General features: G+C 45.0%; 6 protein-coding genes, 1 long non-coding RNA gene and 1 other non-coding gene across 11 annotated transcripts; 5 read left to right on the top strand and 3 right to left on the bottom strand.

The window, feature by feature from the left end:
• Window positions 1–3,528: 3,528 nt before the first annotated feature.
• LOC115156518 (lethal(2) giant larvae protein homolog 2) lies at window positions 3,529–40,712 on the bottom strand. 3 transcript variants are annotated; one of them, XM_029703958.1, is made up of 27 exons: window positions 40,384–40,712; window positions 22,287–22,405; window positions 21,669–21,766; window positions 21,024–21,105; window positions 19,731–19,846; window positions 14,818–14,976; window positions 14,404–14,566; window positions 14,190–14,322; window positions 14,007–14,061; window positions 13,742–13,896; window positions 13,447–13,658; window positions 12,598–12,665; window positions 12,266–12,419; window positions 11,545–11,649; window positions 11,081–11,176; window positions 10,725–10,921; window positions 10,478–10,625; window positions 10,192–10,339; window positions 9,976–10,092; window positions 9,667–9,833; window positions 9,266–9,530; window positions 9,035–9,185; window positions 8,875–8,903; window positions 8,595–8,642; window positions 8,270–8,312; window positions 7,698–7,759; window positions 3,529–5,130 (listed from the first exon to the last, which is right to left on the bottom strand). In XM_029703958.1, the coding sequence occupies exons 2-27, from the start codon at window positions 22,359–22,361 to the stop codon at window positions 5,126–5,128; spliced, it is 3,051 nt and encodes a 1,016-aa protein (XP_029559818.1). In that variant the 5' UTR covers window positions 22,362–22,405; window positions 40,384–40,712; the 3' UTR covers window positions 3,529–5,125. The 3 variants fall into 3 exon arrangements, with proteins under 3 accessions (XP_029559818.1, XP_029559827.1, XP_029559836.1); XM_029703967.1 differs by lacking the exon at window positions 40,384–40,712 and adding an exon at window positions 35,561–36,157; XM_029703976.1 differs by lacking the exon at window positions 8,595–8,642.
• LOC115156535 (uncharacterized) lies at window positions 6,143–7,689 on the bottom strand. Its single transcript, XR_003868256.1, has 2 exons — window positions 7,549–7,689; window positions 6,143–7,040 (listed from the first exon to the last, which is right to left on the bottom strand). It is a non-coding gene; the product is annotated as an uncharacterized LOC115156535 (long non-coding RNA).
• A 1,690-nt stretch (window positions 40,713–42,402) lies between the features above and the next one.
• On the bottom strand, window positions 42,403–53,895 carry galk1 (galactokinase 1). 2 transcript variants are annotated; one of them, XM_029703946.1, is made up of 8 exons: window positions 53,493–53,894; window positions 49,806–49,995; window positions 49,200–49,319; window positions 48,982–49,117; window positions 48,667–48,848; window positions 48,435–48,585; window positions 48,147–48,309; window positions 42,403–42,835 (listed from the first exon to the last, which is right to left on the bottom strand). In XM_029703946.1, the coding sequence occupies exons 1-8, from the start codon at window positions 53,655–53,657 to the stop codon at window positions 42,764–42,766; spliced, it is 1,179 nt and encodes a 392-aa protein (XP_029559806.1). In that variant the 5' UTR covers window positions 53,658–53,894; the 3' UTR covers window positions 42,403–42,763. The 2 variants fall into 2 exon arrangements, with proteins under 2 accessions (XP_029559806.1, XP_029559800.1); XM_029703940.1 differs by lacking the exon at window positions 42,403–42,835 and adding an exon at window positions 45,635–46,687 and having other exon boundaries at window positions 53,493–53,895.
• A 472-nt stretch (window positions 53,896–54,367) lies between these two features.
• trnaa-agc (transfer RNA alanine (anticodon AGC)) lies at window positions 54,368–54,440 on the top strand. Its single transcript has one exon. It is a non-coding gene; the product is annotated as a tRNA-Ala (tRNA).
• Window positions 54,441–65,960: 11,520 nt separating this feature from the next.
• On the top strand, window positions 65,961–69,643 carry LOC115156499 (pepsin A). Its single transcript, XM_029703929.1, has 10 exons — window positions 65,961–66,034; window positions 66,144–66,246; window positions 67,005–67,155; window positions 67,410–67,527; window positions 67,625–67,743; window positions 67,887–68,083; window positions 68,471–68,587; window positions 68,755–68,896; window positions 69,114–69,212; window positions 69,324–69,643. Exons 2-10 carry the CDS (start codon window positions 66,191–66,193, stop codon window positions 69,459–69,461), a joined length of 1,137 nt encoding a protein of 378 aa, XP_029559789.1. The 5' UTR covers window positions 65,961–66,034; window positions 66,144–66,190; the 3' UTR covers window positions 69,462–69,643.
• A 3,677-nt stretch (window positions 69,644–73,320) lies between these two features.
• On the top strand, window positions 73,321–77,229 carry LOC115156492 (pepsin A-like). The gene is made up of 10 exons (XM_029703915.1): window positions 73,321–73,360; window positions 73,470–73,572; window positions 74,683–74,833; window positions 75,088–75,205; window positions 75,305–75,423; window positions 75,567–75,763; window positions 76,067–76,183; window positions 76,333–76,474; window positions 76,692–76,790; window positions 76,910–77,229. The coding sequence occupies exons 2-10, from the start codon at window positions 73,517–73,519 to the stop codon at window positions 77,045–77,047; spliced, it is 1,137 nt and encodes a 378-aa protein (XP_029559775.1). The 5' UTR covers window positions 73,321–73,360; window positions 73,470–73,516; the 3' UTR covers window positions 77,048–77,229.
• A 4,095-nt stretch (window positions 77,230–81,324) lies between these two features.
• Window positions 81,325–85,475, top strand: LOC115156481 (pepsin A-like). Its single transcript, XM_029703906.1, has 10 exons — window positions 81,325–81,390; window positions 81,500–81,602; window positions 82,985–83,135; window positions 83,390–83,507; window positions 83,603–83,721; window positions 83,865–84,061; window positions 84,307–84,423; window positions 84,591–84,732; window positions 84,950–85,048; window positions 85,157–85,475. Exons 2-10 carry the CDS (start codon window positions 81,547–81,549, stop codon window positions 85,292–85,294), a joined length of 1,137 nt encoding a protein of 378 aa, XP_029559766.1. The 5' UTR covers window positions 81,325–81,390; window positions 81,500–81,546; the 3' UTR covers window positions 85,295–85,475.
• A 5,434-nt stretch (window positions 85,476–90,909) lies between these two features.
• LOC115156470 (pepsin A-like) lies at window positions 90,910–95,325 on the top strand. The gene is made up of 10 exons (XM_029703895.1): window positions 90,910–90,942; window positions 91,052–91,154; window positions 92,790–92,940; window positions 93,195–93,312; window positions 93,404–93,522; window positions 93,666–93,862; window positions 94,165–94,281; window positions 94,437–94,578; window positions 94,796–94,894; window positions 95,006–95,325. The coding sequence occupies exons 2-10, from the start codon at window positions 91,099–91,101 to the stop codon at window positions 95,141–95,143; spliced, it is 1,137 nt and encodes a 378-aa protein (XP_029559755.1). The 5' UTR covers window positions 90,910–90,942; window positions 91,052–91,098; the 3' UTR covers window positions 95,144–95,325.
• Window positions 95,326–107,132: the final 11,807 nt, after the last annotated feature.

Here is a 107,132-nt window from a genome sequence, read left to right as displayed (position 1 = left end):
TAAGAAAGTATTTACTAAAATAAATTGAAGTATAAATAAACAAAATAAATCGAAAAATAAAGAGCAACAATAAAATAACAGTAGCGAGGCTATATACAGGGGGTACAGAGTCAATGTGCGGGGGCACAGGTTAGTCGAGGTAATATATACATATAGGTAGAGGTAAACTAACATAGTCTAAGCACACCAAGACAGTCGTGAAGAGGGCACGACAAAAGCTACTCCCCCTCAGGAGACTAAAAAGATTTGATATGGGTCCTCAGATCCTCAAAAGGTTTTACAGCTACACCATCGAGAGCATCCTGATGGATTGCGTCACTGCCTGGTATGGCAACTGCTCAGCCTCCGACCGCAAGGCACTACAGAGGGTAGTGTGTACGGCACAGTACATCACCGGGACCAAGCTTCCTGCCATCCAGGACCTCTATACCAGGCGGTGTCAGAGGAAGGCCCTAAAAATTGTCAAAGACTCCAGCCACCCTAGACTGTTCTCTCTGCTACCACACGGCAAGCAGTACCGGAGTGCCAAGTCTAGGTCCAAGAGACTTCTAAAGAGCTTCTACCCCCAAGCCATGACTCCTGAACAGCTAATCAAATGACTATCCAGACTTTTGTAATTTTTTCATTTCACTTCACCAATTTGGACTATTTTGTGTATGTCCATTACATGAAATACAAATACAAATGCATTTAAATTACAGGTCGTAATGCAACAAAATAGGAGTCGTGCTTGGCCATGCAGTCATGGGTGAACAGGGAGTACAGGAGGGGACTGAGCACGCGCTCCTGTGTTGAGGATCAGCATGGCAGATGGTGTTGTTACCTACCCTTACCAACTGGGGGCGGCTCGTCAGGAAGTCCAGGATCCAGTTGCAGAGGGAGGTGTTTAGTCCCAGGGTCCTCAGCTTAGTGATGAGCTTTGAGGGCACTATGGTGTTGAACGCTGAGCTGTAGTCAAATAATAGCATTCTCACGTAGGTGTTCCTTTTGTCCAGGTGGGAAAGGGTAGTGTGGAGTGCAATAGAGATTGCATTATCTGTGGATCTGTACGCAAATTGGAGTGTGTCTAGGGTTTCTGGGATAATGGTATTGATTTGAACCATGACCAGCCTTTCAAAGCACTTCATGGCTACAGACATGAGTGCTACGGGTTGGTAGTCATTTAGGCAGGTTACCTTAGTGTTCTTGGGCACAGGGACTATGGTGGTCTGCTTGAAACAAGTTGGTATTACAGACTCGGTCAGGGACGAAAATGTCAGTGAAGACACTTGCCAGTTGGTCAGCGCATGCTCGGAGTACACATCCTGGTAATATGTCTGGCCCTGCAGTCTTGTGAATGTTGACCTGTTTAAAGGTCTTCCTCACATCGACTACAGAGAGCGTGATCACACAGTCGTCCGGAACAGCTGATGCTCTGATGCATGCTTCAGTCTGGTTCCAGCAGGCTGTACTGGCTGGGCTGGTTGTGTTGGCAGGATTCCATTGGCCTTGCCCATGCCCAGCTTGTTTATTCTGGGGAGCACGATGGTGGCTGGAGGGAAGGTGGAGTGGGGATCCAGAGACTCTGCTCTTCTTGCTGGCCAAGCTGGTATTACTAGCCACACACACGGTCATCCTGTGTTTGAGCAGGTGGCTCCCTCCCTCTGCTTGATGGCTTGGAGAGTGAGCCAGTGGGAGACACCAATGCCCTGGGTCACTGCTCAGTTTGAACCCTTTGGGCATCTTCCCCCTGATCCAGCCCGAGACATGTCGTAGAGTCCTCACGCCTTTCCTACAAGCGATGAGACGGTCCTTGGGTTTGGCTGAGACTGCATCTGTAGACCTGGCTCTAGCTGCTTCCTCTCCAGGCTTCGCCAGCAGCTTACTGGTCCTGTATCGAATAGACGCCATCTTGACTCTGCCAAGGCCAATGTTTTTCCTGTTCAGGCCAATGTTTTCTTCGCCATCTTGTTGTTCCCCTTTCGCTCGTTCCTGTTCTCCTTTGTCAGACGGGCTTTGAGGACTTTTCTTTTTGCTTTCAGCAGCATCATCAATGATGGGCCTTTAGGGGTTTTTGGATGAAGCCGAGGTAGCTTCATCCTCCTGCGTCTCCACTGGGGAAGAAGAAGCATCGTTGTCATCGTCACTTTTCAGAGTCTGAGCGCCTTCCTCTGCTCTACCTGCTTTCCGTTTCCCTTTCTCTCTGCTTTAATGGGTTTCTATTGTTACGGGTTTGTCAGCCATCTTGGATTTCAGACCCCTGCTGGGTCAGGGACGCTGGTTGTCAAACTGAGTGGGGAGCCAGGCCCAGCCAATCTGAATGAGTTAACCCACAAAATGTCTTTATTACATAAATGCATATAACTTAGACAAGTACACCAGGTCATGTAACGAGCTTGTCAACCAGAGTCAGTCAGCATTAGGACAGAGATTTATGTTTTACACCCTGATCCCCACTTGACACACAGGCCATAGGTTAGATCAAGTTTAGCTACTGACCCCATCAGCTACAGGATCACAAAAGTACCATCATAGTTCCTGTACTGTGTAGTGAAGTGTATTAGCAAACCACATAGGACTTGCTACGATTAACTACCACATAGACAAAAATGATTTTTGTTTTTTGGTTGATGTTAAACATTTTAATAATAATTTATTACATTGCAAAAAAATAAAAACATCCTACGTGGTTATAAATGTTTGATCTCCGCTTGAAGTAACACCAGCGGTAGATGGGTCTAAATGATGTGCCACCTCTATAGGTATTCAGGTGTCGCTGGTGAACGAGGGAGTGGAACGGTGAGAGCAGGTGTGTAGAGATTGACAATAGCTGATGACAGACAAGGGAGAGACGGAGGGATGGATAGAATGAAAGAGCAGTGCCTTCTCTTGGAAAGAGATACCATCTGTGCTCTGGAATGCACAGGCTAAGCTCTCCTATTTCTTGCTTCATTTTCCTCCCCCTCTTCTTCACAGTAAATTCATATCACCTTTTATCAGTTCAAGAGCATTATATCTCATCTACAAAACATGCAACTGAAAATGTTTTACTTATGGACCAGGTAACTGTCAACAATATGAAATGGCATTTGATTAGAGCATATTTGTACTCATGTAGCTAAACAGAACATTCTGGCAGAGATCATTATAGTCCATATGGGCCAAGGTGCTTTGTGTCATGTTTGAGCTGACAATAAATACATTCTCCCTTTCACCACCATTAGAGTGAACGGTCTGGTCTTTGAGAGCAGTCTTATAGGAGATGTTACGTTTCAGCAAAGCGATGGTGGACTAGCCAATTAGTGCTGCTCCATAATAGATCATTAAAACTCTTGGCTGTGCTTGTATGACAACCGATCCCTACTTGATCCACTTGACGGGCCAGCACCAAACTCACCAGGCTCAGGGTATACCCTCAGATGAACGTACCTTGTTGTGAATGTGCCGATTAAAGGGGAGGAGAGTCAGAGCAAGGCTTGAATCAGCAACCCTAATGTTCAATCAAGCAGTCGATAAAGTCCAACTTCATAGAAAGGAACAGACATGAACTCTTGTGAAAAAAAACTTGTATTCATTTTCCAGCAGGACATTATGTAGTGTGAAAGTTAGCAATCCAAAAATTAGGGTTCTCATACTCGACCATTCACTACAAAAATATATTCTAGAGACCATAAAATGCTAAAATACCCAGCATTTCGGAGAAACAGTACCAAAATATTTCCTTGTAAGATCCGACTATAGCAGCCAACCCCCATTAACAAAACAGGCCCAACTGCAGGCCTAGAATCATCATATAGTACATATATATATATATTAAACATTTGACTACAATATCTTAAAATTACATACCTAAATTACATTATTCAATGCGGTGTTCAAAACAAAAGACGTTTAACATGATAAAAAATGCAAAACCCCCATAGAAAGTTGTTCCCCTAGACATTGTGTGCTACACGGTAGTGGACAAGTACCTACGACAGGTTATAACTTATAACTGGTTATTACACCTTAACGAGCGGACGGTAGGGGAGGCAAAGAGGGAGGTCAGTTAGCAAAAACCGCTTAGGGAGATATTTACGGCACAGTGGTCTTGCACGACTAGTCTGGTAGTTAGATCAGTTTCTGAGGTTGGTTAAAGCAGGAACAGGGCATGTATACACAAGGAATGCTGATCTAGGATCTGTCCATAGAATCTTATAAACCTAAACTGATCCTAGATCATCACTCCTCCTCAGAGGCTTTGTGAATAGGGGTTCTTTTTCTGGCTGCCAGGCTGATGTTCTAGGATTAGGTCTGGTTTAAAATGAACTGTTCCGATTCGCCCCAAACAATGTCTTGTCAGCATTAGCAACAAACTACCATGTCAAACAGGTCACTTTTTAAACATTCTTGTACAATTCCCCCTCCCCCCTATCCATCTAGATTGTAGGTTGAATCAAAACAAAAATACTAAAATCACATGTCAAATTAAATGACAAATAAAATGGGAATAAAAACATGTCCATTGTTCCTCCCTGTATCTCCCAGTCTCCAACCGTGTCTGTCTCTAGGAGACGAAGGCAAGCGAGGATGTGCCGAGGCAGGGTTGGGATTGGACGAAACAGAGTTCCACAGGTCAGCTTGGGTTCAAATGGTGAAAGGCTGAAGGTCGGAAGGCCGTGACTGGGGTCGGGGTGAGGAGAGAGTGGGTGGGTGAGCGAGTAGGGTGTGTTAAATGCAATTATGGCTTGTGTGTGAATGTGTTTGAACTGTTAGTGGCTTTGGACAAGCGCGTCAGCGGAATGACCATATCATTACCACTGTGTTGCAGGTGTAGAGGTACCAAGTGTAGGATGGTATTACAGTACAGTGGTTGGTCTCTAGGCACAGCCGGTGGACCCTGTCTCCTCTCTAGATGGGCACAAATCACACCCTAGTCCTTATACACTACTCGCCCTATATGGGCTTGGTAAAAAGCAGTGCACTACTTGGGGAAAAGAGTGCAATTTGGGACACACAGTGAGTCAGTCTTTTTGGGTTAGGGGGTGAGGTTTCAGTCTCTGGGGGCTAGGGGTCATGGTTCAGGGGTCAGTAGTGGCAGTATTAGTAGTGTTGGCGTAGTTTGCTAGGCAGACTCCACGACGTCTCATGACCAGGAAGGACTGGCTCAGTCTGAGAGACAGAGAGAGAACAAGACATGAGCAAAACAAATTAACAGCCTCAATGCCATTGTTATAGCAATCATCATCATCATCATCATCATCATCACCACTACCACCATTGTGATACTCATAATACCATTTCAGACCTGGGTCCAAATATCTCAGTTACTTTGACATAAATAGTAGGCATTCAGTGGCTGAATATTTTTGTGCATTTGGAAATACACTTGGAAAATATTTGAAAAAACCAAAATACATTGACTAAAATACACTCCCAAGCATTTAACCTCGGTATTTGAAAATATACTGAAATATAAACACAATATAAAGTGTTGGTCCCATGTTTCATGAGCTGAAATAAAATATCCCAGAAATGTTCCATACGCACAAAAAGCCCTTTTCTTTAAAATTCTGTGCACAAATTTGTTTACATCCCTGTTAGTGAGCATTTCTCCTTTGCCAAGATAATCCATCCACCTGACAGGTGTGGCATATCAACAAGCTGATTAAACAACATGATCATTACACAGGTGCACCTTGTGATGGACAATTAAAAATAAAATGTGCAGTTGTCACACAACACAATGCCACAGATGTCTTGAGGGAACGTGCAATTGGCATGCTGACTGCAGAAATGCCCACCAGAGCTGTTGCCAGAGAATTGAATGTTCATTTCTCTACCATGAGCAGCCTCAGTCGTTTTAGAGAATTTGGCAGCATGTCTAACCGGCCTCATAACCACACCAGCTCAGGACCTCCACATCTGGGTTCTTCCCCTGCAGGATTGTATGAGTCCAACCACCCAGACAGCTGATGGAACTGAGGAGTATTTCTGTAAGCAATAAAGCCGATTTGTGGGGAAAAACTCATTCTGATTGGCTGGGCCCACCAAGGCTCACCTATAGCTGTGCCCCTGCCCAGTCATGTGAAATCCATAGATTAAGTTCTAATTTATTTATTTCAATTGACTGATTTCCTTATATGAACTGTAACTCAGTAAAACCTTAACTGTTGCGTTGATATTTTGGTTCGGTATAGTTCTAGGTGTGATGGTCTTCCTTTCACCTGATTGGTTCACTGGGACAAGTATTGCGGCTTCATGTGATCTCTGTCTGGTCACGTTTTCATTCATCTCGGTTAACCCAGAACTAAAAGCTTGCGTAATATGGTCAGATGCTTAGTTATGTTTAGGTAGTGTCTGTCAACGAGAGATTACATTTTAATAAACTCCCTCCCACTGTAGGCTGGCAACATTCATTTAAATGGACTATCACCCTAGTGGGTCACAGTGAGGTCACTATAAAAGAGGAATTCAAAATGCTCACTAAAGTAGTACACTGGACCTTTACTAGTCCTGTATTAGAGGACTGATTAGAGGACTGATATAGCTGTCTAACACTGGACCTTTACTAGTCCTGTATTAGAGGACTGATATAGCTGTCTAACACTGGGCCTTTACTAGTCCTGTATTAGAGGACTGATATAGCTGTCTGTAACACTGGGCCTTTACTAGTCCTGTATTAGAGGACTGATATAGCTGTCTGTAACACTGGACCTTTACTAGTCCTGTATTAGAGGACTGATATAGCTGTCTGTAACACTGGACCTTTACTAGTCCTGTATTAGAGGACTGATATAGCTGTCTGTAACACTGGGCCTTTACTAGTCCTGTATTAGAGGACTGATATAGCTGTCTGTAACACTGGACCTTTACTAGTCCTGTATTAGAGGACTGATATAGCTGTCTGTAACACTGGGCCTTTACTAGTCCTGTATTAGAGGACTGATTAGAGGACTGATATAGCTGTCTAACACTGGACCTTTACTAGTCCTGTATTAGAGGACTGATATAGCTGTCTGTAACACTGGACCTTTACTAGTCCTGTATTAGAGGACTGATATAGCTGTCTAACACTGGGCCTTTACTAGTCCTGTATTAGAGGACTGATATAGCTGTCTAACACTGGGCCTTTACTAGTCCTGTATTAGAGGACTGATATAGCTGTCTAACACTGGGCCTTTACTAGTCCTGTATTAGAGGACTGATATAGCTGTCTGTAACACTGGGCCTTTACTAGTCCTGTATTAGAGGACTGATATAGCTGTCTAACACTGGGCCTTTACTAGTCCTGTATTAGAGGACTGATATAGCTGTCTAACACTGGGCCTTTACTAGTCCTGTATTAGAGGACTGATATAGCTGTCTGTAACACTGGACCTTTACTAGTCCTGTATTAGAGGACTGATATAGCTGTCTAACACTGGACCTTTACTAGTCCTGTATTAGAGGACTGATATAGCTGTCTGTAACACTGGGCCTTTACTAGTCCTGTATTAGAGGACTGATATAGCTGTCTAACACTGGACCTTTACTAGTCCTGTATTAGAGGACTGATTAGAGGACTGATATAGCTGTCTAACACTGGACCTTTACTAGTCCTGTATTAGAGGACTGATATAGCTGTCTAACACTGGGCCTTTACTAGTCCTGTATTAGAGGACTGATATAGCTGTCTCTAACACGGGCAGAAAATATAATATTTGAACCCAGTTCTTCACTGATCATATCAAACTCACCTCCATTGGTCAGCACCTTCCCTCCAGCGAGAGCACTCTTCACGTTGTTCTCCAGGAACGTCCTGTAGCAAACACAAATGAGTATCAACAAAACACCTTGGAAGGAGAAGCTAGCCTAGCGCTTTAGCACATTGGGCCAGTAACCGAAAGGTCGCTGGTTCGAATCTCTGAGCTGACTTGGTGAAAAGTCTGTCTGTGCCCTTGAGAAAGGCACTTAAATCCTAATTGCTCCTGTAAATCGCTCTGATCAGAGCGTCTGCTAAATGACTCAAATGTCCAGTACCAGTCAAAAAAGTTTGGACACACCTACAAAGCTGTCAGAGGCAAACGGTGGCTACCTTAAAGAATCTCAAATATATTTTGATTTGTTTAGCACTTTTTTGGTTACTACATGATTCCATGTGTGTTATTTCATAGTTTTGATGTCTTCACTATTATTCTACAATGTAGAAAATAGTGAAAATAAAGAAAAACCCTGGAATGAGAAGGTGTTGTAAAACTTTTGACTGGTACTGTCAATGTAAAATGTAACGGTTTGTCATGAACACTTGGCTTTAGGGCCGAATACTCACGGCTGGTATCCTTCTAGAGATTTCTGGATCTCCTGAAGCACAGCTGTAAGGAACGAACAGGTCAGACAACAGACACATAATGATGATTGACAGTTGCCATGAGTTAAGTTGGTTATGATGAAACGTGCAGTAAGGTGGTCGTGGGTTGCTATGTAACAGACAGAGCTGGATGCCAACAGGACAGTTAGAGTAGACACACTTCAATGCGGCTCAGCTGGTGAGATCATGGCAGTAGCAAACATCAAGGTTGCTGGTTCAATTCCCCACAGTGAACACATCCTAAAACGCTGCTTTTGGTTACGGTTATGTTCTGCAGGCTACTCACTCTCGTCATTCAGCAAAGCATGCTCCATCACACGTCTAGCAGAGCTCTCTGTAAACAAACAGCACGGCAGGACGCAGTCAGCACATCAACACACGCAGCATGATCGACAACCAGTGTGTGTGTGTACAAACTGTCATCTTAAACACACATGCAGCAAGCTGATCAACACACAGACAGGCTGACAGCCTAACAGAAACCTTCCTACTGTTAGGCACAGACACGATGTAGTACTAGTGACATAACTACAGCTAACATTATACTGTAGTTGTTTACATCTTACCCACGTCATCGGTGTCCCGCGTGGAATTTCTGGAATGACAGAGAAAAAAAACAGTTCAGTAAAACGTGAAAAGGTTAGTTGAATCAAAAAGTCACGGTCAGAAAGCAGTGCTTCCAAAGTCGATAGTGAATACCACTAAAGAGAAGCAGTGGGAGTGTACCTGTGCTTCACAGACAGCCCGTCAGGCTGCGCCCGAGGCAGGGTGGTGCTGGGTGTTTGGGAGGGCACCTCCACTAGAGACCTGGGCTCCACCACACAGCGAGCGGACAGAGAGAAACGCTCAAACTCAGACGGAGAGATCAGGTAGAAACCTGGAGAGGAGAAAGAAGCTGAACACATGAAATGGAAAATGCTTGTGAGAGGTCAAATGTGTGGTTGTCTCTCGCCCTACCCTGTCCGTGTTTGGTGAAGACACAGGATGCGATGCCGCTGACGTCCTCTCTGCGGATACAGGGGTACTGGACTTGCAATTTCACCCCCGGCAACGACACCACGTGGAGGTCTCCCTGATTGGTCAGGACGGTGAGGCCGCTCTCACCGTAGTCCTCCGAGCGGCTGCTGCCGAACCAGGCCACGCCCACCCTGCGCACGCGCGAACCATCGATGGCGGTGAGCTTTAACTTCATCTTAGCGCTCACCTTCGGCAGGGTGAACACCTGGAAACAGACAAACATTACATATTAATTTAAAAGTCTTGGAGGACAAAACATTCTGCGTTTCTTTATCAACCTGTGGCCAAATAAAGTCTCCCCATTAGATGAGTGAGAGTGGGTAAGATGTGTGTGTTCTCACCTTGAACTGTTCCTCTGATATGACCAGTAGCTGGTGGCAGCCCTGCATGTCAGCTGAGCGGGCCAGGTCGTGGGCCACCTCCAGGGGCTCAGGCAGAGGGGAACCGTGGCCGTCCAACACCACGATACCGACAATTGGAGCACGGTGCATCAGCTGGATCTCCTTAGCTGAGAGAGAGATGGACGAGAGGAGAGGGTCGACGGAGAGAGATGGACGAGAGGGTCGACGGAGAGAGATGGACGAGAGGAGAAGGTCAACGGAGGCACGAGGGAGAGAGATGGACAAGAGGAGAAAAAGGCATGCTCTCACCAGGGTGGGCGGAGACGGGGTCCTCTGCTCTGCGTTCCACAGGCGGTAGGCGGAGCTGGTAGGCAAATACCGAGCCCCCATTGGTCCCTGCCCAGAGAGAGGGCGTGTGATGGGAGCCTTTTGGACGAGAGAGGAATGAGAAATATGAGACATCAAACATTAAATACCCCAGGGTCTGTGTGTGTGTGTGTGTGTGTGTGTGTGTGTGTGTCTTACTGTCTGAGAGGAAAGTGTCAGCGAAGTACAGCGTGCGAACGAGGCCGGTGAAGGAGTCGTCTGAGGATCGAGCCTCTATCTTTCTCTGAACAGGAGCCAACTCCATTTCTGCTAGCTCAGCCTCCAGACGAGCATTGGCCTCCTGCACCTAGACACACAGAGACAGAGGAGCCTGTTTGGGACACTTCCTGGTCTTCAACAACTGTGATCTTTAGGAACTTGGTTCAATAAGGATTCATGCAGTCATGTTTTTTTTATACAAAAAAATAATTATTTGGTTGTTTACCTTAGCAGCGCTGTTGACGTGGTGTTTGCGTAAAGACACTCGGCTGCGTCTGATCCTCCTGAAGGACTGGCGGAGAGACTTCTTAATGCTCTTTACTCTGGACAGAGGTCCTTCCATAGCCAGCTGGTCACTGGGGTTCAGAGTACACCTACAGGGGAAGGTTAACACACAGTGGTCTATATCCCATCTCGACTACCTGTCCTTATATTGAAGTCATACAGGCAGAAAGATGCAGAAACACTCTTACCTGACGAGGACATTGCTTTTCTGCTGGTAGTCGTAGAGTCCGAAGCCGTGGCTGGTCCCGAAGGTCACTAGCTTCCACTCAGAGTGCAGGGTTAGGGCGGTGACAACGGCAGGAGGCTGACACTGGACCAGGGCAAAGGGCTGGAATCCTGGGGGGAACCTCACCGGCTCCTCCTTCACCTCCAGACGCGTGTGGCCCTGATAGGGACAGATGGTTACAGAGACGTTATAGAACGTTACCCGAAACCTTATACAATGTATTGATCACTCATTGTCTTTATGCTCAATGAAATACAATTAAATAAAAAAATTGCATTGCAGTGTTTACGCAGATTTTTATAAGGTAATGTTGTTTACCTTCCAGCGGAAGCCCTCCTGTCCCTGTAACAGGTCAGCTACCGTGGCTTCCACCGTCTGTTCCGCTGCCTCATCATTCAGCTCTAACACCAGGATCTACAGAGGGAGAGGTCAGACTGTCAGTGTGCGCACCCTGTTCTGCTGTTAATGACAGATAATAGAGAAGTCTTCCCCCTGATGATCCAGTGCTCTATAAAGGATGGGAGACCAGTTTCATTTGTTATCATATTACAATATAGGAGAGCTATGCAGCCTGGGTCTGGAAAATGGGTCGTTCACTGAATGTGTGACTGTCCGTGAGCCAAATAGCCTCAGGAAAAGATTGGCATGGGGAGCGAAGACCTAGTGCCAAAGAATGTTGGAAATGAAGACAGCAGCAGCAGTAATGCCCAAATATGTACGCCGCTGCGCTTTGACTCCTGGCCACCAGAGGGAGCAGTGGTTGTTTCCCCTGGTCAACTCACCTGTCCAGCGGTGCCAGCTACAGTCAGGTAACCGCTGTATTTACAGAGATGGATCTTCTGAACGCCCAGGCGAGGGTCGTCACTGTACGGGTCAAAACAACCCACCTGGGGGGGAAGGAGAGGGACCGTCTCAGAATGAATAACCAGCCGAATCACACCCTGAGTCAGTACAAACATTTCCTCTAACAGAAACACACCTTCCTCCAGGGACACCATTATGTTATTACACACACACCTTCCTCCAGGGACACCATTATGTTATTACACACACCTTCCTCCAGGGACACCATTATGTTATTACACACACCTTCCTCCAGGGACACCATTATGTTATTACACACACACCTTCCTCCAGGGACACCATTATGTTATTACACACACCTTCCTCCAGGGGCACCATTATGTTAATACACACACCTTCCTCCAGGGGCACCATTATGTTATTACACACACACACACACACACACACACACACACCTTCCTCCAGGGGCACCATTATGTTATTACACACACCTTCCTCCAGGGGCACCATTATGTTATTACACACACACACACACACACACACACCTTCCTCCAGGGGCACCATTATGTTATTACACACACCCATTCCTACAGGGACACCATTATGTTATTACACACACCCATTCCTACAGGGACACCATTATGTTAATACACACATCAGAATGGTGGTAACTTTGGTTATTTATATATACCCCCCGACCTTTCTGAAAGGTGGCCACTCTCCCTCCGTGCACTGGTTCATGTTGTCATTGGGTTCTGCGTCAGTGAGGAACACCCCTGCCGTGCTCAGCTTGTACATGGGGTACAGACAGACCCCCGACGCATCCCAGAAACGGACCGTACCGTCCTCGTGCCTGGGAGGGAGGGAGGGAGGATATTAGAACACGTTTGTGAGAATTAACAACCGGAGAAACAACATGACTTTAACCCTTTGAAACCCTGTTCACGGTCTCCACATAGCAACATTTAACACAGATCCTAACTTGTAATGAAACTTGAAATGAAGCTGATGAGCTGTGAATGTCCACTGACCCTGTGAGAAGTAGGTCTCGCTGAGGAGCGTCGGGAGACAGGTTCTGTCCTCCTGTTATAGGCCACGGCTAAACAGAGGGAGAAAGCAGATGAGATAAGGAGAGAGAAGGGACGGGGGGAGAAAGCGGATGAGAGAGAGAGAGAAGGGACGGGGGGAGAAAGCGGATGAGAGAGAGAGAGAAGGGACGGGGGGAGAAAGCGGATGAGAGAGAGAGAGAAGGGACGGGGGGAGAAAGCGGATGAGAGAAGGAGAGAGAGAGAGAGAGAAGGGACGGGGGGAGAAAGCGGATGAGAGAAGGAGAGAGAGAGAGAAGGGACGGGGGGAGAAAGCGGATGAGAGAAGGAGAGAGAGAGAGAGAAGGGACGGGGGAGAAAGCGGATGAGAGAAGGAGAGAGAGAGAGAAGGGACGGGGGGAGAAAGCGGATGAGAGAAGGAGAGAGAGAAGGGACGGGGGGAGAAAGCGGATGAGAGAGAGAGAGAGAGAAGGGACGGGGGGAGAAAGCGGATGAGAGAGAGAAGGGACGGGGGGAGAAAGCGGATGAGAGAGAGAGAGAGAGAGAAGGGACGGGGGGAGAAAGCGGATGAGAGAGAGAGAGAGAGAGAGAGAAGGGACGGGGGGAGAAAGCGGATGAGAGAAAGAGAGAGAGAAGGGACGGGGGGAGAAAGCGGATGAGAGAGTTTAGTAAATTTGAGCTCCAATTCAGACTGACTTTCTGCTCAGGTGTTTGCATGGGTGCCTGTATGTGTGGTGCAGGAACTTGCTTGAGCAGTGTGTGTGTGTGTGTGTGTGTGTGTGTGTGTGTGTGTGTGTGTGTGTGTGTGTGTGTGTGTGCGCGCGCGTCACCTACCTTCTTAGAGTAGTGTGTGTTCTGCAGTGCTCCGGCAGACAGGACCTTCTCCCACAGCTTCAGTGGTATAGCAGAGACATGGTGGGAGCAGGTGATGGCAGAGCAGTGGAGAGGGACCAGGTACGGAGTCTGGATGACTGGCCACCCTTCAGTCTGAAGATCTATCACTACCAACTCCTCCTCTACTAAGACCACCAACGCACTGGGGTCGCCTGGACAGAGGGAGAGGGGTTAGACTGGGTGTGTGTGTGGGTGTGTGTGTGTGTGGGTGTGTGTATCCCCCCTGCCTTTCTACCTGTATGGTCTGGTCCGTCTCTGATGACAAAGAAGTCGATGATTCTGGAGGTGAAGTCCAGAGCCACGTGTGTTTTACTGTGGATCACACTGATACAGTGTCTGTCTCCGTAGCTGGCCCGGGGCATGCCGCCACTGAGGAACAGGAAAGGAGGCCTGGACACACGGAGAAGACAGACGACCAGATCTTTACAGTTGGATTCATGTGGAACAGGTTGACACAGCGAGAGGAAGGGAACACAGACAGACAAAGGAAAGAAACTCACCCTTGTTCTGTAGGGAGCTGAATGATTTTAGAGATGGCCTTACAGGGGAAGTGGCCTACACAGGAGAGACAAACCGTCCAATCAATCAACTAACCCATTCAATCAATACCGTCCTCACCCGTCACTGTGTTCTGTGAGGTTCAACAGAGAGGAACAGGACATTGACTTGTGATGCCCCCTCACCGTACGGTACTTCAGACTTCTCCTGTTCGCTCTGTGTCCCCTCCCCGGCCACCATCCAGCGACAGTAGCTCCCGTCGCTATGGGAACTGAGAACATGGCCACCGTCCTCCGTCCACCACACGCTCTCTAGTTGCTAGAGAGACACACAGCCAAACAGGAAGTCAAGTCCAGAGCCCTCGAGACGCAGACATCAACACAGAGACTCACACTGTACCTGAGTAGCGGGGATGTGTTTGACGGCTGATTGGCGCTCCAGGTCCCAGATGACCATGATGCCTCGTCCGTAGCCAATCAGAACCTGGCGTGGGTTGACAGGATTCTCCTGTAAGGACTCGACATGCTCCAAGCTCCTACGACCTCCATAGTCCTCTGGTAAACTACAGAGGGAGGAAACGACAGGGTTGGGTTTTAGCATCATTATGGATAGCCTAGTGGTTAGAGCGTTGGGCCAATATTATTTTATATTATTTTTTTAAATATAAAATGGATCAACTGTTTGTGTACGTGTGTGAGAGAATGTCTGGGAGGTATTAACATTAATCAATAGCAGATTCCATCTGTTTAGGGGACAAATATTTCCAACTCAATGAGCCAATAAAAGGCAGTACACTAGTGTGTGTGTGTGTACCTGTTGGTGACGTTCTCCAGGCTAATGTTCCTCTCCTCTAGTTCTCTGAAGCCCGGTACCTCCACTACGAACACGTGTCCCCCCTCTGTTCCCAGAAACAACAGGTCCCCAGAGGAGTGGGTCAGCACCGCCGTCACACGAGTCACACTGGGAGAAGCACTGACGGAGGGAACGAGAAATGGGTCAGTTAACAGGTTGAATCTGCCAAAGACCAAGTTAAAAAGGGTATTACAGTAAGAAGAAATAGTAAATGTAAAATAAGATATTTAAAACTACTGGCTCAAAAAGACACTATGGAGAGGCTACAGAATGATATAACAATGAACGCCAAATGACCTGCTCTAAAGTGCCGGAGTATGAAGAACAATATTGTTATAATGGGAATAAAGGAGTATGAAGAACAAGTTATAATGGGAATAAAGGAGTATGAAAACCAAAAGTCAACGGAGGAAAAAGTCAAGGTGTTCATGAAAGGCAATCTCAAGATGAAAGACAGGTGGATACAACTGGCTGACCGTTTCAGTGGCAGAGGGGAGGGAAGGCCCAGTCCCATAGTAGCTATGCTAACTCACTACTAAATGAAGAGAGCCTTGTTACAACAGGGTAGGGAGCTGAAGAACACCCCCTTCTCTATTAATGAACAATTTCCCCATGAAATAGTGGAGACGACATGCCCAGTACCCCACTTTCAAAAGGCTCTGAGCAGAGAAGCAGAATGTTCACGTAGTGGTCAATAAACTGTAGGTAAAAAACCAAATGTTCAAGGACTGGAAGAATTCCAACGTGGCTGTGAGAGATACCTACCTCCTGAAGTAGTCCCCCATAAAACACTACCACATTACAATCATGGATTCATTTTTACAATTGTTTTACATTTTTATGCATGGACTAGTTTTATTAATGCATTACGGAACCGTGGACTTTACATGAGGTTGGACATATGGGAAAACGAATTGAGCATGACGGACTAATCCATTTAGGCAATACGGAACTTTGGACTATATGGACTTAAAAATGTGATTTTGATTCAGGGAATGCGAAGAAGGGTTTCATTTGTAGATTGCACAGGCAGTATATTAGAAATACCAAGGTAGTTTTTGTTTGATATGGCCTAATTGTAGAGATCTATTATGATTATATTACGGCCATTTTTGGCAGATGTGAATCGGAACTAAAAGAATTTAAGATAATGTAATGTAATAAATATAAGGCATCCCTAGTGGTGCAGCGGTCTAAGGCATTGCGTTGCTAAAGCCTCCACTACAGACCCGGGTTCGATCCCGGCTGTATCCCTTTATGGGTAGTGTGATGCGTAACACATTTTTACTGGGAATCATTATTGGCTGTTAGAATGGATGTTCCTTTTTGCCGGAATATAACAGGATATAATAAGGATATGAAATATGTCTCTGTTGATAGGCAGCATGCAGGTGATGGACAAAGAACTAATCTTTTTCCTCTTCATTTTCTCTAATATTTTAGAACAAATCAGATCCAGAGAACTGTGCAGGTCAGGCTGACGCGCTTATAGCCAATCGGATCCAGAGAACTGTGCAGGTCAGGCTGACGCGCTTATAGCCAATCGGATCCAGAGAACTGTGCAGGTCAGGCTGACGCGCTTATAGCCAATCGGATCCAGAGAACTGTGCAGGTCAGGCTGACGCGCTTATAGCCAATCGGATCCAGAGAACTGTGCAGGTCAGGCTGACGCGCTTATAGCCAATCGGATCCAGAGAACTGTGCAGGTCAGGCTGACGCGCTTATAGCCAATCGGATCCAGAGAACTGTGAAGGTCAGGCTGACGCGCTTATAGCCAATCGGATCCAGAGAACTGTGCAGGTCAGGCTGACGCGCTTATAGCCAATCGGATCCAGAGAACTGTGCAGGTCAGGCTGACGCGCTTATAGCCAATCGGATCCAGAGAACTGTGCAGGTCAGGCTGACGCGCTTATAGCCAATCGGATCCAGAGAACTGTGCAGGTCAGGCTGACGCGCTTATAGCCAATCGGATCCAGAGAACTGTGCAGGTCAGGCTGACGCGCTTATAGCCAATCGGATCCAGAGAACTGTGCAGGTCAGGCTGACGCGCTTATAGCCAATCGGATCCAGGGAACTGTGCAGGTCAGGCTGACGCGCTTATAGCCAATCGGATCCAGAGAACTGTGCAGGTCAGGCTGACGCGCTTATAGCCAATCGGATCCAGAGAACTGTGCAGGTCAGGCTGACGCGCTTATAGCCAATCGGATCCAGAGAACTGTGCAGGTCAGGCTGACGCGCTTATAGCCAATCGGATCCAGAGAACTGTGCAGGTCAGGCTGACGCGCTTATAGCCAATCGGATCCAGAGAACTGTGCAGGTCAGGCTGACGCGCTTATAGCCAATCGGATCCAGAGAACTGTGCAGGTCAGGCTGACGCGCTTATAGCCAATCGGATCCAGAGAACTGTGCAGGTCAGGCTGACGCGCTTATAGCCAATCGGATCCAGAGAACTGTGCAGGTCAGGCTGACGCGCTTATAGCCAATCGGATCCAGAGAACTGTGCAGGTCAGGCTGACGCGCTTATAGCCAATCGGATCCAGAGAACTGTGCAGGTCAGGCTGACGCGCTTATAGCCAATCGGATCCAGAGAACTGTGCAGGTCAGGCTGACGCGCTTATAGCCAATCGGATCCAGAGAACTGTGCAGGTCAGGCTGACGCGTTTATAGCCAATCGGATCCAGAGAACTGTGCAGGTCAGGCTGACGCGCTTATAGCCAATCGGATCCAGAGAACTGTGCAGGTCAGGCTGACGCGCTTATAGCCAATCGGATCCAGAGAACTGTGCAGGTCAGGCTGACGCGCTTATAGCCAATCGGATCCAGAGAACTGTGCAGGTCAGGCTGACGCGCTTATAGCCAATCGGATCCAGAGAACTGTGCAGGTCAGGCTGACGCGCTTATAGCCAATCGGATCCAGAAAACTGTGCAGGTCAGGCTGACGTGCTTATAGGCTTGCCTCGGACTTTCTTAATATGAGCATGAAGCTACAATATTGTGCTGTTATTATTTCTAATATAATCTTGTATTATTATTTTACTGACTTTCCCATCTTATTTGGTTAGTTCTCTTAAAGCACCGTCAGATATGCAATAGACATACAGGGCTTTGAACGTGTGAGTGAAGGGTTTCAGTATTGAATGATGTGATCATGGGACTGCCCAAATTCCCCTCTGGCCTACGCCAATTGGCAGCCAAGGGTTTGTCTTAGGACCCAAAGGTGCGTCATGAGTCAGGGAGATGGTCTGATGGTCTTATTGACAACAAACCTAGATTAAACAAACACTTGATTCAACATGGAGTTTTTCCATTTAAATTATTATACAAAATTCTTGCCACCAACAGAATGCTGTATATGCTTTCGGAAACTATTCAGACCTCTTGACTTTTTCCAAATTTGGTTACAGCCTTCTATTTTTTTATATTTTTTTTAATCTTCAATCTACACACAATACCCCAATATTAAAAACAAAAAAACGTATTTACATAAGTATTCAGACCCTTTGCTATGACACTCAAATTGAGCTCAGGTGCATCCTGATTCCATTGATCATCCTTGAGATGTTTCTACAACTTGATTGGAGTCCACCTGTGGTAAATTCAATTGATTGGACATGATTTAGAAAGACACACACCTGTCTATATAAAGTCCCACAGTTGACAGTGTATGTCAGAGCAAAAACCTAGCCATGATGTCGAAGGAATTGTCTGTAGAGCTTCAGGGACTAGTCTCTGAATGTCCTTCAGTGGCCCAGCCAGAGACTTGAACATCTCTGAAGAGACCTAAAAATAACTGTGCAGCAACACTCCCCATCTAACCTGATAGAGCTTGAGAGGATCTGCAGAGAAGAATGGGAGAAACTCCCCAAATACAGGTGTGCCAAGCTTGTAGCATCATGCCCAAGACGACTCGAGGTTTTAAATCACTGCCAAAGGTGCTTCAACAAAGTACTGAGTAAAGGGTCTGAAAACTTATGTAAATGTGATATTTCCATTTTTTTTTTAATAAATTTGCACACAAAAAAAAACGTGTTTGCTTTGTCATTACGGGGTATTGTGTGTAGATTGATAAGGAGAAAAAAAACTTTATCAATTTTAGAATAAGGCTGTAACCTTACAAAATGTGGAAAAAGTCAAAGGGTCTGAATATTTTTAGAATGCACTGTAAGGGGCATACAACAATCTCAGCTCTGTAGATTTTCCTGATAAAAGACAGAATCACGAGATTATTTATTCTGGTATTGCCCCTATGTAGCTTGTTTCTGGTCACAGGTTCAGGAATGGTATAAAAATTAAATAAAATCACATCATTCAATTAAAATGTACCTTACAAATAGCAGTGTCGGGCGATTTGGAATGCCATAGTCAAATCAATCAATAATATAATACTCTTAGGAAATGTTATCATGTTTCGCTGACAATCTGTGGATACTATACAATTAGAAAGGATCAAAATTCATGCTAAACATCAAGGAACAATTGAAATATATGGCACATGGAAACCAAATGAGGTCTATGGTGATAGGTGGGATGGGCTGAGAGGTGGGATTAAAGAGCTCATGTTCAGTAGAGTATTATTGTGATGTGATTACTGTATATAAAAAGCACCACGTATGTAAAAATGGATGTATATGTAGCAGAAAGGCATTACAAACTAAAAAAGGTGTGTCCTCCAAAGAGGTCGGGGGTGGTGGATGGGTTAGTTAAACTAAAAATAGACTATTTAAGGTGCATACGTGTTTGTCATTGAACGTGTGCATGTCACCATTTTCAATCGAGTTCTGTGCCTCTCAGTTCGTCTCTTACCATGGCGATACAACGAGTGTGTGAGAGAAATCAAGTCAGGAAGTGGTGGGGTGTATGTAGTGTGTGTCTCACCCCGGTGGTCCAGTAAGTGTGAAGCGTCCTATCTCCAGCAGCTCAGAGACTCCTTGGTGAGCTCTGAGGGTCCACATGTGGAGACTGTTGTCATCCAACAGAGTCACCAAGTCAACCTATTCAACACAGACCAGGGACGTTGGCCACAGCTTCACTACTGACATTTCCAGCAATGTCAATAGGACCAGGAATGGGAGCACAGCTATCACATACAGGGCTCTACATGAATATTTTATAGAACTTTAAAAAGTTAGGAGCACAATATAAAGCCTAGGAGCACCATAATATCTGTGTAATTGATTGACATATAGCATATGAATTCTAGTTTCTTTTGAAGCAAGTTGTGCTATAAAGACATTTGATTATTAGAAAATGCTGAAATGTTGAAAGAAAAACCTGTCAATGATATGAGTCATCTGTGGAATATCGGTTTGTACATCAGTACTACCTATTGACATGCCTGACATTGAACATTCTACACTGTCTCTTTAACAGCCTCAAGTTAGTGAGTGACGACGTGCAAGAGATCAGTCATTCATACCTATGATCATTGATCTCCTATAATAAGATATGCCCTTTCCTTTCTTTCTGTGATGTTTAGATGTACTTTGTAAGCTTGTCTTTTTGTGATTTCACCTAGTTTATCCCCCTCAGGTTCACACTCAAAATCAAACTTTTTTTTTTTATAGATAAAAACAACCAAATTGGATGTTCTAAGTCCACAACAATGCATAAAGTACAGCAGGAAAATACTTTTCAGGTCTGGGGAAGAAAATATTTTTGGGGAGGGTATAATTAAAAAGAAAACATGGCACCTAAAGAAACTGGTATTTATACTACATGTACAATAGCAGAGTTAGCGAAACAAAAGACCACCCGATTGAAACAAATCATCAAGATATCATAATCATTCTGCCAGGTAAGCCTACTTCTAATTTGGAAAGTTTTCTGGGAACGCCTTTAGAAATGATTGGCTGGCTACAGTAAGTGGTAGACAGAGGGATTCCCATGCCGTCACCTCTTCATAAAGTTACAAGAAATACAACAATAACAGATGCCTTCTTTAAATGTAAGCTTTTCTCTCCAGGGCACTCAGAAACAACGGCCCAGTGAAGACTATTACTATCTGGGAGAGTTATCTTTCTGGTCACACTGGTGCTCCTAAAATAAAATGTCAGGTCACACAGAAAGTTATAGTTTTCAGTAACAGGTGTGAATGGAGCATGAGCTAAGTGGTTGCCACAGCACTCTTCAGGCCTGTACAGTAGGCGTGTGTTTGGAGCAGCCACTCACCTGCTGTGGTAAGAAATGGACCTGTGTTACGGCAGCGTTCTCATCATGTAGACCCATGAACTCGACACCTGGAGCCCCATAACTTACCTCAGGTTAAAGAACACACACACACACACCTGAAGCATTCATAGACTTACACACGTGTTTCTTTTACTACACTGTATTGAAAGGGTCCACATGCATCTACAGAAAGAGATTGTCTGTTCTGTCAGTCTTATCTGACTGCCCTGCCATTGGCTAATATTACATTTATTCATAGAATTTGTTTTGTATTAGAACCGAACAATGTGCCCCATTGTGTGACTGGAGAGTTATAATGATGGGTTATCGTAGGGAATGAATGGGGATAGTGTGCCGACTGGTTCCACACGGTCAATGAGCACGATTGTGTCAGATGAATCAAAGCGCACTAAAAACAAAGATACAAAAACACACACACAACACTGCGCCTGTCTGGTACAGTCAGGGCTGAGCAATAGCCTGGAAAAATAACTCCACACAAATACACACTAACCACAGACAGCTAAAGCAGAGGGTAACTGTCAAATATGTTGACGCTTAAATGTTGTACTCTTACACAGCCATCCAGCCAGCCAGCCAGCCAGCCCTCTCTCTCTCTCTCTCTGAGTGTCTATTGAAGGATACAGTTTGATGGCTCCAGAGCGTGTGCCGATGGCCAGGAGCTGTAGACTGGGACTGAAGACCAGAGCACTGGGCTGGTGGGGAAAACCATGCTCCACCGTCTATGGGGAGAGAGGAGGGAGAGAAAGGAGAGAAAGGAGAGAAGAGAAAGGAAATTGAAAAAAAGGAGGGGGAGAAAGCAAGAAAGAGGATAATAGAGGGGGAGAGAGGAGAGAGAAATCTATTGGGTGAAATACCATCACAGCAGAAAGATGTGACCTGTTGCCAGAGAAGAACAACCACCATTTTATATACAAGCCATATATGTTTATTTATTTTCCCTTTTGTACTTCAACTATTTGCACATTGTTACAACACTGTATATAGCCATAAGACATTTGAAATGTCTATTCCTTTTACATTTTTGAGAGTGTAATCTTTACTGATTATTTAGGATTGTTCATTTCACTTTTGTTTATTATCGATTTCACTTGCTTTGGCAATATTCATGTGTTTCCCATGTGAATAAAGCCCTTTGAATTGAGAGAAGTTATAGAAACTGGCAGGACAAATCAACAGACAATTGTCTGGAATTGGGATCATAACCTTATTGTAGAGATTAGAGATCAGATTGACTCTTACCTTGTTGAACCCATAGAGTTCCTGTTTGATCCGATCTCTGTGGGACTCCTGTCCATGTCTCCTAAACCTCTTCATTCTCACTGGAATCTGAGGAGCACACAGGCCCAACCACTACACCTCTACAGAGGGAGAGGGACAGAGGGGAGAGGGACAGAGATGAAAGGGGTATAAAGGGAAGTACAATAGCCTAGCAGACAACAGTCTCCACTCCCTATCTGAGGAACATGGACGAGAGATAAAGAGACCATAAAACTTCCTGGAGGAAGAAAAAGGAACTAAGGAAACAGCAACGAGGAAGTGAAGACTAACAGATGGGGCAGAAAACTAAACAGGGGCTCCTGGAAAAACATGGCTCAGGTGGTGTGTGTAGGCCACTGACAGAGATGAGAGAAAGGAATTCCACAGGCAGAGCATGGTCTACTCTCCTGATCTCTGTGGTCCACACACACCCCGCCTCCTACACTGCCTGAGGGGGAAGGGCTAGTCACAGACAGGAGCTAGGGGTCAGGGAGAGACCATTGTTCTACAACACACAGACGTTGACGAAAACACCTGTCACACAGACCAGAGGTTTCAGACAGAGGAAAAGGGGAAAGAGAAAGTAATTATTTTCTTTATGAATAATATTTGCAGAACGTTTAGGGCGTAATGAACCATGACCCAATCACAACCCTTTGAAAACAAATCTCTCCTCTTGTAGACAGTTTAAACCTCTGGACCTCATTGTGCCGGGAAGAGGAAGGAAGAGTATTGACAACTTTCTCTTCATCTCTACACATACCAGTACATTTCCTGAGCCCCATCGCATGAAGGAGAGAGGCTATACTCACAGGTTGGTTAGACCATACTTCAGAGGTCTAAGGTCTTCGTCTAGTGGTCTGACTGAACTCAACCCAGTGGTCTAAGGCTCAGAGTCTAGTGGTCTGACTGAACTCAACCCAGTGGTCTAAGGTTCAGAGTCTAGTGGTCTGACTGAACTCAACCCAGTGGTCTAAGGCTCAGAGTCTAGTGGTCTGACTGAACTCAACCCAGTGGTCTAAGGCTCAGAGTCTAGTGGTCTGACTGAACTCAACCCAGTGGTCTAAGGCTCAGAGTCTAGTGGTCTGACTGAACTCAACCCAGTGGTCTAAGGTTCAGAGTCTAGTGGTCTGACTGAACTCAACCCAGTGGTCTAAGGCTCAGAGTCTAGTGGTCTGACTGAACTCAACCCAGTGGTCTAAGGTTCAGAGTCTAGTGGTCTGACTGAACTCAACCCAGTGGTCTAAGGTTCAGAGTCTAGTGGTCTGACTGAACTCAACCCAGTGGTCTAAGGTTCAGAGTCTAGTGGTCTGACTGAACTCAACCCAGTGGTCTAAGGTTCAGAGTCTAGTGGTCTGACTGAACTCAACCCAGTGGTCTAAGGCTCAGAGTCTAGTGGTCTGACTGAACTCAACCCAGTGGTCTAAGGCTCAGAGTCTAGTGGTCTGACTGAACTCAACCCAGTGGTCTAAGGTTCAGAGTCTAGTGGTCTGACTGAACTCAACCCAGTGGTCTAAGGTTCAGAGTCTAGTGGTCTGACTGAACTCAACCCAGTGGTCTAAGGTTCAGAGTCTAGTGGTCTGACTGAACTCAACCCAGTGGTCTAAGGCTCAGAGTCTAGTGGTCTGACTGAACTCAACCCAGTGGTCTAAGGCTCAGAGTCTAGTGGTCTGACTGAACTCAACCCAGTGGTCTAAGGCTCAGAGTCTAGTGGTCTGACTGAACTCAACCCAGTGGTCTAAGGCTCAGAGTCTAGTGGTCTGACTGAACTCAACCCAGTGGTCTAAGGTTCAGAGTCTAGTGGTCTGACTGAACTCAACCCAGTGGTCTAAGGCTCAGAGTCTAGTGGTCTGACTGAACTCAACCCAGTGGTCTAAGGTTCAGAGTCTAGTGGTCTGACTGAACTCAACCCAGTGGTCTAAGGTTCAGAGTCTAGTGGTCTGACTGAACTCAACCCAGTGGTCTAAGGCTCAGAGTCTAGTGGTCTGACTGAACTCAACCCAGTGGTCTAAGGTTCAGAGTCTAGTGGTCTGACTGAACTCAACCCAGTGGTCTAAGGTTCAGAGTCTAGTGGTCTGACTGAACTCAACCCAGTGGTCTAAGGCTCAGAGTCTAGTGGTCTGACTGAACTCAACCCAGTGGTCTAAGGTCTTCGTCTAGTGGTCTGACTGAACTCAACCCAGTGGTCTAAGGCTCAGAGTCTAGTGGTCTGACTGAACTCAACCCAGTGGTCTAAGGCTCAGAGTCTAGTGGTCTGACTGAACTCAACCCAGTGGTCTAAGGCTCAGAGTCTAGTGGTCTGACTGAACTCAACCCAGTGGTCTAAGGTTCAGAGTCTAGTGGTCTGACTGAACTCAACCCAGTGGTCTAAGGTTCAGAGTCTAGTGGTCTGACTGAACTCAACCCAGTGGTCTAAGGCTCAGAGTCTAGTGGTCTGACTGAACTCAACCCAGTGGTCTAAGGCTCAGAGTCTAGTGGTCTGACTGAACTCAACCCAGTGGTCTAAGGTTCAGAGTCTAGTGGTCTGACTGAACTCAACCCAGTGGTCTAAGGCTCAGAGTCTAGTGGTCTGACTGAACTCAACCCAGTGGTCTAAGGTCTTCGTCTAGTGGTCTGACTGAACTCAACCCAGTGGTCTAAGGCTCAGAGTCTAGTGGTCTGACTGAACTCAACCCAGTGGTCTAAGGCTCAGAGTCTAGTGGTCTGACTGAACTCAACCCAGTGGTCTAAGGTTCAGAGTCTAGTGGTCTGACTGAACTCAACCCAGTGGTCTAAGGCTCAGAGTCTAGTGGTCTGACTGAACTCAACCCAGTGGTCTAAGGTTCAGAGTCTAGTGGTCTGACTGAACTCAACCCAGTGGTCTAAGGTTCAGAGTCTAGTGGTCTGACTGAACTCAACCCAGTGGTCTAAGGCTCAGAGTCTAGTGGTCTGACTGAACTCAACCCAGTGGTCTAAGGTCTTCGTCTAGTGGTCTGACTGAACTCAACCCAGTGGTCTAAGGTTCAGAGTCTAGTGGTCTGACTGAACTCAACCCAGTGGTCTAAGGCTCAGAGTCTAGTGGTCTGACTGAACTCAACCCAGTGGTCTAAGGCTCAGAGTCTAGTGGTCTGACTGAACTCAACCCAGTGGTCTAAGGTTCAGAGTCTAGTGGTCTGACTGAACTCAACCCAGTGGTCTAAGGCTCAGAGTCTAGTGGTCTGACTGAACTCAACCCAGTGGTCTAAGGTTCAGAGTCTAGTGGTCTGACTGAACTCAACCTCAAAGCTGTGTCTCCCTGGGGGATGACAAGAATGTTCCCCTCAAAAGACCCACAAAAAAAACCTACACAAAACAGGCTAGTGTTTCAGGTCTGTATGATGATCAAGTAAAAAAAAAAGAAGGAAACTAGACTTTCATAAAAATGACAATACTGTAGGCCTGGCCAACTCAGTCGTCTCATTTTGAGTTGAGACACATACTTTTGATATTATTAAACACCCTGATATCAGCTACAGAACGCTGTTAGTCATTAGGCATGTGAGGGATTATGGGATAGTGGAGGACTGACTCACACTCACACCCTCACTAAGTAAACTTCCCCATTTGGATCCTGCAGACGGAGCGGGATGAAGAAGTGGTGCATTTAAGGATTTGGGGAGGGTGGGCTAAACTGAGCCTAGATCTGTATCAAAGAAATAGGCTAGGCTACATTGATTTATTTGAATAGAAGAGAGGCGATGCTTTAACATGGAATGACTGATTTCATGTTACATTTTGTGTAGAATTTGCAAGGACCACGTATGTTCTAGTTGTACCAGCTATTCTGTTCCTCAGTGTGTTCTCCAGTAGAGCAGCAGGGCCAGCAGGGCAGAAGGATCTCCTAACATAGGCTGGGTGGAAAAGCAGGACCTTGGTTTCAGCATATGACGACCACCTTGGTCAGTCACCCCCTATAGTGGTACTTAGGCTGAGGAGAACAGACTCAAGGGAGGACATACCCTACGTCACCAGAAGAAAACACTCGCTGACTACATGGTGAATAACTTTAGGCTTTCAACCAGTGTGACAGCAAGGCCTACCCAGTAATTAAACACTAGGCTCCCGTTGGAGCAGAGCAGTCGGTGCCGTTTAACATGAGGGAGGAACATTCTTATTTTTATGACCATGGCAGCATATTACAGCATATTCCATTCATTTAACGTCAATGGGTTTAGGCTACTACATGATACTACTTTCCCTTTACCCACGATGAGGTAGCTACAACCTAGCCTATGAATGAAAGTTTACAATGTAGGTGCACACAGGTCGAGAGAGTCTACTACTCACAACATGTTATGCACTGCAGTGCTAGCTAGCTGTAGCTTATGCTTTCAGTACTAGATTCATTCTCTGATCCTTTGATTGGGTGGACAAAATGTCAGTTCATGCTGCAAGAGCTCTGATCGCTTGGAGGACATCTTTCGAAAGTTGTCATAATTACTGTGTAAGTTTATGGATAGTCAATGTACCCAGAGGAGGATGGAAGCTAGCTGTCCTCCGGCTACACCATGGTGCTACCCTGCTGTTGAGGCTACTGTAGACCATTGCAAAACAGCGTGTTGAGTATAGTTTTATCTAAAAGGGATAGCTTTTAAACATTTCCCTATTTTTTATGAAGTTCACTGAGAATGAGTCCTCCCCTTCCTCCACTGATGAGCATCCATTGGAACAGAATAGTGTTCAGAACTGTCAACTCTGCGTCTTTCTCCCGCAGCTTTTCTTCAGAGTACAGTAGGGTGGGAAAATGTGGCAAACTGAAAATGAGTGACTTATTCAAGGCTACAGTATAGATACAGGAATCATGTGCACGTAAGTCACACATGACATATCCCAACAGACCTAGCCTACATTTCCAGTCATATCACTGTAGACAGTATTCTGGCAGTTAGGGGGAAGTCCCCATAGGGAAGGGATTTTATCTGCTCGTTACAAGGTCAGGGCCAGAAACTAAGTAGGAAACATCCCCATTGTTAGTGAGAGTGGACAACAAAGCCATTCTATTAGACTAACAGTGAAATCAGACATGGATTTCCCCAGGAATTCCTGATGGACAGTGCAAATGGAAATGCGTTAAGAAATAGGTACACAGACAGGCGTGTCGAATCGTCACACAAAGAGCAACTCTCTACCAGGGCTGCTAAGCCTTTAGCCACTGTTTGATTGGTGTCATCAGAAATGACATCATCAGCATTGTAGAAGAGCAAGGCAGAGTAACATGGCAGGGTTCTCTGGGGAGGGGGGGTACAAACTGTCTACCCTCCAGGACATCTACAGCACTCAGTGTCACAGGAAGGCCAAGAAGACCATCAAGGACCTCAGCCACCCAAGCCACGACCTGTTCAACCCTGTACTATCTCCAGGCCATCAGACTGTTAAATAGTCACCACTAGCTGGCCTCCACTCAGTACCCTGCCCTGAACATTAGTCAGTGTTCTAGCTGGTCTCAGCCCAGTACCCTGCCCTGAACATTAGTCAGTGTTCTAGCTGGCCTCAGCCCACTACCTGCCCTGAACATTAGTCAGTGTTCTAGCTGGCCTCAGCCCACTACCTGCCCTGAACATTAGTCAGTGTTCTAGCTGGTCTCAGCCCACTACCCTGCCCTGAACATTAGTCAGTGTTCTAGCTGGCCTCAGCCCACTACCTGCCCTGAACATTAGTCAGTGTTCTAGCTGGCCTCAGCCCACTACCTGCCCTGAACATTAGTCAGTGTTCTAGCTGGCCTCAGCCCACTACCTGCCCTGAACATTAGTCAGTGTTCTAGCTGGTCTCAGCCACTACCTGCCCTGAACATTAGTCAGTGTTCTAGCTGGTCTCAGCCCACTACCTGCCCTGAACATTAGTCAGTGTTCTAGCTGGTCTCAGCCCACTACCTGCCCTGAACATTAGTCAGTGTTCTAGCTGGTCTCAGCCCAGTACCTGCCCTGAACATTAGTCAGTGTTCTAGCTGGTCTCAGCCCACTACCTGCCCTGAACATTAGTCAGTGTTCTAGCTGGTCTCAGCCCACTACCTGCCCTGAACATTAGTCAGTGTTCTAGCTGGTCTCAGCCCACTACCTGCCCTGAACATTAGTCAGTGTTCTAGCTGGTCTCAGCCCACTACCTGCCCTGAACTTTAGTCAGTGTTCTAGCTGGTCTCAGCCCACTACCTGCCCTGAACTTTAGTCAGTGTTCTAGCTGGCCTCAGCCCACTACCTGCCCTGAACTTTAGTCAGTGTTCTAGCTGGCCTCAGCCCACTACCTGCCCTGAACTTTAGTCAGTGTTCTAGCTGGTCTCAGCCCACTACCTGCCCTGAACATTAGTCAGTGTTCTAGCTGGTCTCAGCCCAGTACCTGCCCTGAACATTAGTCAGTGTTCTAGCTGGTCTCAGCCCACTACCTGCCCTGAACATTAGTCAGTGTTCTAGCTGGTCTCAGCCCACTACCTGCCCTGAACATTAGTCAGTGTTCTAGCTGGTCTCAGCCCACTACCTGCCCTGAACATTAGTCAGTGTTCTAGCTGGTCTCAGCCCACTACCTGCCCTGAACTTTAGTCAGTGTTCTAGCTGGTCTCAGCCCACTACCTGCCCTGAACTTTAGTCAGTGTTCTAGCTGGCCTCAGCCCACTACCTGCCCTGAACTTTAGTCAGTGTTCTAGCTGGCCTCAGCCCACTACCTGCCCTGAACTTTAGTCAGTGTTCTAGCTGGTCTCAGCCCACTACCTGCCCTGAACATTAGTCAGTGTTCTAGCTGGCCTCAGCCCACTACCTGCCCTGAACTTTAGTCAGTGTTCTAGCTGGCCTCAGCCCACTACCTGCCCTGAACTTTAGTCAGTGTTCTAGCTGGCCTCAGCCCACTACCTGCCCTGAACTTTAGTCAGTGTTCTAGCTGGTCTCAGCCCACTACCTGCCCTGAACATTAGTCAGTGTTCTAGCTGGCCTCAGCCCACTACCTGCCCTGAACTTTAGTCAGTGTTCTAGCTGGCCTTAGCCCACTACCCTGCCCTGAACATTAGTCAGTGTTCTAGCCAGCTACCAGCTGGTACTCTGCCCTGCACCTTAGAGGCTACTTTGCCCTATGTACATAGTTATTGAACACTGGTCACTTGTTTACATACCATTTCACCCAATGTACATACTGTATTCTAGTCACGGCTCATCCTATATAAACTTATTTTTGTATTTTTCTGAATTGTGTGTACACTGTGTTTTTACTGCTAGGTATTACTGCGTGGCACCTACAATAACATTTGCAAATGTGTACGTGACCAATAAACTTTCATAATAAATTCACACCAATGTCAATAAAGCTTCATAGTCTTGTACATCCTTGACCAACAATGAGAGCAGCGTTGTTTTAAAGAGTGACTGTCCCTAACAAGCAACGTTTTGAAAACAGCCTGGGGGCATCGATATGAGTCAGAAAATGTTATTCTTGAGTCACAATTTACTACAAAGTGTAAATAGGATAATTTTGGTCATAGTCTCGTCCACCCCAAAAAAATTATAAATCGAGATTATTAGAAGAAGAAAATAATAATTGTTCCACGGAATGAAGGGTACCGCACCAGTTTTCCTTGGGTTGGGTTTATTTCAATCCTGCCCACAGCTGGCAGCACGGAAATCACCATAAATTCGGAGCGCAGCTGCACGCGACCCGATCGTAATACCCATGGTCAATTTGGTTTGACATTCAATATCCCTATGGGGCTCGTTAGGGACCATCAGTAAATTACACAATGTACGAGACAATTCCCAACATATTTAAAAAAAAAAAAAAAAAGTTAAATTGCTCCAAATTACTGACTTAAAAACCAACTATAAAATCGGGGCCAAGCTTCGTGCCATCCAGGACCTATATACTAGGCGGTGTCAGAGGAAGGCCCAAAAAATTGTCAAAGACTCCAGTCACCCAAGTCATAGACTGTTCTCTCTGCTACCGCATGGCAAGCGGTACCAGAGTGCCCAGTCTAGGACCAAAAGGCTCCTTAGCAGCTTCTACCCCCAAGCCATAAGACTGCTGAACAATGAATGAATCAAATGGCCACCCGGACTATTACATTCACCCCCCACATCAACACCATCTCACAGTAGCCAAGCCAAAATCTGTGGATATTTATCGACTTTCTTTTAAAATACCTAAATGAACCATAAATGAACTCACTACAAACCATCACCCTCATGAACTTAAGGAAATCCCAAATATCATGAATAGATTGGAACTAGGGAATATATGGAGGCTTAAATATCCTGACCTAGTTGAATATACAGTCGTGGCCAAAAATATTGGCACCCTTGCACTTTTTTCAAACGATGCACCATTGCTTCCAGAAAACTATTGAAATTAAAACATATTTTGGTATCCACATACGCATGTCTTCGGTATGCAGTTGAACAAAGCAAAAAAATCTGAATAATTTACTAAAGCTTAACTAATTCCACAAAGAAATCCTAAAATGGCCCGGACAATATTAAATCGCCATCTTCTAGAAGTTGTTAGAAATAATTCGATTTCAAGCAGGTGATTCTCATTTACTTTGGAATTGAACTCACCTGTGGTAAGTTGCAGGTGCCTGCAATATAATTATTATTTTTTTAAATCACTCATTCAACCAGTTTGAAAAGAGAAAAGGACTCATTCTCCTGTTTTGTGTCACTGTGTGTACCGCAATGAACATGGAGAAAATGCTCTAGTTATCTGAAGAGGTCAGACTCAAGATTGTACCAAGCATGGACAATCTCCAGAGACCTTGATGTTCCTGTTTCCACCGTACGTAATGTTATCAACAAGTTTAAGGCCAATAACACAGCCTCACTGGATGTGGCCCAAAGAGAAAACTTGATGGAAGATTGCAGTGAAGGATTGTTTGAATGGTGGAGAAAGCACCTCAGTCAACTGCCACACAGATTCAAGCTGACCTTCAGACACAAGGTACGACAGTTTCAAATCGCACTATCCATCGCCAACTCAATGAAATGGAGTTATGGTAGAAGACACAGGAGGACCGCACTACTGACAGACATAAGTCCTAACTGCAATTTGCCAGACATGCTGAACATGCCAAAATCCTTCTGGGAGAATGTCCTGTGGACAGACCAAATTAGAGATTTTTGGTAAAGTACACCATCTATGTTTACAGAAAAGAAAATTAAGCTTTCAAAGAAAATACCTTCCCTACTGTCAAACATGGAGGTTCAGTGATGTTTTGGGGTTGCTTTGCTGCCTTTGGCACTGGGTGCCTTGAACTTGTGCATGGCATCATGAAATCAGGTGAATACCAAGGTATTTTGGAGCGCAATGTCAGACCCAGTGTCAGAAAGCTGGGTCTACATCGAAGGTCATGGGTCTTCCAGCAGCACAATGACCCCAAACAAACTTCAAAAAGCACCCAGGAATGGTTCAAGACAAAACACTGGACTGTTCAGCAAGGAGTCCAGATCTAAATCCCATTGAAAACTTGGAGAGATCTGAAAACAGCAGTTAGGAGAAGGCACCCTTCTAATCTGGGAGAACTAGAGCAGAAGAGGAGTGGGCCAAACTGCCAGAGGTGCAGGAAGCTCATTGATGGTTATAGGAAGCACTTCATTGCAGTTATTTTGACCAAAGGCTGTGCTAACAAATATTAAGTCTAGGGTGTCAATGCTATGTTTATTTTCAGATTTAAATGGACATATTAAGTTCTGAATCAAAAAAAGGTTATGTAATATTAACAGTGAAATAAAGAATTGTGGAGACCAAAAACATCGTTAAATTTCAACTTATTTTTAGGGAAAATTGTGAGTTACTTGAAAAAAGTGCAAGGGTGCCAATATTTTTGGCCACGACTGTACATGGCAGAGGCTCAATCAAGCTAGTCATCTTGACTACTTTCTTAAGCCATTCTCGCTGGCACCAAAAGTTTAAAAAAAAAAGTGTTGATAGGGGACTGAATGTGGACGGACAATCAAATAATTGGCATATACATTACTCTTACAGAATGTCCACGTAGACGAGGGTATTGGAAATTGAAGCCTATTGGACGATAACTTGTTTTTTAGCAGGACAGAATAATTTAAATTACTTTCTCCCAACATAATAGGTACAGCAGATCCCCTAATCATATGGGCCTAGAGAACATACAATCCAATAATTTTTCAAACAAAAGCCATTTTAGGTCAAAAGAGTTCATATTAACAAAGGAAATAGATGGACTAATGGTACAGATAGATAGCAATACAAAACTACCAGGAGGCACAGAATACGTTAGGAGGAAAAAATAAAAGAAATTGTGGAACTTATTCAAGATCAAGTGTAATAGCTTATAAAAAAATAAAGTGAACTGGATGGAATATGGGGAAAATACACAAAATAAATAACTTTTTAATCTTCAACATAAATTCTACCAAAAATAATTTACTAAAACTTGTTACAAGTGACTGAGTCACCCATGCTTCACCAAACAATAGTTTTGAAAGAGGCAGAAAAGTACTTTAAGCATATGTTTTTGCCTTAGAATTAACTTTGTCTAATGGAGGAGGCTAAGATTTGTTTTCTTCTATTAACAATGTAAAATTAACTGCTGTACAGAAAGACTCACGTGAAGGCCAAATTACAGAGGAGGAACTTCTTGACGCAATTAAAGCTTTTAAGTCCAGGAAAAATCTAGGGCTGGATGGCCTACCAGTTGAGGTATATCAAACCTTTTTTGGTGTACTCAGACAACCATTAGGATGTTTTAACCACTCCGATAAAAATGGTAGATTACCAGATATTGGAGGCGCCTTAACTTTAGTGTTGCGATGAATATTTTTTGGGGCAAATGCATAGCGCATAGAATAATAAAAAGGTATTGTTGGATATTATTCATCCTAAATCTGAGTTTTTACATGGATAATACAATGGAGATAAGACAATAACCGGAAAAAATAGAACACTGAAATATCTGGGAAACCAGGCCTGGTTTCATAGCTGGCTTTGAAAAGACTTTTGATAAAGTAGGTCTGAAATGTATATATTAATGCCTGGAATATTTCAATTGGAGAATTTATACAATGGGTTCAAGTTATGTATAGTAACCCTAGGTGTAAAATTGTAAATAATGCTACTTCTCATAAAGTATTAGACTGTCAAGAGGAGTAAAACAAGGTGGTCCACTATCAATCGGCATATCTATTTATTAGGGCCATCAAAATGTTAGCTATTAAAAAATCTGATACAACAATAATATCAAGGGGCTAGAAATCCAGGGCTTAAAAACAAAAAGGTGCCATTGTACGCTGATGATTAATGTTCTTTTAAATCCACAATTTAGATCCTGCCACAGCCTCAGAGGATCGAGATCATTTTTGTGTAATTTCTGTGATAATGTCTCATCCCATGTTCAAGAATGGCCCTTTCCCTTTATTCAGATTACAACCTCTCACTTTCGGTTATTTGAAAATGAAATCTCAAATATCTCTAGTTTTTAAACAAGCCATAGAAAGTTTATTAGTAATTTATTGACAGTCCCTAACTAGCCCCAGAGAGGCTATCCACTCTCAAACCAACTTTGCCATGGTCCCACACCAGCCAGCTGAAGCTAATTAGCAAAAGAAGTGTGCTTCAAGACCTAGTTAGGCTGTTAACAAGTTACCCAGAAGGGTGGGTGACTGTGTACTGTTTTTGCAGAGTGTATTTTCAAACGCTTGTGAACACACCCACGCGACAACCATATTAAACCACCCTCCAAAGACAACTCAGTTGGCTTCAGTCATGGCCGCTGTATTTCTTAATGACCAAGCCCAAAAACGAGGTCAAATCAGGAAGTTCAGCCCCCCTTTAAGAAAGAGTGGGGGCAAAATGCAGGTGATATTGCTGCAGCTTATGACTCTTTGGGTTGGGCAGTATGCATATTTTCATATCGGAGTAGCATGTGTAGAGTCTGCAAGTCACTAGGGCAACGGGCCTGCCTTATCTGCTTGGAGAATATGGGGGGGAAGCAGACAGGCGGAGAACAGAGAGAAAAACTCAAGATCAAGATAGGACTGGCAGCTGTACAGACAAGTCATCCAAAGGGCTTTGAACTTCTCAAACATGGCAGAAAGCCAACAATATGATGCCCCGTCACCTTATTAATTCATCCGCTTACTTAGGGAACGCAGACATCTACATTTTTCCACGCAGGAAACAAAGAACGTATAAGACATATCTTGCAGATTTAAAATGGTTGTTATGGTAATTTCTGCTCGGCATCACTCATTTTGTGCTTCAGTTTCACTTCACTCGGATGACAATTAACAAACGGGCATTCTAACAGCAGAAAGTGCTGACTGATGTGTAGCTACTTTTCTCTTGGTGTAGCCAAGACGCAAGATTAACTTGAAGCAAAACAATAGGAAATATAGTTCACTACATTCCTTCTATTGTAAACATAAGAAATAGGATGGGAATGCATCGTTTTTGAAAAACATAACTTGCTTTTTCATTTACTTGTGTGGCTGCTAGCCAAATAGTGTTGCACTTCTGTTAACTGATGAATTATGCCGTTTTCTGCCAAATGCGTCTCATTAATGAATTTTCTGTGAAGGGAAACTATAGTTGGACGTCCATGATCACGCTATTGAAGCAAAACAAAAAAAATCTTTACTTTCAATATAAAATGCGACTCATCAATACACAGCTGGACTCACCTGCTCCTGCTTTCTCCCGTTGTGCTATTTACAAACACCTGACTGGCTCAACTGTTCTGAGGAACTACGGTTAGCTTCCTAATGTCAAATAAAGTGACAGGTGAAGTGAAGAACGCTTTCTCTCCTAACGTATTGCGCAAGTTGACTACTGGTATTTACTTAAAGTAGCAACAAAATATTCAAATATATTGAAAAACGTCAAATAAATTGATTCAATGGTACTGAATACCACGGTATACACGGTACACCGCCCAAGCCTAATGACTAAGACAAAATTAATATTAAATTCTTCTGAAATACTTGGTTACGGGAAATCACACCCATTCTTGGTTAGTTCGCAACCCCTCAAAATGTGACATCAAATTCCCAGCATTCTGTCAACTTGAACCATCAGACAGGTGAGAGAGATGTCAGAGGGAGAAAAAAAAATACTAACGTGTCTGGACAGGGCACCAACACTGCCGGTAAACTAGGCTAAATAACATACTACTACTACTACTACTACTACTACTACTACTACTACTACTAGAGCCTCGTCTTGAAAACAACATAGCTGGCATTCTGCTTCAGACCAAGTTGCCAGGAAATGCCTGCCATCTTAAATATTTTACTTACATTCTTATGCAATCGTCAGGGCTTTAAATTATACTACTAATAAGTTACTCCCATGGAACAGAGTCAAAACAAATAGTTGATCAAACCAGAAGAGGGAAATTATGTCTGTTGTTATAAGTGTGGCTAGAAAACTAAAATGAGCCTAATTCTCTCTCTCTCTCTCTCTCTCACACACACACACACACACACACACACACACACAACCTGTCTGACAAGTGCAGGAATCAACAATACAGTCAAGGTGAATTACCTGTGTTGGCAAGAAAACACCTCTCCCGTCCTCCTCCCAATCCCTTCCCTCGCTCACAGCATAAAGGAGGTGCTCTCCCTCAGTGTCAGTTACCCTCTCCTGATCCCTCTTCTCTAAGGAAGAGGGGGGCTTTTCGAGTTTCACTGACCCTTAGAAAAATTTAGTCACGCTTCTTGGTGAATTTGCAAATAGACTCTTAACCGTCGGCCTAAGAAGCAAGAAGAGTGCAGGGCGGAACGTTTAGTCGGCCTGCATGAGCATTACATCCAAACATCAGAGAGAGGAAGGGAAGGCAGCCGCCTGTGTAAAGCTAGTACAGTCTGAACCATAGTCCCTCATTGCAGGGCTATTCTTAGTGATGACTCGACTCCCACTCACTCATTTCAGTCAGCATGAACTGATGTTGCCTGCATGTTCCAATACTGTAGAAACATATTGCCTTGGTTGAGGTAGTGTAGGCCTAATCACTGATCTGATGAGGTTGAATAGGTGAAACCAACAACACGATGAGAACCTTTATTTCAAGGGTAATTGGATCAAGGAACAATGCGTTCACTGGGACTCTGTACCACAGCAGTGAGCGGCTGCTCTTTTCGCCGTGTCAGTCTAAGGACAGAAACAAGATAAATGTCTGGGTGTGGTCGGCAGGAAGTCACACAGCGCCGCTCAACCCCTCTTTCCGGTAATCACAGTTCACAAATTGGCCACGTTGCGGTATGGTGACAATGCTACTAGCTGCATTATTGCTCATAACCAAGTGTGTGGAGTAGAGTGCACACTGACATTATCATCCCCTTGCGGGATGTTTGATGGTGGTATAATGCATCAAGCGAAGCGTTTCAACGGACCGGGTAGCGTAGGCCTACAGAGTCTTGACTATAGACAGAGGAATTACAGTCCTCCCAACCACCTGCAAGGGAATACACTACCTTGTCTAGTTGCTCATCTTTTACAGTTGGCCTACTTTCTGACGCTTTAGTTCGCTACCTAGAATGGCACCTAGAGGCTTTAGTAAAACAAACAAGGGAGGTATGTTCACAGTGACTCTACTTCCTCTCACGTCTCACTGGCTAACCACAGACAACTTCTCCTGCGAGGTAAATGGTTCCACATTGGCAAACAGGAGTCAGCCTAACTAGGACAGTCTACGGTATGTGGGCTTAACGAGCCACCGACAGGACAGTTTAGTAAGGGAGTGCACCTAGGCCACTCGACACAGGCTTGATAGGGTCATGTTTTAGCTTGTAAACCTATGAGGGCATGTTGCCCTTGTACAGTTGGGGAAACTCAGGTTGAAAGTGAAAGTTAGACAGGTGAGATTTGGAGAATTTGTTTGGAGAATGAAAGTGGTCACTGGTTAGTCAGTTGATCATTGTTTTGTAAACTTGCTGTATCTGTCCATCATGTTATGCTTTCCTGTCATTCAACACTTGGCTAAGTAGTAAGCACCCATATCATGGTCTATAGAGCTACTCTAATGAAAACAAACAGCCATAGAGATTCCATCTCTACGTTTCCTTGGCTTTCCTTATCAAGACTGATCTACATTTTGTGACAGGCGGTTGTTTTGATTGGAGAGTAAGCCTCGTTTCAGGTCGAAGTTTATCATGTCCCAACAGCTGTGGTATGCTGGGAACAAAGGGGTGTTGTTTGGCTAGCACAGCTGCAGGTGGGAATGAAGGAGTGGGCAGTGCCAGTGGACTGTCTGTCCTAGTCTTTTTTTCCCCCATGCATATAAACCTATAGAAGCCAAATTCTTTAGGCGGGGGGGGGGCAAGGTACACCATTTCGTAGTGGTAGGGAAACACTGGCATGTCCAAAGGAACAGCAAGCTCGACTCATTGAGTGAAGAGTTGACACTTGTAAAAGCCATATTAAAAAAATAGAAATGAGTGCAAATTAATTACTGCATATTTGCATAGGTTTAATAGAACTGCAAACAGATGATAGGCAGTTGACAGACTGTCACATGAATACAATCTTAGGCATTCTCACTGTTACCAGAGCCAAGAATAAAGTGACGGTCATGTTTGACCCAAAACAGTCCTATGCTATGGACATTGATCCTGAGGGCAAGATTGTTGTAATTTTGGTCATGAATTAATCCAAACCGGTGTAACAATGCCTCCCCCTCCTCCCAAAACAGACAATTACTCATTGATGAAACCCTACTCTACCGTCGACTCAACTCTCAACCTGCGAGCTGGAGAGACACGCCTTGCTCCTTAGTCCCTACCACCTCCTACTCCTTCCTTAAAATAAACTTAAAAAACAAGATCAGCTTAAAAAAAATGTCAGTTTCTCCCGCATCATTTCTTGTTACTTTTTAAACTAGATTCATATCATACATTGTAAGTTACATCACATTCACATATACAGTACCAGTCAAAAGTTGACACACCTACTCATTCAAGGGTTTTATTTTTACTATTTTCTATATTGTAAAATAGTGAAGACATCAAAACTATGAACTAACACATATGGAATCATGTAGTAACCAAAAAAAAAAGTGTTAAACAAAACATAAAATAGCCCGGTAGTGTGTTGGTTGGTCATTGTCCTGTCGAAAAACAAATGACAGTCCCACTAAACACAAACCAGATGGGATGGCATGTCACTGTGGGAGCAATGCTGGTTGTGTGCCTTTAAATTCTAAATAATTCACTGGCAGTGGTCACCAGCAAAGAACCATCACACCTCCTCCACGCTTCACGGTGGGAACCACACATTCGGAGATCACCCGTTCACCTACTCGACATCTCACAAAGACACGGCGGTTGAAACCCAAAATCAAAAATTTGGACTCATCAGACCAAATGACAGATTTCCACCGGTCTAATGTCCATTGCTTATGTTTCTTGGTCTAAGCAAGTCTCTTCTTATTGGTGTCCTTTAGTAGTGGTTTCTTTGCAGCAATTCAACCATGAAGGCCCGATTCACACAGTCTCCTCTGAACAGTTGATGTGATGTGTCTGTTACTTGAACTCTGAAGCATTTATTTGGGCTGGAATCTGAGGCTGGTAACTAATGAACTTGTCCTCTGCAGCAGAGTTAACTCTGGCTTCCTTTCCTGTGGCGGTCCTCATGAGAGCCAGTTTCATCATAGCGCTGGATGTTTTTTGAGACTGCATTAGAAGAAACTTTCAAAAATAGGCCTGGATCACAGTCAGCGTTCCAATTCATTCTAAAGGTGTTGGATGGGGTTGAGGTCAGCGCTCTGTGCAGGCCAATCAAGTTGCATTCGGGCAGGTAGGGTTCTCCTGGCATCCGCAAAACCCAGAGTTGTCCGTTGGAATGCCAGATGGTTTAGTGCAATTCATCACTCCAGAGAAGGCATTTCTACTGCGCCAGAGTCCAAATGGCAGTGAGCTTAACACCACTCCAGCCGACATTTGGCATTGCGCATGGTGATCTTAAGCTTGTGTGTAGCTGCTCGGCCATGGAACCCCATTTCATGAAGCTCCTGCTGAACAGTTATTGTGCGGATGTTGCTTCTAGAGGCAGTTTGGAACTTGGTCATGAGTGTTGCAACCGAGGACAGACAATATTTACACACTACAGCACTCGGCGGTCCCGTTCTGTGAGCCTGTGTGGCCTACCACTTCACAGCTGAGTTGTTGTTGCTCCTAGACATTTCCACTTCACAATAACAGTGCTTACAGTTGACCGGGGCAGCTCTAACAGGGCAGAAATTTTACAAACTGACTTGTTGGAAAGGTGGCATCCTATGACAGTGTCAAATTGAAAGTCACAGCTCTTCAGTAAGGCCATTCTACTGCCAATGTTCGTATATTGAGATTGCAAGGATGTGTGCTTGATTGTATACACCTGTCAGCAACGGGTGTGGCTGAAATAGACAAATCCACTACTTTGAAGGGGTGTCCACATACTTGTATGTATAGATAGCTATATATTAAGTCAATAACTTCCCATCAGCAAGCTGACTAAAAACGTGAATTGTTTGTGATGATGGCCATGGTGAGTTTGTTTAGTTATTTCACTAGCCAATTAAACTCAAAGGCACGATTTAGCCCATCGTAAACCGTGGAGTTGAGTTTAGTCGGCTACTAACTAGTTATTTCACCTACTTGTGCAGCAAATAAGTTAATGGCCAATTTTCTAGTTAGCCAACAGCTACTTGTTTCAGTCCCTTGTATATAAAAGTAAAGATTATGATTTCATATGCGTTTAAGGTTTACAGACCCTTCCTTCCTGGACGTTGAATGGAATTAATGGCTTGGCAGCGGTTAACCAACAACACAGTCAAGCTAACCTAGCTACAGTTAGTTAGCCAGCTAATTAACCACAAGATGCTAACTGGCAAATCAAGAGAACGTTACCTACTAGTTAGCTAGTTTAACCAGCTAGTTAGCATGTACCCGTGTTATCCCCGAGTCCCTTAGCTACAATACATACGTTGACTTAAACTCAAAACAGTAGCTGGCAAGTCATCTTGCCCATCATAATTTGATAACATAACTAGCTGTCTAGTTAGTTATTTGGCTAGCTAACGACTGGCTACAGCACCTGTAGAAGCGACACTCCTCTTTTGCTCGGGCCCTTCGAAACTCACCTTACTCCGAACGTGTCCACTATGCTTTCACCCGCTAATTCACAGCGCTTGGTCGGCGTCCAGTTTGGCCACGTCTCAACTTCACTAACCAATATAAAATCGAATCAGAATCCAAAGCACGTCGTCGGCTTGTCTTGAAATACGTTAACTCAGATCCTGTGTTTGTTTGGTAGCTATTCCACTTTTCTTTCCTTTGCCCAGCCAAGGCAGCCTCGATGTTTCCTGATGATGCCCCTGACCCACAGAGCGCAACTTGACTGGCTAGCCTCTTCTGGGTAACTCCTCCTTTCACCTCCCCTTCCGGGATACGAATAAGCAGGGGAGGGGGGCATGAGCAAAGAAATAGGTTTGGCTCCGAATGTAATATATACTGCTCAAAAAATAAAGGGAACACTTAAACAACACATCCTAGATCTGAATGAAAGAAATAATGTTATTAAATACTTTTTTCTTTACATAGTTGAATGTGCTGACAACAAAATCACACAAAAATAATCAATGGAAATCCAATTTATCAACCCATGGAGGTCTGGATTTGGAGTCACACTCAAAATTAAAGTGGAAAACCACACTACAGGCTGATCCAACTTTGATGTAATGTCCTTAAAACAAGTCAAAATGAGGCTCAGTAGTGTGTGTGGCCTCCACGTGCCTGTATGACCTCCCTACAACGCCTGGGCATGCTCCTGATGAGGTGGCGGATGGTCTCCTGAGGGATCTCCTCCCAGACCTGGACTAAAGCATCCACCAACTCCTGGACAGTCTGTGGTGCAACGTGGCGTTGGTGGATGGAGCGAGACATGATGTCCCAGATGTGCTCAATTGGATTCAGGTCTGGGGAACGGGCGGGCCAGTCCATAGCATCAATGCCTTCCTCTTGCAGGAACTGCTGACACACTCCAGCCACATGAGGTCTAGCATTGTCTTGCATTAGGAGGAACCCAGGGCCAACCACACCAGCACATGGTCTCACAAGGGGTCTGAGGATCTCATCTCGGTACATAATGGCAGTCAGGCTACCTCTGGCGAGCACATGGAGGGCTGTGCGGCCCCCCAAAGAAATGCCACCCCACACCATGACTGACCCACCGCCAAACCGGTCATGCTGGAGGATGTTGCAGGCAGCAGAACGTTCTCCACGGCGTCTCCAGACTCTGTCACGTCTGTCACGTGCTCAGTGTGAACCTGCTTTCATCTGTAAAGAGCACAGGGCACCAGTGGCGAATTTGCCAACCTTGGTGTTCTCTGGCAAATGCCAAACGTCCTGCATGGTGTTGGGCTGTAAGCACAACCCACACCTGTGGACGTTGGGCCCTCATACCACCCTCATGGAGTCTGTTTCTGACCGTTTGAGCAGACACATGCACATTTGTGGCCTGCTGGAGGTCATTTTGCAGGGCTCTGGCAGTGCTTCTCCTGCTCCTCCTTGCACAAAGGCGGAGGTAGCGGTCCTGCTGCTGGGTTGTTGCCCTCCTACGGCCTCCTCCACGTCTCCTGATGTACTGGCCTGTCTCCTGGTAGCGCCTTCATGCTCTGGACACTACGCTGACAGACACAGCAAACCTTCTTGCCACAGCTCGCATTGATGTGCCATCCTGGATGAGCTGCACTACCTGAGCCACTTGTGTGGGTTGTAGACTCCGTCTCATGCTACCACTAGAGTGAAAGCACCGCCAGCATTAAAAAATGACCAAAACATCAGCCAGGAAGCATAGGAACTGAGAAGTGGTCTGTGGTCCCCACCTGCAGAACCACTCCTTTATTGGGGCTGTCTTGCTAATTGCCTATAATTTCCACCTGTTGTCTATTCCATTTGCACAACAGCATGTGAAATTTATTGTCAATCAGTGTTGCTTCCTAAGTGGACAGTTTGATTTCACAGAAGTGTGATTGACTTGGAGTTACATTGTGTTGTTTAAGTGTTCCCTTTATTTTTTTGAGCAGTGTATATTAAAAAAAAGGAATTTCCCCAACTACATTTTCAGATGTTGCATTAAGTATAAGGTCTCAAACTCATTCTGAAGTTTAGAAGATTGTTTATTTTTGTAGAATTGCCTTATTTATAGTGGAACAATCATCCCATATTTATGGCACTTTTCTAATTGTACAAAACAACATTATTAGTCTTTCAGATGCAACCACAAGAGATTATACTTTACTTGATTTAGTGCTTGGCAATTACTAACTGTATTAATATCATGATAGTTTAAGACACTCTGAAGTAGTCTTACAATAGATTGCTTTACCTGCTCATTTCGCCCCCACAGGATTGATTAAACATTGCTACATAAGCGAACAAAAGATCCTTGAAAAATCAGTAGGAATGTGTTTTTTTTTTTCAATGAAGTTGTACATAATGGAAAAATGTAGTGCTTGCTCTTCATAGACTCATGACCCGAGCTCCTTGTGAGGGAGTTGTGATGTAGAAAGTTGGGGATCCACTGTATCGGTCCTGTAGAGAGAAATCCAAAGCTAATAAGTTAATTTATTTACTTTTGAGTTCATTCAAAATATTGAAAACAGTAATGTAAGGATAAAAGTGAAGCCATCATCAGCATATTGCTTGCACATACATGTTTCCTTCAGGATCTGCAAACAAAGCTGCATTGGGGACTGAGTAGATGGATAAGAGGAAGAGACTGGCTGTTTTCCAACCAGGCATCTTTCCTCTTCCATACTAATATTTTCCTCTCACATACTTCCTCCTTCCTCCATTCTAAAATTACACATCACATCCCCCTTCCTCCTACAGTACAGAAGCCCTATCCCATCTGGACAAGAGGAATACCTAGTTGAGAATTCTGTTAATTGACTACAGCTCAGCATTCAACACGATAGTACCCTCCAAGCTCATCATTAAGCTCGACGCCCTAGGTCTGAACCCCGCCCTGTGTAACTGGGTCCTGACGGGCCGCCCCCAGGTGGTGAAGGTAGGAAACAACATCTCCACTTCGCTGATCCTCAACACTGGGGCCCCACAAGAGTGCGTGCTCAGCATGCACGCCTCCAACTCAATCATCAAGTTTGCAGATGACACAACAGTAGTAGGCCTGATTACCAACAATGACGAGACAGCCTACAGGGAGGAGGTGAGGGCCCTGGGTGTGTGGTGCCAGGAAAATAACCTTTCACTCAACGTCAACAAAACAAAGGAGCTGATCGTGGACTTCAGGAAACAGCAGAGGGAGCACCCCCCTATCCACATCGACGGGACAGCAGTGGAGAAGTTGGAAAGCTTGAAGTTCCTCGGCGTACACATCACGGGCAAACTGAAATCGTCCACCCACACAGCCAGTGCGGTGAAGAAGGGTCAAAAGCGCCTCTTCAACCTCAGGAGGCTGAAGAAATGTGACTTGGCACCTAAAATCCTAATAGTTTTACAGATGATAGCAATTGATAGCACCTGTCGGGCTCTCCAGAGGGAGGTGCGGTCTGCCCAACGCATCACTAGGGGCAAACTACCTGCCCTCCAGGATCTTTTTGGCCTTCCAGTGACATCGGGCGCTTTTGACCCTTCTTCACCGCACTGGCTGTGTGGGTGGACGATTTCAGTTTGCCCGTGATGTGTACGCCGAGGAACTTCAAGCTTTCCAACTTCTCCACTGCTGTCCCGTCGATGTGGATAGGGGGGTGCTCCCTCTGCGTTGGGCAGACCGCACCTCCCTCTGGAGAGCCCGACCACCACCTCCCTCTGGAGAGCCCAACCACCCGAGCCACTGCCTGTTCACACCACTATCATCCAGAAGGCGAGGTCAGTACAGGTGCATCATAGCTGGCACCAACAGACTGAAAAACAGCTTCAATCTCAAGGCCATCAGACTGTTAAATAGCCATCACTAGCACATTAGAGGCTGCTGCCCTTTATACAGTTGAAGTCGGAGGTTTACATACACCTTAGCCAAATACCTTTATATGCACTTTTTCACAATTCCTGACATTTAATCCATGTAAAAAAAAAAAGTTTTAGGTCAGTTAGGATCACCACTTTTATTTTAAGAATGCAAAATGTCAGAATAATAGTATAGAGAATGATTTATTTCAGCTTTTATATCTTTCATCACATCACTGACCCAGTGGGTCAGAAGTTTACAAACACTCAATTGGTATTTGGTAGCATTGCCTTTAAATTGTTTAACTTGGGTCAAATGTTTTGGGTAGCCTTCCACAAGCTTCCCACAATAAGTTGGGTGAATTTTGGCCCATTCCTCCTGACAGAGCTGGTGTAACTGAGTCAGGTTTGTAGGCCTCCTTGCTTGCACACGCTTTTTCAGTTCTGCCCACAAATTTTCTATGGGATTGAGGTCAGGGCTTTGTGATGGCCACTCTAATACCTTGACTTTGTTGTCCTTAAGCCATTTTGCCACAACTTCGGAAGTATGCTTTGGCTCATTGTCCATTTGGAAAACCCATTTGCGACCAAGCTTTAACTTTCTGACTGATGTCTTGAGATGTTGCTTCAATATATCCATATAATTTTTCTTCCTCATGATGCCATCTATTTTGTGAAGTGCACCTGTCCCTCCTGCAGCAAAGCACCCTCACAACATGATGCTGCCACCCCCGTGCTTCCCGGTTGGGATGGTGTTCTTCGGCTTGCAAGCCTCCCCCTTATTCCTCCAAACATAACGATGGTCAAACAGTTATATTTTTGTTTCATCAAACCAGAGGACATTTCTCCAAAAGTACAATCTTTGTCCCTATTTGCAGTTGCAAACCGTAGTCTGGCATTTTAATGGCAGGTTTGGAAAAATGACTTGTATCATGCACAAAGTAGATGTCCTAACCGACTTGCCAAAACTATAGTTTGTTAACAAGAAATTTGTGGAGTGGTTGAAAACGAGTTTTAATGACTCCAACCCAAGTGTATGTAAACTTCCGACTTCAACTGTACATAGACTTGAAATCACTCGCCACTTTAATAATGGAACACTAATCACTTTAATAATATTTAGCATTACTCATCTCATATGTATATACTGTATTCTATTCTACTGTATCTGTCTGTCGCTCCGACATTGCTCATCCAAATATTGATATATTCTTTATTCCTTTACTTTAGATTTGTGTGTATTGTTGTGAATTTCTTAGATATTACTTGTTAGATCTTACTGAACTGTTGGAGCTAGAAACACAAGTATTTCGCTACACCCGCAATAACATCTGCTAAACATGTGTATGTGACCAATAACATTTTATTTGAGGAAAGTAATTCCAATCAGTCTGACTGATAGGGGGTTCAGTGAGAAATACCTTTCATTTAGTAGTGTTTATTAAATTGATGAGCTGAAAACATATCTACAGACTGGTCAGTTTATTACACATTACACTGTAACACTGTTTTACAAAACAGTACCAACAAATGTACTCATACCCGCTCTGTGGAATGGTCGGATCACCCCTCCTACCAACGCAGCACTCTCTCACAGACAATCCACAAACTAACACACCCTGTCTGCGTCTCTCTCTTTAAGAAATGCACTGATCATCAACAGGATGAGCTGACAACCATTCCTTATTGTTGGGGACAGGGTCTATTCTGTAAATCCAGATGAAGACCTACCCTACAGTTTAGAACAGACTCCACAGCAGGGCTACTGAGGTCAGAGTTCGTTAGAGGGTTCAGATTGCAGGATCAGTCTCAGCTTCACATCAAAGAGAGGATTGTAAACATTATAGATCGACCTCTCCAATGTTAGTAAAGTCTGTTAGTTATAGACCATTCATAAGCAGTAATTTTCAGTAGGTTGGAAACAATATAGGGTGACCTTTGTTATTTTACTAAGTCTATGACTGGTGGTTCAGTGGTGAGCTGGAATGAGCTATATCACTACCGTACAAGCTGCAGAGTACGGCAGTTCAAAATGTCCATGGGGTCAGGGGTCACTGAGTCGACCCTAAAACCCTCCGCCAGAGACACCGTCAGCAGCTCCTCCACAAACCCGCGCGTGTCTTTGACCTCACAGGGGCTGCAGCGCGGGATGATGACATCACAGAGGTCCCCAGAGTGGATCTCTGTGGCCCAAGAGTCCGAGACGACGAGTCCTCGGTACTGCTGTTTCTCATACTGGTCCTGGGGAAGTTCGTCTGGCCGGGGAACCCACTCCAGTTTGAGCCGGTTGTGGCGCTGGTCACTGGGGAGGGGGGAGGTAGGACCCTGGGTGGTACGGTAGGAGAAACGCTCACAGAGGAGAACCAGAAAGGCACGCCAGGTACAGAAGATTTCGGCGGTGAGGATGCGCACTGAGCATGTGCGGAGTTCATAGTTCTCGGGAGCACGGCGTAGGTTGAAGTGTAGCACACGCACCTGGAATGAGAACGACAGGTTGATGCTAAAGTGCTAATGTGGAATGTGGAGGCACACCCACGTTCCACATTAACCAACCCATATGCACACACGCATGCTTAGACTACAACGCTAGCAAACACGCAAAAAAATACACACACACACACACACACACACACACCTGGCAGTCCACATCCACCAGCAGCATGGCTCCTCTGGGTGCGTCTCTCAGGCTGAGCGGTCCGGCCTCGACGCGCCGCCGTATCTCATCCAGTAGGGGGCGTATCTGGAAAAAATCTGCCTCCCTCCTCAGCAGCCTCATCTCAGAGAACCCCTCCGGCAGGTCCAGGGAGCTGGAACGCAGGAAGTTCAGGATATAGCGGAAAACTTTCCCATCGCGGTCGATGAACACGTTTCCACGTTTGTCCCGGAGCGTGGAGATCTGTCCGGTGAACATAGCCCCCAGCATGGAGTCTTGGTAGCGTGTCAGTGTGTCCAGAGTCGTGGTGTAGATCTCACCTCCAACGTTGAGAGACACGGGATCCGACAGGGAGTTACTGTTGCTGTTAGTGTTGCTGTCCGGGGAGTTTAGGTTTAGCATCCTCAGGCACTGAGACGATCTCTGCTCAGGTTAGAACACTAGATTAGAACACTCTGGATTGGAAGTGGTGGAACTCTTGTGGAACACTCCTGTTTTTGTCTCTTTCTATGGAATGCAGTGCTGTTCAAACAAAGTTAGAAGTTTCAAGTGTCTTTTGTATCCTGAAGACACTTTCGTTTCAGAGGTGGAAGGGCGAATCTGTATCCGGGATATGAGCGAGTCACAAAAAGACCCAAGAATGATGAGAAGACAAAAAGATCAGAAAAGATAGTCTCAGTGTGTCTGGAAGCTGGATCTGTAAAAAGCCGGTGTTCTGCGCAGGTCGATTTATCTATCAGTAGTTTTGTTTCTTCATCGTCTTGTGCTGTTTAGGATTCCTGTCAGTGAGCTGAGGCCTGGCTAGTTGCATAAGGCTGTTTGTTTCAGAGCTGCTGGCAGTGGGAGACGGGAGAGAAGGACAGCGAGGCGACCGGACTCGAATGCTAATAAAGGGACGCTGCTAGTTTTTATTCTCCTGCCTTAACCCATGCTCAGTGCTCTCACACACACGCTCATCTCTCTCTCTCTCTCTCTCTCTCTCTCTCTCTCTCTCTCTCTCTCAGGGCTGTCCGGGCAAGACACAGCCCCGGGACCGAGCAGTTTGTCTTAAAGTGACAGAAGAGATTCTAAAAGCGCTTTTATCCACAGTGATTAGTTTACACAAGCTTGTCACCAAGTCCCCTTCACACAGTGTGTGTGTGTCTCAAATCAAATTTTATTGGTCACATACTCATATTTAGCAGATGTTATTGCGGGTGTAGCGAAATGCTTGTGTTCCTAGCTCCAACAGTGCAGTAGTATCTAACAATTCACCTGCTGTGTGTGTGTGTTCTTCCTCACCTGTATGTTCTGCATGGTCCTGTCTATGGCTTCAGCCTGCAGTAGTGTGACGGTACATCCTCCAAACCCTCCCCCTGTCATCCTGCTGCCAAACACACCATCCACCTCCACGGCTGCAGACACCAGCTCATCCAGCTCCTTGCAGCTCACTTCATACAAGTCCCTGACAGTAGGGAACACATTACCGAGGGATGCATTTCTATCATGGTTTTCATGCATAAAAAAAGTATTCGGGACATTAATACATTGACTGCGTTGAGGATTTCTTTGAGGGTGTTCTCTATTCACCTGAGTGAGTTGTGGCTTTCCACCATGAGTTTGCCAAACTCTTTGTAGGCCCCTTTCTTCAGGGCCTCTGCTGCCTGGGCCGTCCGCTCTATCTCCTCAATTACATGACGAGCCCTTCGATAGGTCTCATCGTCCAATCGGCTCTTAGCATCTGGAACAATGGGGGAAATCACAAGAAATGTCAGAACACAATGATTGACTGTATTAGACTAGAACATCCTCTCGTTCTTACCCTCCAGGTCCTTCAGTGTGGCATCTCTCAGGCTGGCCTTTTCCAAGATGGCAGCTGCCTCCTCACACTGTCGTCGCCTGCTAGGGTACTCACTGCCCGTCAGAGAATGTTTCACATTCGAGTTACTGATGAGGATGACAAGGCCTGGGTCTGACAGAGGGACAGGAGTGGCCTCCAGAGACCTGAGCGGACAACAGCAGCGTATTACACAGTAAAAAGACAGTAACAACCCTTTTAAGTACAGCGTTGCTTTACCATGAGCCTATAGCCTTTAGCATTAGCCATAACACTTGAGCCTATAACCAGGCCTGTTACCTGCAGTCTATGAGTAGAGCATGAGCCTCCCTGCCCAGCACAGAGACAAACTGGTCCATGATGCCGCAGGGCACACCTGCATGGGTGTGTTCTGCCTTCTGGCACGCCACCGCCTTCGCCACCTTGTCCCCGTCATCTGAGGAGGGTAGTGGGATGGCATTATGACATGTAGCTTCACTCACAGACTATTGGATGTCACCCAAATATAGTCCACTCACCTGGCTTGAGCTGCTGTAGGAATGTGTACATGGCTACCTCTAGAGAGGCTGAGCTGGACAGACCTCCTCCTAGAGGGACACTACTGGCTATCACTGCCCTGAACCCTGGGACTGGAGGAGCTGAAGGGAGGGATGGGGAGAGAGAGCAGACAGAGAGACAGAGAGATAGAGAGGGGGAAACATAGAGAGAGGGGGGGAGACAGAGTGAGAGAGAGAGCAAGAGAAAGAGGGGGGAGACAGAGAGAGATACAGAGAGAGGGAGAGACAGTGAGAGATATATACGAGGGGGAGACAAAGAGGAGGGAGAGACAGTGAGAGATATATACGAGGGGGAGACAAAGAGAAGGAGGAGACAGAGTGAGAGATATAGAGAGGGGGAGACAGCGAGATTTTATATATATATATATATATATATATATATAGCGAGATTATATATATATATATATATATATATATATATATATATATATATATAGAGAGAGAGAGAGCGAGGGGGAGACAGAGAGTGAGAGAAAGGGGGTGAGAGAAAGAGACAGAGAGTGACACATCACATCACATTTCAACAGGACTCATGATGTGATACATGAGGTATTGTTTTCCATTCACCTCTGTAGTGCTGCACCACTCCTTTGACATAATTGGCCCAGCTGGGTTTCCCAGGAGACAGAGGAGCTTTGTCATTGGGCAAGTCAAAGTCCACTCTCCTGGGCTCCTCCACATCTTTAGCAGCAGTAATGATGGAGGCACTCTGGCCAGAGGTCCTACTGCCAACCACCACCGTCACCATGGGCAGAGCCTGGCACAAGGATGAAAGAGATACCATTGGAGATATGTGACTAACTGATGAGTGCTTCTGGGCTGGGGATCTGTAAAACCATGTTCATTAAATAGTACCCGCAAAACACCCGTCTCAACGTCAACAGTGAAGAGGCGACTGAGATGCTGGCCTTCTAGGCAGAGTTGCAAAGAAAAAGTCATATCTCAGACTGGCCAATAAAAATAAAAGATTAAGATGGGCGAAAGAACACAGACACTGGACAGAGGAACTCTGCCTAGAAGGCCAGCATTCCGGAGTTGCCTCTTCTCTGTTGACGTTGAGACTGGTGTTTTGCAGGTACTATTTAAAGAAGCTGCCAGTTGAGGACTTGTGAGGCATCTGTTTCTCAAACTAGACACTCTAATGTACAGTGGGGAGAACAAGTATTTGACACTCTGCCGATTTTGCAGGTTTTCCTACTTACAAACAATGTAGAGGTCTGTAATTTTTTATCATAGGTACACTTCAACTGTGAGAGACGGAATCTAAAACAAAAATCTAGAAAATCACATTGTATGATTTTTAAGTAATTCATTTGCATTTTATTGCATGACATAAGTATTTGATCACCTACCAACCAGTAAGAATTCCGGCTCTCACAGACCTGTTAGTTTATCTTTAAGAAGCCCTCCTGTTCTCCACTCATTACCTGTATTAACTGCACCTGTTTGAACTCATTACCTGTATAAAAGACACCTGTCCACACACTCAATCAAACAGACTCCAACCTCTCCACAATGGCCAAGACCAGAGAGCTGTGTAAGGACATCAGGGATAAAATTGTAGACCTGCACAAGGCTGGGATGGGCTACAGGACAATAGGCAAGCAGCTTGGTGAGAAGGCAACAACTGTTGGCGCAATTCTTACAAAATGGAAGAAGTTAAAGATGACGGTCAATCACCCTCAGTCTGGGGCTCCATGCAAGATCTCACCTCGTGGGGCATCAATGATCATGAGGAAGGTGAGGGATCAGCCCAGAACTACACGGCAGGACCTGGTCAATGACCTGAAGAGAGCTGGGACCACAGTCTCAAAGAAAACCATTAATAACACACTACGCCGTCATGGATTAAAATCCTGCAGCGCACGCAAGGTCCCCCTGCTCAAGCCAGTGCATGTTCAGGCCCGTCTGAAGTTTGCCAATGACCATCTGGATGATCCAGAGGAGGAATGGGAGAAGGTCATGTGGTCTGATGAGACAAAAATAAGCTTTTTGGTCTAAACTCCACTCGCTGTGTTTGGAGGAAGTAGAAGGATGAGTACAACCCCAAGAACACCATCCCAACTGTGAAGCATGGAGGTGGAAACATCATTCTTTGGGGATGCTTTTCTGCAAAGGGGACAGGACGACTGCACCGTATTGAGGGGAGGATGGATGGGGCCATGTATCGCGAGATCTTGGCCAACAACCTCCTTCCCTCAATAAGAGCATTGAAGATGGGTCATGGCTGGGTCTTCCAGCATGACAACGACCCGAAACACACAGCCAGGGCAACTAAGGAGTGGCTCCGTAAGAAGCCGTTTCCAGCTACAATAGTCATTTACAACATTAACAATGTCTACACTGTATTTCTGATCAATTTGATGTTATTTTAATGGATAAATGTGCATTACTTTCAAAAACAAGGACATTTCTTAGTGACCCCAAACCTCAATGGTAGTGTACATCTCCAATGTCTCCTTTGCTTCTGGGCTGGGGATCTGTACAGCCATGTAATGTACATCTTCAATGTCTCCTCACCTACATACAATTACCCTGTACTAATCAAATAATAACCACATACACTACCAGTCAAAGGTTTGGACACACCACCTCATTTAAGGGTTTTTCTTTATTTTTACAATTTTCTACATTGTAGAATAATAGTGAAGACATCAAAACTATGAAATAACACATATTATGGAATCATGTAGTAACCAAAAAAGTGATAAACTAATGAAAATATATTTTATATTTGAGATTCTTCAAAGTAGCCACCCTTTGCCTTGATGACCGCTTTGCAAACTCTTGGCATTCTCTCAACCACCTTCATGAGGTAGTCACCTGGAATGAATTTCAATTAACACGTGTGCCTTGTTAAATGTTAATTTGTGAAATGTCTTTCCTTCTTAATGCATTTGAGCCAATCAGTTGTATTGTGACAAGGTAGGGGTGGTATACAGAAGATAGCCCTTTGGTAAAAAACCAAGTCCATATTATGGCAAGAACAGCTCAAATAAGCAAAGAGAAACGACAGTCCATCATTACTGAAAGACATGAAGATCAGTCAATCCGGAACATTTCAAGATCTTTTAAAGTTTCTTCAAGTGCAGTCGCAAAAACCATCAAGTGCTATGATGAAACTGGTTCTCATGAGGACCACCACAGGAAAGAAAGACCTAGAGTTACCTCTGCTGCAGAGGATAAGTTCATTAGAGTTAACTGCACCTCAGATTGCAACCTAAATAAATGCTTCACAGAGTTCAAGTAACATCTCAAAACTGTTTAGAGGAGACTGCATGAATCAGGCCTTCATGGTCGAATTGATGCAAAGAAACCACTACTATAGGACACCAAAGAAGAGACTTGATTGGGCCAAGAAACACGAGCAATGGACATTAAATCGGTTGAAATCTGTCCTTGGGTTTGATGAGTCCAAATTTGAGATGGTTGGTTCCAACCACAGTGTCTTTGTGAGACGCAGAGTAGGTAGACGGATGATCTCATGTGTTGTTACCACCGTGATGCATGGAGGAGGAGGTGGTGTGATGATTTGGGGGTGCTTTGCTGGTGACACTGTCTGTGATTTATTTAGAATTCAAGGCACACTTAACCAGCATGGCTACCACAGCATTCTGCAGCGATATGCCATCCCATCTGGTTTGCGCTTGAGCCTGCCCAGCACAAACTGTCATTTGTTTTTCAACAGGACAATGACACAAAACACACCTCCAGGCTGTGTAAGAGCTATTTGACCAAGGAGAGTGATGGAGTGCTGCATCAGATGACCTGAACTCCACAATCACCTGACCTCAACCCATTTGAGATGGTTTGGGACGATGCATCCAAAAAGTGCTCAGCATATGTGGGAACTCCTTCAAGACTGTTTGGAAAAGCATTCCTCATGAAGCTGGTTGAGAGACTGCCAAGAGTGTCATCAAGACAAAGGGAGGCTACTTTGAAGAATCTCAAATATAAAATACACTTTTTTGGTTACTACATGATTCCCTATGTGTTATTTCATTGTTTTGACGTGTTCACTAATAGTCTACAATGTAGAATAATAAAATAAAAAATGAAGAAAATAAAGAAAAACCCATGAATGATTAGGTGTATCCAAACTTTTGACTGGTACTGTACTTCAGCTGTCAATGCAAACGGCAGGGATTTCATGAATCTGTGCACCCAGTGTGGACTGGACTATATAAGTGACACTTTTCAGTCCTAAATAAACAACCATTGATTTCATAAACACAACTTTCATGACATTATTACCATAGGGAGGACGAATCCTTGGTTGTAGTCGATGTGCTCCCCTATCAGGTTGACCCTTCCTGGGGCACACACTGCCACCTGTGGACCATCTCCCCCGAAGCTCTGCTCGTACACACGTCGAGCCTCGGCAACCAACTCGGACACACTCGGGACTGGACTGGCCATGAATGGAGCAGACGAGTAGAGGAGACAAATCACGAAAGAGTCCAAAATCCAGCCGCAGCACTTTGTACACTTCAACCATTAAAATCTTACGTGAGGTTCTAAGTTTGAGATACCGTTTGAATCACGATAAATAATAGTGTATTACAAGTTAAAAAAACGAATAAATCTTTCTTCGAGTTGGATTAACGTTACAATATGATTGTGATAATATGACATGTGTCAGCTGACTCACTTCCTGAATTGGGCTGGTTTGTTTTTTCCCTACGATTGGCTTAGAAAGGTCACATGACACTGTCAGCTGCGCCCCTTCCCTAAAACTAATGTACAAGGAAATAGACAACGTTTCATTGAAGTGACTAGTAAAAGTCTACAATACAAAATACATTGGACAAGGGTGGATTTTTTGTCGGTGAAATAGATTACGTGACAAATAGCGCATGGAAAAGCTTTTTTTGTGTGCTAATATTGTAATGAATAATCATCATGTCGAAGTCATTGGTCTCACGTAATGCTACTTTATGTTGTTCTCTCTACAACCATCCCTTTTTAGGTAGAATGCTTATATCTTTTTGTGCTAATGTTATACTTTTCGCTTAAAAATCTTTCAACTAGTGGATGAAATCTAGCCATTGATAACTAACTAGTACAGTACTGTAAACGTTTGCAATGGTGTGGGTCTAGTACCCAAAACTTCCTTTGTGATATCAGCTGGGGGATTAGCTCAAATGGTAGAGCGCTCGCTTAGCATGCGAGAGGTAGCGGGATCGATGCCCGCATCCTCCAATATTTTTCGCAGCAACTCCCGAGATATTAAAGGCAACGATATCTAGTATTTGTGAAGTGAATATTTATTATCCAATACAATGCATGTTCAACACGTTTCCATGCCTTCCCTCGATCTCTTTCAGTAGAGGGCTGTATGTTCTCATCCAACTAGAGATAACTGTCAAAATAAAGGAAACACTTGAGTAAATGAGGGATACAAAGTATATTGTCACTGCACTCTATACTCCCCTGTAAGTTGGTCATCTCTGTATACCCCTCACAAGACCCACTGGTTGATGCTTATTTATAAAACCCTTAGGCCTCACTCCCCCCTATATGAGATATCTACTGCAGCCCTCATCCTCCACACACAACACCCGTTCTGCCAGTCACATTCTGTTAAAGGTCCCCAAAGTACACACATCCCTGGTCCTCCTCTTTTCAGTTCGCTGCAGCTAGCGACTGGAACGAGCTGCAATAAACACTCAAACTGGACAGTTTTTAAAATCTCAATCTCTTCATTCAAATACTCAATCATGGACACTTACTGACAGTTGTGGCTGCTTTGTGTGATGTATTGTTGTCTCTACCTTCTTGACCTTTGTGCTGTTGTCTGTGCCCAATAATGTTTGTACCATGTTTTGTGCTGCTACCATGTTGTGTTGCTACCATGTTGTTGTTATGTTGTGTTGCTACCATGCTGTGTTGCCATGTGTTGCTGCCTTGCTATGTTGTCTTAGGTCTCTCTTGTCTTAGGTCTCTCTTTATGTAGTGTTGTGTTGTCTCTCTTGTTTTGATGTGTGTTTTGTCCTATATTTATATTGTATTTATTATATATTTTTTAAACCCAGGCCGGCCCCGCAGGAGGCCTTTTGCCTTTTGGTAAGCCGTCATTGTAAATAAGAATTTGTTAGCTGACTTGCCTAGTTAAATAAAGGTTAAATAAATAAATAAAATAAATATTGAAAGCAGGTGCTTCCACATAGGTGTGGTTCCTTAATTAAGTAATTAAAACATAACAACACCATGCATAAAACTGCCCAGTTGCCCATTATTTTGGCTACAATGGCTAGAAGAAGCGATCTCAGTGACTTTGAAAGAGAGGTCTCAAAGGAGCACAGGGGGTTTAAAGGGTGTGTGTGTGTGTGTGCTTGTATCTCAGTCACCAGATCTCAACCCAATTGAACACTTATGGGAGATTCTGTAGTGGTGCCTGAGACACAACCGTCAACATATAACACCAAATGATGGAATTTAATGTGATATAATGGTGTCGCATCCCTCAAATAGAGGTCAAGCAGTGGTGTAAAGTACTACTTAAGTTGTTTTTGGGGGTATCTGTACTTTACAATTTATATTTTTACTTCACTACAATTTTTACTTCACTACATTCCTAAAGACACTTTTGTACTTTTTACTTCATACATTTTCCCTGACACTCAAAAGTTACGTGATGAATGGCTACAATGACAGGAAAACAGTCCAATTCACACTCGTATCAAGAGAACATCCCTGGTCATCCCTATTGCCTCTGATCTGGCGGACTCACTAAACACACATGCTTTGTTTGTCTGTATTGGAGTGTGCCCCTGGTTTTCCGTGAATAAAAAAACAAGAAAATGGTGCCAACTGTAGAGCCTGTGCAATTTCAACCAGTGTTGATCATTCAGGCCAATATCAAGTGTATTTTATTTTTTTTAACAATTGGTTCATGACCAACCCTTCAAAGATGTATGATTTAAAGTCGGAAGAAGAGTTATTGCACTAAATAAATAAAATAATATATATTCAAGGAAATGGAGCAAAGGAGAGGGAAGGGTGGAGAAGTGCTGAAATTAGGTCCCGTTGCTATGGAGATGTCTCTCACCATTGCTATGAGGTCTAGAATGCTAAAGACACACACACACACACACACACACACACACACACACACACACACACACACACACACACACACACACACACACACACACACACACACACACACACACACACACACACACACACACACACTTTACAGCCCTGAGTGGGAGTGAAGGGGAGCAGAAGCGAGAGCAGTCTGTACGGGGTGACTAAAAACAGCTTGCGCCACCCGCAGAGGGAAGGTGAGGGAACGTTCCAACACTGTGGTCTGGACCTGTTTCGCCTGGAGACCGACAACACAGGTAAATACTGTAGTCTCGCATTGCCAGACTTCATAGTCTCATATTCACTTGCCTACTGGAACACAAGGAAAGCAGAAGATTGAGGCTTTAGGTAGTACTATTTCAAATAGGTAACAATAATAATATTTGTGTGTGTGTGTCCTGGGTCGTAGTACGTGCAGCATGCGGTGGTGTAGGACCCTCAGTCAGACCTCCTGTTCTACCTGCCTCACCCTCTTCACCCCAACCCCCCCTTCCCACAACTCCCTCCCGTCCTCCGCTGCACGTGTGGGTCCATCTCAATCCCTGTCTGACCTGCCTCCAGACCACAGCTACAGCCACAGTCACTACCTGCAAGCCAATGTCCTAACCCTGTCTGGTCTGTGTGTGAAAACACCTAAAACAGCTCTGTTGTCTCTCATGGTGTTTCAGAGGAGGACCTGCTGAGGCCTCAACATCAGACACACAGAAGTGTCCAACAGTCCCTCAACATCAGACAGTGGCTGCTACTCCCAGGGAACACTTCTCTATCCCACACGTAAGACCTGCCTGACCAGTACACTCCAGACCTAAGTTCTAGACATACAGTATCTGGCCCTGACTATATGCTCCCAACATATTTCCTGCAATGATCATATGCTGTACTGTTTATATTTCTGGTTATATTCTTGACATTTATCATCTAACCCCTCTCTCCTGCCCTCCCTCCATCAATCAATCCCTCCCTCCCTCACATTTGCAGCTCCTACTCCGAGTCTGCCTTTCTCCAGCCTCACCCACACCCACCCAGAGACACCCACCTCTCCGAGGCAACAAAACCCACCCACAGGAGCTCTGGCCTGGGCGTGGGCACCAGGCCTTCCAGGTGTCCTGGAGCCAGCCAGTTTCCTAGACATCGAGGCAGACACTCAGGGAGCTTTCCCTCGGCTGATACAGCTCAGAGGCCCCCCTAGGCTTCTAGTGGAGGTGGAAGAGATCAACATGAAGGCCCTGGAGCGAGGTGCAGGGCAAACCTGGATTTCAGAGGGCCCTGAGACAGACAGAGATTGAGAGAGAGAGAGAGAGAGAGAGAAATGGAGAGAGAGAGACTGACATAAAAGTGCCTACTACTATGGGTATATAGTGTATGAACCTTTAAGGTTCCACTAAGCTATGAAGTGTGTACTATACTTCAAGATACACGTTTTCCCACTGTTGTTTACCTATTTATTAGCGCTTCTGCGTTTGAAATTCAACTTATGTATGATGGAATTTTTTACTTATTTACTAGTTCTTCTGTGTTAGAAATGGACACACCTACTCAATCAAGGCTTTTTCTTTATTTTTACTATTTTCTACAGAAAAATAGTGAAGACATCAAAACATGAAATTACACATATGGAATCATGTAGTAACCAAAAAAGTGTTCAACAAATAGTAGCCACCCTTAGCCTTGATGACAGCTTTGCACCCTCTTGGCATTCTCGCAACCAGCTTCACCTGGAATGCTTTTCCAAAAGTCTTGAAGGAGTTCCCACATATGCTGAGCACTTGTTGGCTGCTTGTCCTTCACTCTGCGGTTGAACTCATCCCAAACCATCTCATTTGGGTTGAGGTCGGGTGATTGTGGGGGCTATGTCATCTGATGCAGCACTCCATCACTTCTTCTTGGTCAAATAGCCCTTACACAGCCTAGAGGTGTGTTGGATCATTGATCTGTTGAAAAACAAATGATAGTCCCACTAAGTGCAGATGATAGTCCCACACCAGATGGGATGGCGTATCGCTGGAGAAGGCTGTGGTAGCCATGCTGGTTAAGTGTGCCTTGAATTCTAAATAAATCACTGACAGTGTTATCAGCAAAGCACCCACACACCATCACACCTCCTTCTCAATGCTTCACGGTGGGAACCACACACGCCGAGATCATCCGTTCACCTACTCTGTGTCTCACAAAGACACGGCGGTTGGAACCAAAAATCTCAAATTTGGACTAATCAGATCAACGGACAGATTTCCTAATGTCCATTGCTCGTGTTTCTTGACCCAAGCAAGCCTCTTTTTGTTATTAGTGTCCTTTAGTAGTGGTTTCTTTGCAGCAATTCGACCATGAAGGCCTGATTCATGCAGTCTCCTCTGAACAGTTGATGTTGAGAAGTGTCTGTGAACACTTTGAAGCATTTATTTGGGCTGCAACCTGAGGTGCAGTTAACTCTAATGAACTTATCCTCTGCAGCAGAGGTAACTCTGGGTCTTCCTTTCCTGTGGCGGTCCTTATGAGAGCCAGTTTCATCATAGCGCTTGATAGTTTTGCGATTGCACTTGAAGAAACTTTAAAAGTTTTTGACATTTTCCATATTGACTGACCTTCATGTCTTTCAGTAATGATGGACTGTTGTTTCTTTTTGCTTATTTGAGCTGTTCTTGCCATAATATGGACTTGGTTTTTTACCAAAGGGCTATCTTCTGTATACCACCCCTACCTTGTCACAATACAACTAATTGGCTCAAACGCATTAAGAAGGAAAGAAATTCCACAAATTAACTTTTAACAAGGCACACTTGTTAATTGAAATGCATTCCAGGTGACCACCTCATGAAGCTGGTTGAGAGAATGCCAAGAGTTTGCAAAGCTGTCATCAAAACATATTTTGATTTGTTTTCATTCCCTAATCACACTGAATGTATTTAGTCCTCTGTTTCCCTCCATGTCTTTGTGTGAAATTGTTTTGATGTTATGTGTGTATTGTTACGCGCCAGACTTTTGTTTATTGTTCCATGTTTTGGACACGTTGTTATGTACTTCTGTGCTTTCGTTTGGACTGGAATTAGAAGTGCGCCTGTTAACTACACTCTGCTCTCCTGCACCTGACTTCGCCTCCATTACACACCCGTAACAAACACTTATGACAATTATAACTGTAACGGTCATCGTAATGGATGGACCAAGGCGCAGCAGGTTGAGTGCTCATATTTAACTTTTAATGTGAACACTTAATAAACAAAACAAGAAACCGATAAACGGACGACAAACAGTCTTGCTGTCACGTCCTGACCAGTAATAGGGGTTATTTGTTATTGTAGTTTGGTCAGGACGTGGCAGGGGGTGTTTGTTTTATGTGGTTCGGGCTATGTATTTAGGTAGAGGGGTGTTTGGTTTATGTGGTCCGGGGTTTGTTAGTCTGTTCTATGTTAGTGTATTTCTATGTTCTGTCTAGTCTATTGTAGTTCTATGTTTAGTTAATTGGGGTTGGACTTTCAATTGGAGGCAGTTGGTTATCGTTGCCTCTGATTGAAGGTCTTATAATTAGGAGTTTGTTTGTCATGGGATTTTGTGAGAGATTGTGCTTGTTTAGCTGTGTGCCTGACAAGACTGTCAAGTTCATTTGTGTTTTGTATACGTTTATTGTGTTTTCCTTCTTCACCAAATAAAAAGAAGATGAGTATATATTTTCCCACTGCGTCTTGGTCTCTACCCTACGACACCCGTGACAGAATCTCCCACCAACCACGGACCAAGCAGCGGAGGAGGGAGCAGCAACAGATGGACTACAAGGAGTACTGGAGTTGGGAGGACATCTTGGAGGGGAAAGGATCCTACACATGGGTGGAGATCCAAGCTGGAATGGATCACCTGCCATGGAAACAGGTGGAGACAGCGAGGGAGGAACGTCGTAAATGGAGCGAAGAGAAGAGGAACAGTTATATAGGTACACGGTTGGCAATTAAACCTGAGAGGCAGCCCCAGAATTTTTTTTTGGGGGGGGCACACGGTGTTATTGGCTAGGTCAGGTAGACTGGAGCCAAACCACCGTGCTTATTGTGGGGAAAAGCGGATCAGAGGAGCACCGTACTATGCGGAAGTGCGCACGATCTCGCCTATGCGCACACACAGTCCGGTGAAAATGATTCCAGCCCCTCGCAAGTGCCATGCTCGAGTGAGCACTCAGGCCGTAGGGGTTGTATGTTCCAGACCTCCAGTAATGCTTCACGGCCCAGTGTATCCTGTTCCCACTCCTCGTACTAGCCCTGTAGTGCGTGTCCCTAGTCTGATACCTCCAGTACCAGCCCCACGCACTAAGCTTCCAGTGCGTCAGCCCAGTCCAGCTCGCCCTATTCCTGCTCCTCGCACTAGCCTTGGGGTGCGTGTCCCTAATCTGATACCTCCAGTACCAGCCCCACGCACTAGGCTTCCAGTGTGTCAGCCCAGTCCAGTGCGTCCTGTTCCCGCTCCTCGCACTAGCCTTGGGGTGCGTGTCTCTAGGCTGGCGTCTCCTAAGCCAGAACCATGCACTAGGCTTCCAGTGCGTCAGCCCAGTCCAGTACGTCCTGTTCCCGCTCCTCGCACTAGCCTTGGGGTGCGTGTCCCTAGTCTGATACCTCCAGTACCAGCCCCACGCACTAGGCTTCCAGTGCATCAGCCCAGTCCAGTATGTCCTGTTCCTGCTCCCCGCACTAGCCCTGAGGTGCGTGTGCCCAGTCTGGTACCTCCACTACCAGCCCCACGCATCTGGCTTCCAGTGCGTCAGCCCAGTCCCGAGCTTCCGGCGACAGTGCCTCGTCCAGAGTGTCCGGCAACAGTGCCTCGTCCAGAGTGTCCGGCAACAGTGCCTCGTCCAGAGTGTCCGGCAACAGTGCCTCGTCCAGAGTGTCCGGCAACAGTGCCTCGTCCAGAGTGTCCGGCAACAGTGCCTCGTCCAGAGTGTCCGGCAACAGTGCCTCGTCCAGAACTTCCGGTAACAGTGCCTCGTCCAGAACTTCCGGCAACAGTGCCTCGTCCAGAACTTCCGGCAACAGTGCCTCGTCCAGAACTTCCGGCAACAGTGCCTCGTCCAGAACTTCCGGCAACAGTGCCTCGTCCAGAACTTCCGGCAACAGTGCCTCGTCCAGAGTGTCCGGCAACAGTGCCTCGTCCAGAGTGTCCGGAACCAATAGAGACGGCCCACTGTCCGGAACCGAGTGAGACGGCCCACTGTCCGGAACCGAGTGAGACGGCCCACTGTCCGGAACCGAGTGAGACGGCCCACTGTCCGGAACCGAGTGAGACGGCCCACTGTCCGGAACCGAGTGAGACGGCCCACTGTCCGGAACCGAGTGAGACGGCTCACTGTCCGGAACCGAGTGAGTCTGCCTACAGTCCGAAGCCGAGTGAGTCTGCCTACAGTCCGGAGCCGAGTGAGTCTGCCTACAGTCCGGAGCCGAGTGAGTCTGCCTACAGTCCGGAGCCGAGTGAGTCTGCCTACAGTCCGGAGCCGAGTGAGTCTGCCTACAGTCCGGAGCCGAGTGAGTCTGCCTACAGTCCGGAGCCGAGTGAGTCTGCCTACAGTCCGGAGCCGAGTGAGTCTGCCTACAGTCCGGAGCCGAGTGAGTCTGCCTACAGTCCGGAGCCGAGTGAGTCTGCCTACAGTCCGGAGCCGAGTGAGTCTGCCTACAGTCCGGAGCCGAGTGAGTCTGCCTACAGTCCGGTGCCGAGTGAGTCTGCCTACAGTCCGGAGCCGAGTGAGTCTGCCTACAGTCCGGAACCGAGTGAGTCTGCCTACAGTCCGGAACCGAGTGAGTCTGCCTACAGTCCGGAACCGAGTGAGTCTGCCTACAGTCCGGAACCGAGTGAGTCTGCCTACAGTCCGGAACCGAGTGAGTCTGCCTACAGTCCGGAACCGAGTGAGTCTGCCTACAGTCCGGAACCGAGTGAGTCTGCCTACAGTCCGGAACCGAGTGAGTCTGCCTACAGTCCGGAACCGAGAGAGTCGGCCTACAGTCCAGAGCTCCTAGAGCACAGTCCAGGGTCCTCAGTGACTGGCCTCTGGCAAAGGTATGCAGTGAGAGTGGTTTGGTCAGGTAGGGGATTAAGGCCTGAGCCTAAGCCACCGACACTGTAGGAGGTTTGGGGAGGGGGGGTATTAGCACAGGAGCCGTCGGTGACGGCAGCCACCCTCCCTTCCCTCCCATATAGTTTTGGGATTTTTGTTTTGGGGGTTATTTTTGGTTATTTGTGTGAGGTGCATCCAGGGTCATTTGTTATTGTAGTTTGGTCAGGACGTGGCAGAGGGTGTTTGTTTTATGTGGTTCGGGCTATGAATTTAGGTAGAGGGGTGTTCTGTTTATGTGGTCCGGGGTTTGTTAGTCTGTTCTATGTTAGTGTATTTCTATGTTCTGTCCAGTCTATTGTAGTTCTATGTTTAGTTAATTGGAGTTGGACCTTCAATTGGAGGCAATTGGTTATCGTTGCCTCTGATTGAAGGTCCTATAATTAGGAGTTTGTTTGTCATGGGATTTTGTGGGAGATTGTGCTTGTTTAGCTGTGTGCCTGACAAGACTGTCCAGTTCATTTGTGTTTTGTATACATTTATTGTGTTTTCCTTCTTCACCAAATAAAAAGAAGAGTATATATTTTCCCGCTGCGTCTTGGTCTTTACCCTATGACACCCATGACACTTGTAGGCAACACACAGCTATGCAAAGAACAACCTCCCACAAATCTGATGACAAACACATTCCTATTTATAGGACCTTTAATCAGAGGCAACGATAGACAGCTGCCTCCAATTGAAGGCCCCAACCCCAATTACCTAAACATAGAAATAGAAATGACTAGACAGAACATAGATATACACTAACAGAACAATGACAAACCCCGGAATACATAAACCAAACACCCCTCTACATACACACACACGCCGAACCATATAAAACAAATACCCCCTGCCACGTCCTGACCAAGCTATAATAACAAATAACCCCTTTACTGGTCAGGACGTGACAATAACAAACTATACTTATGTCGAATAGGATATCTACTTTGTGCATGACACAAGTAATTTTTCCAACAATTGTTTACAGACTGATTATTTCACTTATAATTCACCCACTGGAATCACAATTCCAGTGGGTCAGAAGTTTACATGTACCAAGTTGACTGTGCCTTTAAACAGCTTGGAAAATTCCATAAAAGGATGTCATGGCTTTAGAAGCTTCTGATAGGCTAATTGACATAATTTGAGTCAATTGGAGGTGTACCTGTGGATGCATCTCAAGGCCTACCTTCAAACTCAGTGTCTCTTTGCTTGACATCATGGTAAAATCAAAAGAAATCAGCCAAGACCTCAGATTTTTTTTTTTAGACCTCCACAAGTCTGGTTCATCCTTGGGAGCAATTTACAAATGCCTTAAGGTACCATGTTCATCTGTACAAACAATAGTATGCAAGTATCAACACCATAGTACCACACAGCCATCATACCGCTCAGAAAGGAGACACGTTTTGTCTCCTAGAGATGAAAGTACTTTGGTGCAAAAAGTGCAAATCAATCCCAGAACAACAGCAAAGGACCTTGTGAAGATGCTGGAGGAAACAGGTACAAAAGTATCTATATCCACAGTAAAACGAGTCCTATATCTGTCACAATTGTCGTTAGGAGTGGACCAAAACGCAGCGGGAAAATGTATACTCATCTTACTTTTTATTTGAAGAAGGAAAAACAAAAAAAACACGTATACAAAACAAACGACTCCAAACAGTCCCGTCAGGTGCAACAAACACTAAACCAGGAAATAACTACCCACAAACCCCCATAGAACAAACAACCCTATAAATAGGACCTTCAATCAGAGGCAACGAGAAGCAGCTGAATCCAATTGAAGGTCAACCCAATAAACACCACATAGAAATAGACCAACTAGAAAAAACATAGAAATACACTAACATAGAACATAATCCAACCAACACCGAAACACCCTAAACAAACACCCCCTGCCACGCCCTGACCAAACTACAATAACAAACAGCCCCTTTACTGGTCAGGACGTGACAATATCGATATAACCTGAAAGGCCGCTCAACAAGGAAGAAGCCACATCTCCAAAACTGCCATAAAAAAGCCAGACTATGGTTTGCAACTGCACATGGGGACAAATATCGTACTTTTTGGAGAAATGTAGTCTGGTCTAATGAAACAAAAATAGAACTGTTTGGCCATAATGACTATCGTTATGTTTGGAGGAAAAAGGGGGAGGCTAGCAAGCCGAAAAACACCATCCCAACCGTGAAGCACGGGGGTGGCAGCATCATGTTGTGGGGGTGCTATGCTGCAGGAGGGACAGGTGCACTTCAAAAAATAGATGGCATCATGGGGCAGAAAAATTATGTGGATATTTTGAAGCAACATCTCAAGACGTCAGTCAGGAAGTTGATGCTTGGTCGCAAATGGGTCTTCCAAATGGACAATGACCCCAAGCATACTTCCAAAGTTGTGGCAAAATACTTTCAAAGTTGTGGAAATAAGGACAACAAAGTCAAGGTATTGGAGTGGCCTTCACAAAGCCCTGACTTCAATCCTATCATATGTGGGCAGAACTGAAAAAGCTTGTTCGAGCAAGGATAACTACAAACCTGACTCAGTTACACCAGCTCTGTCAGGAGGAATGGGCCAAAATTCACCCAACTTATTGTGAGAAGCATGTGGAAGGCTACTCGAAACGTTTGCTTCAAAATACTAACTGAGTGTATGTAAACTTCTGACCCACATTTGAATGTGATAAAATAAATAAAAAATGAAATAAATAATTCTCTCAACTATTATTCTGACATTTCACATTCTTAAAATAAAGTGGTAATCCTAACTGACCTAAAACAGGGAATTTTTACTAGGATTAAATTACATTTACTAGGATTAAATTGTGAAAAACTGAGTTTAAATGTATTTGGCTACGGTGTATGTAAACTTCTGACTTCAACTGTACATATTCGGGGGGGCTGGGGTTGTTTACCTTTTTCTTCTTGTGTATCTGTTGTATAAAACAATATTTAAATAGAGGATAATTTTTTTAATCTCAAAGGACCATGGCATATATATTTTTCTTGCTGATCAATGAAGACATACGGCCACTTGGCCCAGAAGTAACGTTGTGTTTTGTGTTGAATGTCCTTTATATTTGCTATTTGAAACATATAGTGACGTTTATCTTTAAATAATCACCAAGATAATTGTTAACATTGTGAATGTTCTCATAAATGTGCCATGTTAGTTAATGAAATAATCCCTGGCTGATAGGCATCGTATTCTAACAGAGATACAGTAATCTTAATAAGGCTGCCTAATCCAAAAGTAAACCGTGTGAGGGAAAGGTGTGCTGATAGGAGGGTATTTGCAAGTGGGGACCTTTACTTTATATCACTGAGTAAACACAAGTCATTTCATCTCCTAGAGAGAAGTCTGGCAGGTTATCCATTATATGATTAGAACTGGCACTTTTCAACAGTATACACACATTACTGTAATGTAGCCATTGGAACCAACATACTGTGGACTACCGAGGTAATCGTTAGATTGACATTGTCTTGAGGTCGTCCATTATTTCACCAGTACTTATCATGGTAGGTGGAAATGCTCTTATCGTAGCGATAAAGGAATGCAGAGGTAGAACTGTGGACCGTCTATATATAAGGCAACACACACACGTCTCAGATCACTCATCCACAGGCATCTACAGGTGAGTCTGGTTCCTTTCAAGGTCTCTACTTTGCTTGGTTTGCGCTGAGCAAAAGAACTGCGATACATTGCGTTTGATGGGTTGATTGACGAATTGCTTCTTTGCCCAGGTGAACGAGTTCTACAGGGGACAGCTGAGCAGACCAGACATCGCATCATGAAGTGGGCTATCGTTCTGTGTGCCATGGTGGCACTCTCTGAATGCATCATCCAGTACGTTAATCCTACTATTCTCCTGCTATACTCCTGCGATACTCCAACTATTCTCCTGCTATTCTCCTGCTATACTCTTTCAATACTCCCACTATTCTCCTGCTATTCTCCTACTATTCTCCTGATATACTCCTGCGATACTCCTACTATACTCCTGCTATACTCCTGCTATACTTCTACTATTCTCCTGCTATTCCCCTGCTATACCCCTGCTATACTCCTACTATACTCCTGCTATTCTCCTGCTATATTCCTGCTATACTCCAGCTATACTCCTGCTGTATTCCTACTATTCTCCTGCTATACTCCTGCTATACTCCTGCTATACCCCAGCTCTACCCCTGCTATAGTCCTGCTATACCTCTGCTATACTCCTGCTATTCTCCTGCTATACTCCTACTATTCTCCTGATATTCTCCTGCTATACTCCTGCTATACCCGAGCTACACCCCTGCTATACTCCTGCTATACTCCTGCTATTCTCTTGCTATACCCCTGCTATACCCCTGCTATACCCTTTCTATACTCCTGCTATACTCGTGCTATACTACTATATTTACATTACACAACAGATCAGAAGGCAGTGAAAGGAATAATACCCCAAAATAAGTGTATGATTTGAATAGTCACACACAGTTGTTTAGCCTATGCTGCCATAAAGTTTATTGCAATGGTTTGACCAGAAGGTCTTGGACCTTTGACCAGAAACTTGCTGGAACTGAGCTGCTTGCCTAACCAGACTTTGTCCTCCTCCACAGGGTGCCGCTGATCAAGGGGAAGAGTGCAAGGGAGAGCCTGGAGGAGCAGGGTCTGTGGGATGAGTACAGAGGGAAGTTCCCTTTCAACCCCACCAGGTTTGACGACCAGAGCCTCTCTGTCTCCAGCGAGCAGATGACCAACGACGCTGATGTAAGCATGAGAATGGATAGCACTTAACACTTTCCACTATGTAAGGCAGCAGAGAAGGCAGAAACACGTCTTTTGGCATCTTCTTCCTAAATTTATTATTGATCCAACAGGAGAACTTTAGTTTGAAATCAACAATTCGATTACTGATGACCTATAGGTATTCTGGTGTAATTCAGCTAATTCTTATAATATCATAGGGTAGGGGGAGGTATTTATTAATACAAATAATTATTTCATTATTTGATCTTCTCTAGTTGGCTTACTTTGGAGTGATCTCCATTGGAACTCCACCTCAGTCCTTCACTGTCATCTTTGACACTGGCTCATCCAACCTGTGGATTCCCTCCATCTACTGCAGCAGCGCAGCTTGTGGTTTGTAACGCACACACGCACAAACACACACAGACACGCACAAACACACACACACACACAAACACTCCCAGACTAATCGTGTCTTCCCTCTTTCCAGCCAACCACAACAAGTTCAACCCCGGTTTGTCCTCTACCTTCAAGAATGCTGGAAAGAGCCTGTCCATCCAATACGGCACTGGCAGTATGACTGGCTTCGAGGGCTTCGACACCGTTGTGGTAAGGAACAGAATTCAACACAACAACATGAGGACTGGAATCATTGTGTAGATTTCAGTACTATCTCAAATATTCTCTTCTTCTTCCTTCTTCCTCTCCCCTCTTCTTCTCCTCCTCTTCCTCCTCTTCCTGGTCCTCTGTAGGTGGGTGGGATCCCTGTGAAGAACCAGATCTTTGGGCTGAGTCAATCAGAGGCTCCCTTCATGGCTCATATGAAGGCTGATGGTATCCTGGGTCTGGCTTACCCCCGCCTGGCAGCCTCTCAGGCCACACCAGTCTTTGACAACATGATGACCCAGCATCTCGTCAACCAGGACATGTTCTCTGTCTACCTGACTCGGTGAGTGGTCAGAGTGGAGGTCAACCAGGGCTGTGTCCGAAATGGAACCCTAATCCTTATGTAGTGCACTACTTTTGACCAGAGCCACATGGCTCCCAAATACCATCATGACTTGGCAGACATGGAACTATGAACTGATGCAACCTCTCTCTCTCTCTCTCTCTCTCTCTCTCTCTCTCTCTCTCCCTCTCGCTCTCTCTCTCCCCTCTCTCTCTCTCTCGCTCTCTCTCTCGCTCTCTCTCTCTCTCTCTCTCTCGCTCTCTCCTCTCTCTCTCTCTCTTCCCCCCACCTCTCTCTCTCCCCCCTCTCTCTCTCCCCCCTCTCTCTCTCCCCCTCACACTCCCCCACTCTCTCCCCCTCTCTCTCTCTGTTGTCGTCCATCTTCAGTAACTCTGCGGCAGGTAGCATGGTGACCTTCGGAGGCGTTGACCCCAACCACTACTACGGCCAGATCGCATGGATCCCCCTGTCCTCTCAGATGTACTGGCAGATCACCGTCGACAGGTACTGTTGCAGTTACAGAACGTTTTATAGGGTTATAAATGCAGAATTAATTAATTAATTAATTAATGGGTTATATAATCCTATGAAACTGGTAGATGAAGTGGTTAAGAACAGTTCTCAAGCAGCCATCTCCTCCTGATCTGTGTATATCTGTGTGTCCATTGCAGTGTGACTGTGAACGGCCAGATTGTGGCCTGTAACGGCGGCTGCCAGGCTATCGTGGACACCGGCACCTCTAATATTGTGGGACCTCAGGCCGACATCTCCAGCATGGCCAGTGCTGTGGGAGCCTACTCCGCCAACGGAGACGTAAGTCATATAATATTGTTTTGGTGATGTGTCACGAAGAACCAGGCATAATGTTGTGTAAATGATTTGTTCCCATCACCACTACTGACATAACTCAACAAGATCCAGAAAAGAACTCACACAGTCTACCTCACAAAGCAAACGCTGTTCAATTCATCATCTCTCTCTCCTCTCATACCTCCCTCTCCTCCCTCTATTTGTCTCTCTCTCTTTTCAGAATGTGGTGAACTGTAACAGCATCAACAACATGCCAGCGATGGTCTTCCACATCCACGGACAGGCCTTCACTCTCCCAGCCTCCACCTACGTCCGCCAGGTGTGTGTGCGTGTGTGTGTGTGTGTCTGTGGTGTGTGTAGATCTTAGGTAGCCATGAAGTGACCGTAACATTGTTTTGACTAGTTCTCTCTCTCTCTGCCACCCGTACAGTCCACCTACTATGGCTGCCGCACCGGTCTCCAGTCTAGTAACTCTGACCTGTGGATTCTGGGTGACATCTTCATCCGACAGTACTATTCCATCTTCAGCAGAGCCCAGAACATGGTGGGTCTGGCCCTGGCTAGATAATCAAACACAGATCAACAATGGATCCTGTAACGCCATATGAACAACAAAATGAGCGTATCTCTCCAGTGCAATCGTATATATTCTAAAGCTAATTTGAGTAGTTTGTGATAGGAAGTGATACTGCTCTATGTCTATAATTGTTATTAGTTCATCCAAAATAATAAAACGGAGTCTTAGCATGATGAGTGGTCTGATGGTCTTTTTTGGTTCATTCGTGCTATGATTATGAATAAAGCACGCACTGCATAATCAATCTGGAAACATAAAAACTTTGTCCATGCATCTTTTCACTTCCTTTCCTGTAGTGCCACCATGTGGCCAATCATGTGACTGCTCTATGGCCACAAACTCTGTGCCAAAACTGGCAGAGTTGGTTGGAGAGTTGGACTTGCTGTGTCAAGCAAAAGTAGGCAACCACTCCACTGAGCCAGCCAGTCCTTTGACAATGACAAGGCACTTTGGATTATGGCGGTTAAGACTCTCAAGCACACGGTCGTCGTCCAAAAAAATAAATGCCGCTTTGCCCAGCTCTCTGCTAAGTACCACTCTCCTGAGAAGTGACAAGCCGCACAGCCAATGTTTTAAATATACACTAGATCAGTGGTTCCCCAACTTTTTATAGTCCCGTACCCCTTCAAACATTCAACCTCCAGCTGCCTACCCCCTCCAGCACCAGGGTCAGCGCACTCTCAATGTTGTTTTTGACATCATTTTAAGCCTGCCACACACACACTATACGATACATTTATTAAACATAAGAATGAGTGTGAGTTTTTTATCACAACCCGGCTTGTGGGAAGTGACAAAGAGCTCTTATAGGACCAAGGCACAATTAATAATATAATAATCAATAATTTTGCTCTTTATTAAAGCATCTTACGTATAAAATTGTGAATAACTCACCACAGGTTAATGAGAAGGGTCTGCTTGAAAGGATGCACATACCTCTGCAATGTTGGGTTGTATTGGAGAGAGTCTCAGTCTTAAATCATTTTCCACACACAGTCTGTGCCTGTATTTAGTTTTCATGCTAGTGAGGCCCGAGAATCCACTCTCACATAGGTACGTGGTTGCAAAGGGCATCAGTGTCTTAAAAGCGCGATTTGCCAAGGCAGGAAACTCTGAGCGCAGCCCAATCCAGTAATTTAGCAGTGGCATCTGGTTAAATAAAATAACATTTTCACAGAACCGCTTGTTGCAATTTGGAGGCAGAAAGGCATAACGAATCCAGTGGTTTGTGTCATCCGTTTTTTGGAAAGTACCTGCATAATTGCGCACCCAACTCACTCAGGTGCTTCGCTATATCACATTTGACATTGTCCATAAGCTTGAGTTAATATGCACACAAAAAATCATACAATGATGGAAAGAGCTGTGTGTTGTCCTTGTTTATGCAGACAGAGAAGAGCTCCAACTTCTTAATCATAGCCTCAATTTTGTTCCGCACATTGGATATAGTTGCGGAGAGTCCCTGTAATCCTAGATTCAGATCATTCAGGTGAGAAAAACATCACCCAGATGGGCCAGTTGTGTGAGAAACTCATCATCATGCAAGCGGTCAGACAAGTGAAAATGATGGTCAGTAAAGAAAACTTAAGATCATCTCTCAATTTAAAAGACATTTGTCAATACTTTGCCCCTTGATAACCTGCAGACTTTTGTATGTTGTAAAAGCGTTGCATAGCGCAGAAAATACACAAGCGTTCAGGGGCCATAAAATAAACATCATTAAAGTTTAATTGTAACTTAAAAATTATATTATGTGAGCTAACATTAAAATAAGCATCCTTAAAGTCTAATTTCTAGGAAGTACTAATGGGACTGTCCCCATTCATACACAGGTGCTTTTTCAAAGCCTATGTCAAAGACTCCAGTGACTGTAATTGGCTCCAATGAGTGTAACTGGCACCAATTAGTTTAATTGGCTCCAATGAGTGTAATTGGATCCAATCCCTGTAATTGACTCCAATGAGTGTAATTGACTCCAATGAGTGTAATTGGCGCCAATGAGTGTAATTGACTCCAATGAGTGTAATTGGCGCCAATGAGTGTAATTGACTCCAATAAGTGTAATTGACTCCAATGAGTGTAATTGACTCTAATGTGTAATTGACTCCAATGAGTGTAATTGACTCAATGTTAGGAGTTGAGAAATAAAGTTGACATCAATAGAAAGAAGATATTCTCATATTTTCTACTGTTGGTAAATCCAACATATTTATTCTGTTGTTGCTGGCGATATTCATAAAACATACAAATATATTTAGTATTTGTTTGACTTTTTGGGGTTTTGTTTTACATATTTTCGCAGGACCCGTGCAGTACCTCTCCGGTTGAATAACCCTGCTTTACGGTGTTCTGCAGTTTAGAGATAAAAGACTTCCCACTGGGCACAGACGTCAGTTCAACGTCTAGTTTTTATTTACATTTGGTTCTGTTGTCAACTAATGTGAATAAAACGTGAAATCAACAAAAGAATTCACCATCCCATTGGATTTAGGTTAAAAGTTGGTTGACAAAAAGACCAAATTCCCTTACGTTGACGACTTGTTGCAAATCCAATCAGTTTTTGAAGCAACATCTCAAGACATCAGTCAGGAAGTTGAAGCTTGGTCGCAAATGGGTCTTCCAAATGGACAATGACCCCAAGCATACTTCCAAAGTTGTGGCAAAATACTTTCAAAGTTGTGGCAATAAGGACAACAAAGTCAAGGTATTGGAGTGGCCTTCACAAAGCCCTGACCTCAATCCTATGGAAAATATGTGGGCAGAACTGAAAAAGCTTGTGCAAGCAAGGATAACTACAAACCTAACTCAGTTACACCAGCTCTGTCAGGAGGAATGGGCCAAAATTCCCCCAATTTATTGTGGGAAGCTTGTGGAAGGCTACCCGAAAAGTTTGCTACCAAATACTAATTGAGTGTATGTAAACTTCTGACCCACTGGGAATGTGATGATATAAATAAAAGCTGAAATAAATAATTCTCTCAAATATTATTCTGACATTTCACATTCTTAAAATAAAGTGGTGATCCTAACTGACCTAAAACAGGGAATTTTTACTAGGATTAAATGTCAGGAATTGTGAAAAACTGAGGTTAAATGTATTTGGCTACGGTGTATGTAAACTTCTGACTTCAACTGTACATATTCGGGGGGGCTGGGGTTGTTTACCTTTTTCTTCTTGTGTATCTATTGTATAAAACAATATTTAAATAGAGGATAATTTTTTTAATCTCAAAGGACCATGGCATATATATTTTTCTTGCTGATCAATGAAGACATACGGCCACTTGGCCCAGAAGTAACGTTGTGTTTTGTGTTGAATGTCCTTTATATTTGCTATTTGAAACATATAGTGACGTTTATCTTTAAATAATCACCAAGATAATTGTTAACATTGTGAATGTTCTCATAAATGTGCCATGTTAGTTAATGAAATAATCCCTGGCTGATAGGCATCGTATTCTAACAGAGATACAGTCATCTTAATAAGGCTGCCTAATCCAAAAGTAAACCGTGTGAGGGAAAGGTGTGCTGATAGGAGGGTATTTGCAAGTGGGGACCTTTACTTTATATCACTGAGTCAACACAAGTCATTTCATCTCCTAGAGAGAAGTCTGGCAGGTTATCCATTATATGATTAGAACTGGCACTTTTCAACAGTATACACACATTACTGTAATGTAGCCATTGGAACCAACATACTGTGGACTACCGAGGTAATCGTTAGATTGACATTGTCTCGAGGTCGTCCATTATTTCACCAGTACTTATCATGGCAGGTGGAAACGCTCTTATCGTAGCGATAAAGGAATACAGAGGTAGAACTGTAGACCGTCTATATATAACGCAACACACGCACACGTCTCAGATCACTCATCCATAGGCATCTACAGGTGAGTCTGGTTCCTTTCAAGGTCTCTACTTTGCTTGGTTTGCGCTGAGCAAAAGAACTGCGATACATTGTGTTTGATGGGTTGATTGACAAATTGCTTCTTTGTACAGGTGAACGAGTTCTACAGGGGACAGCTGAGCAGACCAGCCATCGCATTATGAAGTGGGCTATCGTTCTGTGTGCCATGGTGGCACTCTCCGAATGCATCATCCAGTACGTTAATCCTACTATACTCCTGCTATACTCCTGCAACACGCCTGCTATACTCTTGCTATACTCCTGCTGTACTCCCGCTATACTCCCGCTATACTCCTGCTATACTCCTTCTATTCTTCTGCTATTCTCCTGCTATACTATTTCAATACTCCCACTATTCTCCTGCTATACTCCCACTATTCTCCTGTTATACTCATGCTATACTCCTACTATACTCCTGCTATACGCAAGCTATACTCCTGCTAAACTCCTACTATACTCCTGTTATTCTCCCGCTATATTCCTGCTATACTCCTGCAATACTCCTACTCTTCTCCTGTTATAGTCCCGCTATACTCTTGCTGTACTCCTGCTATGCTCCCGCTATACTCCTGCTATACTCCTACTATTCTTCTGCTATTCTCCTGCTATACTCTTTCAATACACCCGCTATTCTCCTGCTATACTCCTACTATTCTCCTGCTATACTCCTGCTATACTCCTACTATACTCCCACTATACTCAAGCTATACTCCTGCTATACTTCTACTATTCTCCTGCTATTCTCCTGCTATACCCCTGCAATACTCCCACTATACTTCTGCTATTCTCCCGCTATATTCCTGCTATACTCCTGCAATACTCCTGCTATACTCCTGCTATACTCCTACTATTCTCCTGCTACGCTCTTGCTACACTCCTGCTATACCCCAACTCTACTCCTGCTATTCTCCTGCTATATCTCTGCTATACTCCTGCTATACTCCTGCTACACTCCCGCTATACTCCTACTATTCTCCTGCTATACTCCTGCTATACTCCTGCTATACTCCTGCTATTCTCTTGCTATACCCCTGCTATACCCCTTCTATACTCCTGCTATACTCCTGCTATACTCCTGCTATACTCCTGCTATACTACTATATTTACATTACACAACAGATCAGAAGGCAGTGAAAGGAATAATACCCCAAAATAAGTGTATGATTTGAATAGTCACACGCAGTTGTTTAGCCTATGCTGCCATAAAGTTTATTGCAATGGTTTGACCAGAAGGTCTTGGACCTTTGACCAGAAACTTGCTGGAACTGAGCTGCTTGCCTAACCAGACTTTGTCCTCCTCCACAGGGTGCCGCTGATCAAGGGGAAGAGTGCCAGGGAGAGCCTGGAGGAGCAGGGTCTGTGGGATGAGTACAGAGGGAAGTTCCCTTTCAACCCCACCAGGTTTGACGACCAGAGCCTCTCTGTCTCCAGCGAGCAGATGACCAACGACGCTGATGTAAGCATGAGAATGGATAGCACTTAACACTTTCCACTATGTAAGGCAGCAGAGAAGGCAGAAACACGTCTTTTGGCATCTTCTTCCTAAATTTATTATTGATCCAACAGGAGAACTTTAGTTTGAAATCAACAATTCGATTACTGATGACCTATAGGTATTCTGGTGTAATTCAGCTAATTCTTATAATATCATAGGGTAGGGGGAGGTATTTATTAATACAAATAATTATTTCATTATTTGATCTTCTCTAGTTGGCTTACTTTGGAGTGATCTCCATTGGAACTCCACCTCAGTCCTTCACTGTCATCTTTGACACTGGCTCATCCAACCTGTGGATTCCCTCCATCTACTGCAGCAGCGCAGCTTGTGGTTTGTAACGCACACACGCACAAACACACACACACAGACACGCACAAACACACACACACACAAACACTCCCAGACTATTCGTGTCTCCCCTCTTTCTAGCCAACCACAACAGGTTCAACCCCGGTTTGTCCTCTACCTTCAAGAATGCTGGAAAGAGCCTGTCCATCCAATACGGCACTGGCAGTATGACTGGCTTCGAGGGCTTCGACACCGTTGTGGTAAGGAACAGAATTCAACACAACAACATGAGGACTGGAAACATTGTGTAGATTTCAGTACTATCTCAAATATTCTCTTCTTCTTCCTTCTTCCTCTCCCCTCTTCTTCTCCTCCTCTTCCTCCTCGTCCTGGTCCTCTGTAGGTGGGTGGGATCCCTGTGAAGAACCAGATCTTTGGGCTGAGTCAATCGGAGGCTCCCTTCATGGCTCATATGAAGGCTGATGGTATCCTGGGTCTGGCTTACCCCCGCCTGGCAGCCTCTCAGGCCACACCAGTCTTTGACAACATGATGACCCAGCATCTCGTCAACCAGGACATGTTCTCTGTCTACCTGACTCGGTGAGTGGTCAGAGTGGAGGTCAACCAGGGCTGTGTCTGAAATAGAACCCTAATCCCTATGTAGTGCACTACTTTTGACCAGAGCCACATGGCTCCCAAATACCATCATGACTTGGCAGACATGGAACAATGAACTGACGCAACCTCTCTCTCTCTCTCTCTCTCTCTCTCTCCTCTCCTCTCTCTCTCTCTCTCTCTCTCTTCCCCCCCACCTCTCTCTCTCTCTCCCCCCTCTCTCTCTCCCCCTCTTTCTCTCCCCCTCACACTCCTCCACTCTCTCTCCCTGTTGTCGTCCATCTTCAGTAACTCTGAGGTAGGTAGCATGGTGACCTTCGGAGGCGTTGACCCCAACCACTACTACGGCCAGATCGCATGGATCCCCCTGTCCTCTCAGATGTACTGGCAGATCACCGTCGACAGGTACTGTTGCAGTTACAGAACGTTTTATAGGCTTATAAATGGTTATTAATGGGTTATATAATCCTATGAAACTGTAGATGAAGTGGTTAAGAACAGTTCTCAAGCAGCCATCTCCTCCTGATCTGTGTATATCTGTGTGTCCATTGCAGTGTGACTGTGAACGGCCAGATTGTGGCCTGTAACGGCGGCTGCCAGGCTATCGTGGACACCGGCACCTCTAATATTGTGGGACCTCAGGCCGACATCTCCAGCATGGCCCGTGCTGTGGGAGCCTACTCCGCCAACGGAGACGTAAGTCATATAATATTGTTTTGGTGATGTGTCACGAAGAACCAGGCATAATGTTGTGTAAATGATTTGTTCCCATCACCACTACTGACATAACTCAACAAGATCCAGAAAAGAACTCACACAGTCTACCTCACAAAGCAAACGCTGTTTAATTCCTCGTCTCTCTCTCCTCTCATACCTCCCTCTCCTCCCTCTATTTGTCTCTCTCTCTTTTCAGAATGTGGTGAACTGTAACAGCATCAACAACATGCCAGCGATGGTCTTCCACATCCACGGACAGGCCTTCACTCTCCCAGCCTCCACCTATGTCCGCCAGGTGTGTGTGTGTGTGTGTGTGTGTGTGTGTGTGTCTGTGGTATGTGTAGATCTTACGTAGCCATGAAGTGACCGTAACATTGTTTTGACTAGTTCTCTCTCTCTCTGCCACCCGTACAGTCCACCTACTATGGCTGCCGCACTGGTCTCCAGTCTAGTAACTCTGACCTGTGGATTCTGGGTGACATCTTCATCCGACAGTACTATTCCATCTTCAGCAGAGCCCAGAACATGGTGGGTCTGGCCCTGGCTAGATAATCAAACACAGATCAACAATGGATCCCGTAACGCCATATGAACAACAAAATGAGCGTATCTCTCCAGTGCAATCGTATCTATTCTAAAGCTAATTTGAGTAGTTTGTGATAGGAAGTGAAACTGCTCTATGTCTATAACTGTTATTAGTTCATCCAAAATAATAAAACGGAGTCTTAGCGTTATGAGTGGTCTGATGGTCTTTTTTGGTTCATTCGTGCTATGATTATGAATAAAGCACGCACTGCATAATCAATCTGGAAACATAAAAACTTTGTCCATGCATCTTTTCACTTCCTTTCCTGTAGTGCCACCATGTGGCCAATCATGTGACTGCTCTATGGCCACAAACTCTGTGCCAAAACTGGCAGAGTTGGTTGGAGAGTTGGACTTGCTGTGTCAAGCAAAAGTAGGCAACCACTCCACTGAGCCAGCCAGTCCTTTGACAATGACAAGGCACATTATTATGGATGGATTATGGATGTTAAGACTCTCAAGCACACGGTCGTCGTAAAAAAAATAAAAAATGCCGCTTTGCCAAGCTCTCTACTAAGTACCACTCTCCTGAGATGTGACAAGCCAATGATTTAAATATACACTAGATCAGTGGTTCCCCAAATTTTTATAGTCCCGTACCCCTTCAAACATTCAACCTCCAGCTGCCTACCCCCTCCAGCACCAGGGTCAGCGCACTCTCAATGTTGTTTTTGACATCATTTTAAGCCTGCCACACACACACTATACGATACATTTATTAAACATGAGAATGTGTGTGAGTTTTTTGTCACAACCCGGCTCGTGGGAAGTGACAAAGAGCTCTTATAGGACAAAGGCACAAATAATAATCTTACATATAAAATTGTGAATAACTCAACACAGGTTAATGAGAAGGGTCTGCTTGAAAGGATGCACATAACTATGCAATGTTGGGTTCTATTGGAGAGAGTCTCAGTCTTAAATCATTTTCCACACACAGTCTGTGCCTGTATTTAGTTTTCATGCTAGTGAGGGCCGAGAATCCACTCTCACATAGGTACGTGGTTGCAAAGGGCATCAGTGTTTTAAAAGCGCGATTTGCCAAGGCAGGATACTCTGAGCGCAAGCCAATCCAGTTATCTGGCAGTGGCTTCTGGTTAAATTAAATACAATTTCACAGAACCGCTTGTTGCAATTTCGATGAGGCTTCCTTGTTCAGATATCGGTAAGTGTACTGGAGGCAGGGTATGAAAGGCATAACGAATCCAGTGGTTTGTGTACTCCGTTTCGAGAAAGTACCTGCATAATTGCGCACCCAACTCACTCAGGTGCTTCGCTATATCACATTTGACATTGTCCGTAAGCTTGAGTTAATTTGCACCCAAAAAATCATCCAACGATGGAAAGAGCTGTGTGTTGTCCTTGTTAATACAGACAGAGAAGAGCTCCAACTTCTTAATCATAGCCTCAATTTTGTTCCGCACATTGGATATAGTTGCGGAGAGTCCCTGTAATCCTAGATTCAGATCATTCAGGTGAGAAAAAACATCACCCAGATAGGCCAATAGTGTGACAAACTCGTCATCATGCAAGCGGTCAGACAAGTGAAAATGATGGTCAGTAAAGAAAACTTAAGATCATCTCTCAATTTAAAAGAAATTTGTCAATACTTTTCCCTTGATAACCTGCAGACTTTTGTATGTTGTAAAAGCGTTGCATAGCGCAGAAAATACACGAGCGTTCAGGGGCCTTAAAATAAACATCATTAAAGTTTAATTGTAACTTTAAAATTATATTATGTGAGCTAACATTAAAATAAGCATCCTTAAAGTCTAGTTTCTAGGAAGTACTAATGGGACTGTCCCCATTCATACACAGGTGCTTTTTCAAAGCCTATGTCAAAGACTCCAGTGACTGTAATTGGCTCCAATGAGTGTAACTGGCACCAATTAGTTTAATTGGCTCCAATGAGTGTAATTGGATCCAATGTGTGTAATTGGCTCCAATGAGTGTAATTGGCTCCAGTTAGTTGAATTGCCTCCAATTAGTTTAATTGGCTCCAATGAGTGTAATTGGATCCAATGTGTGTAATTGACTCCAATGATTTTAATTGGCTCCAATGAGTGTAATCGGCTCCTATCCCTGTAATTGACTCCAATGAGTGTAATTGACTCCAATGAGTGTAATTGATTCCAATGCCTGTATTTGCCTCCAATGAGTGTTATTGGCGCCAATGAGTGTAATTGACTCCAATGAGTGTAATAGGCTCCAATTAGTTGAATTGTCTCCAATTAGTTTAATTGGCTCCAATGAGTGTAATTGGATCCAATCCCTGTAATTGACTCCAATGAGTTTAACTGACTCCAATGAGTGTAATTGACTCCAATGTGTAATTGACTCCAATGGGTGTAATTGACTCCAATGAGTGTAATTGACTCTAATGTGTAATTGACTCCAATGAGTGTAATTGGATCCAATCCCTGTAATTGACTCCAATGAGTTTAACTGACTCCAATGAGTGTAATTGACTCCAATAAGTGTAATTGACTCCTATGTGTGTAATTGACTCCAATGTGTGTAATTGACTCCAATGAGTGTAATTGACTCCAATGTGTGTAATTGACTCAATGTTAGGAGTTGAGAAATAAAGTTGAAAAAAAAATATTTTCTACTGAAGGTAAATCCAACATATTTATTCTGTTGTTGCTGGCGATATTCGTAAAACATACAAATATATTTAGTATTTGTTTGACTTTTTGGGGTTTTGTTTTACATATTTTCGCACGACCCATGCAGTACCTCTCCGGTTGAATAACCCTGCTTTACGGTGTTCTGCAGTTTAGAGATAAAAGACTTCCCACTGGGCACAGACGTCAGTTCAACGTCTAGTTTTTATTTACATTTGGTTCTGTTGTCAACTAATGTGAATAAAACGTGAAATCAACAAAAGAATTCACCATCCCATTGGATTTAGGTTAAAAGTTGGTTGACAAAAAGACCAAATTCCCTTACGTTGACGACTTGTTGCAAATCCAATCAGTTTTTGAAGCAACATCTCAAGACATCAGTCAGGAAGTTGAAGCTTGGTCGCAAATGGGTCTTCCAAATGGACAATGACCCCAAGCATACTTCCAAAGTTGTGGCAAAATACTTTCAAAGTTGTGGCAATAAGGACAACAAAGTCAAGGTATTGGAGTGGCCTTCACAAAGCCCTGACCTCAATCCTATGGAAAATATGTGGGCAGAACTGAAAAAGCTTGTGCAAGCAAGGATAACTACAAACCTAACTCAGTTACACCAGCTCTGTCAGGAGGAATGGGCCAAAATTCCCCCAATTTATTGTGGGAAGCTTGTGGAAGGCTACCCGAAAAGTTTGCTACCAAATACTAATTGAGTGTATGTAAACTTCTGACCCACTGGGAATGTGATGATATAAATAAAAGCTGAAATAAATAATTCTCTCAAATATTATTCTGACATTTCACATTCTTAAAATAAAGTGGTGATCCTAACTGACCTAAAACAGGGAATTTTTACTAGGATTAAATGTCAGGAATTGTGAAAAACTGAGGTTAAATGTATTTGGCTAAGGTGTATGTAAACTTCTGACTTCAACTGTACATATTCGGGGGGCTGGGGTTGTTTACCTTTTTCTTCTTGTGTATCTATTGTATAAAACAATATTTAAATAGAGGATAATTTTTTTAATCTCAAAGGACCATGGCATATATATTTTCCTTGCTGATCAATGAAGACATAAGGCCTCTTGGCCCAGAAGTAACGTTGTGTTTTGTGTTGAATGTCCTTTATATTTTCTATTTGAAACATATAGTGACGTTTATCTTTAAATAATCACCAAGATATTTGTTAACATTGTGAATGTTCTCATAAATGTGCCATGTTAGTTAATGAAATAATCCCTGGCTGATAGGCATCGTATTCTAACAGAGATACAGTAATCTTAATAAGGCTGCCTAATCCAAAAGTAAACCGTGTGAGGGAAAGGTGTGCTGATAGGAGGGTATTTGCAAGTGGGGACCTTTACTTTATATCACTGAGTCAACACAAGTCATTTCATCTCCTAGAGAGAAGTCTGGCAGGTTATCCATTATATGATTAGAACTGGCACTTTTCAACAGTATACACACATTAATGTAATGTAGCCATTGGAACCAACATACTGTGGACTACCGAGGTAATCGTTAGATTGACATTGTCTCGAGGTCGTCCATTATTTCACCAGTACTTATCATGGCAGGTGGAAACGCTCTTATCGTAGCGATAAAGGAATGCAGAGGTAGAACTGTGGACCGTCTATATATAAGGCAACACACACACGTCTCAGATCACTCATCCACAGGCATCTACAGGTGAGTCTGGTTCCTTTCAAGGTCTCTACTTTGCTTGGTTTGCGCTGAGCAAAAGAACTGCGATACATTGCGTTTGATGGGTTGATTGACGAATTGCTTCTTTGCCCAGCTGAACGAGTTCTACAGGGGACAGCTGAGCAGACCAGCCATCGCATCATGAAGTGGGCTATCGTTCTGTGTGCCATGGTGGCACTCTCTGAATGCATCATCCAGTATGTTAATACTACTATACTCCTGCAATACTCCTACAATACTCCTGCAATACTCCTGCTATACTCCTGCTGTACTCCTGCTATACTCCTACTATTCTCCTGCTATACTCCTACTATACTCAAGCTATACTCCTGCTATGTTCCTGCTATACATCTGCTATACTCCTGCTATACTCCTGCTATACTCCTGCTATACCCCTGCTCTACCCCAGCTCTACTCCTGCTATATTCCTGCTATACATCTGCTATACTCCTGCTATACTCCTGCTACACTCCTGCTATACTCCTACTATTCTCCTGCTATTCTCCTGCTATACTCCCGCTATACCACTGCTATACCCCTATACTTGCGCTATACTCCTGCTATACTCCTACTATTCTTCTGCTATTCTCCTGCTATACTCTTTCAATCTTCCCGCTATCCTCCTACTATTTTCCTGCTATACTCCTGCTATACTCCTGCTATACTCCTGCTATACTCCTGCTATACTTCTACTATTCTCCTGCTATTCACCTGCTATACCCCTGCTATACTCCTACTATATTCCTGCTATACCCCTGCTATACTCCTACTATTCTCCTGCTATACTTCTGCTATACTCCCACTATACCCCAGCTCTACTCCTGCTATACTCCTGCTATACTCCCGCTATGCTACAGCTATACTCCTACTATTCTTCTGCTATTCTCCTGCTAAACTCTTTCAATATTCCCACTATTCTCCTGCTATACTCCTACTACTCTCCTGCTATACTCCTACTATTCTCCTGCTATACGCAAGCTATACTCCCAATATACTCCTGCTATTCTCCCGCTATGCTCCCACTGTACTCCCGCTATGCTCCCGCTATACTCCTGCTATACTCCTATTATTCTTCTGCTATTCTCCTGTAATACTCTTTCAATACTCCCGCTACTCTCCTGCTATACTCCTACTACTCTCCTGCTATACTCCTAATATACTCCTGCAATACGCAAGCTATACTCCTGCTACACTCCTGCTACTCTCCTGCTATTCTCCTGCTATACCCCTGCTATACCCCTGCTATACTCATGCTATACTCCCGCTATACTCCTACTATTCTCCTGCTATACCCCTGCTATACCCCTTCTATACTCCTGCTATACTCCTGCTATACTCCTGCTATACTCCTGCTATACTCGTGCTATACTACTATATTTACATTACACAACAGATCAGAAGGCAGTGAAAGGAATAATACCCCAAAATAAGTGTATGATTTGAATAGTCACACGCAGTTGTTTAGCCTATGCTGCCATAAAGTTTATTGCAATGGTTTGACCAGAAGGTCTTGGACCTTTGACCAGAAACTTGCTGGAACTGAGCTGCTTGCCTAACCAGACTTTGTCCTCCTCCACAGGGTGCCGCTGATCAAGGGGAAGAGTGCCAGGGAGAGCCTGGAGGAGCAGGGTCTGTGGGATGAGTACAGAGGGAAGTTCCCTTTCAACCCCACCAGGTTTGACGACCAGAGCCTCTCTGTCTCCAGCGAGCAGATGACCAACGACGCTGATGTAAGCATGAGAATGGATAGCACTTAACACTTTACACTATGTAAGGCAGCAGAGAAGGCAGAAACACGTCTTTTGGCATCTTCTTCCTAAATTAATTATTGATTCACCAGGAGAACTTTAGTTTGAAATCAACAATTCGATTACTGATGACCTATAGGTATTCTGGTGTAATTCAGCTAATTCTTATAATATCATAGGGTAGGGGGAGGTATTTATTAATACAAATAATTATTTCATTATTTGATCTTCTCTAGTTGGCTTACTTTGGAGTGATCTCCATTGGAACTCCACCTCAGTCCTTCACTGTCATCTTTGACACTGGCTCATCCAACCTGTGGATTCCCTCCATCTACTGCAGCAGCGCAGCTTGTGGTTTGTAATGCACACACGCACAAACACACACAGACACGCACAAACACACACACACACAAACACTCCCAGACTAATCGTGTCTTCCCTCTTTCCAGCCAACCACAACAAGTTCAACCCCGGATTGTCCTCTACCTTCAAGAATGCTGGAAAGAGCCTGTCCATCCAATACGGCACTGGCAGTATGACTGGCTTCGAGGGCTTCGACACCGTTGTGGTAAGGAACAGAATTCAACACAACAACATGAGGACTGGAATCATTGTGTAGATTTCAGTACTATCTCAAATATTCTCTTCTTCTTCCTTCTTCCTCTCCCCTCTTCTTCTCCTCCTCTTCCTCCTCTTCCTGGTCCTCTGTAGGTGGGTGGGATCCCTGTGAAGAACCAGATCTTTGGGCTGAGTCAATCGGAGGCTCCCTTCATGGCTCATATGAAGGCTGATGGTATCCTGGGTCTGGCTTACCCCCGCCTGGCAGCCTCTCAGGCCACACCAGTCTTTGACAACATGATGACCCAGCATCTCGTCAACAAGGACATGTTCTCTGTCTACCTGACTCGGTGAGTGGTCAGAGTGGAGGTCAACCAGGGCTGTGTCCGAAATGGAACCTTAATCCCTATGTAGTGCACTACTTTTGACCAGAGCCACATGGCTCCCAAATACCATCATGACTTGGCAGACATGGAACTATGAACTGATGCAACCTCTCTCTCTCCCCTCTCTCTCTCTCTCCCCCTCTCTCTCTCTCCCCCTCACACTCCCCCACTCTCTCTCCCTCTCTCTCTCTGGTGTCGTCCATCTTCAGTAACTCTGAGGTAGGTAGCATGGTGACCTTCGGAGGCGTTGACCCCAACCACTACTACGGCCAGATCGCATGGATCCCCCTGTCCTCTCAGATGTACTGGCAGATCACCGTCGACAGGTACTGTTGCAGTTACAGAACGTTTTATAGGGTTATAAATGCAGAATTCATTAATTAATTAATTAATGGGTTTTAAAATCCTATGAAACTGGTAGATTAAGTGGTTAAGTACAGTTCTCAAGCAGCCATCTCCTCCTGATCTGTGTATATCTGTGTGTCCATTGCAGTGTGACTGTGAACGGCCAGATTGTGGCATGTAACGGCGGCTGCCAGGCTATCGTGGACACCGGCACCTCTAATATTGTGGGACCTCAGGCCGACATCTCCAGCATGGCCCGTGCTGTGGGAGCCTACTCCGCCAACGGAGACGTAAGTCATATAATATTGTTTTGGTGATGTGTCACGAAGAACCAGGCATAATGTTGTGTAAATGATTTGTTCCCATCACCACTACTGACATAACTCAACAAGATCCAGAAAAGAACTCACACAGTCTTCCTCACAAAGCAAACGCTGTTTAATTCCTCGTCTCTCTCTCCTCTCATACCTCCCTCTCCTCCCTCTATTTGTCTCTCTCTCTTTTCAGAATGTGGTGAACTGTAACAGCATCAACAACATGCCAGCGATGGTCTTCCACATCCACGGACAGGCCTTCACTCTCCCAGCCTCCACCTATGTCCGCCAGGTGTGTGTGCGTGTGTGTGTGTCTGTGGTATGTGTAGATCTTACATTGGCCATGAAGTGACCGTAACATTGTTTTGACTAGTTCTCTCTCTCTCTGCCACCCGTACAGTCCACCTACTATGGCTGCCGCACTGGTCTCCAGTCTAGTAACTCTGACCTGTGGATTCTGGGTGACATCTTCATCCGACAGTACTATTCCATCTTCAGCAGAGCCCAGAACATGGTGGGTCTGGCCCTGGCTAGATAATCAAACACAGATCAACAATGGATCCTGTAACGCCATATGAACAACAAAATGAGCGTATCTCTCCAGTGCAATCGTATATATTCTAAAGCTAATTTGAGTAGTTTGTGATAGGAAGTGATACTGCTCTATGTCTATAACTGTTATTAGTTCATCCAAAATAATAAACGGAGTCTTAGCGTTATGAGTGGTCTGATGGTCTTTTTTGGTTCATTCGTGCTATGATTATGAATAAAGCACGCACTGCATAATCAATCTGGAAACATAAAAACTATGTCCATGCATCTATTCACTTCCTTTCCTGTAGTGCCACCATGTGGCCAATCATGTGACTGCTCTATGGCCACAAACTCTGTGCCAAAACTGGCAGAGTTGGTTGGAGAGTTGGACTTGCTGTGTCAAGCAAAAGTAGGCAACCACTCCACTGAGCCAGCCAGTCCTTTGACAATGACAAGGCACATTGGATTATGGAGGTTAAGACTCGCCATCATTTTAAGCCTGCCACACACACACTATACGAAACATTTATTAAACATAAGAATGAGTGTGAGTTTTTTTTCACAACCCGGCTCGTGGGAAGTGACAAAGAGCTTTTATAGGACCAAGGCAGAAATAATATAATAATCAATAATTTTGCTCTTTATTAAACCATCTTACATATAAAATTGTGAATAACTCACCACAGGTTAATGAGAAGGGTGTACTTTAAAGGATGCACATAACTCTGCAATGTTGGGTTATATTGGAGAGAGTCTCAGTCTTAAATCATTTTCCACACACAGTCTGTGCCTGTATTTAGTTTTCATGCTAGTGAGGGCCGAGAATCCACTCTCACATAGGTACGTGGTTGCAAAGGGCATCAGTGTCTTAAAAGCGCAATTTGCCAAGGCAGGAAATTCTGAGCGCAGCCCAATCCAGTTATCTGGCAGTGGTTTCTGGTTAAATAAAATATTCACAGAACCGCTTGTTGCAATTTGGAGGCAGGGCCTGAAAGGCATAACGAATCCAGTGGTTTGTGTCATCCGTTTTGGGAAAGTACCTGCATAATTGCGCACCCAACTCACTCAGGTGCTTCGCTACATCACAATTGACATTGTCCGTAAGCTTGAGTTAATTTGCGCACAAAAAATCATACAATGATGGAAAGACCTGTGTGTTGTCCTTGTTAATGCAGACAGAGAATGTAATGGGTGTCGTAAGGATCAGATCAAAACGCAGCGGGAACGTGTATACTCATCTTCTTTTTAATGTGAAGAAGGAAAAACAAACAAATCACATATACAAAACAAATGAACAACACTAACAGTCCTATCAGGTGCTCAGACACTAAACAGGAGACAACTACCCACAAATACCATAGAAACTACTACAAAAACTACTACATGACCAAACTACAAATAACCCCTTTACTGGTCAGAACGTGACAGTACCCCCCCCCCCCCCCCCCCCCCCCAAAGGTGCATACCCCGGCTGCACCTAAAACAACGAAGCAAAACCTAATCCAATAATTCTAAACATAAACCAAAAAATAATCCCCAACTAAAGGGAGGGAAGGGAGGGTGGCCACCGTCACCGACGGTTCTAGTGCTACACCCCCCCCTCTTCAACCCACCTACTATGGAGGTGGCTCAGGCTCCGGCCTTACTCCCCAACCTAACCTGTCCACCCCCGCTAAATACTTATTAAATGTTTCCCCTCCCGAAGTCTCTGGGCTATGGCGCATCGCTGAAGATCTCGGTCTGATGTGCGTCGCTGGAGACCTCGGGCTGATGCGCGTCGCTGGAGACCTCGGGTTGAAGGGCGACTCTGGCTGCGCCGATTCCGGACTGTAGTGCGACTCTGGCTGTGCCGATTCCGGACTGTAGGGCGACTCTCTCGGCTCCGGACTGTGGGCCGTCTCTCTCGGCTCCGGACTGTGGGCCGTCTCTCTACGGGGCACTGTCGCCGGACACTCTGGACGGGGTACTGTTGCCAGAAGCTCTGGATGAGGCACTGTCGTCGGAAACTCTGGACGAGGCACTGTCGTCGGAAGCTCTGGACGGGGACTGCGCACTGAAGGCCTGATGCGTGGGGCTGTCTTAGGACGCACCAGACTAGGGACACGCACCACAGGGCTAGTGCGAGGAGCAGGAGCAGGACGAGCTGGACAGGGCTGACGCACTGGACGCCTGGTGCGTGGGGCTGGTAGTGGAGGTACCAGACTGGAGACACACACCCCAAGGCTAGTGCGAGGAGCGGGAACAGGATACACCGGGCCATGGTTAAGCACTGGAGGTCTGGAGCGCACCTCCTGCACAACCCGTCCTGGGTGGATGGTAATAGTAGCCCTGTACGAGTGGAGTGCTGGCAAAGGGCGAACTGGGCTGTGCAGAGGCCTGATGGTTGCCGTGCGTAGAGCAGGCGTAGGGTAGCCTTACCCTAGGTGGCGCACAGGTGGCCAGATGTGCTGCGCAGGCATCCTCCTTCCAGGCTGGATGCCCACTCTAGCACAGCACTTGCGAGGGGCTGGGATTGCTCACACCGGACTGTGCGTGCGCATGGGCGAGATCGTGCGCACTTCCGCATACTCCGGCGCTCTCCACTCCATACGCCCCCCATAATAAGCACGGGGAGTTGGCTTAGGGCTAACCCTTGGCCCAGCCAAACTACCCGTATGCCCCCCAAAAAAAAATTATTGGGGGTGCCTCTTGTGCTTCCCAATCGGCGCGTATAAAGCCTCATAACGGCGCGCTCCGCCTTAACTGCCTCTATCTCCTCCGGTGGGCGACGGTATTCAACAGCCTGGTGCCATGGTCCAGCCCCGTCCAGAATATCCTCCCATGTCCACAACTCCCTGTAGTCCACCTGCTGCTCCTTCCTCCGCTGCTTGGTCCTTTGGTGGTGGGTAGTTCTGTAACGGTGTCATAAAGATCAGACCAAAACGCAGCGTGAACGTGTATACTCATCTTCTTTTTAATGTGAAGAAGGAAAAACAAACAAATCACGTATACAAAACAAATGAACAACACTAAACAGTCCTGTCAGGTGTACAGACACAAAACAGGAGACAACTACCCACAAAATCCCACAGAAAAACACCTCTCTTAAATAGGACCTTCAACTAGAAGCAATTAGGAGCAGCTGCTTCCAATTGAAGGTCAACCCCATTAACTAAACATAGAACTAGACATACTAGATAAACATAGAAATATACTAACATAGAACATAGCCCAACAAACCCCGAAACACTCGCAAGAGGGGTGTTTGTTTCATAATAACATAACCCAACAAACCCCGAACCACATAAAAAAAAACCCTGCCACGTCCTGACCAAACTACAATAACAAATAACCCCTTTACTGGTCAGAACGTGACAGAGAAGCAAGCGGTCAGACAAGTGAAAATGATGGTCAGTAAAGAAAACTTTAAGCTCGTCTCTCAATTAAAAAGAAATGTGTCAATACTTTGCGCCTTGATAAGCAGCACATTTCTGTATGTTGTAAAAACGTTGCATAGTGCAGAAAATACACGAGAGTTCAGGGGCCTTAAAATAAACATCCTTAAAGTCTAATTGTAACTTTAAAATGATATTATGTGAGCTAACATTAAAATAAGCATCCTTGAAGTCTAATTTCTAGGAAGTACTAATGGTACTGTCCCCATTCATACACAGGTGCTTTTTCAAAGCCTATGTCAAAGACTCCAGTGACTGTAATTGGCTCCAATGAGTGTAACTGGCACCAATTAGTTTAATTGGTGACAATTAGTGAAATTGACTCCAATGAGTGTAATTGACTCCAATAAGTGTAATTGACTCCTATGTGTGTAATTGACTCCAATGTGTGTAATTGACTCCAATGAGTGTAATTGACTCCAATGAGTGTAATTGACTCCAGTGTGTGTAATTGACTGAATGTTAGGAGTTGAGAAATAAAGTTGACATCAATAGAAAGAAGATATTCTCATATTTTCTACTGTTGGTAAATCCAACATATTTATTCTGTTGTTGCTGGCGATATTCATAAAACATACAAATATATTTAGTATTTGTTTGACTTTTTGGGGTTTTGTTTTACATATTTTCGCAGGACCCGTGCAGTACCTCTCCGGTTAAATAACCCTGCTTTACGGTGTTCTGCAGTTTAGAGATAAAAGACTTCCCACTGGACACAGACGTCGTTCAACGTCTAGTTTTTATTTACATTTGGTTCTGTTGTCAACTAATGTGAATAAAACGTGAAATCAACAAAAGAATTCACCATCCCATTGGATTTAGGTTAAAAGTTGGTTGACAAAAAGACCAAATTCCCTTACGTTGACGACTTGTTGCAAATCCAATCAGTTTTTGAAGCAACATCTCAAGACATCAGTCAGGAAGTTGAAGCTTGGTCGCAAATGGGTCTTCCAAATGGACAATGACTCCAAGCATACTTCCAAAGTTGTGGCAAAATACTTTCAAAGTTGTGGCAATAAGGACAACAAAGTCAAGGTATTGGAGTGGCCTTCACAAAGCCCTGACCTCAATCCTATGGAAAATATGTGGGCAGAACTGAAAAAGCTTGTGCGAGCAAGGATAACTACAAACCTAACTCAGTTACACCAGCTCTGTCAGGAGGAATGGGACAAAATTCACCCAACTTATTGTGGGAAGCTTGTGGAAGGCTACCCGAAACGTTTGCTACCAAATACTAATTGAGTGTATGTAAACTTCTGACCCACAGGGAATGTGATGAAATAAATAAAAGCTGAAATAAATAATTATCTCAACTATTATTCTGACATTTCACATTCTTAAAATAAAGTGGTGATGCTAACTGACCTAAAACAGGGAATTTTTACTAGGATTAAATGTCAGGAATTATGAAAAACTGAGGTTAAATGTATTTGGCTAAGGTGTATGTAAACTTCTGACTTCAACTGTACATATTCGGGGGGCTGGGGTTGTTTACCTTTTTCTTCTTGTGTATCTATTGTATAAAACAATATTTAAATAGAGGATAATTTTTTTAATCTCAAAGGACCATTTCATATATATTTTCCTTGCTGATCAGTGAAGACATACGGCCACTTGGCCCAGAAGTAACGTTGTGTTTTGTGTTGAATGTCCTTTATATTTTCTATTTGAAACATATAGTGACGTTTATCTTTAAATAATCACCAAGATATTTGTTAACATTGTGAATGTTCTCATAAATGTGCCATGTTAGTTAATGAAATAATCCCTGGCTGATAGGCATCGTATTCTAACAGAGATACAGTAATCTTAATAAGGCTGCCTAATCCAAAAGTAAACCGTGTGAGGGAAAGGTGTGCTGATAGGAGGGTATTTGCAAGTGGGGACCTTTACTTTATATCACTGAGTCAACACAAGTCATTTCATCTCCTAGAGAGAAGTCTGGCAGGTTATCCATTATATGATTAGAACTGGCACTTTTCAACAGTATACACACATTACTGTAATGTAGCCATTGGAACCAACATACTGTGGACTACCGAGGTAATCGTTAGATTGACATTGTCTCGAGGTCGTCCATTATTTCACCAGTACTTATCATGGCAGGTGGAAACGCTCTTATCGTAGCGATAAAGGAATGCAGAGGTAGAACTGTGGACCGTCTATATATAAGGCAACACACACACGTCTCAGATCACTCATCCACAGGCATCTACAGGTGAGTCTGGTTCCTTTCAAGGTCTCTACTTTGCTTGGTTTGCGCTGAGCAAAAGAACTGCGATACATTGCGTTTGATGGGTTGATTGACGAATTGCTTCTTTGCCCAGCTGAACGAGTTCTACAGGGGACAGCTGAGCAGACCAGCCATCGAATCATGAAGTGGGCTATCGTTCTGTGTGCCATGGTGGCACTCTCTGAATGCATCATCCAGTATGTTAATACTACTATACTCCTGCAATACTCCTACAATACTCCTGCTATACTCCCGCTATACTCCTGCTGTACTCCTGCTATACTCAAGCTATACTCCTGCTATGTTCCTGCTATACATCTGCTATACTCCTGCTATACTCCTGCTATACCCCTGCTCTACCCCAGCTCTACTCCTGCTATATTCCTGCTATACATCTGCTATACTCCTGCTATACTCCTGCTACACTCCTGCTATACTCCTACTATTCTCCTGCTATTCTCCTGCTATACTCCCGCTATACCACTGCTATACCCCTATACTTGCGCTATACTCCTGCTATACTCCTACTATTCTTCTGCTATTCTCCTGCTATACTCTTTCAATACTCCCACTATTCTCCTACTATTTTCCTGCTATACTCCTGCTATACTCCTGCTATACTCCTGCTATACTTCTACTATTCTCCTGCTATTCACCTGCTATACCCCTGCTATACTCCTACTATATTCCTGCTATTCTCCCGCTATATTCCAGCTATACCCCTGCTATACTCCTGCTATACTCCTACTATTCTCCTGCTATACGCAAGCTATACTCCTGCTATACTTCTACTATTTTCCTGCTATTCTCCCGCTATACCCTTGCTATACTCCTACTATATTCCCGCTATACTCCTGCTATACTCCTGCTATACTCCTACTATTCTCCTGCTATACTCCCACCATACCCCAGCTCTATTCTTGCTATACTCCTGCTATACTCCTGCTATACCCCTGCTACACTCCTGCTATTATCCTGCTATTCTCCTGCTATACCCCTGCTATACTCCCGCAATACGCCTGCTATACTCCCACTATACTCCTGCTATACTCCCAATATGCTCCCACTGTACTCCCGCTATGTTCCCGCTATACTCCTGCTATACTCCTATTATTCTTCTGCTATTCTCCTGTAATACTCTTTCAATACTCCCGCTACTCTCCTGCTATACTCCTACTACTCTCCTGCTATACTCCTACTATACTCCTGCTATACGCAAGCTATTCTCCTGCTATACTTCTACTATTCTCCTGCTATTCTCCCACTATACCCCTGCTATACTCCTACTATATTCCCTCTATATTCCCGCTATACTCATGCTATACTTCTACTATTCTCCAGCTATACTCCCACTATACCCCAGCTCTACTCTTGCTATATTCCTTCTATACTCCTGCTATACCCCTGCTACACTCCTGCTATTCTCCTGCTATTCTCCTGCTATACCCCTGCTATACCCCTGCTATACTCATGCTATACTCCCGCTATACTCCTACTTTTCTCCTGCTATACTCCTGCTATACTCCTGCTATACTCCTGCTATTCTCTTGCTATACCCCTGCTATACCCCTTCTATACTCCTGCTATACTCCTGCTATACTCCTGCTATACTCCTGCTATACTACTATATTTACATTACACAACAGATCAGAAGGCAGTGAAAGGAATAATACCCCAAAATAAGTGTATGATTTGAATAGTCACACGCAGTTGTTTAGCCTATGCTGCCATAAAGTTTATTGCAATGGTTTGACCAGAAGGTCTTGGACCTTTGACCAGAAACTTGCTGGAACTGAGCTGCTTGCCTAACCAGACTTTGTCCTCCTCCACAGGGTGCCGCTGATCAAGGGGAAGAGTGCCAGGGAGAGCCTGGAGGAGCAGGGTCTGTGGGATGAGTACAGAGGGAAGTTCCCTTTCAACCCCACCAGGTTTGACGACCAGAGCCTCTCTGTCTCCAGCGAGCAGATGACCAACGACGCTGATGTAAGCATGAGAATGGATAGCACTTAACACTTTACACTATGTAAGGCAGCAGAGAAGGCAGAAACACGTCTTTTGGCATCTTCTTCCTAAATTAATTATTGATTCACCAGGAGAACTTTAGTTTGAAATCAACAATTCGATTACTGATGACCTATAGGTATTCTGGTGTAATTCAGCTAATTCTTATAATATCATAGGGTAGGGGGAGGTATTTATTAATACAAATAATTATTTCATTATTTGATCTTCTCTAGTTGGCTTACTTTGGAGTGATCTCCATTGGAACTCCACCTCAGTCCTTCACTGTCATCTTTGACACTGGCTCATCCAACCTGTGGATTCCCTCCATCTACTGCAGCAGCGCAGCTTGTGGTTTGTAATGCACACACGCACAAACACACACAGACACGCACAAACACACACACAAACACTCCCAGACTAATCGTGTCTCCCCTCTTTCCAGCCAACCACAACAAGTTCAACCCCGGTTTGTCCTCTACCTTCAAGAATGCTGGAAAGAGCCTGTCCATCCAATACGGCACTGGCAGTATGACTGGCTTCGAGGGCTTCGACACCGTTGTGGTAAGGAACAGAATTCAACACAACAACATGAGGACTGGAATCATTGTGTAGATTTCAGTACTATCTCAAATATTCTCTTCTTCTTCCTTCTTCCTCTCCCCTCTTCTTCTCCTCCTCTTCCTCCTCTTCCTGGTCCTCTGTAGGTGGGTGGGATCCCTGTGAAGAACCAGATCTTTGGGCTGAGTCAATCGGAGGCTCCCTTCATGGCTCATATGAAGGCTGATGGTATCCTGGGTCTGGCTTACCCCCGCCTGGCAGCCTCTCAGGCCACACCAGTCTTTGACAACATGATGACCCAGCATCTCGTCAACCAGGACATGTTCTCTGTCTACCTGACTCGGTGAGTGGTCAGAGTGGAGGTCAACCAGGGCTGTGTCCGAAATGGAACCCTAATCCCTATGTAGTGCACTACTTTTGACCAGAGCCACATGGCTCCCAAATACCATCATGACTTGGCAGACATGGAACTATGAACTGATGCAACCTCTCTCTCTCTCTCTCTCTCTCTCTCTCTCTCTCGCTCTCTCTCTCCCCTCTCTCTCTCTCTCTCTCTCTCCCTCTCTCTCTCTCTCTCCCCCACCTCTGTCTCTCTCTCCCCCCCTCTCTCTCTCCCTCTCTCTCTCTGGTGTCGTCCATCTTCAGTAACTCTGAGGTAGGTAGCATGGTGACCTTCGGAGGCGTTGACCCCAACCACTACTACGGCCAGATCGCATGGATCCCCCTGTCCTCTCAGATGTACTGGCAGATCACCGTCGACAGGTACTGTTGCAGTTACAGAACTAGGTTATATATAGGCTTATAAATGGTTATTAATGGGTTATATAATCCTATGAAACTGGTAGATGAAGTGGTTAAGAACAGTTCTCAAGCAGCCATCTCCTCCTGATCTGTGTATATCTGTGTGTCCATTGTAGTGTGACTGTGAACGGCCAGATTGTGGCCTGTAACGGCGGCTGCCAGGCTATCGTGGACACCGGCACCTCTAATATTGTGGGACCTCAGGCCGACATCTCCAGCATGGCCCGTGCTGTGGGAGCCTACTCCGCCAACGGAGACGTAAGTCATATAATATTGTTTTGGTGATGTGTCACGAAGAACCAGGCATAATGTTGTGTAAATGATTTGTTCCCATCACCACTACTGACATAACTCAACAAGATCCAGAAAAGAACTCACACAGTCTACCTCACAAAGCAAACGCTGTTCAATTCATCGTCTCTCTCTCCTCTCATACCTCTCTCTCCTCCCTCTATTTGTCTCTCTCTCTTTTCAGAATGTGGTGAACTGTAACAGCATCAACAACATGCCAGCGATGGTCTTCCACATCCACGGACAGGCCTTCACTCTCCCAGCCTCCACCTATGTCCGCCAGGTGTGTGTGCGTGTGTGTGTGTGTGTCTGTGGTGTGTGTAGATCTTACGTAGCCATGAAGTGACCGTAACATTGTTTTGACTAGTTCTCTCTCTCTCTGCCACCCGTACAGTCCACCTACTATGGCTGCCGCACCGGTCTCCAGTCTAGTAACTCTGACCTGTGGATTCTGGGTGACATCTTCATCCGACAGTACTATTCCATCTTCAGCAGAGCCCAGAACATGGTGGGTCTGGCCCTGGCTAGATAATCAAACACAGATCAACAATGGATCCCGTAACGCCATATGAACAACAAAATGAGCGTATCTCTCCAGTGCAATCGTATTTATTCTAAAGCTAATATGAGTAGTTTGTGATAGGAAGTGATACTGCTCTATGTCTATAACTGTTATTAGTTCATCCAAAATAATAAAACGGAGTCTTAGCGTGATGAGTGGTCTGATGGTCTTTTTTGGTTCCTTCGTGCTATGATTATGAATAAAGCATGCACTGCATAATCAATCTGAAAACATAAAAACTTTGTCTATGCATCTTTTCACTTCCTTTCCTGTAGTGCCACCATGTGGCCAGTCATGCTGTCTTATCCGCTGCTATCTGAATAGGTCTATCGGCCAATTTTCTTGGGCAACTATAACTATAACTATTTTTGCCAATTGGATTGGTCCCCTCTACCACATGGAACCCCGCTAATCTACCGACGGAAACGCACGAGGTGCCTAAAAACTGACCATCTTCTGCCAACTTGCTACCCATGGCCCGGCTAGCTGTCTGAATAGCAACCGACCTCACTGTTTACTGGACCCTTTTGCTCACTTGGCTAAGCATGCCTCTCCTTAATGTCAATATGCCTTGTCCATTGCTGTTCTGGTTAGTGTTTATTGCCTTATTTCACTGTAGAGCCTCTAGCCCTGCTCATTATACCTTATCCAATCTCTCAGTTCCACCACCCACACATGTGATGACATCACCTGGTTTCAATTATGTTTCTAGAGACAATATCTCTCTCATCATCACTCAATGCCTAGGTTTACCTCCACTGTATTCACATCCTACCATACCTTTGTCTGTACATTATACCTTGAAGCAATTTTATCGCCCCCAGAAACCTGCTCCTTTTACTCTTTTACTCTCTACGTCCTAGACGACCAATTCTCATAGCTTTTAGCCGTACCCGTATCCTACTCCTCCTCTGTTCCTCTGGCGATGTAGAGGTGAATCCAGGCCCTGCAGTGCCTTGCTCCACTCCTATTCCCCAGGCGCTCTCTTTTGATGACTTCTGTAACCGTAATAGCCTTGGATTCATGCATGTTAACATTAGAAGCCTCCTCCCTGAGTTTGTTTTATTCACTGCTTTAGCACACTCTGCCAACACGGATGTCCTAGCCGTGTCTGAATCCTGGCTTAGGAAGACCACCAAAAACTCTGAAATCTCCATCCCTAACAACAACATTTTCAGACAAGATAGAACGACCAAAGGGGGCGATGTTGCAATCTACTGCAGAGATAGCCTGCAGAGTTCTGTCCTACTATCCAGGTCTGTACGCAAACAATTTGAACTTCTACTTTTAAAAATCTCTCTCTAAAAACAAGTCTCTCACCATTGCCGCCTGCTATAGACCACCCTCAGCCCCCAGCTGTGCTCTGGACACCATATGTGAACTGATTGCCCCCATCTATCTTCAGCGCTCGTGCTGCTAGGTGACCTAAACTGGGACATGCTTAAGACCCCAGCCACCCTACAATCTAAGCTTGATGCCCTCAATCTCACACAAAGTATCAATGAACCTACCAGGTACAACCCCAAAGCCGTAAACACGAGCACCCTCATAGATATCATCCTAACCAACTTGCCCTCTAAATACACCTCTGCTGTTTTCAACCAAGATCTCAGCGATCACTGCCTCATTGCCTGCATCCGTAATGGGTCAGCGGTCAAACGACCTCCACTCATCACTGTCAAACGCTCCCTGAAACACTTCAGCGAGCAGGCCTTTCTAATCGACCTGGCCCGGGTATCCTGGAAGGATATTGACCTCATCCTTTCAGTATAGGATGCCTGGTTATTTAAATGCCTTCCTCACCATCTTAAATAAGCATGACCCATTCAAGAAATGTAGAACCAGGAACAGATATAGCCCTTTGTTCTCTCCAGACCTGACTGCCCTTAACCAACACAAAAACATCCTGTGGCGTTCTGCATTAGCATCGAACAGCCCCCGTGATATGCAACTTTTCAGGGAAGTTAGAAACCAATATACACAGGCAGTTAGAAAAGCAAAGGCTAGCTTTTTCAAGCAGAAATGTATTTCCTGCAACACAAACTCTGGGACACTGTAAAGTCCTTGGAGAATAAGAGCACCTCCTCCCAGCTGCCCACTGCACTGAGGATAGGAAACTCTGTCACCACCGATAAATCCACTATAATTGAGAATGTCAATAAGCATTTTTCTAAGGCTGGCCATGCTTTCCACCTGGCTACACCTACCCCGGTCAACAGCACTGCACCCTCGTCAGCAACTCGCCCAAGCCTTCCCCATTTCTCCTTCTCCCAAATCCAGTCAGCTGATGTTCTGAAAGAGCTGCAAAATCTGGACCCCTACAAATCAGCCGGGCTAGACAATCTGGACCCTTTCTTTCTAAAATGATCTGCCGAAATTGTTGCAACCCCTATTACTAGCCTGTTCAACCTCTCGTGTCGTCTGAGATTCCCAAAGATTGGAAAGCAGCTGCAGTCATCCCCCTCTTCAAAGGGGGGGACACTCTTGACCCAAACTGCTACAGACCTATATCTATCCTACCTTGCCTTTCTAAAGTCTTCAAAAGCCAAGTCAACAAACAGATTACCGACCATTTCGAATCCCACCGCACCTTCTCCGCTATGCAATCTGTTTTCAGAGCTGGTCATGGGTGCACCTCAGCCATGCTCAAGGTCCTAAATGATATCTTAACCGCCAACGATAGAAAAGAAAATGTTGTGCAGCTGTATTCATTGACCTGGCCAAGACTTTCAACTCAATCACCACATCCTCATCGGCAGACTCAATAGCCTTGGTTTCTCAAATGATTGCCTCGCCTGGTTCACCAACTACTTCTCTGATAGAGTTCAGTGTGTCAAATCGGAGGGCCTGTTGTCCGGGCCTCTGGCAGTCTCTATGGGGGTGCCACAGGGTTCAATTCTTGGGCCGACTCTTTTCTCTGTATACATCAATGATGTCGCTCTTGCTGCTGGTGAGTCTCTGAACCACCTCTATGCAGACGACACCATTCTGTATACTTCTGGCCCTTCTTTGGACACTGTGTTAACTACCCTCCAGATGAGCTTCAATGCCATACAACTCTCCTTCCGTGGCCTCCAACTGCTCTAAAATACAAGTAAAACTAAATGCATGCTCTTCAACCGATCGCTGCCTGCAGCTGCCTGCCCGTCCAGCATCACTACTCTGGGCGGTTCTGACTTAGAATATGTGGACAACTACAAATACCTAGGTGTCTGGTTAGACTGTAAACTCTCCTTCCAGACTCACAACAAACATCTCCAATCCAAAGTTAAATCTAGAATTGGCTTCCTATTTCGCAACAAATCATCCTTCACTCATGCTGCCAAACATACCCTCGTAAAACTGACCACTCTACCGATCCTCGACTTCGGCGACGTCATTTACAAAATAGCCTCCAATACCCTACTCAATAAATTGGATGCAGTCTATCACAGTGCCTTCTGTTTTGTCACCAAAGCCCCATATACTACCCACCACTGCGACCTGTACACTCTCGTTGGCTGGCCCTTGCTTCATACTTGTCGCCAAACCCACTGGCTCCAGGTCATCTAAAAGACCCTTCTTACGTTCTCCCCTCGGGTGTAGCTCGCCTGAGGAGGAGACGTAAATGCCTGTGCTTACGCACACAAGGTAAACCAGATGGATGGGGAAGAAATGTGGGGTGTAATGAGCGGAAATAACCAGACCACAACCAGAACTCAAGGTTAGCCCTCGGGGGATGTTTAGTTAAGCAATTAAACAAGCAAATAAATAGACAATATAAAACACCCATAAAGAATCAGTAAGAAAACAAAAAAAAACAACAACCAGGGAAGGTAAGAGAAGGGAATGTTTGGGATCGGGGTCCAATTAATGAAAATAAACAAAAGGTCCCTCCTCTACTACACTCCTATTCCTTCCTAACACAGTCTAAACCCTAACCCACTGTCCTACCTGGTTTCAAGAACATACAAGGGTGACACCCGCCCGGCTAACCTAGTGAATAAAACAATGGGTTATCTACGTGGGAATGTACACCCATGGGCAGATCTACCTTTTCCCTTCTCCAGGACCTAGGTAGGGTGGAGCACCTCAAGAGGACAGGCTGAAACACAAACAAAAATAAATTAAAATCATCAAATCCTCAACTAGCCAAACAAAAAACAAGTGTCCCCTCTCTCTCTCTCTCTCTCTCTCTCTCTCTCTCTTCTCACACGGCAAACAGATATCCTCTCGTCAATCAGCTACAGCTGCCAGGACTCCGGACCGAAGCCACACCCACCATCGTCAGCCGCAACTCAGTACACCTGTAATGCCTAGGACACAAACAAACTGATATGGGAAAATGGGGAGCAAGAAAAACGTGTCACACGTAACAACCCTGCTAGGTAAAGTCCCCCCTTATCTCAGCTCACTGGTCACCATAGCAGCACCCACCCGTAGCAGGCGCTCCAGCAGGTATATCTCTCTGGTCACCCCCAAAGCCAATTTCTCCTTTGGCCGCCTCTCCTTCCAGTTCTCTGCTGCCAATGACTGGAACGAACTACAAAAATCTCTAAAACTGGAAACACTCATCTCCCTCACTAGCTTTAAGCACCAGCTGTCAGAGCAGCTCACAGATCACTGCACCTGTACATAGCCCATCTATAATTTAGCCTAAACCATTACCTCTTCCCCTACTGTATTTATGTATTTATTTATTTTGCTCTTTTGCACCCCATTATTTCTATTTCTACTTTGCACTTTCTTCCACTGCAAATATACCATTCCAGTGTTTTACTTGCTATATTGTAATTACTTCGCCACCATGGCCTTTTTTGCCTTTACCTCCCTTATCTCACCTCATTTGCTCACTTTGAAAATATACTTATTTTTCTACTATATTATTGACTGTAGGTTTGTTTTACTCCATGTGTAACTCTGTGTTGTTGTATGTGTCAAACTGCTTTGCTTTATCTTGGCCATGTCGCAATTGTAAATGAGATCTTGTTCTCAACTTGCCTACCTGGTTAAATAAAGGTGAAATAAATAAATAAATAAATGTGACTACTATATGGCCCCAAACTCTGTGCCAAAACTGGCAAAGTTGGTTGGAGAGTTGGACATGCTGTGTCAAGCAAAAGTAGACAATCACTCCACTGAGCCAGCCAGTCCTTTGACAATGACAAGGCACATTGGATTATGGATTTTAAGACTCTCAAGCACACGGTCGTCGTGAAAAAAATAAAAAATGCCGCTTTGTCCAGCTCTCTGCTAAGTACCACTCTCCTGAGATGTGACAAGCCGCACAGCCAATGATTTAAATATACACTAGATCAGTGGTTCCCCAACATTTTATAGTCCCGTACCCCTTCAAACATTCAACCTCCAGCTGCCTACCCCCTCCAGCACCAGGGTCAGCGCACTCTCAATGTTGTTTTTGACATCATTTTAAGCCTGCCACATACACACTATACGATACATTTATTAAACATAAGAATGAGTGTGAGTTTTTTGTCACAACCCGGCTCGTGGGAAGTGACAAAGAGCTCTTATAGGACCAAGGCACAAATAATAATATAATAATCAAAAATTTTGTTCTTTATTTAACCATCTTACATATAAAATTGTGAATAACTCACCACAGGTTAATGAGAAGGGTGTGCTTGAAAGGATGCACATAACTCTGCAATGTTGGGTTGTATTGGAGAGAGTCTCAGTCTTAAATCATTTCCCACACACAGTCTGTGCCTGTATTTAGTTTTCATGCTAGTGAGGGCCGAGAATCCACTCTCACATAGGTACGTGGTTGCAAAGGGAATCAGTGTCTTAAAAGCGCGATTTGCCAAGGCAGGAAACTCAGAGCGCAGCCCAATCCAGTAATCTAGCAGTGGCTTCTGGTTAAATAAAATTAAATTTTCACAGAACCGCTTGTTGCAATTTGGAGGCAGGGCATGAAAGGCATAACGAAGTGGTTTGTGTCATCCGTTTTTTGGAAAGTACCTGCGTAATTGTGCACCCAACTCACTCAGGTGCTTCGCTATATCACATTTGACATTGTCCGTAAGCTTGAATTAATTTGCACACAAAAAAATCATACAATGATGGAAAGACCTGTGTGTTGTCCTTGTTAATGCAGACAGAGAAGAGCTCCAACTTCTTAATCATAGCCTCAATTTTGTTCCGCACATTGGATATAGTTGCGGAGAGTCCCTGTAATCCTAGATTCAGATCATTCAGGTGAGAAAAAACATCATCCAGATAGGCCAGTTGTGTGAGAAACTCGTCATCATGCAAGCGGTCAGACAAGTGAAAATGATGGTCAGTAAAGAAAACTTTAAGCTCGTCTCTCAATTAAAAAGAAATGTGTCAATACTTTGCCCCTTGATAAGCAGCACATTTTTGTATGTTGTAAAAGCGTTGCATAGCGCAGAATATACACGAGAGTTCAGGGGCCTTAAAATAAACATCCTTAAAGTCTAATTGTAACTTTAAAATGATATTATGTGAGCTAACATTAAAATAAGCATCCTTAAAGTCTAATTTCTAGGAAGTACTAATGGAACTGTCCACATTCATACACAGGTGCTTTTTCAAAGCCTATGTCAAAACTCCAATGACTGTAATTGGCTCCAATGAGTGTAATTGGCTCCAATTAGATTTATTGGCTTCAATGAGTGTAATTGGATCCAATGTGTGTAATTGGCTTCAATGAGTGTAATTGGAATCAATGTGTGTAATTGACTCCAATTAGTTTAATTGGCGCCAATGACTGAAATTGACTCCAATGAGTGTAATTGACTCCAATATGTGCAATTGACTCCTATGTGCGTAATTGACTCCAATGTGTGTAATTGACTCCAATGAGTGTAATTGACTCCAATGAGTGTAAGTGACTCCAAAGTGTAATTGACTCCAATGAGTGTAATTGACTCCAATGAGTGTTATTGACTCCAAAGTTTAATTTACTCCAAAGTTTAATTGACTCCAATGAGTGTAATTGACTCCAATGTGTGTAATTGACTCAATGTTAGGAGTTGAGAAATAAAGTTGACATCAATAGAAAGAAGATATTCTCATATTTTCTACTGTTGGTAAATCCAACATATTTATTCTGTTGTTGCTGGCGATATTCATAAAACATACAAATATATTTAGTATTTGTTTGACTTTTTGGGGTTTTGTTTTACATATTTTCGCAGGACCCATGCAGTACCTCTCCGGTTGAATAACCCTGCTTTACGGTGTTCTGCAGTTTAGAGATAAAAGACTTCCCACTGGACACAGACGTCGTTCAACGTCTAGTTTTTATTTACATTTGGTTCTGTTGTCAACTAATGTGAATAAAACGTGAAATCAACAAAAGAATTCACCATCCCATTGGATTTAGGTTAAAAGTTGGTTGACAAAAAGACCAAATTCCCTTACGTTGACGACTTGTTGCAAATCCAATCAGTTTTCCACGTCATCCAATTTTTGCTGTTGAAATGACTTGGAAACAACGTTGATTCAATCAGTTTTTGCTTAGTGGCATGTTGGCTGAAAGGCTCTGGTGTAATCAACTAAAACAAATTCAGTTAGGCCCCTCCCCGTTTCATTTTTAAGAAACGTTTTCCAACAGAATCTGCGTGATGAATATGCCACTGATGCTTTTAGCATGCTGTCACGGGTGTCGTAGGAATGAGTGGACCAAAGTGCAGCGTGTGTGTCGTTCCACATTTTATTTATACTGTGAAACTATGCAATATATAAATAAACTGACAAAAAAAACAACAAACCGTGACGCAGAGGTGAAACATACACAACTCAAAAGTAATCTCCCACAAACCCAGGTGGAAAAAAACCCTACTTAAGTATGATCTCCAATTAGAGACAACGAGGACCAGCTGCCTCTAATTGGAGATCATCCCAAACAAACACAACATAGAAATACAAAACTAAAACCTGACCATAGAAATACAAAACATAGAAAAACAACCCCTGTCACGCCCTGACCTACTCTACCATAGAAAATAACATCTTACTATGGTCAGGACGTGACACATGCTTTGCTTTGACAGCTGTCACTGGCAGGGCTCACATGCGGGGAAGTAGCTAGCTACAGTAGCTAGCGATTATGGTAAGCTACTGTTGTCTAGCCAACACTGGTACCATGCAGCACTCATACCATGCATGCCAAGTACTATTCACCCAACAATAACACACGCACATACACACACACGCACACACACACACACGCACATACACACACATGCACGCACGCACACACACGCACACACACACACACACACACACACACACACGCACGCACGCACGCACGCACGCACGCACGCACACACGCACGCACACACACACCCACACACACGCATATCTGCACACACGCACGCACACACACATGCAGGCACGCACAAGCCCTTTGGATTGTTGAGTCAGACGCTTTTGACGAAGTTCATCTTCCTGTCAGTGAGTTACTCTGTCAGTCGGTTACTCTGTCAGTGAGTTACTCTGTCAGTGGGTTACTCTGTCAGCGGGTTACTCTGTCTGTGGGTTACTCTGTCAGTGGGTTACTCTGTCAGTCGGTTACTCTGTCAGTGAGTTACTCTGTCTGTGTGTTACTCTGTCAGTGGGTTACTCTGTCAGTGAGTTACTCTGTCTGTGGGTTACTCTGTCAGTGGGTTACTCTGTCAGTGGGTTACTCTGTCAGTGGGTTACTCTGTCTGTGGGTTACTCTGTCAGTGGGTTACTCTATCAGTGAGTTACTCTGTCAGTGGGTTACTCTGTCTGTGGGTTACTCTGTTAGTGTGTTACTCTTTCAGTGGGTTACTCTGTCAGTGGGTTACTCTGTCTGTGGGTTACTCTGTCAGTGGGTTACTCTGTCTGTGGGTTACTCTGTCAGTGTGTGTGTAAACATGTAGTAAACAATTCCCCATATCTGCAATGTGCAAGCTGTTCAAAGTTCATATTAGTGGCTTGTGGGGTGTGTAAGGTAGGGTGAGGGGGTGTGTGAGGTAGGGTGAGGGGGTGTGTAAGGTAGGGTGAGGGGGTGTGTGAGGGGATGTGTCAGAGGGTGTGCAAGGTAGTGTGAGGGGGGGAGTGAGGGGATGTGTGAGGGGATGTGTAAGGTAGTGTGAGGGGATGTGTAAGGTAGTGTGAGGGGGTGTGTAAGGTAGTGTGAGGGGGTGTGTAAGGTAGTGTGAGGGGGTGTGTAAGGTAGTGTGAGGGGGTGTGTGAGGGGGTGTGAGGGGGTGTGTAAGATAGTGTGAGGGGATGTGTAAGGTAGTGTGAGGGGGTGTGTAAGGTAGTGTGAGGGGATGTGTAAGGTAGTGTGAGGGGGTGTGTAAGGTAGGGTGAGGGGGTGTGTGAGGTAGGGTGAGGGGGTGTGTAAGGTAGGGTGAGGGGGTGTGTGAGGTAGGGTGAGGGAGTGTGTAAGGTAGGGTGAGGGGGTGTGTGAGGGGATGTGTCAGAGGGTGTGCAAGGTAGTGTGAGGGGGGGAGTGAGGGGATGTGTGAGGGGATGTGTAAGGTAGTGTGAGGGGATGTGTAAGGTAGTGTGAGGGGGTGTGTAAGGTAGTGTGAGGGGGTGTGTAAGGTAGTGTGAGGGGGTGTGTAAGTTAGTGTGAGGGGGTGTGTGAGGGGGTGTGAGGGGGTGTGTAAGATAGTGTGAGGGGATGTGTAAGGTAGTGTGAGGGGGTGTGTAAGGTAGTGTGAGGGGGTGTGTAAGGTAGTGTGAGGGGATGTGTAAGGTAGTGTGAGGGGATGTGTAAGGTAGTGTGAGGGGGTGTGTAAGGTAGTGTGAGGGGATGTGTAAGGTAGTGTGAGGGGGTGTGTAAGGTAGTGTGGGGGGGGTGTGTAAGGTAGTGTGAGGGGATGTGTAAGGTAGTGTGAGGGGGTGTGTAAGGTAGTGTGAGGGGGGTGTGTAAGGTAGTGTGGGGGGGTGTGTAAGGTAGTGTGAGGGGGTGTGTAAGGTAGTGTGAGGGGGTGTTTAAGGTAGTGTGAGGGGGTGTGTAAGGTAGTGTGAGGGGGTGTGTAAGGTAGTGTGAGGGGATGTGTAAGGTAGTGTGAGGGGGTGTGTAAGGTAGTGTGAGGGGGTGTGTAAGGTAGTGTGAGGGGATGTGTAAGGTAGTGTGAGGGGATGTGTAAGGTAGTGTGAGGGGGTGTGTAAGGTAGTGTGAGGGGATGTGTAAGGTAGTGTGAGGGGGTGTGTAAGGTAGTGTGGGGGGGGTGTGTAAGGTAGTGTGAGGGGATGTGTAAGGTAGGTTGAGGGGGTGTGTAAGGTAGTGTGAGGGGGTGTGTAAGGTAGTGTGGGGGGGTGTGTAAGGTAGTGTGAGGGGGTGTGTAAGGTAGTGTGAGGGGGTGTGTAAGTTAGTGTGAGGGGGTGTGTGAGGGGGTGTGAGGGGGTGTGTAAGATAGTGTGAGGGGATGTGTAAGGTAGTGTGAGGGGGTGTGTAAGGTAGTGTGAGGGGGTGTGTAAGGTAGTGTGAGGGGATGTGTAAGGTAGTGTGAGGGGATGTGTAAGGTAGTGTGAGGGGGTGTGTAAGGTAGTGTGAGGGGATGTGTAAGGTAGTGTGAGGGGGTGTGTAGGTAGTGTGGGGGGGGTGTGTAAGGTAGTGTGAGGGGATGTGTAAGGTAGTGTGAGGGGGTGTGTAAGGTAGTGTGAGGGGGTGTGTAAGGTAGTGTGGGGGGGTGTGTAAGGTAGTGTGAGGGGGTGTGTAAGGTAGTGTGAGGGGGTGTGTAAGGTAGTGTGAGGGGGTGTGTAAGGTAGTGTGAGGGGATGTGTAAGGTTGTGTGAGGGGTGTGTAAGGTAGTGTGAGGGGGTGTGTAAGGTAGTGTGAGGGGGTGTGTAAGGTAGTGTGAGGGGGTGTGTAAGGTAGTGTGAGGGGGTGTGTAAGGTAGTGTGAGGGGGTGTGTAAGGGGGTGTGTAAGGTAGTGTGAGGGGGTGTGTAAGGTTGTGTGAGGGGATGTGTAAGGTAGTGTGAGGGGGTGTGTAAGGTAGTGTGGGGGGGTGTGTAAGGTAGTGTGGGGGGGTGTGTAAGGTAGTGTGAGGGGGTGTGTAAGGTAGTGTGGGGGGGTGTGTAAGGTAGTGTGGGGAGGTGTGTAAGGTAGTGTGAGGGGGGTGTGTAAGGTAGTGTGAGGGGTGTGTAAGGTAGTGTGGGGGGGTGTATAAGGGGATGTGTGAGGTAGTGTGAGGGGGTGTGTAAGGTAGTGTGAGGGGGTGTGTAAGGTAGTGTGGGGGTGTGTGTAAGGCAGTGTGAGGGGTGTGTAAGGTAGTGTGAGGGGGTGTGTAAGGTAGTGTGAGGGGGTGTGTAAGGTAGTGTGGGGGGGTGTGTAAGGTAGTGTGGGGGGGTGTGTAAGGTAGTGTGAGGGGGTGTGTAAGGTAGTGTGAGGGGGTGTGTAAGGTAGTGTGAGGGGGTGTGTAAGGTAGTGTGAGGGGGTGTGTAAGGTAGTGTGAGGGGGTGTGTAAGATAGTGTGAGGGGGTGTGTGAGGGGGTGTGTAAGGTAGTGTGGGGGGGTGTGTAAGGTAGTGTGAGGGGGGTGTGTAAGATAGTGTGAGGGGGTGTGTGAGGGGGTGTGTAAGGTAGTGTGAGGGGATGTGTGTAAGGTAGTGTGAGGGGATGTGTAAGGTAGTGTGAGGGGGTGTGTAAGGTAGTGTGAGGGGTGTGTAAGGTAGTGTGGGGGGGGTGTGTAAGGTAGTGTGAGGGGGTGTGTAAGGTAGTGTGAGGGGGTGTGTAAGGTAGTGTGAGAGGGTGTGTAAGTAGTGTGAGGGGGGTGTGTAAGGTAGTGGTGAGGGGGGTGTGTGAGGGGGTGTGTAAGGTAGTGTGAGGGGATGTGTAAGGTAGTGTGAGGGTGTGTGTAAGGTAGTGTGGAGGGGGTGTGTAAGGTAGTGTGAGGGGGTGTGTAAGGTAGTGTGAGGGGGGTGTGTGAGGGGGTGTGTAAGGTAGTGTGAGGGGATGTGTAAGATAGTGTGAGGGGATGTGTAAGGTAGTGTGGGGGGGTGTGTAAGG

The sequence above is a fragment of the Salmo trutta genome, chromosome 2, assembly GCF_901001165.1.
Source record: "Salmo trutta chromosome 2, fSalTru1.1, whole genome shotgun sequence".
In the NCBI taxonomy this organism is placed as follows: domain Eukaryota; kingdom Metazoa; phylum Chordata; class Actinopteri; order Salmoniformes; family Salmonidae; genus Salmo; species Salmo trutta.
This window is presented reverse-complemented; position numbering and strand designations above follow the sequence as displayed.

What these genes read in the sequence shown, in the direction of transcription:
- LOC115156518 (XM_029703958.1), bottom strand. Translation starts at nt 22,361, where the DNA reads ATGAAGAGGTTTAGGAGACATGGACAGGAGTCCCACAGAGATCGGATC. An exon ending in TCCATTTCTTACCACAGCAG is followed by an intron (nt 19,847 to 21,023) that starts GTGAGTGGCTGC and finishes TGTGTTGAATAG; the next exon opens with GTTGACTTGGTGACTCTGTT. An exon ending in GAAGTCTGAAGTACCGTACG is followed by an intron (nt 14,062 to 14,189) that starts GTGAGGGGGCAT and finishes TCTCCTGTGTAG; the next exon opens with GCCACTTCCCCTGTAAGGCC.
- galk1 (XM_029703940.1), bottom strand. Translation starts at nt 53,657, where the DNA reads ATGGCCAGTCCAGTCCCGAGTGTGTCCGAGTTGGTTGCCGAGGCTCGA. An exon ending in CCTACAGCAGCTCAAGCCAG is followed by an intron (nt 49,118 to 49,199) that starts GTGAGTGGACTA and finishes TACCCTCCTCAG; the next exon opens with ATGACGGGGACAAGGTGGCG. An exon ending in GAAAGCCACAACTCACTCAG is followed by an intron (nt 48,310 to 48,434) that starts GTGAATAGAGAA and finishes CCCTACTGTCAG; the next exon opens with GGACTTGTATGAAGTGAGCT.
- LOC115156499 (XM_029703929.1), top strand. Translation starts at nt 66,191, where the DNA reads ATGAAGTGGGCTATCGTTCTGTGTGCCATGGTGGCACTCTCTGAATGC. An exon ending in AGATGACCAACGACGCTGAT is followed by an intron (nt 67,156 to 67,409) that starts GTAAGCATGAGA and finishes GATCTTCTCTAG; the next exon opens with TTGGCTTACTTTGGAGTGAT. An exon ending in TGGCAGATCACCGTCGACAG is followed by an intron (nt 68,588 to 68,754) that starts GTACTGTTGCAG and finishes TGTCCATTGCAG; the next exon opens with TGTGACTGTGAACGGCCAGA.
- LOC115156492 (XM_029703915.1), top strand. Translation starts at nt 73,517, where the DNA reads ATGAAGTGGGCTATCGTTCTGTGTGCCATGGTGGCACTCTCCGAATGC. An exon ending in AGATGACCAACGACGCTGAT is followed by an intron (nt 74,834 to 75,087) that starts GTAAGCATGAGA and finishes GATCTTCTCTAG; the next exon opens with TTGGCTTACTTTGGAGTGAT. An exon ending in TTCTCTGTCTACCTGACTCG is followed by an intron (nt 75,764 to 76,066) that starts GTGAGTGGTCAG and finishes GTCCATCTTCAG; the next exon opens with TAACTCTGAGGTAGGTAGCA.
- LOC115156481 (XM_029703906.1), top strand. Translation starts at nt 81,547, where the DNA reads ATGAAGTGGGCTATCGTTCTGTGTGCCATGGTGGCACTCTCTGAATGC. An exon ending in CTCTCTGAATGCATCATCCA is followed by an intron (nt 81,603 to 82,984) that starts GTATGTTAATAC and finishes CCTCCTCCACAG; the next exon opens with GGTGCCGCTGATCAAGGGGA. An exon ending in TGGCAGATCACCGTCGACAG is followed by an intron (nt 84,424 to 84,590) that starts GTACTGTTGCAG and finishes TGTCCATTGCAG; the next exon opens with TGTGACTGTGAACGGCCAGA.
- LOC115156470 (XM_029703895.1), top strand. Translation starts at nt 91,099, where the DNA reads ATGAAGTGGGCTATCGTTCTGTGTGCCATGGTGGCACTCTCTGAATGC. An exon ending in CTCTCTGAATGCATCATCCA is followed by an intron (nt 91,155 to 92,789) that starts GTATGTTAATAC and finishes CCTCCTCCACAG; the next exon opens with GGTGCCGCTGATCAAGGGGA. An exon ending in CCTCCACCTATGTCCGCCAG is followed by an intron (nt 94,895 to 95,005) that starts GTGTGTGTGCGT and finishes CCACCCGTACAG; the next exon opens with TCCACCTACTATGGCTGCCG.